General features: G+C 32.9%; 7 protein-coding genes and 3 long non-coding RNA genes across 15 annotated transcripts; 4 read left to right on the top strand and 6 right to left on the bottom strand.

The window, feature by feature from the left end:
• The first annotated feature begins 204 nt into the window (after positions 1-204).
• LOC123696566 (endoribonuclease Dicer) lies at positions 205-39,052 on the top strand. 2 transcript variants are annotated; one of them, XM_045642824.1, is made up of 35 exons: positions 205-451; positions 1,210-1,344; positions 1,769-1,896; positions 2,239-2,349; positions 3,041-3,218; positions 3,521-3,644; positions 3,932-4,124; positions 4,822-5,000; positions 5,205-5,341; positions 5,553-5,793; positions 7,417-7,535; positions 8,522-8,634; positions 9,065-9,167; positions 9,957-10,129; positions 10,274-10,389; positions 13,445-13,574; positions 13,869-14,152; positions 14,504-14,681; positions 15,287-15,372; positions 16,729-16,867; positions 17,178-17,392; positions 18,233-18,315; positions 18,666-18,762; positions 19,842-19,943; positions 20,633-20,744; positions 21,049-21,221; positions 21,655-21,891; positions 22,556-22,691; positions 32,000-32,191; positions 33,175-33,279; positions 33,930-34,085; positions 34,647-34,858; positions 35,195-35,348; positions 37,523-37,707; positions 38,371-39,052. In XM_045642824.1, the coding sequence occupies exons 2-35, from the start codon at positions 1,221-1,223 to the stop codon at positions 38,525-38,527; spliced, it is 5,172 nt and encodes a 1,723-aa protein (XP_045498780.1). In that variant the 5' UTR covers positions 205-451; positions 1,210-1,220; the 3' UTR covers positions 38,528-39,052. The 2 variants fall into 2 exon arrangements, with proteins under 2 accessions (XP_045498780.1, XP_045498782.1); XM_045642826.1 differs by lacking the exon at positions 19,842-19,943 and having other exon boundaries at positions 206-451.
• LOC123696568 (juvenile hormone epoxide hydrolase-like) lies at positions 23,077-30,384 on the bottom strand. Its single transcript, XM_045642828.1, has 7 exons — positions 30,212-30,384; positions 27,689-27,874; positions 26,413-26,802; positions 25,712-25,869; positions 25,004-25,194; positions 24,297-24,525; positions 23,077-23,989 (listed from the first exon to the last, which is right to left on the bottom strand). Exons 2-7 carry the CDS (start codon positions 27,872-27,874, stop codon positions 23,764-23,766), a joined length of 1,380 nt encoding a protein of 459 aa, XP_045498784.1. The 5' UTR covers positions 30,212-30,384; the 3' UTR covers positions 23,077-23,763.
• A 3,996-nt stretch (positions 39,053-43,048) lies between the features above and the next one.
• LOC123696583 (60S ribosomal protein L18a) lies at positions 43,049-47,566 on the bottom strand. The gene is made up of 4 exons (XM_045642859.1): positions 47,439-47,566; positions 46,842-47,018; positions 43,613-43,792; positions 43,049-43,237 (listed from the first exon to the last, which is right to left on the bottom strand). Exons 1-4 carry the CDS (start codon positions 47,454-47,456, stop codon positions 43,079-43,081), a joined length of 534 nt encoding a protein of 177 aa, XP_045498815.1. The 5' UTR covers positions 47,457-47,566; the 3' UTR covers positions 43,049-43,078.
• Positions 47,567-48,131: 565 nt separating this feature from the next.
• On the bottom strand, positions 48,132-49,568 carry LOC123696587. Its single transcript, XR_006752099.1, has 2 exons — positions 48,615-49,568; positions 48,132-48,228 (listed from the first exon to the last, which is right to left on the bottom strand). It is a non-coding gene; the product is annotated as an uncharacterized LOC123696587 (long non-coding RNA).
• Positions 49,569-54,678: 5,110 nt separating this feature from the next.
• On the top strand, positions 54,679-55,685 carry LOC123696590. Its single transcript, XR_006752103.1, has 3 exons — positions 54,679-54,691; positions 54,827-54,966; positions 55,062-55,685. It is a non-coding gene; the product is annotated as an uncharacterized LOC123696590 (long non-coding RNA).
• Positions 55,686-58,121: 2,436 nt separating this feature from the next.
• Positions 58,122-76,777, bottom strand: LOC123696588. 3 transcript variants are annotated; one of them, XR_006752101.1, is made up of 3 exons: positions 76,658-76,777; positions 58,876-59,013; positions 58,122-58,734 (listed from the first exon to the last, which is right to left on the bottom strand). It is a non-coding gene; the product is annotated as an uncharacterized LOC123696588 (long non-coding RNA). The 3 variants fall into 3 exon arrangements; XR_006752102.1 differs by lacking the exon at positions 76,658-76,777 and adding an exon at positions 59,213-59,825; XR_006752100.1 differs by lacking the exon at positions 76,658-76,777 and having other exon boundaries at positions 58,876-59,825.
• LOC123696572 (myb/SANT-like DNA-binding domain-containing protein 4) lies at positions 64,695-77,243 on the top strand. Of its 2 annotated transcripts, none has more exons than XM_045642832.1 (6): positions 64,695-64,865; positions 65,253-65,388; positions 68,714-68,896; positions 68,973-69,171; positions 69,580-69,906; positions 77,142-77,243. In XM_045642832.1, exons 1-6 carry the CDS (start codon positions 64,804-64,806, stop codon positions 77,150-77,152), a joined length of 918 nt encoding a protein of 305 aa, XP_045498788.1. In that variant the 5' UTR covers positions 64,695-64,803; the 3' UTR covers positions 77,153-77,243. The 2 variants fall into 2 exon arrangements, with proteins under 2 accessions (XP_045498788.1, XP_045498790.1); XM_045642834.1 differs by lacking the exon at positions 64,695-64,865 and adding an exon at positions 65,114-65,179.
• LOC123696567 (aarF domain-containing kinase 1) lies at positions 77,196-82,875 on the top strand. The gene is made up of 6 exons (XM_045642827.1): positions 77,196-77,636; positions 78,055-78,465; positions 78,792-78,965; positions 80,209-80,409; positions 80,808-81,014; positions 82,507-82,875. The coding sequence occupies exons 1-6, from the start codon at positions 77,196-77,198 to the stop codon at positions 82,621-82,623; spliced, it is 1,551 nt and encodes a 516-aa protein (XP_045498783.1). The 3' UTR covers positions 82,624-82,875.
• A 1,879-nt stretch (positions 82,876-84,754) lies between these two features.
• On the bottom strand, positions 84,755-87,587 carry LOC123696581. The gene is made up of 4 exons (XM_045642855.1): positions 87,188-87,587; positions 85,837-86,061; positions 85,408-85,527; positions 84,755-85,051 (listed from the first exon to the last, which is right to left on the bottom strand). The coding sequence occupies exons 1-4, from the start codon at positions 87,276-87,278 to the stop codon at positions 84,798-84,800; spliced, it is 690 nt and encodes a 229-aa protein (XP_045498811.1). The 5' UTR covers positions 87,279-87,587; the 3' UTR covers positions 84,755-84,797.
• A 614-nt stretch (positions 87,588-88,201) lies between these two features.
• On the bottom strand, positions 88,202-99,201 carry LOC123696578 (ubiquinone biosynthesis O-methyltransferase, mitochondrial-like). 2 transcript variants are annotated; one of them, XM_045642851.1, is made up of 6 exons: positions 99,077-99,201; positions 91,994-92,138; positions 90,540-90,654; positions 89,960-90,085; positions 88,623-88,893; positions 88,202-88,349 (listed from the first exon to the last, which is right to left on the bottom strand). In XM_045642851.1, the coding sequence occupies exons 2-6, from the start codon at positions 92,113-92,115 to the stop codon at positions 88,234-88,236; spliced, it is 750 nt and encodes a 249-aa protein (XP_045498807.1). In that variant the 5' UTR covers positions 92,116-92,138; positions 99,077-99,201; the 3' UTR covers positions 88,202-88,233. The 2 variants fall into 2 exon arrangements, with proteins under 2 accessions (XP_045498807.1, XP_045498808.1); XM_045642852.1 differs by lacking the exon at positions 99,077-99,201 and adding an exon at positions 92,894-92,948.
• Positions 99,202-102,285: the final 3,084 nt, after the last annotated feature.

Here is a 102,285-nt window from a genome sequence, read left to right as displayed (position 1 = left end):
TTAAGACCTGTTAAATATTATTAAGATTGCAAATATAAAGTTTAAAGTCATAATCGATTAAATTTCTAATAATATTTGTAATAGAAATAATGAAAAGCTTATGTAAAAAAAAAATATATTTTTTCTTATCCGTAAAACCAAACGTTATTGATATTGGTCAAATGTCAAGCTATCAGCTCTTTGGCTCTTTGCTATCAGTTGATATGACCATTGGATATGACTGTCACTAACTCTAGTCGGTGGGACGGGCGCGGCGGAAGAAGTTTGATAACAAAAAATTGAAAACATTTACAACAACATTAGTAGGTAGTTACATTATTACATGTAGGAACTTGTTACTTGACACTTGTCCTCTCCCAGTCCCCACTTTACACTAGACATTGTGGGAGCCCCTCTATTGAGTGAAGAAGAAATTGGTCTCATTGAGAAAGAGAAGTTGGTAGTTGCATCAGTAAGTATTACATTTAAGTTGCACATAATATTATATTTTTAACACACTGCAAAAATATGAAATAGGCGAAAAATTATATTTGTTGTTATAAATTTATATTACTTAGGTATACCTAATACTTTAAAATTTGTTTTACTCAACTTATTTATTTTGAAACATTTTTCAATATATGAGATAAGTATAAATTTTGTTCATAGCTTCTATGATAATAGGAAATTATGAAGGTAAAGAACCATTTTTCAACAGAAATACCTAATATTATTCTATTTTTGTACATAACATATGACAAAGAGAATTTAACTATACTACAATGGAATAAAATACAATTGATTGCATGCATAATCATATAGGTAAGGATTTATGATTTTTCATAGTCCTAAAAATATTTGGAACTCTAAATAGATTATTAAACAACTGTTTCATAATAATATTATGACATAACAATTAATTGATAATATAATAAATTAGAGCCAAAATTTTATTGTTGTTAATGCAGGTGGAAAAATTTTATGGGTCCTGGAGGAAAAGTAAAAATTTAAAGAAAATTTTATTATTGAAGTTAGTCAATTTTGTTGAAAGGGAACCTTCCTTTATTTAGAAATATAAATATAAATAAAACTGCATTTATTTCTGGTCAATGCAAGTTAATTTGTGATTTTTTTCTTCCAGGGCCTATGAAAATTTTCACCCTGTATATACAAACATAGATAACATTTTTTTTTAATATTTTAATATAATAATTATGAAATGTATTGAAGGTCTTTAAGATATGTCTAAAGAATATGAAATGGATTCCTACGATGATGACCCAAGTGAGATGGAACCTAGGCTGTATCAAACACAACTAGAAGAAATTGCAGTTAAAAAGAATACTATCATCCATTTGCCTACAGGTAATAATAAAAATCTATTGCAATCCATATATACTGTAAACTTATGTTTCTAGGTTCTTTTTTGTGTTATAAATAAATACAAGTTTAAATAACAAATTATGAAATTTAAAGAAAATTTCTTGGAGATTATGATGTGTATGAACAATAAAGAGTTGAAGAATTCTTCAATGAAATCATAGAATTGAGTGAGTTTTATTTGTGATGAATTAGCCATGGTCATTAAGAAATTAATCCTAATTGTGCATTCAAGTCTTCAAAAATGTAATCAACTACCTATGCATAACTTTTCCCCTGCGGCCTTAAGAGCTAAACAGATGATGGTTGTTTCTATTAATTATAGTAAATTTATCAGCAGAAACAGGTAAAAACTCATAGCAAATTCTAATATTATTAATGAAATAAAAATATCCTTATTTTATAACAGGATCTGGAAAAACTTTTATTGCCGTGAAATTAATCAAACGATTCATGAATGCCCTAAAAAAGCCATGGGGTGAGGGAGGAAAAAGGACTTTCTTTCTTGTAAACACAGTGCCCTTGGTGAACCAACAGGTACTGTTAATGTTTGAAGAACTTCTTTTGTATTTTTCTTTGTGGGGTATATATACAGGTTTCTCATTAATTGTGGATAATAGGGAGGGATGGTAACCTATCCATATCCAAAAAATCTTATGCTTTAGAAGTCAATGCGTAAAAGAGAGACGAAAAGTTATTATTGCATTCAGCTTTAAAATAATGTACAGACATGGGTTGGTTTCTTCTTCTTTTATAATATGCATTCATAATAATAATACAAATTTGGTAACTATTACAAGTTATAGTAGATGTTTTTGAGTAGAGATCAACTAGGAGAGCCTTATGAGTTTTACTTATGCAACTTGTTTTATTTTTCAGAAAGTAGTTATTCTAAGAAGTTGCCCTTTGGAAGTGGGCGGCTATAGTGGTGAAGATAGGGTGGATTTCTGGAAAAAAGCCAAATGGGACAATGAACTTTCCAAGTATCATGTGAGCTTTATTACTTACTAGCTTCCGCTCGCGACTCCGTCCGCGCGGAAAAATTAAGATTTATTTTTTTCTACGTATTTTTCCGGGATAAAAAGTATCCTATTTTATGCCCAGGATAAGAAGGTATAATTATACCAAGTTTCATCGAAATCGAACTGTTAGTTTTCACGTGATGCCTGAACATACAGACAGACAAAAAATTTTTTAATCACATATGTATTTGGGTTGTGTATCGATCCAGAAACACCCTCTGCTATTTATTTTTTCAATATTTTCAATGTACTCAAAAATGTGGAAATTTTACTAAACTGTCATGACTTGACACTATCACTAGCTAAACTGTATTGTCCATAAGGTACGAATTTATTTACTACTAGCGGTCCGCCCCGGCTTCTCCCGTGGTACATATTCACGTTTTCTCTACATAAGAACCATCCTCGAACTTCAAGGAATATTATAAAAAAAGAATTAATGAAATCGGTTAAGCCATTCTCAAGTTATGCGCTTACCAACACATTTTGGGATTCATTTTTATATATAAGAAGAATAAAAAATAATTGGTAAATGCACATTTATTATGGTAAAAAATGAATCCCTTTCTTACTACTCTTCCAAAATTTATTGTAAATTCTGACATAAAACATAAAATATTCTTTACTAAATACACTTTACTAACTTTAAAATGTTACAGGTTATTGTAATGACCAGCCAAATATTGAATGATATGCTCACACATCAATACATAAGGATCCAAGATATAAACTTGATCATATTTGATGAATGCCATCATGCTGTGGAAGATCATCCAATGCGACAGATTATGAAGCATTTTGAAGCTTGTCCTACTAATGAACAGCCGAGAATTCTAGGTAAATATCTCTACTATTGTTAAGCGAAAGTACATCTGTGTATCTGTTTCTCTTTTTGGTCTCCGTTCCTAAGCTTTAGAGTAGTAAAATACCATAAAATACGAGGGAAAGCGCGGGTGCAAAGCTTATATGATATATGGCCATATCGCTTTTTCGTGATTTGTTACCGTATCTGTTGTTTCTGCAAATACATTTTCTTATTCAATATTATTAAGAACGTGTTGGGTTATTTTCAGTTAAGATTAAAATCATTCTCTTATCCTCTATATATTTTTTATCCATTTATTAATTTATTCTTGTAGGTTTAACAGCAACTTTGTTGAATTCCAATGTCACATTGAATAAAGTTGAAAAAACTCTACAAGACCTCGAAACAACATTCCATGCCACAATCGCAACTGTAAATGAAATGGGAGAGGTTTTAAAGTAAGTTTTTATTTTCTATTTTTTGTTGTATTTAATAATAATTAAGTGACTGTATATGGCAATTTCTTTTATATTATAATTGCATGATTGTACAATTATAGGAAAGTTAAAAAAAAAAGCCTTTTCATCATTATTCGTGCTTATAAGTGAGAAGCTGACAGGTAATTGAAGTTACTAGAAGGAATAAATATAGATCACTGTAGTAGTTACTTATACCAAGTATTTACTACTTTATTTTTTCTGTTCCTATAAAATTTTCTAATTCAAATATGATATCAACTTTTCAGATATTCAACAAACCCAGAAGAGAAGATAATATACTACAAAGCTCCTTCTCCAACAAGAGCTATCTTAGATGCTAAGGCAATGTTAAATGAGCTAATAATTTTGATACGCAGCATCAAATTACCTAAAATTCTTAAAAATTCATGTATGCCATTGCGTAAGGATCAAACGGATATAACGGCCGATCCTAATAAGGTATTTTTTTATATTTTACGTAACTTATTCAGGTCTAAGTGAGCGTCGTGAGTGAGGTCTACTGAGCTTTCTACTACTGAGGTTATCTAAAACACAGGTGCAATGCTGAGTGCATGGTGCATGTAAACCTTCCTCTTCAATCACTATGTATTAAAAAACAGCATAAAATTCCGTTGCGTAGTTTCAATGATATAAGCATACACAGGGACATAGGGACAGAGAAAGTGACTTTGTTTTATACTATTAAGTGATGAATATTAAGTAATTGCAACATAAAAATTGATAGCATACAATCACATGAGTAGCGTACACCCGTTTAATATTAAGTATTCGCGACCCTATTACCTACTACCCGTTACATATGATAGAGTCTGGCCAGCCAAAGCTGAACCCAGTAAAGGGCGGCAAATTTAAAAAAATATGGACCTGGTAACATCGGCTTTAGTAGGAAAAAACCTTTTTGATACTTTTGATATTCATAAAGGTGATCATAGTTATATACTATTAGGTACACAACACAGCAGGATTTAAACATTATTAAAGTAAATGATTTGAACAGTTTTCAACAAAACTGACAACTAACTACGCAGAAACGCCATGATGACATTCCACAGTGTGGCGGCTACAAAAAACACTGGGTTCAACTTTGGCTGGCCAGACTCTAGTATATATTAAATATTTTTTTTTATGTCCACAGATAATCAAAAAAGTTTCGAACATGGTACAGTCTATGATAAATCACCTAGACGAAATGGGTGCGTATGGCGGTACAATTTCTGTGCTCGCTTATATAGTGCTTCTAGAGAGACTCAAACGGGTAGCCACGAGCAAGGAAGAGATGACGTTATATGCCTTCACTATTACACATTGTACAGAGTAAGTACATTAAAAAGTTTTTTTTTAATATGATGATTTTTTTTGTTGTTTTCACTAAACAGGATATAAATTAATTATTAACTAAAAAGTATATTTAAATTCATAAATATTTGTTTAAATTTATAGTTTTTTAAGAAAAGAAGATTGATGTAAAATATTTTTTCTAATAATTATTTATTGAAAAATAATATGAATTAATTCCAGAGTAAGAATGGTACTATTAGATTCGATGCAGCAGGACAAAGGATATGATAAAATCAGAATTCATTCATCTGATAAAATCAACTATTTATTAAATATTTTAAAGGAATACAATCCGATTCTAATGAACAAAAATGGAGGTAAAAATTGTTGTTAACTTAAATTTATTTTTTATCTGGGGTGAGTCTTGATTCCAAAATTTGTGTTTAATAATGTGACTACCATAGTATTATTTGAGAGAATGAAATAGTCTTATCAATATCTGTTTTGGATAAGAATGAATTTTTAATGTTAAATAGTTTTGTATATTTTCTGAGAACTTGTTATCTCACTTGTCTCACATTGTTTCAGTCTCACTAAAAATTAACAAGTTTAAAAAAACTCTATCGGCTATAATCTTTACTCAAGAGAGATTTACATCAAAGATTTTGTATAATTTATTGAATGATGTGATCGACGCTAACCCAGAGGATTTTGGCCATCTGAAACATGACTTTGTTGTGGGATTTAATGTGAACCCTTACAATAATACTCGTGAACAGTATTACACTAAGAAAATGAGTCACCAAGCATTGTTGAAATTCAAAAATTGGTGAGCAATTGTTCTGTGTTCTATCTATTTTTAATCTTTATAGATGTATTTCTTTTAAGAGAGAGGGATGTATTGAAAACCTTGTTTCCTTTTTTAAATTATTACAATAATTTTATTTATTTCTCTGCATAAAAAAACGCTGCAAATTTTTGTGACGATAAAATTAGATAATTTTATTTCGTTTTATCCGTAAAATTTCGCCCCTATGCGCCTACAAAGGTTTCGCTTCGAAAACAAAAACCTTTTTTATTATTATGATATACCTAATTTAAGTAGTGCCATTTAAAAAGGCAACATTTGACAGTTCAACACTTCTTGGTTCAACAAAATTCAAAAACGTAACCTAGTAACGACGACATAGAATAACATGATATTTCGTTTTGTTAGAAGTGCACATTTGCTTAACTTTTGTCAATTACGATTACATATCTTCTATACTATAAAAATGAATCGCAAAATGTGTTGGTAAGCGCATAACTCGAGAACAGCTGAACCGATTTCGTTAATACTTTTTTTATAATATTTTTTGAAGTACGAGGATGGTTCTTATGGAGAGAAAACGTAAACATGTACCACGGGCGAAGCCGGGGCGGACCGCTAGTTTATAATAATAATGACAGATACAAGTAATTTTAAGATTTGATTTTACTGATAAACCATTCTAAACATAATAAACAATTTCTGATTTAAATAACCGACGTCGCTACAATTTTGTGTCAATAAACATTTTTTTCTTTTTAAATACCAGAGACGTTACTCTAAAAATCGAAATCTGACATCTAAAATCGAATGCATTGATTACTTGTGAATAAAAATCATCATAAATTAATAAATGCGTTGTGTTTTTTTAATAATGTATTATAATTATCTTATTTTGCTCCTTAAATTTACGAAAGAAAATAAGTATATTACTGGGACTGGGATTCGCCTGATGAATTTTAAAATTTACATGTGTTTCAAGTTCGTTTGACAAATGTTTCAAGTCCGTATCGATTAATTCACTTTAATCGATGTTTTTAAGCAGATTAGGTACCTCTCTTCGAAGATAAGATTCATAGACGTCAAATGTTGCCTATTAAATTGGCTCGACTATAGATATAGACTATGGAATATTATACATAGATCTGAGCTTTTGCAAATTCATAAAATTATTTTCATTTTTAAAGTGAAATTTTTCTTTAGGCGCATTGAGAGTAAAATTTCAAGGTCGCGTCATGGCAATACCGTCACGTCATGGAGTAAGGCGACGATTTTGTTATCTCTAAATCTTGCCAAACAAGTTTCACTTCTGACACGTGTGCTCGGCACGCACGCTTTTTTAACCGACTTCAAAAAAAAGGAGGAGGTTATCAATTCGGCCGGTATATTTTTTTTTTTTTTTTTTTTTTATGTATGTACACCGATTACTCCGAGGTTTCTGAACCGATTTACGTGATTCTTTTTTTGTTCGATGCGGGATGGTGTCGAATTGGTCCCATAAAAATTTTATTCGGATAGGCCCAGTAGTTTTTATTTTATGAGCATTTTTGTCTGTAGGTATTTGTAAATTTTGCAAAGTGCAAGTTTGAAGTCGGTTGTTTTTAACGCAGTTATCACTTGTTTAAATAATTATTTATATTTCAGCGATTTGAACTGTTTAATATCAACAAGAGTTATCGAAGAAGGTGTGGATGTACCGCAATGCCATTTGATTGTGAGATACGATCCACCACTTGATTACAGATCGTATATACAAAGCAAAGGTTTGTAAATCAAACAAAATATATTTTTAGAAATTACACAAGAGCTATTCGATTTTTAAACTTACAAGAATGTACTACGATTCCACACAACTGTCCAAATGATGCAGGCAGCCGACAACAAACCACAGCAAGTCAGCGACTATTAACAAAGTGAGGGTAGTTAGGTCAAACATCGTATAAAAAACATCTTCCTTTGAATGGGCCACGATTCAAAGGAAGACTGCATTTTATAGTATTCGACAGTTAAACATGCTCGGACTCGAAATAGTGACAATTCTATTGACAGCTATTTATCCACAAAAATATCAAGTTATAACAATATATTTAATAAGGTTTTGCTCTTAATAAGGTTAGGTGCTATATTTTTTATCACATATACTGTCATTATAAAAGGTGTCCAGTGTAGATTTTTTACTTGTTACATAATATTATCTAAACAACGTTTCTGTTAAATTGTTCACATAGTTTGTGCTTAAATGAGAAAAAGTACAATATGGGTAGAGATATGCGATATTTTCTATTCGATTTGTGTTTAAAAATGAGTCTTGTGTGCAAACCTTGCATCTATAACCGTAAGATGATAATTTTACTCGCGAGGTTGCCAACAGTGTACTGTCGAAAAATTGTTTGTTTTTTAAATTCGTCATATTATTTCCTTGCTATTTAACGGATTTCGTTACTTTACTCTTAAATGCGAATATGTCGCAGTTAGTTAATTTTTTCCAAAAGTCTGTTGCTCTATAGCAAGTGCTAACAGAAATTTACGTATAAACTGTTTTGTTTTTGTTATTTTATAGTCTATAGAAGACGCATAGAAAGTATATATGAAACAAGCATTTAATTCCTGCAGGAATAAACCCGCCTTAAATCAGTATTTAGTTCTAGTTAGAAACTAGAACTAAATATTGATTTAGATTTAGATCTGGCCATCGGAAAATAAATGTAATACAGAATGATAAAAATATTTTTTTTTTTCGAATTCCCAGGCCGTGCTAGAAGCAGGGAGTCTAATTTTATCCTCTTGGTTAATAATGAAGATCAAAACTCATTCATAGAACGCTACAACGCTTTCCAAAATATAGAGAGACGTGTGCATCAGGTTTGTATTTAATTTATTGTTCCTATTTTTCTTTTTCACTAGTCATAAATATTAATTTTTTGAAGTAGACTAGTTAGTTTCTACTAATTATTTTTTTTTGTTGCTAGAAAAAGTTAGTCCTGAAGTTACCTCTACAATATCATATAAAATATAAATGCTCATTACAATTCGTATAAAATCACAAATACATAGGTATTTAGTACCTTCTTGATTTCGTGGCTGTTTTGATTTAGAAAATGTAAGTAAAGATTTTCATTCACTTTTTGATAATAATGTGAATGGTGCTTACGATTTTTAGTTTCGAGCACATTGATTCCATACTAAACCCCTCACCCCTCACCTCAGGCGCGAATAGCTACGAAATCTGAATTTTCGCAGACCGCCTAACCCCTCTTAATAAAAAAAAAATGTTAATTTTATTTGTTTACAGTTATTAATGGGTAATACGTCGGAACGCGCTGCGCCAACCGAAGAAGACATTCAGGAAAAACTATATAATGACGAAATACCACCATTTGTTACCGAAAATGGAGGTCAGTAGGTTTTGGTCTATATTGCATAAAATTTTCAAATTTTGCCTTTACTGATTCATAACATGAATAAATTTCTGCTATACTTATTATAACTTTATAATAATACATATTATATATTTTATAATTTATCCATTGGCTTGTTTAAATGACGGCAGTTCTTAAAACTCTTCATATAGAAAAATGAAAAGATTTTTTTTTTTTGAATCAGGGTTGCTAGTGTTTTATTATTAAATTTTCAGTTCAACAAACATAAAAAAGATATTTTTCTTTATATTCTATAAAATGCTTTGTATTATTCGATTAAAAAGGAAAGAATTTAGACACAGTGTGTTTAACTATGGATTCATAAACAAGCTGTACCTATCTATACTTAAAATTATAAAGCTGAAGAGTTTGTTTGTTTGTTTGAACGCGCTTATCCAAGAACTACTGGCCCGGTTTGAAAAATTCTTTCGGTGTTAGATAGCCCATTTACCGAGGAAGGCTATAGGCTATAATATATCATCACGCTAAGACCAACAGGAGCGGAGCCACGACGGTAAAACCGCGAGGCACAGCTAGTTTATTATGAAATATTTTTAACTAGCCGCTCCGCGCGGTTTCTCCCCCGTGGCTCCACCCCTGTTGGTCGTATAGCCTATAACCTTCCTCGATAAATGACACCTAACACCGAAAGAATTTTTCAAATCGGACCAGTAGTTCCCGAGATTAGCGCGTTCAAACAAACAAACAAACTCTTCAGCTTTATAATATTAGTATAGATTATGATAAAATAAATATTATTACTAGTTCGGCTATACTCGTCGTCCGCTATCAGCCTCCTCAGTCGGTACTGTTCAGTGTTGCCGCACGACATGTACACGCTAATAACGCCGATGTGGATATTAGAAAAGCTTGCCAATGAACAACGCTTTGTCACAATAATGATGCCAATTGCGTGCCCCATCAAAAAACCCATACCGGTAATTATTTTTTGTATCGTTGGTTCATTAATTGCGATATTTTGTGTTTTTTTTTTGAATTTTGCAATGAAATAAGTTACGTGTTAATTTTGGAAAATTATTCCACACTAATAATTTATAAGACTTTAAATTGTTATATTTCAGGGCGAAGCATTCAACAACATTAAATCTGCCAAAAGGTCTGCGGCACTCAATGCATGTGTTCAGTTATATAATATTGGGGAATTGGAACAAGATACGATGTTGCCGAGGAAATATGGGTTAGTAAATACTTTACTTTAAATATAAATTTTATTGTTGTAAATAATATAAGCTATAGATTTAAAAATATAGTGTTAGTTGTTTTTATATGTTTCTTATGTTAGCCGTACTTATAACGCTAAGCAAGATAACATGATTGAAATTAAATTATATTTCTCCGGGAGTGATTAAAATGTAATTCGATTACATTAATGAAAGTCTACAAAATGACCCAAATTTTGAGACTTACATTTCAGGTTCACCTTTAAAAAGAACCCTTATCCTGCCATTACAAAAAATCCTTCAATTTTATTTCCTATAATATATATCGCGGGTCTCAAACCATAGGGGCGTATATGCAAAAATGCGATTTTTCGTTTTTAATGCCATTGGATTCTACTTTAAGCAATACATATCCTCAATTTTTCTTATAATTTAATACCGATTACTTTTTGTATAAAATGCAAAATATTATTTGCCGTAAGCTAGACAGTCTACAATTATTGTTAGGCCATATAGCCGTATAATAGACGTAAGAGCAATATTATTGCTTATTGAGGCAGTTTTGACGTGCCTTATAGACGTATGCACATACGACTGTTTGTTTTATTTTAACCTGAAATCATTGTGTCGAGCTATATAGACGTATGCACATACGACCATCAATGTCAACATGATCCTGGGGATATTTAGTCATCACTGCGGACGTATGCACATACGTCTACATATTTTAGTATTGCTGTCTCCAGATTTCGTCACTAGGAGGACGTCACAGAGCAAGTTGGTGGACGTATCGTCATGTCAACAACATGGAAACACGATCATTCTGCAGTGAGATGCCAAAGCGAGTAGATGTAATTCTAATGCGTGGAATAACTTTAGTGAATTTACTATATAATATATATCTTAATATATATAAATCTCGTATCACAATGTTTGTCTTCAATGGACTCTTAAACCACTTAACCGATTATAATAAAATTCGCACACCATGTGCAGTTCGATCCAACTTGAGAGACAGGATAGTTTAAATTTCAAATCGTTTTAGAGAAATCGGGCGAAGCTGCGGGTGGTAAGCTAGTTATTTTATAAAGAACATTGCATGGAGGAGGATAATAAGGTTAAGATTTTCACAAGCCCAGGATAGACCAATGTTGGTGTCATAAGTTTGAGAAGTTACCCGAAGAAGAACAGAAAGAAAAACAGGAGGAGTATAATGAAGAACATGTTAATAGGAAAGAATATGCCAAAGAAGAAAAGAAGAAGACAAATTAAAGGCAATGGTTGACTCTACTCTTCTTTTCTGTACCTGTATTTGATTTCGAAGCAGTATTATACTGTCCATTAGTTTTGGGTAAACCTATCTTTTATAAAAGGAAATTGGGCTTTATGAATTTCACAATACATAATGCAGTGAGCAAACAGGGCTACTGTTACTTTTGGCCAGAGAAACAGAGGGGTAAATGAAGTCTCAACATGTTTGTACTTATACTTATATCACCAAGCTTACCAATGTGGAACACCTGATTCTTTATTCTGATTGCTGCCCAGAACCAAATCGAAATTGAGTGCTAGCTTCAATGCTAAGATAATTATGTAATGATGTCTCCAGCAAATCATGTAAAAATTATGTTATCAATTTGGCCGGTATATTTTTTTATGTATGTACACCGATTACTCCGAGGTTTCTGGACCGATCTATGTGATTATTTTTTTGTTTGATGCGTAATGGTGTCGAATTGGTCTCATAAAAAATTATTCGGATAGGCCTAGCAGTTTTTATTTTATGAGCATTTTTGTCTGATCTCGATGACTTAATTGAAATCTAGCAAGTAACTTTGATACACTTCCCGGTAACCGATTAAGCTGAAATTTTGTATACGTATGTAAATTGGATAACGATGAAACATTATCATGACATAAAGCTGATTTGATGATGGAATCGGAAGGTGGCCATAGGAACTCAGTAATATATTGACTCAACTTTATCGAGTTTGGGCTCGTTTGATTCGTGTTGAAAAATACACTATAAAGTATTTAATAAAAATAACTACGTTAAAAACAACCGACTTCAATAATGGAAAAGTAAAAAATAAAAAAAAGATCTGATATTATTAATTACTACTTACATATTATTTAGATGTGCTAGTTATTTATTAAATAGCTTTGAAGTCGGTGCCAAGCACTAAGCACTTAGTATCAGACCTATTTAGTTAATAGCACATCTAAATAATATTATGTTAAAATTAATAACATCAAATCTTTTTTTTATTTTTTACTTTTCCGTTACATATTGAAGTTGGTTGTTTTTAACGTAGTTAAAAATGTTTGTGACTTTAGTCATTTAAAGTAGGTACCTAAGTAACTATGTTCAGATTTATAAATAAATTTAATTTTTTTATATGCTTATTTTTATTTTCACACAGAAAATATTGTGTAATTACTCCGGTACTCCCATTTGTTTTTTTTTGTCTACATTGTAGAATAAAACTGGTTTATACCTCTACTTTGAATTCAAACGCCTCTCAATATAAATGCCAAGCCAAACAGGCGTAAGAATTTTAAAAACCGCGTAAATAACGTTAATTTCGATGGGTTCTCATTCCTAAATTACAATATTTTGAGTTACCGACTAGGTAAAAATAAATATAAGTATAAATATTAATAATTTAAGGAGAAGCGTTTTACGTCCATAAATTCCATACATTTATGGGGGAAATTTGACGGAGTTTTGCCGTCTATTCGTCATGGCAAATAGACGTATCAGCTAAAAACTAGTGTTACAGAGGGAATATCCTAAAACCAAGCATTCCATATTAACTGCAGTGTTAATATATAGCTACATGCAAAAACACAACAAGGTGGCTCAATCACAAAAAAAGTTATTAAGTTTTTTGTCTCTCCTGAAAAGTAGGGGTTTTGTGGATACGCCCCTATGGTTTGAGACCCGCGATATAATCCTAAATATTTTATTATATAAGTATATTTGGAAGGAAACTTATACTTTTATGTTTGTAGACTTTCATTGATGTCATCGAATTTTGCAATAAATAAATAATCAACAATTTTTTTTAGTACAATCAACTTCGAACAAGAAGATGTCAGACAATGTTTCCCCAACTGGCCGTGGGATGAACCAGAACCTGAATGTCCGAACTTACCCCCTCCGGGTTCTAAAGGGAGAGTGAGGAAACACAAGAAATTGGTTCGTATATGTGCTTAGAAAATAGTATCCAATATTTTTTTTAAAGAAAATATAACCCGCCTTCAAATTGTCAGAATCGGTTTTCCTAGTTGAAAGCTCTGAGGTATACAGAAAAAATACAGCCGAGTTGAGAATCTTCTACATTTACCTTTTGGTAAATGTTTATCACATATTTCAATATTCTTTATTTATTTTGACAATTCAAGGTTCTTCTGAAGGAAGTCCAGTCCAATAAATAGTTAAGAGTTTGAGTTGGAGTTTAATTAATTGGTATTATAAATTTATTTTTTACAGTATCCCAGCTGTCTAAGTGGCAAGGAATTCCACGATGGCACACAAACATTTTACTTGCATTTGATCAAATTCGACACAGCCTTTGAGAAACCGGCGGAGTCCCGCGAAAGAGCGCTATACAATCTTCTCAAAATGGACGAGGGATATGGTTTCTTGACAATGAAGCCTTTGCCAAAGTTATGCGATTTTCCTCTATTTTTGACAGTCGGAGAAGTAAAAACTTCTATAGAAATGAACTACGCTGTCGTTGAATTGAATGTACCGCTGTTTGAATTGGTTAGGCAGTAAGTATTTGATGTTACGGTTTATGCTAGAATTTAAAAAATGATATTGTAGAATATATTGAATTTATTGTATTATTAATATTATTGATAACTGTAAAATGTCATACCAAGAAAGTGCAAAAAATATAAATACCAAAAATCGTAATTGGATTAGAAATATTTTTTTAGTATTCTATAATCAAATTTAGTTTAGAATATAGTGATAGTCATTGGTATTTATGTTTCGATCTTGGCCTATGTTGCAGCTAATATTTAAAATTTATACTTTATAAGGTTTTCAACCTTTTTATATGATGACTACTTTCTAAATATCTATTAACAATTGACTAAAACACTCTTTATTATTAACAGGTTTCATTTTTTCATATTCGATCAAGTGCTAGAAATAGCTAAGAAGTTCTTGGTGTTCGATGGAACAACAAATGGGTTATATGTTGTTCCGGTGTGCAATAAAGGTGGCTTTGAAATAGATTGGGATGTGATGAAGACATACACGGAAATTAAACCAGTCGTTGTTCCCACTTTGAAGGTGATTTTTTTTTTTTTTTTATGCTATAGGATAGCAACCGAGCAGACGCGTCGCCTGGTGTTAAGCGATATACGCCGCCCATAAGCATCCACTCCACTGGGAAGTGGATGTGTTGCTATCCTCAAATGGATTTGGAAGGATTTAGGGAGAAGGGGCGAGGATGGGAGGGAATGAGGATAGGGAAGGAGAGGATAGGTAGGGGATGGGAAGGGATGTGGGCCTCCTCTTATAATGTTTTAATTAATAAATGTTACTGATATAATAATAATTATAATTACCTACATTGTAAAAACTAAAATAACTTCAGTAAGATACCTATTTGCCCGCGTCGCCTGAAAGAATACCTACAGTTTCCGTTCCCATAAGATTTTTGAGATAATAACTATCCTATGTCCTTTCTCGAGTTTCATAGTACATTTTATCATTTCATCTAATTTCATCTTAATCGGTTCAGTAGTTGAAGCGTGAATAAGAGACAGAGAGTTAGGATAATCGAATGAATATTAAAATCTCAATAAAAAATATATTTCAATCAAAAATATATTTTTTTTATGATTTTTACTTTCCTACACTTTGCGTTAAATAAAATATTTTAAACTTAACAGGAGCGAAGATCGGTCAAAGTTACTCGAGAAACATATCAAAATACAGTGGTCACTCCGTGGTATAGAGCCACTGTTATACCGGATAGGTAAGAAATATTTTTTTATTTTAAGGCAATATGTCTACTTGTTAATTAATATGTAGTAAATACATAATAATAAGTCGTAAAATGTTATATAGCAACAATGACTTTGTAACACATTTTTAACCGACTTCAAAAAAAGGAGGAGGTTATCAATTCGGCCGGTATGTTTTTTTTATGTATGTACACGTACCGATTACTCCGAGGTTTCTGAACCGATTTACGTGATTCTTTTTTTGTTCGATGCGGGATGGTGTCGAATTGGTCCCATAAAAATTTTATTCGGATAGTTTTTATTTTATGAGCATTTTTGTCTGTGCAAGTTTGAAGTCGGTTGTTTTTAACGCAGTTATTGACTTGTTTATTATGCATTTTATTTTATATCCTTTACTTAAATTTGGTGCAAAAGCAAACTCTTGTGTCAAAGTTCAAATCTGCAATATATATAATAAGCAGTAATAATATTGCCGATATCGCTTAGATTAAGGATTGGTCTCCGCGCGCGCGCTACGACTAGATACCGCTCCACCTAAAAACAATAGCTCCGTGAGTGCGGCAACTCAGTTCTGTAGTGTGTGTAAGGCAATTTGTAAGGACGCTAGGTGACGCTAGTGTGTGTGAAGAATTGTACTGCCAGCTACATAAATTTTACCCCATAAATGGGAAATGGGCTATCTTGGAAAGAAGTTTGAAAAATATTTTTATTTCATTTTGGCCTTGCCGGGAATCGAACCCATGAACATGTGACTCAAATCCACTTGCGATGCCACTATACTATCACAAAGGTTTTTAAAAAGTAAAAAAGCGGTAATAAAAAAATAACATATATTATATGAGTCAGTTAAACAAGGTTAAACAGAAATAAATTATTGTTATTATCATTTTTTTATAATATGCGTTAGTAATAGTATTGAAAAAAAAAACATTATGAATAAAATAAGTTCAAATTAAAAGTGTGTTTTTGGGATATGCAGTACGGCAACACTAAATGGCGTCGTATTTTCGTAAACAACATTTTCAAAGTACAGGTGAAATATCGAATAATACGATTATTTCTGATGGTACGTGATCCCAGTGTCTTTCTTATTATTTGTTGTATTTTTTTTAAACAGTTTTATGGCACATACAGGCATTTTACTTCAGGTTTTGTCCAAAATCTTTAGAAACTATCGGTACGCCCTCTCCACACAATGCTTGTGACACGACTGGCTCGGGTACGCCGATTTCGGCGTACTTTTAGTTGCCGCATTTTTCGAGTACGCCGGCGGTATCTAGTCGTAGCGCGCGCGGAGACCAATCCTTAATCTAAGCCGATATCGATTAATAGTATTTACATTTCATTGATTTAAAATGTTTATTTAGATACATAGTATCAGATGTTCTCGAATACATGACGCCGAGTTCTCGATTCGATTCCGATTCGTTCGAGTCGTTTGCGGATTATTATGTGAACAAATACAATCTAGATATAGAGGGACCGCCTGATCAACCTCTATTGGAGGTAAGATACTTATAATTAATTATTTTTCAGGAATTATTTTATACTTAATACAGAAATTAAATGTTTAATATGAATTAACGGATTTAAAACACGATTTAAATTATTTATTAAATAGTACGGGTTACCTTACGGGTACCTACTAGACTAAATATTAACCTATACCCGTATAGTTGTATCAGTTATAAATATTTTTTGCCCTTTTTTGAATTTGATATTTTAAATATTTTTTTTTGCCCATGGAGTCTATATTTTTTGTTAAACTTTTTTTTTTTGTTTGCGTTAGTTTAGTACTAAAATTATTAAATTTCAGGTGCGCAGTATAACAAGCAGAATGAACTGCCTAATGCCAAGGGCGGCTACAATAAAAGCGTTCACAGAGAAGCAATGCAAGCTGGTCTCTCTAGCCCAAGGAGATGATAAGCCGAAGGGTTTCAATGAAGTATTCATACCGGAGTTCTGCATACATTACGATTATCCCGGCGTGCTTTGGTATAAGGCTGTTATGTTGCCAAGCGTTGTGCATAGGTGAGTTGTTTTTGTGCTAGGAGTAATTGCAATTTTATTGTTTGACCATTTTTGGAGAAAACAAACATATCGATTTTGAGGTGTACGATTCGAATGCTGCCTCATATTACATACATTTTTTTATATACATTAAAATTATTGTATTAGTTTGTAAAGATTCGATAACACCATTTTTGCTATTGAAATATATATAACTAGCTTTCCGCCGGCGGCTCCGCCCGCGGTTTCAAGGAAAACTCGCATAGTTCCCGTTCCCGTGGAATTTCCGGGATAAAACCTATCCTATATTGTAATAAATGTAAATATAATGTAGCTTTTGAATGGTGAAATAATTTTAAAAATCGGTCCAGTAGTTTATTAGCCTATTCATTACAATCAAACAAACAAAGTTTTCCACTTTATAATATTAGTGTAGATGAATTAATCGCATAATTTATAATATGTATGTGCGTTTGCGAACATTCCAGAGGCAATGCAGTAGCAGTATTCAACTTTTAAATGCATTATTATACAGAGCTATTGTATATCTTTAAAATAATCTCATCTGACTCATAATTTTGTTCATTTTTCATTTTAACAAAAAATAAAAAATACTGAATCGATTATTTTGGTTATAAGTTCATTGAAAGTCTTGTTGCACCAGATTTACTTATATTAGTTAGCAATACTGGTTGCATTGTATTTTTTATTTAATCTGTTATTAACAGCTTCCGTTAATCTTTTGCAAATTAATCGTATTTACTCTTCAAATGCTGTTTTATTTCATGGGTGCCTAATGCCTTTTGGGTCATTTTTGTATATCATTAACACCTAATAAAATATAATATATTTTCAACACAGAGTGACCATGCTATTGGCAGCACATGAATTGCGTGCGGAAATTGCGAAAGCGACCAATTACGGTCAACCCAATTTACAAAAAGGTAAAAAATTGTTTTTAACTATGTACTAGGTAAACAAAAAAGCATTAACATAGAGGTATTTTCTTTGTAACATCACACATTTAATAAGTATTTGCTTGTGCTAAAGCTTTCAACGGATTCCATGGTAATATTTCATTGCAAAAATTTGCTTTATCCATCAATAAAATCATGTGTGCGAATGTCTATCTGTTACATTTAAACGGATAAACCACGGCATTAAAAATTGCAATATGTGAGTGTTTTTTCCGTGTGGTTATAAGGCGGATTTGTATGAAACCCGAAATCCCCACTCGCACTAGACCGATTTATTATATTTTTTTATGTATGTGTGTGTGTTTTTTTTTATTTAGGTGAAGAATGGCTCCCATTAGAAGACAACTTGAATGTAGCTATGAAAAGTTTGCTGTCACAAGTCGAAGAGCCTTCATCAAATAATTGTATTGACAGGTATATAAAATTTAACATTTGGATAAAAATTATATCGCTTATGGGCCAATTTTTCAATGCTTGGTTAAAACTTATCCGTCCAATAAAGTATTACACGATAATATTAAAATGTCACGCAAACTGTCAAATACGGGCAATTAGAATACGTTTTTAAAATGGTAGTTTTATACATTATTCGACGAATAAGTTTTATCCAAGCATTGAAAAATCAGCCCTTAAAGAAAAAAATCTTTCGCATCCTTCGCCGTATCCAACCTGAATAATTGAAATTCTCCATCTCTTTCGGCTTTATATGCTTATAGGTATTATTATTGCTTGATTTGCTTTATTTAAAAAGAAAATGCACTTAGATATCATTGACAAAAATAACATTATTTTTTATGGATAAAGTATGTCTTTCTAACCGAGGGGACTGGACATAATATATCTATGAACAAAGTACGCGTTCCTTAGCAGAGTATGATTATTTATTTAGAAAATGGTCTATTTTTCACTTGTAAGGATTTAATGTCAAGGAGGTTATAGCAAATCTGATATCATCAAACGCTATCAGAATGGAACGGAAGCTTGATCGTGCTTGAATTTCTTAGATCACAATATTAAATAGATTATTAGCATGAATGAACGATAACCATGAAGTATATTATTTTATATTGCATCGCATATTCTATGGAAAACTATGGCTAGTTCCTATTCAAAATAGATTAATGGTGTTTTTTACGAATGATATAGAAAAACCATGATATTGTGAAATGTTACGAACATTAATGATTCCATATAATCGGTTTAAAAATTAACACATAATCAACGGAAATTTTACTGCTATTCCAAACGACGAATTTAAAGTAACCTCAAAACAGAATTTTCACGAATTCTCTGTTTTGGTTCCTTAAAAATGTAAAATTGAAATCTCATATCAGAAGACGCGAGGAACAATGAAATATTAGCCAAAGATTCACTGTATATATAAAGTGCAAAAGCTTCTGGCATCGTGATGATTACACAATATTGGGATTGGGAAAAATTGCAGAGATGCTAAATGTATGAAAAAATCATCTAATGAGACATATTTCCTGCAGCAAAAATATATCAGAGACGGAAGGTTCCAGAGATAAGAAATTACGCACACAAACTAATGATATTTCGCCAGAACGAAGCAGATCGCCACATGTAAGCTACAGGTCAGACAATCAGGACATATAATAAGCAAATTTGATTAAGGAAAAATACTGAACATGGATAACAAAAGTATCTTGTAATACGTTAAATACGTAGCTAGAAAAGTATTTATATTTATTTTATTTAGTTTAGAATTGTATAGAATGGTGTTTGTAAATGGAACTACTGAATGAACTGAACTTGTGCAGAACGACGAAATATTAAGGGTTCGTTTTGAGGATATAGAAATTCTAAATCAGAACAAATACATACTTAATTCTGGGAATACATGTATTACATAATATACAAAACTATCTGGTGAGGTTGTGAAAAATAAATTGGAAACTTTTATCAATGAAAACCATTTTAATGAATATTAATAATATGGTTGTAAGATATTGACACTAAAGGATTGCACGATGACATTCAATAAGGAGGACGGACAAAATTATTGAACCGTTATTTAATAAGTCAATAATTAATACGCAAATCGGATTTTAACAAATTTCCTTTACTTTAAAACCTGTCAGTTATAACAATTTTGTGTTGGGGACTGTTTAATTTAGATGTTTCATTTTAATTGACACCCCGATTGTGTACATTTTATCATTTGCTGTTTTTATGTTTTAAAAACTATCTAATGAGTCTAAGGAGTCACTATGTCCGTGAATTTGTAATTTTCACTGAAAACCAATATAATTTGTATGAACAGGATTAATGACCCCATTGATGAAAACGCGCCTCGTCCGCTAAATATTCTAACGAAGAAAGAAAGCATTTACCAGTTACAAAAGCAAAAATTGAACAAGGAATACGCTTGGGAGGTGAGTTAAACATTTAAAATACAAAATTATTTCAAGTTAAAATAATTACTCTACTTTTTTCTAAAGTCACCTTATTTGGAAATGTTAAATTGCAATGACTTGATTAAAAAAATAATATGTAAATTTAACAGGGCTATAAAAAGTTAAAAAATCGACCCGTGATATAGCTATTAATGTTACAATGTTAATAATCATAAAATATAAAAGATATTTTGACTTATAGAAAATTCCCCATTTTTACAAAAAGTTCTTTGAAAATGAGTAAAATATTCTTCTCTTTAATGAAGTTACCCTTACCTAACAGGAAACAGCAGAGCCGATAGATATAGAAAGGAATCTTTCCAAAGTAACTTTAATGGACATAGAGTGTTACGATACATTTGTGATGGCGCCGATCGCTGATCTCAAGAATTTGGACACGGTCCGATCGCCAAACAAACAGCCAATACCTACAGCTATATTGCCACCACCGCTTAGGTAATTTTTTTATTATTTTATCGACATTTTTGTACCCTCAAACCTAATTAGGTAAACAGTAAAAATAATGACGACTAGTCTTTTAAAGCATAAATGTAAAAGTATGTGATTTTAGATGGATTATTAAGATGAATTAATAAATAAGAAAAGATAAAAAAATTAATAAGAACTAAGAAACATTCCTTATTTAGTTATATTCGATTTAAACTTCCTTATTTGTTTCGAAAATGTTGTCAATCTGCAGAGGCCTAAAAAGTCCTAAATACGATTTATTGAACAATTTTTTTCTAGTTTTCTCAATATAAAATAACACAAAAAATAGACACTTTTCTTAATCTCCTCTCAATTTAAAATAACAGAGAATAGAAGGTCCCACATGTATTCAGTTCAAGAATATTATCGATATATTTATTTAGTTTTTCCCATCTACCAGGTACAAGGATAACATAGAATTGCTATCCAAAACGGCAACAGGCCGTGGACCAGAACTACGTGATATAGTATCAGCATTAACATCAATAAAATCACACGATACATTCAATTTAGAACGCGCTGAAACTTTGGGAGATTCGTTCCTGAAGTTTGCTGCGACATTGTATCTATTTCACAAATTCCCGGCGCTAGATGAAGGACAATTAACCAATATCAAATGCAAATTGATTGGAAATAGGTGAGTTTTACTGCACCTGACATTGGCAGAATCCGTCCTCACTAGGATCGGGAGTTGCCATTTAAAAAAAAAGAAGAAGAAGAAGAGTTTTACTGCTGTTTCTAGATAATTAGCTGTGCGCACTCGGTTTTGTCTATTTATGCAAATAAAATTACAATGGGAATGATATGTTTATTTTTTATACCGATAAAGTTCCTCTCAAGCAAAAAAAAAAAAATATTTTGCTAAACAAATGTTAACCTACCAACTATGACTATGGGGCTTAATGCATCTGCCCCGTACACGGAACATAGACATATTATAAAACAAAATGTCTTTGTCGTCTCTATCTGTCTGTTTGTTCACATAAACACTAAAACTAGTACACTTATTTTCGTTGTTTTCACCAATGTAAAGTGTGGGTATCGAGGAAGGTTTAAAGATAAGATAATAAGAGAAGTCATTTAATAAAATAAAAAGACGTGTGGCACTCGGGGACTGCCGCGGTAAAGCTATTGCATGCTATGCCTTCAAGCCACACTTCCGCCCGTCGGAGTGGGGAGCGTGAGGTTTTTCGTTACGCAATTTCTGGATTCGGTCCCCGCGCTCAAGGCCCGCGATAGAAGCTATGCAATAGCTTAATAGTCTAGTCTAGTACTAGTTATTTAATAAAATAAAATTGCAGGAATCTCTATTACGCTGGTGTGAAGAAGGGCCTTGCTGGTAGAATGAAGGTGGAACATTTCAGTCCGCGCAGTGATTTCGCAGTGCCGGGATTTTTCGCGCCCAAAGAACTTATCAAATTCATTGAACAGCATAAGGTAAGATTATTTTTTTTATACGCTTTTGTTTTTGATTTCTATAAGGTTAATACTCACGTGTTTTATAAAGATTTTTAACTCTTCTAGCAACACTTCCTCTTGGGAGATTTTAGTTAGGTAATATGTATCTAATCTTGTTAGATGATATTTTTTTGATCTAGTTTACCACATTACCATTTCTTACTCGAATAGGTATATGTAATTCATTAGATTGAAACTCGTCTTATGACTAACTTAATAATTATGACAAATAAACATTTTTATGTACACTAGTCTTAAATATTGCTGCACCATTAGTTTTTACTATAGTTTATGTATCGTAAAACTTATTTTTTTATGTGTTATGATATTTTAGCCTTTCAATGATTAGAAATAAAATAACTTGTTTAAATGTTGGAATGTTTTAATTTTCCTTTCCACCTTCTAACGTATTTAACAAAAAAAAGACATGTTCAATATTTATTCAGGACACTTCGCATTTAAATATCTTTAGTTTTACATAACCTTTAAAAAGTGAAATTACTTGTGCAAATATAATGGTCACTATGACGTAATCGTTACATAACAAATCAAAAAAGTAGTAGGTACTTAGTTAAATTTATTGCATTGATTTAAAAACATTTTATATCGAAAACGTTTTAAACACAGCTTTCGTTTTACATACCCAGTTTAATCAGTAAATATAAAAATGACAAGAAATATAAAAATACAACTAAAAATAAGAGATCAGTCTGCGTCATCACACAATCCTCATAAACAATCAGTGCTAATCAAAAAATGACTTACGCATTATCTTAACGTATGAAATTTTATAACAATAGGTGGGACTACACCGATGCGCATGTGTTATGATTATGAACGCTTATAAATAATAAATTTCAATGTAATCAACGTCGATTTACACGTCCGCATGTTCTCAGCTGTTTACATAATTTTATGAACATAGGAAATCTGAAACCGTTAGACTGATCGTGCATGAGAACACGGCGGTAGTGTAAATCGACCGTTATTCATACCGAGACGAACTTAAAGCCATTAACACTTATAATCTAGTAAAAGTCTTTAAGTACGTTTATTTGGTATTATTGGTGTTTTTGCGAAATTGTAAGATATCTTTGAAGGATGCGTAAACTTCTTCGGCGAATTCTTTAGGGGTGTGCATGGCGGCGAAATGGCCACCGAACTCGAGTGTGGTCGATCGCACGAGGTTGGGGTACTTGTCGCGTAGTATCCAGTCGGGTTGGTACACTACTTCATGCTTGAAGTTCACCACTGCTGTTGGTACTGGAGTCGGAATGCTAAAAAAAGAATATTGGTTTATTAGTGTCTCAATATTGTTAGGGATGTAATGCTGTTTTATTAGATTGAACAATTAAAGTATTTTTCACTTCATATAATTTATTGAAATATGAATGAAAATAGTTATTTAAATTTATTTATCGTTTAAAGTAGTTTTAAAGAAGCATCCTTGATTGTAAAGTTTAGAACGTTTATAATTACCTAGTTAAGTGATAATAATAAAGGTTGATTAAGATTTTATATTACTTATTTGAAATATCTATCATACGATTTTTAACAAATACTAAATTTGATATAACAACTTACTTGTGAACAATAAATACATCGTCCGACGCGAAAGCTTCCATATATATTCGCATCGATGTCACTATACAATCGTTTACCCATATAATAGTTACGGTATCCAAGAGATCGTCTAAGGGTATATTCTCTAAGCCCCCGTGGGGTGTATCTAGCTGGTCACGGTTACTGCAAACGCCGATTTTCTCTAAAGTGTATGCTGCTAAACCAGCTGGCGAATCGGTTAGTGCTACACCTGGGAAAGATAAATATTATTTAGTCTTTTGAAGTTTTGACCATTCAAAATCGCTTATAAAAGCGCGATAACATATCTAGTTGAGTGAATAAAGTCTCGAGTTTGCGTTTAACATCAATAGGATCATTACCCTATTTTTGAAAATATTTTGGCACGTAATTCTGTGATAAAAAATATTTTTTATGTAACTGTTTTACTCAGCATTTCATAAAATACTATTGCATACTATACAGTGGCTGGGTTTTGGCTCTGGCTATTCTTAGTACTCTGTATTAAATTATATACCACGTATATTTGTAAGGCTGATAAGATTTAAATGATCTCTTAGAAATGTACATATTATGTACACAGCAGACGATAATATTTGTTGAAAAACAGATAATTTGACGATAATTCACGTTGATATAAGCCACGGCTACTTGTGTACTAAAAACGTTCTTACATTGTAGAATTATTTTAACGTTTGAATAAAACTTACCAACACTATCTGGCTTAGTTGCCTGCAAGTGAAAGTACCCACTTTCTCTCATGATATAATCGAAGAATTTCTTGAGAGGATAGATTCGGCTTATGTATTTCTGTTCCATCACTAGGCTCGGAAAGAAGGAACCCAGGAAAAATTTCACATCGCTTATCGGCCTTGAAGATACAGGCATGTTCGTGTGGAATCTGTAATACAATAAGAATTTATATTATTTAAGGCTATAATGTATAATACTATCCAACCCGGCAAACGTTGTTCTGCCAGTATCAATTAAGGTATAGATAATAAATTAACAACCTATTCATCGATATCGTATCAATCACCGTATCAATCGGTCAAACCGTTTCTGAGGAGTATGGCAACTTACATACGAGAATTTTACATATAAGATTATCAAGTTGTTAAAGTATGTTTGAACGTGCTAAATGCTAATATTACGAATTATTTGCTATATTATATGTGCATTGAATTGAAATATGTTTTTTAATCATACTCCTTTCATTTCGGAAAACTATAGGCAATATCATATCAAGCTAATAAAAAAAATAAGGGCTGTGAAACAATAAATATTGCTAATCTGTTTTGATGTGTTCTGTATGAAATTTGGCACAGTAAAGTAAACTAAATTTCAAACATTTTTCCAATTGAAGACGAACCTTAACATACAAAAACACAAAAAAGCTTTACATAAATGTATCTTACCCTAAGATATCGTTCGGAAACAGAGTACACATATGTGTGGCGGTCTGTGATCCCCAGTCACCAGCTTGGATATAGTACTGCTTGTATCCTAGACGCATCATCAGGTTTCTCATTATTATGGCCATCTGCAAGGGACTAAGACCGCGCTTGTTTGTTCCCTGCAATAACACCGTGGAAAAATATTATCAACACTTCGGATAGTTAAAAATAAATTCTAACTTCGCAAAATACCAATTTCAACAAACGTTGTGTTGTTTCTTAAAGCTAGATTGTTATAATGGTATACATTGATAGGTATCAAAATAAGGTTTAAATAACCTCCTCTTCGTAACACTAAACACACAGATATTCCCATAGATTTGAACATTGTTCTATGTGTATTTTTTACTAGGCTTCCGCCCACGGCTTCGCCCGCGCAGTCAAAGAAAAACCCGCATAGTTCCCGTTCCCGTGGGATTTCCGGGATTGCGTCATTTTCCCGGGATAAAAAGTAGCCTATGCCCTTTCTGGGGTATCAAAATGAAAATTGGTTCAGTAGTTTAGGCGTGATTGAGTAACAGACAGACAGACAGAGTTACTTTTCATTTAAAAGTTGAATTTATTGGAATTAATGGCATACTTTGAACTTGCTATTAGACATGAAGAAACGTGTAACCAGTAGTCATGTTATTTATTATCATGTAATTATAAATAATATAAACCTGCGAGAATCCAAAGCCTGGCAGATCAGCAGCGATGACTTCAAACACAAAATCATATCCATCAGCGGGTTTTGTTAGCGTCGGTATCACCATGTCGAACTCTTTGGAGGAACTGGGCCATCCGTGTAACATTAACAATGGCAATACCTTCTTATCTTTGACCTCAGGTTTAACGTGCATATAATGAATGTCGAGACCTTGAATCCTTGTTTTGAAATGAGGGAATCTGTTCAATCGATCTGCTCTCTCCTTAAAGTTGTATTCTTCGAGCCAATACTTAATTATTTTCTCTAAATAAAATGTATTCATGCCGTACAGAGATTGGGCGCCCTCTAACGGTTGTCGAAAAGGTCGTCTTTTCATCAAACGTTGTTTTAAATCATCGATCATCTAAAATGGAAAAGGAAAATATTATTTATGTTATCATAACAGTTGTCACTTTTTGCTCGGCTATAATTAACTAGATAAACCGGATTCATAACGATGCCTTGAGTGTGTTTATAAGGATTATCTTTCACGAAAAACTTGTCTAACCGTTTTAACCGTATCGCAAATTTACATTTGTTTGAGATGCGTCTCAATTGGGGCTTAGATGAATAATATTAGTATGTGTTATGCTTGGCGATCTATAATTTTTTTTGCATTGCAATTTGGTAAAACTATAAATAAACTGAACTCGGTCTATATTTATGAATATTGATGAGGATCTCTGCCGTATAAATTATTTAAATACATTGTAATGCAATAAAAATAACTGTTGGTTACATGGGGAATAAAGACTACAGTGTGGTGGCGAATATTAAATATCTTATCAGACAAATTGATTACAAATTTACAATAAGCCTATTATACTTTTTAATCCGTTTATTATTTACTAGTAATTACATTTGAAGTAGTTTAAATTATCAAATAATAGAATAACTCCAATAAATAAATTGGATTTTTTAACAAAAACGAAAACGCCTTCAAATGGTCTGGGGCCGTAGACAAAGTAACAATTAAAAAACGATAACGAAGTTAGAAAAGGCAAAAATGTATGGGATTGACATACGCCGCGTTAGATCACGTGGTCTATCTAATGTCAATCCCATACATTTTTGCGATTTCTAATTTCGTTATCGTTTTGTAATTGTTACATTGTCTAAGGCCCCAGAACTAGACAAAACTGGAAGGTACTAGCTTTCAAATAGAATAAGAATCATCAAAATCGGTTCAGAATGAACTCCACCAAAGAAAAAAAATAACCTCCTTTTTGTGAAGTCGGTTAAAAACTCACCGAATCATTGAAAGTGACTTTAAAGGGGCGTATGGACTCATCGTCTTTCTCCGGTTTCTGGCCATCGCCCCACCACTTCTGGTAATCCAAGTCGGGAACGTCGGGCACTGCTTCCAGATAGTACTTGAAGCCCACTCCCGCGCAGATTGCAACTAGTGCTATGTAGAACGCTAGTGTCTTGAACATCTAAAAAAATCGTTAGGTTACGTTAGTTTTACGTGATTGTATTGGAAATAAAAAAAATGAGACATTTCTTTCATCTGTTAGTTTCATAAATTATGTTTTAAAAAGACTGGCGCCTAAACGAGGTGATAAAATAATTAATTGAAATGAAATCGAACTTGCCACTCCACAATGCTGTATAACATTACAAGAAATAATTATACCCGTGTAGTCCGTGTACGGTGTATTACATAAATATTAGAGATGCAACGAATAGTTGTTTGGCCGGATACCGGATACCGGATGTTCGGCCTGACCACCAGCCGAATGTTCGGTATCCGGCCGCCGAATATTCGGCCGACGGCATTTTGAGTTTCGTAGGTGCGTGTTGCGCACCGGCACGCCGCCTGTGCAGTGCAGGTTTTGACTTGTTTCGTAGGGAACGTTCGCGCGGTCACAGTTCTTGGTAGAGACACTTTTATCGTGTCAGTGAAAAAAAATTTCGTTAAAAATAATAAAAAGCTTCAATTACAACTGTCTTTATTTCGATTCTATTTATAAAATCTACCAATTTTACTATCCGGTATCCGGCCTGATAGTACATTACCATCCGGTATCCGGCCGGATAGTAAAAAAGGGCCGGATAAGCCGGATACCGGATAGGAACCGAATATTCGGTGCATCTCTAATAAATATGATATAAGCACACGTTATCAGATTAGAAAAAAATTATCTTGCATAATAAATACGTTTATAATTATACTTTATAAGCATGATCATTGTTTTCAATGGATCATTGTTGAGCCGCAATAGCTAAACGTTTTAAAATAAAAAATAATACGAAAAAACAAATCTATATCTATATATCTGTCTTACCCTCTAAAACCCTTATAAAAACAACGCGGTAGGTAGGCTTGGGCGGAAAAACTTATTATGTGTATAATGCTGGTATTCCTTACAAAGGTGGTAGGTATGCAGGTTTACTATTATGACTTCATAAATATTATTATATAGATATACGTCTATCGGTTTGTTGCTTATCTGTGGTAATTAATTATTTATAACTCGCGTGTTATTGCGGAAGTAAACATTTTTCCCTGCAACACTTGGATATCTCGAACACTTTGTATTAAGTTTCGTGCGACATTTAATATTTTTATGAGAAATTAAATTACTACGCTGAAAAAATTTTCAGCTTCTTTGTATTTCAAAAAACATTAAAAGTGTGTTAGTTGTCAAAAATTTTAACTGTTTTTAGGGTTCCGTACCCAAAGGGTAAAACAGGATCCTATTACTGAGACTTCGTTGTCTGTCTGTCTATCTCCAGGCTGTATCTCATAAACCTTGATAGCTAGAAAGCTAAAATTTTCACAAATGATGTATTTCCGTTGCCGCTATAACAACGAATAACTATTAAAAAAAGTAAAATATTACGGAATACCCCATATACGGAACCCTCCGTGCGCGAGTCCGACTCGTTTTTTTGCATAATTAAATGATTTTTTTTTTAAGATTTAAATAAAATTATTTTGGTCGTGATCGTTAACATATCAATAGAGGAAAGAACTTACATCGAAAAATTGTAAACGTTTTTTTGTTAAAAATGTAATCTTTGAAATACACTGAAAAAATACACTGTAAAAATACACTGTAAAAACTCTTCAAAGTAAACTCCATATTTTATCTTATTTTGAGAAATAATCAACATCGTATTTCGTATGTAAGCCTACAACGTTACTTTGTAATATGCATTTTTATGCGTTTAACATCTACCTGCATTCGATAAATAATTAAAAGATTATATTTTTCAATGGTAATAGAACTATGCATTAAATGACTAGTCTGTTTGATCTTTGTATTATTATTATGCTAATTACTTGTCTGTTAGACGCTAGTCGCGAATAACAAAATTGTATGCAATATATATTTCGTCGAGTGATAAATATTTATCTCCCCCTGCTAATAAATTATATGTTGTCATTAGCAGTTATGAATAAACTGCATCTTTAAGTATAGTTACCTATTATAATAAAGGTACATACTGCAATAGAGTGTAAAGAATGGAAAATTTATGCAACGATTGAACTTTTTCTAATGGAATCAGATGCAACCGTTCGTCAATTCGATCGAACACGGGAGTACGGTTAATTTTTATTGCAATATGTGCGGTACTTTACGGGCGATGACCGCGGCATTAACTGATTGTTTAAGTTAAAAAACTGGGTCACAAGAGATAGCAGATTGTCGCAAATTCACTTTCACTCAAATTTAATATCCTTTGTTACATTTACCCTCACGCGACGAAGGGACTCCAGGAAAAAAATAATATTAAAATGGTAAAAAATATTAAAAAAAGAATACCTTGACGGATTATTTCTTCTGTGTTACTTGGTATGAAGAAACGCAAATTCACTGTTTTGTGCACACAATTGGAGGATATGTTTAGCACGTGCGCGTGCGCCGGCTTCGACGCCGAAATTGTATGAAGATAGCGCGTGTTGCCGTATCGGCACGAGGAGAAACGTCTGCTTGTAGCGTATCTATGGGCATTACAATTCGGCCTCGACCTTGTACACACCGCTCAGCTATGGTACTAGCAAATGTGTTTATGTAAACTATGTTTTAAAGTTTTGTTTATGTAATTTTTAAATTATGTCCTATGTAGCGAATAGCGATGTACTCGAGTGCTTGTCTGATCTATCATTTAGGGTTGTATTTAATTTAAAAGCTTCAAAGAAATAGTTAATTTAATAGTCTTATCCGGGGTTTCTTATTATTTTAATCTTAGTTAGATTACTAAGGAAAGAAAAATTTCTTTAAAAGGATAGTTTTATAAGCAAAGTTATAAAAAATGTTTCTCGTTTAAACTTAAACTTTTTTAACATAATTACATACCTACCTATTCAAGAAATGTAATTAATTTTGCGTTGAAATAAAAAAAAAATCACACGTGATCATAACAAATTATATTGTTGACGTACACGTTAGATTAACTAGCTATCTTCTACGAATTCGTTTGTATTAAATGATATTTTTTTTTTCAAAATAAAAATACCTTTTATAACATTAACAACGGCAATAAGTATATCAAGTGAAATTCAAACAGATAAACACAACGTTTTGATACTATAGATTCCCATTGACGATGAACATGCGGACATAAAAAGGATCTGACAATTTTGACTTCGCAAAAAGATAACTTCAACCTTTCGTTATTAATAACTTGTATACGGTCTATTTTTAGAATGGGTGTAGGTATTTGTTTTTTTGTTTAAATTTAATATAAGGTAACCTACTTTACCATTTAAATTTATTTATTCTTTCTCATCACAAATGCACAATCAACACATACCTACATTGTTAATCCATATAATATCTTAATTAAAAGTATTCCTGTATATAAAAATGTTATTTTCGTAAATCAAAATGAATTTCCAATAAGTATATTTCACATAATATTATGTACCTATAGTTTGTTTGTTTGAAACGAGCTAATCTCATCTATTAGACTGATTTCAAAATTTATTTCACCGTTGGGTATCGTATTATGTGATCCCTGAGGCTAGTCAGAATATGACAGGTTTTAATATTTTTATTCTTACCTTCTAGATTTATAATTTATATCATATGTTGCCACTACTTACGTCACTTTTAATTGCATAAACAGTAAATAAAGGTATCGTTTCTTATTAATTGTAGGTGGTTGTAGCAAGAAAAATCTAGTCATCGCCTGTCTGTACTAAACAATGAAAAATTTCATAATAAAAATCCCGATAATAATATTATCGAATGCTGTTTTCTTTCCATGTTCATAATCGAAAAACATGAACAAACTGCGAATTCAGATCAAGCACACACAGGGACTCATATACATAAACACACACACGCACACTCACTTCATTCATCGCCCTTTTCTAAGCTACTTTGATCTCGAGTAACATAATAAAATACGTAATATTCTTTACTGTGAAATGTGAAGTTTTACTTGTAAGTAGATAAATAAAGAATTGTTAAAAAATTCTCATTTCCCTAAATAAATTAATATTTAATATCATTCCCAAAATACTTAAAAACAGCCATGTAGGTACATTGTACAAACATATTGGCGTAACTTACATACTCCCCCATATAAGTATATTCTCTTTGCAGATCCGTCCGTCATACTTAATAGGTATGGAGTTTTCTCTCGCCGAGGCTTTGAGCGGGAACCTTTCCGCTGAAAGTCTGAAAATGGTTGAGCAAAGGTTTACAGACATGAATAGTACGGCGGAGGCCGAGCCAGAGGGCATGGTCCAGAATGCCATGCAGGGATATGTTGGCGCGCAAGCTGTGTCCGACAAGGTAATCTTCTTCATCTAAAGTCTTTTGTGTATAATGCTTCATTAAAAAAAAACTAGTAACAATCTTATAGAATATCGGAAGTATTACAAAAGTCATAATATATTTGTCAGTTGTAAAAATAACTGCCAGGTTCTCTAATAGGAATAACATTTCAGAATTTCATGCCGCATGTGCAATTTGATAGATAGATAGAACTACCAACATTGAAGAATAATAAAGAACAAAAATATCAATGAATTTGCGTGGAATAAATAATAAAAATAATAGGTTTATTATACCTGTATAGTGACAAATTTAAAGACTTTAAATTTTGCGCAGCCAAACGACGTTATGTAAAATGCAATAGGATGTATGAAGTATAATGTAAATTTTTATGTTATCCTCCTCGATTTTTTTTGAGCTATAATTATTACGATGTTTTTATCTATAAATATCATAAATTTTCGCTTCGTCACGTCTCTGACTGCATTCAAGTAGTTGATGTTTATTAGGTAGGTATACAAATACGGACATTACATCACATGCAAAAATATATAAAAAGTTTAGTGTAAAAAACGTATATGAAATTTAGGCAGAATTGTTCAATTTTTAATGAAAATATATATAATCGTTTTATTATTTAAATTTATGAAAATCGATCAATTTATTCTTATATTTATTGTTGTAGGTTAATACCACTTGTACATGAACGTATTTTTGTGTAACATTTTTTTACCTGTATCTACGCAATGAACGTACCATTGCGTAGATATAGGTAATCCAATATAAAAAAATGCATTTTAACGCCTAAATTGTGTTGCACAATACCTACGTACATTTCTGAATTTATTTTTTATTTTACTTTATGAACGGGTTTTCTTTGATTCCTGCACAACGTAACAATTTTATGTTCATTGTTATATTTACTTAGATTGATTCAATAATGACAGCAAGATAAAAAAAATGTTAAAAGAAAAATTATGTAAAAAAATTTTTTTTTTTAGTCGGTAGCAGACTGCGTTGAAGCATTCATTGGTACATATCTAATAAGCGGCGGCATAGAAGGAGCTGTTAAGATTTTAGAGTGGATGAAAGTAATACCACCTGAGGTAATTATATTTTTGTACATATATTTATAGTTTTTTTTTTTTACAAATAATTTATTTGTAAATCTATACTAATATTCTAAAGCAGAAGAGTTTGTACAGTACTCCAAAATTAATAATGCGCATGCAAATCTTCGCTAATTGTCGTATTTCCAAAATGTATTTCATTTGACTAAACAAATTTTACTAATTTATGCACTAAGAAAATGCATTTAACCACTCTATATATACATATCGTCTTCGGACGCTCCGGGAATATGACAGTTACCGAACTGTGATGAAGATTTCTATGCGCATTATCACTTTTGGAGTACTGTATGTTTGTTTGTTTAAACGCGCTAATCTCGAGAACAACTGGTACGATTTGAAAAATTATTTCGGTGTTGGATAGCCTATTTTTCGAGGAAGGCTACTTATCATCACGCTAAGACCAACAGAAACGGAGCCACGCGGGTGAATCCGCGGAGCGCAGCTAGTAGAAATATACATATAAATACTGTAATAACTGTTAGATTCACATATATAAAAGTATCTAACTAAATTAAAAGAAAAAAAAATGTATAATTCAGTGGATTTTTTCACAACCACTTTTTGTTAAGTCTATTAAAATGGTATTTATATATAATAATCAAAATGAAAATATGTTTTTCCAGGATAATTTCATACAATACCTTCATAAGACCGTGTCTACTCCAATCAAAGAGGAAAAGATAAGTGAAAAAGAAGTTGATGTCCTGTTGAATTATACAAGAGACAAAATTGAGAACATTCTTGATTACAAATTCAACGACCCGTGCTTCTTATTGGAGGTAAATATTTATTTAACATCATCTACTAAGTATTATATTTTTATAGTAAAAGGACTTACGCAATAATGATTTTTAATTTTATAAGTACAACAAGATTTCGTTCTTATGTATTTTACACTACCCTATAAATAATCCTGAATCATCTCTATATGGGTGACTTTAAACATGGTGTTGATTTAAACTATAACCATGCAAATTTCATAAAAAAATGCGAGTAACGGACAACGGTAGCAGAACTACAAACAATTTAAAAACTTTTCTATTCCATATTTTGTAATATTATAATTTATTGATCTTGCACAGCGGCTTTGCGAACCGCCTCGTTAATTTTCTTCGTAATTTTTGTTAACGTAAGTGTAGCAACTTGTATGTCGTAAAAAAAAAACAAAGGAGTCGGTTTTTTTTAAGTAATTTTAATGTAATTTTCATTCCATGGTCAATGGTCCATTAACCAAGAGATTCGCCAATATAAATAAAATTGATAATGGTAGTAGTCTTATTAATAAATTAATAAATTAGTTATATTACTAAAACTTTTTTTTAAATAATTGTTTTTTCCAGGCATTATCACATCCATCATACATACGCAACCGTTACACGCGTTCGTACGAACGTCTAGAGTTCCTCGGCGACGCCATCTTGGATTTCCTAATTACGTCACATATATTTGAAAATTGCGGCGATTTGAAACCCGGAGAGTTGACGGATTTGAGATCGGCGCTTGTTAATAATGTTACGTTTGCGTCGTATGTTGTTAAATTGGGACTGCATAAGTACGTTTTTTTTTACGTATCGCAAATTACATAAAATAAAACACATAATGAAGACTTTTTTACTTTATCGTTTACGTTTATCAGAGCTAAAGATAACGGAATATTGGATAACGTAATTTCTTCTTCTTGTAAAGTGTCTTACAAGATTTTTAAACTAAATTAGTGACATAAAATCTCAATCAAACATGAAACAGCTGTCATAAAGAATTAAATTAACTTTTTTATTGAAAATATAATTAAAATTGATTATTGAATTAAATTATCTAATGGAATCATCAATTTACACACATTATTTTACTAAAAAAAAAACAAATATATTTTTTCTTAATTTGCTAGGTTCCTCTTGTCAAACATAAACCCTGTGTTGGATAACGCGATATTAACATTCGTGGAGCACCAAGAACAAAGGGATTATGAGATACAAGAAGATGTCCTGTACCTTATTGATGAGGAGGAGTGCCAAATTGCTGAATATGTTGAGGTTCCTAAGGTATGGACATTTTATTTTGTCTGTGTGAAATTTTATTTACATATCTGTATAGAAAACTGAAGATTTTGATATATTTATTTTTCTGGTTGGTTGGGTTCAAAACTAATTAATGGACCTCTCGAATGATAAATTTTTGAAGATGATCTTTGAATTATGGATGGACACTCCTTCTACCATACTTATTGTGTTCATGCTACAACTTTTAGTGTATTTACAATTTTCTTGCATTATAACTCTTACTTGTTTTGTTAAAAATATATTTTTATACAGTTTTTTTAACAAAACAAGTACCTCAAACCCTCTCGATTAAAAGGAATTCGAAACATTCCAAATTTTTCTCATAACTGATTTTATGCCTAATTACCAATTAGAGGTCCGCGCCACGCCGGCGTGCCGCCGCCGAGAGACCCCGGCGCGCCGCCGCCGCCGCCGGGTCACAGAAAAATTGGCGCCGAGTTCAAATTTTGCGCGCGAACACAGCACGCGTTGTTGTCTACAACACGGCAACGATAATAGACAATGTCTTCTATATCGATGCCAGATGTTTTACTCCAAAAGCTAGCCAAAAAACACTCCAATAGATTTATTGATGGGGATGACGACGTCGCTCAAGAGTGTTGGAGATATTTGGCTACGGCTAACCCATCAGATTTAGGAGATGTAAAGGGCAACATTCTTAAGTTCTGGGAACAAAAAAAAAGTTGTTTTTCCTGGGCTTGCCGAATTAGCGCGATCGCTTCTATCTATCCCAGCTTCAAGCACGCCAAGTAAAAGGGTTTTTTCTGTAGCTGGGCTAGTCTTAACTGCGAAGAGATCGCGTCTAAATCCTGCAAAAGTTAACAAAATTATTTTTATCCATGATAATTATAAACATGATTTGTTACAAATCAGTAACATTCATTGCTATGCAGACGACAGTAGGGGGGATGCTCTTTATCCCGGCCGTGCAAACACCTCAAAGGAAAGCCTCAATGAGAGTCGAAACAAACTTGTGCCTGAAGTCGAGTCTTCTCTCCAAGAAGTCTCGGATTGGGGCGAACTTAATTGAGTTCAATCCCCTAAAGACACAGGTTTGCGCGTTCACCGCTAAAAAGACCCCATTTGTCGTAGAACCTCGGTTTAAGAGTACTCCCCTTAGTATATCGCTGAAAATAGGAATCCTCGGAGTTGAAATCTCGAGTGACGTTCAATTCCGCAGTCATTTGGAAGCGAAGGCTAAATTAGCCTCGAAAAAACTTGGTGTGCTCTACTGAGCACACCAAGTTTTTTGAAATAAATTTTGAAGTACAGTACAGATCAGTAGATCGAGATAGTACTTCAAGCCGGCCCACCGACTTCAGCTGTACAAGGCTCAGGTGCGACCGCATATGGGGTACTGTTCTCATCTCTGGGCCGGAGCCCCACAGTATCAACTCCTTCCTCTTGACCGCATCCAACGTCGAGCAGCTCGAATTGTCGATGACCGTAGGCTTTCCGATAGGCTCGACCCACTGTCAGTGCGGAGAGACGTTGCGTCTCTCTGTATACTGTACAGAATCTACTATGGGGGGGCTCTGAGGAATTGTTCCACCTTTTACCAGCCGCACAGTTCCACCACCGGACCACACGCCGTAAAAACCAGTTTCATCCGCACCATCTGGATGGTTGGCGCTCCACCACTGTCCGCTTCACCCGCAACTTCCTTCCGCGTACGGTGAAACTATGGAACGATTTGCCACCTGCGGTGTTCCCGTACAACTACGACATTGGGGCCTTCAAGAAAAGAGCTTATTTGTCCATAAAAGGCCGGCAAAGCACTTGTAACACTAGGAGTGTTACAGGTGTTTATGGACGGTGGTGACCACTTAACATCAGGTGGCCCACCTGCTCCTTTGCTTGCTCTGACATAAAAAAAAACATTGCCAATAAAATTATTGGCAATGTTTATAATTATCATGTTCATCACTAAATTATAGTTAAGCTACTTGATTTTAATAAAAATAAATTTTTTATTAAACTTAAAGAGAGATTTTTCTACTGCCCGCCCACCCCCTAATAACTTTAAAAATAACTAGCCCACGCCGGCGACGCCGCGCCGCGCCGGGTGCCGCACCCGGCGCGCCGCCGCTGGGCTTTTGGACTGCGGCGCGGACCTCTATTACCAATGTAATATTTATTTTATATCAATATTTCAGGCTGTGAGTGATATATTCGAGTCGCTAGTGGGTGCTATATACCTAGACAGCAAAGGGTGTCTAGATACAGTATGGCGCATAGTATACCGAATTATGTGGAAGGAGATAGCCAGTTTCTCACAACGCGTGCCGAAACAACCCGTGCGAGTCTTGCACGAGATGGTGTATGCTTGCCCGAATTTTGAGTAAGTAAATAAATGTTTATTGACTTCAAAAATATGTTATATAAAAATAAATCCCTATTTCCCATGGTCACGGCATCACGCGTGAATTGCTAGACCGATTTCGATAATTCTTTTTTTATAATATTCCTTGAAGTAGGAGATTGGTTCTTATGGAGAGAAAAAGTAGACATGCACCTCGGGCGAAGCCTGGGCGGGCTGCTAGTATGTTATAATTTAGCGTGAACCGCCAGTCTTCCTGTCCAGCAAAATCAATAAAATTTACTTGTTGTACATTTTTGGCATTTAATTATTTTGGGGGTGCAGGAATGAAGAAACCATGGTAGTGTCCAAAAAATTGTTAAAAAAAGCACCAAAAATTATTTTGCAATTCTTTGAAATTCTTTGCATTCTGTAAGCATTATGGAGTTCTCAATTTTACCAATTATGTAATTAAATAAAAAAATTATAATCTGCCGACAACTGCTATCTATATTCATAGCATACTTGGTCTACACCAGCGCCATTTTGGATATTTTTTGAACTAATTTGCAGTAAAAAATTTGTCAATTTTTTACTCGTTTTCCATACTCCTTACCTCTGTACTTATTTACCCAAAAATGTATTTGTTTAAACGGTAACATATCTATTATGTTCTTTTTCTCAATACCTATATTTTTTTTTCAGAAAACCTATAGAGACATCTACTGGAGTACGTAAAGTCATGGTACCGTTGTCTTTCTCGAAGCAAGGCCAAAGACACACAGTGTACGGCGTGGGCTCAAACAAATTTCAAGCAAAGAGAGCCGCATCTAAATTAGCGCTAAAAATCCTAGCCATTTAGATAAAAATATATTAAGTACTTAGTCAAGTAAAAAAAATATCTCGATATTTTTATGTATGTAAATTGTTTTATATGTATTAATTAGACTAGCATTAAATAGAATACTATTGTAACAGATTTTAATATATTTTAAAGTATCACGCTTAAAATATTGTATAATATCTGATTCAGAAAATAGTTATTTTTCATGAAATTATTGGGTTCCATTTTATATCCGAATTATTTTATTATAAAAATCTCAAACATTTTAAAGTATAATTGCTATGTATTTTTGTTTTTGTGTCCTCTGTAACATAAACGGCTTGGTAGATATCGTTACAGGTGCATTTATTGTGAGACTGAGTAATATAAAAACTTATTTCGGCGCCAAATTTATTAAAAGCGTATAAAATAGGTTTTTTATGTGAAAGTTTGAAACGGTTGATTACAATTAAAATTTTAATTTATAACTTCAGGTCTTTTACAGCAAATTATTAATTTTATTATTTACTAGCTTCCGCCCGCGACTCCGTCCGCGCGGGTGTCGGTCTTCGCGTGGATGGTTTATTTCTCCATTTTGAGTAACTCTGACCATGACATCTTATAAATATCTATTGGACCCAAATACGGCTAGGCCTATAATAATACGCAACGTGTGTTCACGGTTCCACAGAACAACGTCTATGGATAAAACTGAAAAATTAAAATTAATTTTTTTCTACGTATTTTTCCAGGATAAAAAGTATCCTATTTTACGCCCAGGATAATAAGGTATAATTATACCAAGTTTCATCGAAATCGAACCGTTAGTTTTCACGTGATGCCTTCACATACAGACAGACAGACAAAAAATTTTTTAATCACATATTTGGGTTTGGTATCGATCCAGTAACACCCCCTGGTATTTATTTTTTCAATATTTTCAATGTACAGAATTGACCCTTCTACAGATTTATTATATGTATAGATTTATTTTATTTAAAAATACGAGTCACAAAAAACGAAGAATTTCGTACTAGCGTATACGTGGTTTGTATACGTAGTATATTATTATTAGTCTGTGGTACCTACTAGTTACTACCCTGTCTTTTATTCCATTACATTCATATTGATGCATTTGTACGAGTGTGAGAGCAAAAGGAGGGAGTGAGCCAATGTACTGAATTATGTCATTGTATGATTTTTTTATAAAAAAAAATAATGTTATTGAGATTTCTGATAATTTATATAGAGGCAGACTGAATTACTATTATTATATATTGTAAGTCTATCTGTTCTTTCATAAACTTCAATATTGTCACATTTTATGTTACAACTAGTGGTCCGCCCCGGCTTCGCCCGTGGTACCTACATGTTTAAACTATCCTATCTCTCAAGTTGGATCGAACTGCACATGGTGTGCGAATTTTATTATAATCGGTTGAGTGGTTTAGGAGTCCATTGAGGACAAACATTGTGACACGAGATTTATATATATTAAGATATGTATCATATAATATTCAGTGCAATATTTTATGAAATTGTTCCATACAAAGGAATAAAAAGAAAAATATGTAGTACCTATGTAGGTACAACTTCTGTTCTCCGTTTGGCTAAGGAAAACAGGTCGATTTTACATACCTATAAGAAATTATTAAATATTAAGCTTGTATTCCTTACTTCCGTTGTTTTATATAAAATTTTACTTTCTATTTACTTTGAATAATAGGTACAGTTATGTTTGGTTTGAAGATGAACTGTAATTTTAGTTAGATAGAAGATATTATTATGTATATGTTTATTTTTTTAATAAAAATATTTACAGGACCTATGTTGTTTTATTTAAAACTAGCTGTTCGCCCCGGCTACGCCTATGTGGAAACCTTATTTTGGTTTCGATTTCGAACCTCAAAAGCAAAAAAATAGGATCACTAAGTGTCCGTCTGTCTGTCTGTAAAGACCCTTTTTCGCAGGAACGAGTGGAGATATTAACATGTTATTGAAAAAAAAAATGTTTTATGTAATTTTAAACTTGTCTCTAAAGACTGGTATTATAATAGAGCCATTTTAATAGGCAACATTTGACAGTTCATAAAAATTCAACAACGTAACCTAGTAACGACGACATAGAATAACATGATATTTCGTTTTGTTATATTGTTGCATATTTGTTTAACTTTTTTCAATTACAATTACATATTTATAATGATAATGACCAATACAAGCAATTTTAAGATTTGATTTTACTGATAAACCATTTTCAACATAATAAACAATTTCTGATTTAAATAACTGACGTCGCTACAATTTTGTGTCAATAAACCTTTTTTCTTTTTAAATACCAGAGACGTTACTCTAAAAATCGAAATCTAACATCTAGGATCGAATGCATTGATTACTTGTGAATAAAAATCATCATAAATTAATAAATTCGATTGACAAATATTTCAAGTCCGTATTGATTTATTTACTTTAATCGATGTTTTTAAGCAGGTTACCTCTCTTCAAAGATAAAATTGATAGACGTCAAATGTTGCCTAATAAATTGGCTCGACTATAGTTGATGACGTTCTAAAAGCAGTTTCTTTATTATACACTAATATAATGTAGGTACTTTTTATACAACCTGATGCTGCAGTGCAGCATCAGGTTAGCACTGCACTAAGGTCCCAAAAGTATATATTTTATGTGTGATACAGATATAGTCGATAGATTTATCTTCACTCAAAAACTAGAAAACTATCAAGTAACAGAATACTTTTTTAAATTACATAGCTATGTTAGTTTGTATTTAACTAGTTGTTATATTAGCGGGCCCTTAGTTGGTGAAAACGGCAAAATGGACTGTTTTCTACATTGAGATAATATTACAACGTATGGAGGAGACACCATGAACAAAATCTGTGCGCCATTTTTTTGCTCTAAGTTTTAAAAATTATTATCTAGTTAGGTACTTACCGATCATAGAGGAAGGATGTATAACTGTTACCGATGAAAGTTATTCCTTTGCACTTTTCCGTATTATGTATTTGTACTATTTGTGCAATATCGTAACACACACGAAGGCATATTTGATGCGTTTCACTTTAAAACAAATAAAAAATGAGCGTGCAGTTACGCCATATGGCGTATGTTGAGCGGAACATATGTGATGTAGGCGGTGTCGTCTCCGTATATCTCAATGGTTTTCTATGAGCTTTATAGTGAGTCGGGGTAAGACCGGACGGATTTTAGACGAATTGAAATAGTCTAGCAAAAGCCCGATTTTCTCAGCACTAGTTCAAGATTTACTACTTAAAACTGATGTAAATGACAATTCATTTAGCATCGCTTTGCTCTACAAAAAGTTTATTCTTATAAACTCAACAGTTTCTGATTTTAAGGCGTTTAAAAACAACACTTACTTTTTTTATGACTATGGTAAAAAATTACTCTTCGGGGTAAGTTCGGACATGCTTTTAAATGCACTTCTATTGAATATAGCATAAGGTCGATCAAAAAAATATATCCAATCTTTTACGGTCTAAAATGATTTTTTGACGATTTTTTTTGAAATCCACTTTACAGGCGCGCGGCGCGTCGCAGCGACGCCCAGAACCTGAAGGTCGATGCAAAACAAAATGAAGTCGTACAGAATTTTGCCCTCGTAAATAAATATGCTCGTATTCGCCGAATTTTTGATGTTTACGTTCTTACCCCATGTCCGGACTTACCCGGACTCACCTTAATTGAAAATATTGCAAGTTTTTTCGCACTGAAATTTCTAATATGTATTACAGAACGTATGTGTGATGGGATGACTGTTTCCAAAACACGATTGGTTGTTTACAACTGTATTTTACGATAATAATTCGTATAAAATCACAAATACATAGGTGATTCTTTTTTTGTTTGATGCGGAATGGTGTCGTATTGGTCCCATAAAATTTTTATTCAGATAGACCCCAGTAGTTTTTATTTTATGAGAATTTTTGTCTGTTCTCGATGACTTAATTGAAATGTAACAAGTAACTTTGATTCACTTCCCGGACTGCTTGAGCTGAAATTGTGTATAGGTACTACGTTACTAGTAGGGATATAGAGACAGAGAAAGCGACTTTGTTTTATACTATGTATATATAGTGATTGAGTAAAAATAACCTGTTTTAGCCATCATGCACTGCAGACTATCACTTGAATTTTCCTCCTTTTTTGCCCGCGAAATCACACATTATATTCGACGAGTTAAAACAAGTTGCTGATTAAGTTAACGACTCACACAATAGGCAGTGTTGTCAGACATACCTTTTTTTTTTTCAAGTGGGGAAATACATAGACATACATACATAGATAATGTCAGACATACCTACAATAACCTATTTTACACCACATTGTATTAATGTTGCCAAAGTATGAAAGTATTTTTGCAATTGAATTTTTTTTATGGATTGATCTTCACGCAAGATACCGTTGAGGGCAATGTTGGCATATACGGTATTATGGGAGAAATCGTATTAAGCGTTATCGACTTAAACGGGTTCTACTGTAATTATGTATACCAGGCAGAAAGCAAATCAAACAAAATTTCACTTCACGTGGGTTTTATTAATTAAATTACAAGAAGTATGTGCTGGGTCTCTTGTACGCGAAGGTGTTGAGTCGCTTGTGGTGGTGCACTCTCTTGGGCAGCGGGAACTTGATGTGGCTGTTGTGGAACTGCTTCACTTGCGGTCTGCGGCAGGCCGCTGCTTTGATCACCTCCACTTTGATGATCTAAAATTTGGAATTGATAATAATTAGTTTCTTTTCATACTTGAGATTGATCATAATTTTTCTGTTTGGAGATAGTTAGGAAGCTAGTCAGTGACAGACTATTTTTTACTGTGGTACAAAATATAATAATCTTTACGAATTTACTTTCACCACACCACCTAGCTAGCTAGTCATAACTGTTTTCATTTTAAAAATTAAAATGGGTTAAGTTTAAAAACAAGACAAGATCAATTAACAGTGATGATATGAATAAATTGAAAATAGAAGCTTTTTTTTATTATTCATTGCATAGATTGTATCATACAGATGCACAAACAGTGGAAAGCGCCTTTGTTTTATACCATTTAAACAAGACAAATAACAAAAAATATTCACATGGATAGAGTGAGCGCGGGCTCTATGCCTGGCGCCCATATCGCGGTAGCACTGTGTGACCGCACCGCCCACGGACAGGTCGCGGTACTCGCGGTACATGTTGTGCACGCCCGAACGTGACTCGTAGCGCAGCCAGATGCCGAAGTTCTTGATCTTGATGGGGCTCTTCTCGGGGATTTCCTGTGGGAATGGCATTGTCAGTTATTACCTATACAAATAGAAAGCTATCTTAAGAATAAAAAAACAAAGAAAAAAAGACCATGTTGGCAAAACAGTCTTCCCTGACAGCAAAGTTATTGGTTATCTTAATATATACAGTGGATTTCATTAATAACGACCTCGGTTGTAACGACCTTTCGGTTATAGCGACGTCGAACTTACGTCCCTAGAATTTGAAGCATACTTTCGTATAAATCCATTCGGCAATAGCGACTCTGAATATAACGCCTAATTCGGGTTTAACGACTTGTTTTTATGAACTATTTGGGACAGATTCCTAGAAATTCATTGCGGATATTGAGACGGAGTCGGCAAAGGCGCAAAGACTCATTCATCAACTTTAACTATTAAGCTTGTATTATGTAGGAATGTAAACAAAGGATAAGAATCTTTTGTTTACATTCGCAGATGGTCAAGTGATTTGTTTCTGCTGGGTTTGGTAAATTTTCTACCATTAATACAAATGATGAAGATTCTGATGATGAAATGGATAACTTGCCATTGGCAAGATTATCATCAGCGGAACCAACAGTTACGGATTGGGAAACATATGTGAATATTGATGATCAAGTTATCACTACTGATAACTTGACGGATAATGAAATTATTGAGTCTGTACTTCAAACTCAAGAACAGGAGCATGAAGAAGAGGATTGCAATGTAAACGAGATTCCAACAATTAGAGATGCATTATGTATTACAACGCTCAAAAAGTACTGTTTATTTGGAGAAGCCAGTAATAATTTAGATGTAGAGGGAATTATGAAAATGGAATATACCTTACAGCGTGCACAAAAGTCTAAACTTAAGCAGTGCACTATAACTCGTTTTTTTAATAAAAGCCTTGTATAATATAAATAAGTGATAAATAAATAACTACGTATGTATATATACATAATGTACGTGATTTTTTATTATTTCGGATATAGAGACCTCCGGATATAGCGACAACATTAAAGTGGTCCCTCCGCCGTCGTTATAACCGAAATCCACTGTATATGTATATATATTATATAAATCTTGTGTCACAATGTCCTCAATGGACTCCTAAACCACTTAACCGATTATAATGAATTTCGCACACCATGTGCAGTTCAATCCAACTTGAGAGATAGGATAGTTTAAATATCAAATTGTTTTAGAGAAAGCGGGCGAAGCCGCGGGCGGTAAGCTAGTAATATATATATAGATGTATGTATTAAATGATAGAGGCTGGTGCAACAGCTTGCCAATAGGTTCTGTTTAGCTAATGTGTCAGTTATTAATAATTATTTATATATAAATTTTCACCAATGTACCTAAATATAATGCACCATCACCATAAAATATGTAATCCATATGGATTTGTGGATTGCCTGGCAGAAATTGTTTACAGCGATAAGACCACCCTCTGTATATATTTTAACTTGTATCACTCTTATTTTATAATACTGTATTTTTGTGTGTAATAAAGAATTTTTTCATTCATTCAATGTCAAAGGGCTATAAGGGACAATCAAGAAGCTTATATCTAATACACTGGAGATTTCGGTATGAACATTAACATGTCACAAGGAAATATTGCCCAGTTCATGTTTTTTATCACTTTCACACCTAACTTAGTATTCCCACTGTTAAAATCAATTGACTTTATTTCCTCAAATGTGTTATAATAAACATTGATTATTCTTTAAATTATTATGATACCTATTACCTAGTATTATTTATTATCAAATTGACATAAAATATACATATAGGAATCAATTTGTATTATAATACATTACTGTGAAATTTATTATATACTAGCTTCCGCCCGCGACTCCGTCCGCGCGGATGTCGGTCTTCGCGTGGATGGTTTATATTTTCTCCATTTTGAGTAACTCTGAAAATGATATCTTATAAATATCTATTGGACCCAAATACGGCTAGGCCTATAATAATACGCAACGTGTGTTCGCGGTTCTACGGAACAACGTCTATGGATAAAACTGAAAAATTAAGATTTTTTTTTTCTACGTATTTTTCCAGGATAAAAAGTATCCTATTTTACGCCCAGGATAATAAGGTATAATTATACCAAGTTTCATCGAAATCGAACCGGTAGTTTTCACGTGATGTCTTCACATACAGACAGACAAAAATTTTTTTAATCACATATTTGGGTTTGGTATCGATCCAGTAACGCCCCCTGCTATTTATTTTTTTAATATTTTCAATGTACAGAATTGACCCTTCTACAGATTTATTATATGTATAGATTTAATTTAGTTTTTCTACATCTATAATGGTGCATTTACACATTAGTGTTTGCCATTCGCTATGTCAATCCACTTCAGACATTTGTGTTTCTTTGGTTAACCATACAAAAACTGGTATAAAACAAAAAAAGCGTATAAAGCTATGCGAGTGCAATGTTCACATTTGTGTGTGTTGTTATATGTCACACAAATCATTCCACTAATCAAATAAAATTTTTCATGCACCAATGAGTAAATTGGCTACAATTAGAGCCACATCAGTCTAAGGTAAACCAAAACTATGTCAATGGAATATTGGATTCACATCCATCTGTATGAAAGTAGTCCTTCAAAAATGCTGACATTCTTATGTATATGTAACTGTATTCCACGTTTAATTTGTGTATGTGTGTATTAAGTCCATAGTAAAAAATAAAAATAATGTGTTTATCATTATAAACTATAAAGTTTCAGCATTCCTATGATCCAAATATGAAATAATAGAATTGTTGAATGTAATGTTAGTTAAAATCCCAATGTTTAATTACCATTTATGTCAATCATGAATTACCTTTACTGGTATTTTAATACTGATTATTAAATGCAAATTTATCACAAATTATAAAATCATTCATAATCCTAAACATTTTTATGTCCACAACTTTGTTGTTTGATTATTTTGACAACTTATAGTCTATAAAAATACTAATAACATGCTTTTCTTTTCATTTATCCTCAACCAATATTTAAATAAGATACCTATAACGTAAAATATTGATCAAATATGAACTTACCCTTATTGAGACGATTTCACCAGTTGTCTTTTTGAACTTCTTCAACTGTCTCAAGAAGTACCAAAAGCGAGACTTAGCCACAATTTGGTCTGGTGAGAAGATTCTCATTTTATATAGTGGCGGCTTAGGCTCACTGTCTGATGGCAACTTACGGCCAATGACTTCATATTCCCTCAACTGAAATAAAATACGGCTATTTAATAAATAATTCTTATAAAAACTCAGTCGTATTTGTGTAAATAATGTTTTTATATGAAAACTAGTACCGAATAGTAACAACATGACATAACCTAAAAATGCACAAACATTATGTGGATAATGTGCAGTAAACACTTTAGATCACAAATTCTTACTTATTTATGTGCATTAACAATCCGATAATCAGTTGTGAGCCTTTTATTTTTAATAACTTACTGTAACAACATTACTAAACTATCGCGGCAACGTGTCTTATCCACACCAACTCACAAACATTTTCGAACACATTGTTTTAATTATATTTATATAACAAATACATTTTAACCAACTCAATTCAATATTTAATACCATCACAATCATTATAAATTACACTGAATTTAATTTTCATTAAAATCTTACCTCGCCTTTGGCTTTCATTTTCGGAGATTTTAGCTAAAAGAACTGTCAACGGAAGCGGAACACATACCAAAGAAAGATGGCGGTTGATGGCGGTAGAGTCTAGACTCTAGAGTTGCCAACTCTAATACATTTAAATTCAAATTGTTTTAATCTTGGTTTTAATACATACTGCATAAAAGACTGCAATAGTAGTTTTAAAATATGTATTTTAAATTGGGTTGAATAGGTAAATATAATCTTGGAAACACGCCGTAAGTTAAATAAAAACATGTACAGTGGAACATAAAATCTCCTCATTTTTTTTACAGTGCGACACAAAAGAGATGACAAAAAATGAGGGCGCCACCGTCGCTCATATAGCAACACTGATACTGCGACGCAAGCAATCTTGATACTATAGAATAAAAATCAAAAAAATAAAAAGTAATAAATACCGCGATTTAAAGTTGTTTCATTCATCATCGTGTAAATTTAAGACAAAAATACATTAGTATTTTAAATGACCTACCTAGGTCAAATTTTACTTAAATGTATTTGGAATTAGTTTATAGAAATCGGTCAAGCCATTTAGACTGCAGAGGCGCACATAGAATCAAACATACGGACAAAAAAACATACATACATACAGCTCAAACCTAAGGCTCAAACACATTACGCTCCTTCTGGGTCCGTCAGGTAAAAAAAACAAGGTGATTTGAAAACTACATATTTTTATTTATTTTTTGTAGATATTCTCCTTCATTTTTACTCCCATGCTCCACTATCCTGCGTACTGTGCTTTCAGAAACCCCTATAACAAACGAATTAAGATGAATAAAATCAAATAGTACATTTAACATATTTATTTAGTAGCTTAAAACTATTTTTTTTTATGTCGGAGGCCAAGACTCACTTTGGATCCCTGCGTCCACTCTAGTAAGTAGCAAGTAAGGATTCATAGATAGCTGTATGAAAATAGTTATCACTATACTATTTAAGGCTGGTTGGATTGGATATAACTTCTTGACTCAAACTGTGCCTGGTCGCACTATAAAAACTAGTTTTTGTTTACATACAAATAACCTCAAATTAAATTTCAAAAACGTAATAATCGCCATAGATACGTACATTAAACACTCGTCACTAATGGAATATTCTATTTTACGTAGTACTGAGCAAAAATAAATAGAATCTCACCGGTATAATCTGCTGTACGTCTGTAAACGTTTTCCAAATATTTTTCTCGTTTTTCAGCTTGAAATTATGAGAAACACCGAATGAAAACTTTATATATGGCATCACGGACACCGCTACGTTTAACCTTTTTCATGATTTCTCCTTTTTTTAGTAAATTTCTTGTTTAAAATAACAATTTTATCTCAACTTCACCAAATAAACAACAAATTTTTATTCAACTTGACAGCTGCATTGATAATTCAGGGTTGCCAGATAATGAAAAAAAATTAGTTCCAAATTAATTAATTTCATCTCTTTTATGTCGCACTGTAAGTCGACTAAAACCAAGCAACCGAGAGTTGCTTAACTTAGAGAGTTTTAACTTTTAAGCATTATAATAAATTTCTGTTGCTGTAATAAACAATAGAAAATCACTTGGCAAAGCTAATTGGCTTAGATCATTAAGTAATGGATAACACTCACAGGCGCTTCCCCTTTTGCCGAGGTATAAGATTTTTCAAATCGAAAAATCTTATGCATTCATAAAAACTACTTGCGTAATCGATTACAAACACTCTGCGTATTCGCAAAACATCGAAAGGACGTCTGCGAGTGCTCCGCTAAAAATTCCGTTTTGTGCTGTCAAGTCTTGCAGAAGCAAGTCAAACACATCAAATATTAAAAAAGATGGAATAACCTTTCATTTCTAAGTATTTTTTTATTTTTTTTACGTAAATATCAATTTAAATGCAATTTCTAATAATCGTCGATGTATCGTTTAGCGATATGATCAAGACAAATAATCGAGTCATGTGTTTACTCGATCATTAATGCGGCCTCACGAGACTATCATGGAAAGAAAATATACAAATTCAATCTTTATGAACTAAGAGATAAAGTTGAATTTAAAACGCGATATTGAACCGCATTCCCCACGAGACTATATTTTAAAGAAATACAAAATGTAGCGAGACTATCTTGAAAAGAAATTCAAATTTAATCTTTATGAACTAAGCGATAAAGTTGAATTTAGAACGCGTTATTGAACCGCACTCCCCACGAGACTATAAAGTGATGTAGCGAGACTATCTTGAAAAGAAATTCAAATTTAATCTTTATGAACTTAGTGATAGAGTTGAATTTAAAAACTCGTCGCTTAAAAGGTCGTAAATTTTTACGACTTTCTTAGTGACGGACTGCTTTTAACTTGAACGTCGATAAAAAAATATTTTTCTAAGTATAATTTGAAATGAGATGAGAATTCATAAAAAGGAGTATAATGTTTATTTTGTAAGTCTTGTATATATTTATTAAAATTTACGCTCGGTTACTTTTAACTGGCAGAACATTTTAATGGTACGGAACCCTTCGTGCGCGAGTCCGACTCGCACTTAGCCGTTTTTTTGTAATGTTAATCTTGTAACCTTTCTATTATGTAATCTATACTAATATTATAAAGCTGAAGAGTTTGTTTGTTTGTTTGAACGCGCTATTCTCGGGAACTACTGGTCCGATTTGAAAAATTCTTTCGGTGTTAGATAGCCCATTTATCGAGGAAGGTTATAGGCTATATATCATTACGCTACGACCAACAGGAGTGGAGCCACGGGGAGCAGCTAGTTTGTTTATATGTATGTAGGTATTAATATTGCGTATATTTCAAATTTACAAAAAATCCTGCTTTAAGGCTAAGGAGGATTGAATGCTGTGGGAGAAAATCAGAATGGACACCTCGGTACAGAAATAATAAAAATTTCTGTACCGATATTTATTTTGTTTAATAAAATGGCGTTTTATTGTTTTTTCGTATGCATATAATAATGATGAAAACGTTACAAATGACCTGTGTAGGTAGTATTTTTTATGAATATAATATTAATGTTATTTCTAATTTCAACAAAATTATTATTTTTGTAATATCGATATGGTTACATCCCTTTAGAGCGATTGTATCGGTCAATTAAGGAAAGCTGGCATGTTCACAGTACTCACACTTATGCAATTTCACTTACAGTATGTTCAAAAATAAATGCGACTCTAGTTTCATTTTAGACTTGAATTGTAAAATGGGTGCGTTGTAGATAAATATATGCAAATATAATTATGAAAGCTCTCATAATTTACCTGTAAAATTATAATTTAAAAGTAAATCAATTGATGAACTTAATTATTTATTCTAAAAATAATCAATTGGATAAAAGTATTAGTAATCATTCAATTATCAAATAATAATTAAATTTCAGGTCATAAAAACAATACAAATAACACGTGCGCTCACTCCCAACACACGGATGGTTGTTTTGATAATGATTTAAATGACGGACGTCTTCTGCAGTTGCGGAGCAGTCTTGTCCTGACTTTGGTCGAGTAAAAATATCTAAGAAATATTATATTTGTAGTAAGTACGTAATACCTACCAATGCGCGCTAACAAATACGTGTTACATGTTTATTGTATAATTTTCACACTATTGGTTTTAAACTCAAACTCAAACATTTATACAATTAGACTTCTTCTAGAAGCACTTTTGAATCGTCATAACAGTTTTACAGTTTTAACATTTACCACCAATTCAGAAAGCAGTATCTATAGAGAAGAAGAAGAATCTATTTAATCATAATCGTAATCTTCTACTTCACTGAAACTTTCATCGCTCGAAGAACTCGATGTTTCGCCGTCGGAATTTCTTAATGTTATTATAAATGAGTCAGTGTAATTATCTACTTTTGGTTCTAATTGAATATATTTTTCCTCATGTTTTCGCGTCTTTCTCCAAACGTCACTAAACATATCCAGACTAATAGCATTTGCTTCCTTTCTAAATAATTCTTCCACAGTTTTCAAGTTAAAGTTCACTTTTTGTGATGCTACCTACTTTCCCTTTAATTATGCCCCATAGTAACTCTATTGGGTTGAGTTCTGGATGGTATGGTGGAAGGCGCAATACACCATGTCCATGATCTTTGAGGATTGCATCAAGTAAAAATTGTGTATAGTTTGGCGTATTTTTTTTAAATAATGTCATAAAGAATAGGTATTGTGTTTTATTCTGGATATTCGCTCGTCTTTTAATTCTATTAAATATGCTTAGGATATGTCACAACTAAGCGCTCTAAAAGATTTTCCGCAAAATTTAATTACGGATCAACAACTTTACGAACACTTCCAAAGAACACATACCGCAAATCGCAATAAGACATTGGTATTCAATTTTAAGTAAGAACAACCGATATCGTTTGTAAATTAATGTAAATGGTGATAACTCTGATTATTAATTAGTAATTTGATTTTTGAAAAAAAAATGCCGATTTTAGTCAAAATTTATATTTTTCTAACAAGATCCTTATCATCCAAATTTCCACCTTGGTGAGAAAAATTGACATTTCTAATGAAAATGAACAAAAAATTAAATGATTTTATTAAATACTGTAAAATAGTCTATAATTCTTCCATTTACTGTATCACAAAATTCTTCATAGATTTTTAGATATTCGTACTACACCAATAACATCACCCTGTATTTATAAACAATTGCAAAATATGACACATACATAGGCCGGGAGATACTGACACAAAATTTCGGGTCATTTGTAACAGAATGGCGGTTCTACAGTGGTCTTATTAGGCTGCCATCAGACAGACTGCAACACAACAACCGCACGAAGTCGCATTAGTAACCGCACGCAGTTGCTATACTCAACTGCAAGCAGTTGTCTGCAGTCGGGTCCGACTTCACGCAGTCGAAACCAAGCATGTAGGCCAAGAGTTAGTGTAAGGTTTTACACTAGTTTTACTCCTTATCAAAGAAATAAATAAATCTGTATCGAAATCCATATTGTTTTGTAATTCCGAATGCAAGTAAAGTCTAAAAAATGACGACGCAACGCAACCGATACGTGCGTTCGGTTCTTTGACTGACTGCACACTAACTGTATGCAGTAGCGGTGGACAGCATGCGGCGACGCTACCCGACTTCAGCCGACCGCGCGAAGTTGAACGCGCGACTGTATGCAGTTGATATTGACTTCACTCGACTGCAGCCGACTGCGTGCAGTTGATATCATGACAGCATGAAGTCGAACACACAACTGCTTGCAGTTATATATATCGACCGCGCGCAGTTGCTGCGATGCAGTCTGTCTGATGGCACCCTTACGCAATGACAAAAAGAAAAATGATGGTCAAAACGCTGGTACCGGCGGCTAGTCGCGTGGGCGTAAGTCACACTTGTCGGATAAGTAAGACCCCTCTAGACCGCCATCCTGTTACAAATGACCCGAAATTTTGTGTCAGTATCTCCCGGCCTAAGGCTGCCATCAGACAGACTGCAACACAACAACCGCACGAAGTCGCATTAGTAACCGCACGCAGTTGCTATACTCAACTGCACGCAGTTGTCTGCAGTCGGGTCCGACTTCACGCAGTCGAAACCAAGCATGTAGGCCAAGAGTTAGTGTAAGGTTTGACGTCGAAATGGAAGCACACACGTTATTATTACGGCGCCGCCGCCGCCGGCGATATAACCGAATTAAAAAACTGCAAAATACACCACGAATGTGGATTGATCCTTTGCTATTATTTTGCCATACGGAATATTATTTTGCTATTATTTTGCGTTCGGTTCTTTGACTGACTGCACACTAACTGTATGCAGTAGCGGTGGACAGCATGCGGCGACGCTACCCGACTTCTGCCGACCGCGCGAAGTTGAACGCGCGACTGTATGCAGTTGATATTGACTTCACTCGACTGCAGCCGACTGCGTGCAGTTGATATCATGACAGCATGAAGTCGAACACACAACTGCTTGCAGTTATATATATCGACCGCGCGCAGTTGCTGCGATGCAGTCTGTCTGATGGCACCCTAACATGTGCAATGTGTAAATGTGTTGACGTTCCAGCTCTTCTTAATATACTATTATTATTACGTATATGTACAGGGATTTTTCTGTGTAATCGATGTATGTGTGCAAAAACATGCTAGTCTGTCAATTTTGTAATAGTTTGAGTTTGTAAAGACACAAATTATTTTTGTGAATGTGTGATTGTGTTTCAAAGTGTGAGTTACCCTCCCCGCACCAAAATCGGCAGAAAGTTTAGTTAGAACATTTGCCAGCGTGCTCCATCCATTAAGCTAATTGGCCAAGCCTGTCTATCTCCGCATGTAGATAATATGCCGGCACTACACATAGGCCAACGCGTTGGTAAGCGCGTTGGCACATGCACTTGTCTATGTGTAGAACGGGCGAAATGCGCACTGGCTGTAGGTATTTGAACCTTGGCCGGCGCTTGGCCGGCGCGCTTGCGAGCTTGCCGTGCGACCATAAAAATAAAAATGTTGTATGTATTAAAAGTGCCAAATAAATAAGGTTCTTGGACATGCCGTTTTCCTCACAATGTTTTACTTCACAAAGAGCATCCTACTTTAATATTATAAATGTGAAAGTGTGTTTATTTCTTTGTTTGTTACATCCATTTTGAATCCGTCCGCACATTGGCTCGAACCAAACCATACTGAACGACCTTCCAATGTGTGGATTACTCACAAGCGCGTTTGCAAGCGCACCGCCAGCGCGCTGGCGAATGCGCTGGCCTATGTGTAGAGGCGACATAAGAAACATACCTACAGACGAGGGCCATTGCGCAAGGGCCAATCTGGCCCAGGGGGCCTAGACAAAAACCAAGCGTTTTCAATGCAAGCGTTTTCCGCTCACGCTAAGGACTTGACATTAGCGTGTTGAAATTGGTAGACATGTTACACATGGAACGCTGAACGCCCATTCCGCAGCGTTACCCGAAACCGTAGCCCGAAACACTCTATAATAATTAGTCTATGGAATAGTGTGTAGCAAGTGTCAACTGTCAATTGTCAAAGAGTCAGTATCTGTTACTGTCAAAGTTCAAACGCAATTCGCAAACGCGCGCTTAGAAATCAGCAGGCCTAGCCAAGTGGCATACGCTTCATAGCGTTTCTCTTTCTACAAACTTTCGCTTTATCGAATACGTTAAACTACAGCCCCCCTAGCCAAGTGGCTTTCTGCCCCCCTAGCCAAGTGGCTTTCGTTAGCGTAGCGTTCAATAGAATAAACTACGAATGTATGAGATTGACGTAGGCTGTAGATACGTTTATCTACAGCTTACGTCAATCTCATACAATCCAATAGAATGAGCGTTCGCAAAGTTGTAATCCACATGGCTACCGTAGCCATGTACGTACGCTTATCTCTATAGCTTCAGTTTGACATTAGTAATGTTGAAAAATATTCCTTAATTATACTGCCAAAAAAGTAGAAAGTCAATAAATTTACTTAATTGAAGTGAACTAAAAAATTAAGGTTTTGCTTTAGATTATAAAAATACATATAGAGGTGGTAAGTTCATTTTGCATTTGCAATGATGCATAAAAATATAATAATATTATGTCTTCAAGGTATTTAATTTATTGAAATGTGTACTCATTTTTCAGCGCCAGCCCGGAGCAATTTTTTGCTCTAATAGAATTCATGGAAAGGTATCTACTTTAAAAAAAATACAGTTTTGATTCCAAACTTACTTCAATATTCTTATAATATACAATGAAATCATATCAATACCAAGTGCTTCGTTGGTGTGTGTTACCTATAGGTATGGTGACCTCAGCGGTCGAGTAAAAGCCGACGAAATATGGGCAAGGCTGACAGTCTTACTAAATTCAATCGGTGGTGGGGTACCTACATAAATCACAAGATAAGTGGAAGAAAGTACGTTTGAACGACGACTGCGACTGGATTTGCGACCATTTTATTTTTTTTATAGACCTTATGTAAAATATTTACTGTGTTATATGTTAAAATGTTTTTGAGCGTTTATTTTAGATTAATATCTTTATATTTTATAGGATTTATAATTATGTACTTAATTTATTTTAAGAGTTTGATCATGTTTGATTTCGTTTTAAGAATGTTAAATAAAACATGTAATATGTATGATAAGATGATAATAGTATATTTTATTCCTTAATAAGTTTATACCACCATGAATTCAGTACACACATTTTTAAATATGAACAAAAAAACAATAACAAAAATTACAAACTTAAAAATATAAAAAACAGGTTGAGGCTGCAACCACAGTTGACAGATATATACTACGTACATACAGTTAGGAAACTATCCCCTGCGATGAAATTATGACGTATAGCTATAGGGCTGTTACCTTTTTGATATTTAACCGACTTCAAAAATGGAGGAGGTTATCAATTCGGCCTGTATATTTCTGTTTGCTTTTTTTCACAGTTGACTTTGTGGTAATTTTGAGATTAAAACCCGTTAAAATTAAAAAAATGGTGTAGCCTAAATATGAATTTACAAGAAGAAACAATCTCAATAAAATATATACCTTGTAAAAGTAAATAGGTACGTTTTTTTCAGTGCTATATTTCGAAATCTTGTCTTTTTTGGACGCCGAAGGCTATTTTAATGTAGGTAAGTACCTACCTAAATTATTTATAATGCTTGATATTTGTATGATACATATAAGTATTCAATAATTATTTTAAACCAGAATTAACAATACTTGTATGTAGGTATACCTACTAAATTATTTTTAAAACGATAAATTAAATTAAATTAAAAAACACAAAATATGCAAAAATAAATTAAAATTATTATTATACGAACATAGAACCTCCTTTTATATAACCTTTTTGTTTTAGGATGAAAAAGAAAATAGTTTGACAGGCTTAGTGCTTGACAAAGTGGTAAAGTCACGTATCGATAAAAATACAATAATTATTATAATATCTATCTTTTTCTTCCCTAATATTTACGTAATTATGCACATAAATTTAAACAAGATTTTTTAAGGTTTCCATTTTTTAGATTTTCGTGCTCTTCTAGATTGCGTAAAAAATAGATGCGGTCTTTAAACAGACTGGACTCCTAATAGGTACTATTTATAGCTATCATTTTGGTAGAAAATATGTCAACATAATTTAAAACTCATACTGCCATATCTATAGAAATTAAAAAATAGTCTCTTTTTAACTTGTAGTCAGATACGATACAGATATATATTTATTGAAAGGGCTACAAACTGAAACAATCGATATTTATTTAATGTGAAATGACATCACTTTAAACTTTTTTCCATACTATATTCAAAATCTGTGGATGTGTCACCCGCTACTATCGATCCCCCTCAATACCCTCGAAAACACGCTTTATGGGGGGGGGAAGCCATTTCGAACATTTTGTATGAAGTTTCCTTACTGTATGTATCTGTATATTGTGCTGCAATGATGATCAATTTTTTCACCTATGGACCTGCACTAAAATATAAGCAGTATTCAGAAACTTTAAAAGGATTAATATATACTGTAACTAATCACAGTAACTATGTAATGCAGTTTCATTATTTAAATCTGTTTAGGTAAACAAAATAATGTTTTAGGAGCGAAAAAATATTATTCAAAACTACTCGGTCAGGCACACTGAATAGGTTTAACCCTTAGCAGGTATCGTGGGTCAAATTTGACCCAGAAGCGAACATTTTCGGTTATAATTCTTTAAATATTTATGCAACGACTGTGCGCTTCTAAGTATTCTCAGTGCGTCGCTAGCTGCGGCGGGGGGTGGATGTGCAGAACTGTGACTATCTTAGGAGCGGAGGTAAGTAGCTTTCTGGGTCACGTTCGACCCACGACACCAAATAAGTAACTTTTTTCACTGAGTGTAATTACTTACTTTTTTGGTTTTATTGTTTATTTGTACTACATTGGTGGGCTTTTTGAACGACAGACAAATCGAGGAGTTGATGAACGACTAAAGTGATGATTTGGAATTGAAAAATGAAAGAATACCAAATGTAAACCAACTTTGTGACGACGAAATCATCAGCGATCGAGACAATCCCTAATCTGTTAGTTGCTTAGAAGACAGTGTATTTGGAGTAAGTTCTGACGACGATGAAAACGAAGAGGAGATACGAGAATAATAGAAAATATACGAGGAACGAAAATACGAGAGATGAGAGTGAAGAAGATGAGGATGATAGTTGATGGTAGAAGTCATTTTGGTTTTGGCTGTCATTTTTTTTATTTTATGCTGATTTTAGAAGTAATTTGTTTTTTTGTTATAATAAAGATATGAGAAGTGCCATAAATATATTTTAGTTAAAGTTTTTCTAACATTTCTATTTTTTTTTTTATGTTTTAAGTTCACATTAACCAAAAGTGCCAAAAAATAAGGTTATTTACAAATGTGTGTAAAACATGATATTTTTTTTATATTCTAAAATTAAATACGGTTATTTTGTAAAAAAAATATTTTTTTTATTTCTTATCTAACCATATTTTATACAAATAATAAAAAATCTACGTTCTACAACAGATTGTTTGGTATGGGTAGAATTTGACCCACGATACCGGTAGTGTTGCCAAAAAAGGCGATACCAGCTAAGGGTTAAAAGTAATACACTTAAAAACTACATACAACACACTTTAAAAGTAATACACTGTAGGTTTAAAAGTAATACTGCACTTATGTACTTAATTTTAATTAGTCTTTATTTAGTAAGTAATTCACTCTTCTAGCTTTTACAATAATATACTTAATTTAACAATTAACTAAATGACTACTTCAGTCTTTATAACCAAAATTACATACTTTTGTTTTAAAACATTAAACAATGGTTAATTACCAAACTTATTTGTCAATAAAATAATGCTCCAGTGAATCGGGAGTGTGCAGTGCTGCTAGTGCCAGGTGCTGTTCCAGTTAGTCGGACCAGGGAACCACTAGTTCATGCTACATACTACACGCCATTACCATAGAGACAAACAAAAATAACCTATTAAAATAATCTATTACCTAACTAAATTATTAAGCATTATTCTGCCACTCATTAGCTCGTCTTGGTTGCTGGAAATGGGTCCAACCGCCACACTCGGTTCATCACCATCCTCTTGTTGCTCAGCCATATTACTAGGGAGAGGTAATTGAACATCCAGTGCAATATTGTGCAGAACACAATGTCAATTCACCATTTTTGTGAAGTCCACACATGTATGGTTCCCACAATGACTATATGAAGGAATCATGCATGGCTCCTCCATATTTCGCATTGACATTAATAATCTTTAAACTACCATCACATAATATCTGAAAACAATAATTTTAAGTTATAAAAAATAATATTCTATTTGAAGTTGCTTTATTATTTTGTTTTAATGTAACATGATTAAAAACAATGCTTACTAACCTAACTAATAATATGTATACAAAGAAATATGTATAGCTTACCATTTGCACATTTAAGGAATGGTATCCTTTCCTGTTAAAATAATTCTGTTCATCTATGTGGGGTTTTACAATAGATATGTCAGTGCAATCTATGCATCCTATGGCCAAGCCACTGACAATTGAAGTTTCCTTTGAAATCTGTAATTATATTCACATTTTATAATCAATGACAATTATATTAAAAAATATACCTAATACAATTGTCAAGACTTTCAAATGGTTTTGTTTCATAATACTTTGTAAATCTTTAAAACATTTAGAATTGAACAGAAACAAACATTTTGTATTTAAATGTCTTTTTAATACATAATATGGAGTATACTTAATTGTTGAATACCTAATCAATGTGGTGTAATAGAATTGTTTGTGACTACAATAGCAGCGACAGGCAGTGACCTTCTTCAATGCAAAGGATTAAGTTATTTATTAAAATTGTTCAAAACATTGAAAGTAAATAAATTTATAAAAACACCTCTTGTCGAATTCTTGCTCTTATTTGGCGTGTTTGAGGGATTGGTATTTTTTTTTTCATTACGTAGGCTGCAGCAAAGCTCGCTAAAAGTTTTGGACAGTGCTAGTCGTTCGCTAAACGGATGAATAAGAACTGCCGTACCTACGTATTACAGGTTCTTTGTGGGGGGAGGAGGGCACACGTAGGTATTTGATTATTTTTTTTGCGCGTCGACGGAGCCCCGCTTCGCGGGGCTCCTATTTCTGTGTAGTTTTTTTTTTAAGAAACCAAACCTAACCTAACGGCTAACCTAACCTAAACTTGATTTTTTTTTGAGCGTCGACGGAGCCCCGCGAAGCGAGGCTCCTTTTTCTGTGTAGTACTCCGGTAGTCATCCGGTAATCGGACGACTAATTTATTTTATTCATCCGTTTAGCGGACGACTCGACACTTCGAAAAGTTTTTTGAACATAGAACGCACTTGAAATAATAATTGTTCCGCATTGAGATAATATTAATATGGAGCAGACACCACGAACAAAATCTGTGCGCCAAGCGCGGCGGCGCGGGGCGCGCGAATGACGGCTAGACAGTCATAGATTATGCGATGTCACTGACTCACCGCTATAGAGGCGACACTTTGTTTCATTCTGTCTATTTTATTGGGTGCCACTCCTTACATGCACGTTGACTTGAAATTTTCTTTGTACTTACTTAATATTTATTTTAGGTATAAACTGACTTTACTACGCGGGGCTAACAATATCTGGCATATAATATAGGATGATGTAAATAGTGACGTCATATGGAATAATTTAATTTTTTCGTGTTTTAGGTTCAGTCAGGGCTATGGGAAGTTTTATTCCTTACAAATTGAGCCTTTTTTAGAAAAAAAAAAATAATTTTTCCCTTTCTTCACGGCCCAGACATGGAAACCTTGAATAGAAAAAATATTAATTACTTATCTCTGAACTAGCGGTCCGCCCCGGCTTCGCCCGTGGCACATATTTCGCAATAAAAAGTAGCCTATGTTCTTTCTCAGGGTCTTAAGATTGTCTGTGCCAAAGGAGAATGCCCATGAAAGTATGGACCACAGTACAGTGTTGCGTCAATGCCAGAGTGGTTTTGGAGGGTTCTTCGATATTCAAAAGATTTTTACCAATTGATTTTTGTGTGATAAAAACAGGGGTTTTCAAGATATTGAGAAAAATGGGAAATAACCTCAAAACTTAAATAACCCCGATTTAGTTAGGTTTATGTGTGATTTAGGTAACATTTTATCGTCCAAAGGTTATTTTTCGATTTACATATTTAATCTATGCGTAGAGCTTATGCTTACAGACAAAGTCTATCTGTTCATCGGCTAGTGTAGGTAGGCACCAGAAATCTTCCGGGACGGATTTCAAGAAAACCTAAATATATACTTAAAAAATGCCAATTGAGTTTTTATTCGGTTTACATGTTGTTGTTGTTGTTGTTGTTTGAATCATTTTTTCACTACATATTCGAAGAAAGAAACAAATAAGAAATAACTGGTTACCTACCAAGCTATGTCATAATAATATTTTTTTATATATATATATATACATATTTATATTATTTTACTTCACTATCTTTGTTAAAACAACCTATAGTGTATAAACAATACCCTATAGAGTGATTTTATGTTAATTGATTTTTTTTGTAATTCAATGAAAACAATAATCGATATTAATACATTTAGCTATTTACCATAGTAAATGTAATAAGTTACCGCTTGGTTACCGTGGTAACCGGTAATGGACACTAAACGGATCTAAACAATTACATGTCTTATTAGATTTTACAAAACATTCCCTGTTCAAAATATATTTTCCGATGGTAAGAAGGCCTCTAAATTGCCGAGATTTTTTTTAATAGTATTGTTGTCTTGATGCATGAGAAAAACCAGTACCAAAAATGGGCATTCTCCTTTCATCAAAATCGGTCCAGCAGTTTATGAGCCAATTACAATCAAACAAACAAACAAAGTTTTACTCTTTATAATATTAGTGCAGATAAATAAATAATAATTCAATTATACGTTCAAGTCAGTAGCTTATACAATATCAATTAAAAAAAATTGGTGATTGAGTAATTGATTTTCATATTTCATGATTTCACCTTTTTTCAATTAACAACCAGTCTATGCTTTTCTAAATATGTAAAATTATTATTTTATACTATAAAAATATACGCCAGCAAATATTACTAACAACACTTATTTCATGCCCAATGTCATATCTTAAATTTTTAATCTATGACAAAATGTCGCCCGCCAAAAATTTTGCTCTAATTAAGTTTTAAAAATTATTATCTAGTTACTTACTGATGAAAAGTTATTCCTTTGCACTTTTCCGTATTCTTTGTATTATTTGTGCAATATCGTAACACACACGTAGGCATATTTGATGCGTTTCACTTTAAAACAAATAAAAAATGAGCGTGACGTTCGCGCCAAAGAGCGAGCAAGCGACTGAGTGCAGTTACGCCACATGACGTATGTTGAGTGGAACATAAGTGATGTAGGCGGTATCGTCTCCATATTATTATTATCTCAATGTTGTTCCGGCATTTCATCAATTGTCTCCAAACTCCGTCTGGACGCATTTCTTTTTTTGGCGCCTAAGCCAAACTTCTTCACTGTGGGCAGCTTTTAAAAGTCTTAAAGCGTGCATTTTATGAAAACTTTTTAAAATTTTTTAAATCACCAACACGACACGGAACTTCAACAGTTGATTATAAAATCAGCCATTTTGTTTCGATTTCTAAAAGCTGTTAGCCACAGAGTATAGAGTCATCAGTCGGGATCTCTTACTAGCGACATCTATTACGCAATGTTCGAACTACTACTCATTAGTCATTACCTAGAGCCAAAGAGTAAAGTAATATAACTAGAGCGTACCTACCCCAGGCTTTTCTTTTCAATTTATAGTTTTATAATTTTATTCGATTTCTGGGGGTTTAACACTCAAATGAGATAAATATCATTTATTTCCTCTTCTTTTATTGCAATAATTAAAAGCTTCTACTTGAATGGAGTCTTCAGAATCGAAGTGTTTATTGATACCGCTTAAATAGTTTATTTGTGGCCTTACACCAACTGAATGTAAAAAATCTGCACGTAAAGGCGGAAACATACTTACGTGTCGTGGCGTGTCGTGGCGCGCCAGGAGCATATCGGTTTCATAAATTTAATATGGTTAGGGACATATTTGCGTGTCGTGTCGTGACGCAACGCGTTCTGTCGTGGCGCGGACTGCTCGCCACCGATTGCGCCAGAGCGGTGGTGGGGGTTATGGCGCGACACGGCACAAGTACAACAGACAAAAATGTGTTTCTATACTGGCGCGTGGCTCGTGGCGCAAACATCAAGCGGGAATTAAATTTTAATTTTAAAAATGACTGACGATCTCATAGAACTCGTACGTCAAAGAAAAGTTATATATGATTCTAAGTGTAAAGATTGCAAGGACCATTTCATGAGAAATGCTGCTTGGGAAGAAATCGCTGAAATCTTCGCGAATTGACTTCCTCATATTGTGCTTTGTTCATCCTAGAGTACTGATGAAATTTCTCATCGTCACTCTCCAGTTCTTTAACAAGACGATGAAATGCACCTTTGTCTTGTCTCCCTCTGTTTATAGTGTGAACCCAGTATCTTCTTTTATTTTTTTTTGCTCTTAAGAAGTTTCATTGCTAAGATAAATTGAAGGTCTTCATCAAAATCACTATCCGAATTAGAAGAAAACATTATTTATGTTTGAACGCTGCAAAGGTTCGTCAAGTACTGTTCAGAAATAACGCCAGAGTACGCCACGACACGACATTTTAGTGTGCACACTCATCGTGACGACAGTAAGCGTCACGACACGCCACGACACGTAAGTATGTTTCCGCCTTAATTTTCACTTCTTCACGCATTTTGGCACACAACACTTTTTTTCTTCGTGAGAAAAACCAAAATAACGCGAAAACCACCATAAAAAGAATATTATAAACTTTTTGATTTTTGAACATAACATTGAGACATTGACATAAGACATTTGACACATGTAATGTTTTTGATCAGACATGTTGACGTTCCGTTCCAACAATGCGCAAAATTTATTTTATACTAGCGGTCCGCCCCGGCTTCGCACGTTTTCTCTACATAAGATCCATCCTCGTACTTCAAGAAATATAATAAAAAAAGAATTATCGAAATCGGTTTAGCCGTTCTCGAGTTATGCGCTTACCAACACATTTTGCGATTCATTTTTATATATAAGATTATTTACACATCCCGAAGATTTATTGTGCTTATAAGACTAAATTCATATAAAATAAGAAATAAGTGATATCTTTACGTTTATAATGTTAAGTATTAAACAAAGATCATACAAGAGAGAAATTCTTACAAATTGTCAAGTAACCTCTAAATACTAAAGTAGAACGAAGCGTTATAAAATTGCAATTTTCGGTTAAATACTAATTAGATATTTCCAACTTTTGTATGCAATAGTTTGCTTTTAAAATATTAAAAATGCATTACAGGTGGTGCCATCTTATAGCGAATGTTCGAACTATTCCGTGTTCACGGTTTTGTACTGAAGTTAAAATGTACTTAGTGAAATGTGTGCGTACCTACGCTAGAAGTACGAGGATGGACCTCGTACTTCAAGAAATATAATAAAAAAAAAAAGAATTATGGAAATCGGTTTAACCGTTCTCGAGTTATGCGCTTACCAACACATTTTGCGATTCATTTTTATATATAAGATTATTTACACATCCCGAAGACTTATTGTGCTTATAAGACTAAATTCATATAAAATAAGAAATAATTGATATCTTTACGTTTATAATGTTAAGTATAAGTATTAAACAAAGATCATACAAGAGAGAAATTCTTACAAATTGTCAAGTAACCTCTAAATACTAAAGTAGAACGAAGCGTTATAAAATTGCAATTTTCGGTTAAATACTAATTAGATATTTCCAACTTTTGTATGCAATAGTTTGCTTTTAAAATATTATTTACATTATTTGTGTTCATCGTGTTCATTATTAAAAATTAAATTCTTACAATTATAATATGTATTTATCATTTTGTTCAAAATGCATTACAGGTGGTGCCATCTTATAGCGAATGTTCGAACTATTCCGTGTTCACGGTTTTGTACTGAAGTTAAAATGTACTGAGTGAAACGTGTTAGCGTACCTACGCTAGTTATCGAACGCTCACAAAGCGTTTCTCTTGTCGAAAGTGCCACTTGGCTAAGCATTTGTATGGCGCCTGTCGTATGACTTTACTTTACTTTACGCTCGGTCACGTGACGTATCTCCAGCTTATGTCAATCTCATACATTCGTTTATCTATTCTATTAAACTTTACGCTAATAGAAAGCCACTTGGCTAGAGGCAGAAAGTAACTATTACTAGGTATATTATTTGCTCTGTGATAACCAGTGATAACTATGGAATCTAGACTTCGTGCGAGTCCCGAACAATTTAGTTTACTAATAGAATTTATGGAAAGGTAGGTTTTTTCCGAAATCTGTCATTTATTTTACATTTTGTTATTCTTATGAAACTCGATTCAAACCTTGGCTGGTTGAGTGGTTGCAGAGCTTGACCGACCATCAGTGCGTACCTACGTCAGTCGCGCTTGTCATATTATGTATAGAAATTCGTAAAACCGTTCATAGCTAGACCGACCATACGCACGCGTAGGTATTGTTAGTGTCATTGTGATGCGTATCGTCAGGACCAATGTCAGGACCGACGGTACGCACAGACGGTCTGTCAAGCTCTGCAAGTTGCAACCAGCCTAATACTTGTTTGCTAAACATGGTATTAGAATGTTAATAGCAAACTTTCGGCTAATATTCTCACTGTACACTAATCTTATGAATATTATTTTTAGCCACGGTGATCTTTCAAGGCCACAAGTTGGACTTCAAGGAAGGATAAGGGGTGAAGGCCTGTGGCAAGAATTAGCCGAAATGTTAAATTCAGTGGGTGGAAATGGTGTTAACAAAACTTCCGACAAATGGAAAAAGGTAATATGATAATTAATTACTAAGCAAAGTCTGATGTTGCTTACCTCTGAACAGAGGCGGCGCAAGGCGTTACCCGCAGTGGATTCTTTTTTTTTTATAAGATGTCATTGTCAGAGTAACTCAAAATGGAGAAATAAACCATCCACGCGAAGACGGACATCCATGCGGACGGAGACGCGGGCGGAAGCTAGTCAGAAATATTACAATACAATTGGCAAAAAAATACGCACGCACAACGCACTATATGTTTTTACTTTTAGGCGCAAAAAAGTGACATCCTTTGATCCTTTTTTTATCGGAAATATCTAAGGAGCTTCTCTTTGCACGAGTAGAACACCCAGAGTAAACACGATTTTTAAAAAAATATTTAAAACTAGCTTTCCGCCCGCGGCTTCGCCCGCTTTATCTAAAACCTAATAAGTTATATACTAAACCCTTCCTCTTGAATCACTCTATCTATTAAAAAAAACCGCATCAAAATCCGTTGCGTTTGCTTCTTTGCTACGCTTTCCTTCTTGGACGCATCACAAAGTATAGAGTTGTATGAGTAAATTTCCAATGTGCAATATAGCTCCCCTGAAGAAGAGTTAACAAACTATTAATTCCGGTTACTTTATACGTTCTGGTAATTTATCTGTGTGAATAATGTGGTATCAAATCCTTTTTTTTTAACATGAAAAAGGGTTTAGCGTCATTAATTACGATATTATGTCTATATTAATAACTTGATTTTCAGTCCTTATTAAAATCTAAAATAACATACAATTTCACGGATATACTTCTCCCCAGATCAATATGTATTTAAAGATAAACTATTGAAGTCTAGTCCGGACCCTGTTAGCTTTTAGTGCTCAAGTCAGACTAAGTTTTGTTCTTTGTGTTCAAATTGTACTAAGTTCGTTTTAGTTCGTTACGTAGCTCAAAGATTCTAATTTTGTTAAAACTCTGATAGTAGATTTACTGACTTCTCTGTGGAAACTAAATAACAGTTTTGCGAGGGTGTAAAAGTTTAGAGCTCGTCCATTTTTAGGTATTTTTTGGGATTTCTTGAAAATAACGGAGTGTCGAAAATAACTGAAATCAAAGTCAAACTGAAAATATTAATGTTTTGTTTTTTTAATATATTTGAAATAAAGGTATGATAAGTTTCATGTATTAGTATATAGATAATATTGTGGTCATCTATAGATACTAAAATTATAAAGAGGAAAGGTTTGTAATTATGTATGGTTTTCACGCATAAACTACCGGACCGATTTTGATGAAATTTGGCACAGACAATCTTTAGACCCTGAGAAAGAACATAGGATACCTTTTATTGCGAAATATGTACCACGGGCGAAGCCGGGGAGGACCGGCGGGCGGCTAGTTCATTATAATTTATTAATTGAATTTTACTACAATAATTATTTTTCTTTAAGATACTGTAAAGTGTAAATAATACATATTCTATAAATTTCTCCAAGTTAAAAAATAAGACATTCAGAGGAGACACTCGACGTTACTTTCCTGCGAAATCGATTCTTCGTAACTAATTAATTCAAAATTAATGACTGCACAAATATTTAGAACTAGCTTCCGCCCGCGACTCCGTCCGCGCGGATGTCGGTCTTCGCGTGGATGGTTTATTTATCCATTTTGAGTACCTCTGACAATAACATCTTATAAATATCTATTGGACCCAATTCCCAAATACGGCTAGGCCTATAATAATACGCAACGTGTGTTCGCGGTTCTACGGAACAACGTCTATGGATAAAGCTGAAAAATTAAGATTATTTTTTTTTCTACGTATTTTTCCAGGATAAAAAGTATCCTATTTTACGCCCAGGATAATAAGGTATAATTATACCAAGTTTCATCGAAATCGAACCGCTAGTTTTCACGTGATGCCTTCACATACAGACAGACAGACAGACAGACAGACAGACAAAAATTTTTTTAATCACATATTTGGGTTTGGTATCGATCCAGTAACACCCCCTGCTATTTATTTTTTCAATATTTTCAATGTACAGAATTGACCCTTCTACAGATTTATTATACTTATGTATAGATATTGGAATTTTCGCGGCCGACTGAGCTACCTAAATAAATTCGTAGAAAAAAAAATTGATACCTACACTAAAAAATTTATTATTTTGCTGATATATTATGTAGTGATTACAGGCGCAAATTATTTTAATTAAAATAATTATTTTAAACCAGAATTAACAATACTTGTATGTAGGTATACCTACTAAATTATATTTAAAACGATAAATTAAATTAAACTAAAAAACACAAAATATGCAAAAATAAATTAAAATTATTATTATACGAGCATAGAACATGAAAAAGAAAATACATAGTTTGACAGGCTTAGTGCTTGACAAAGTGGTGAGTGGTGACGTGGTTTTCACACATCGAAAATATTACCAACACATACAAACTTTTTTCTATACTATGAAGTTTACTGTACATATATGTATCTGTATATTGTGCTTGATGCGACAGCACGACGACCGATGAAAATTTGTGATTAATTTGAACGTGTGCCGTAATACCAAAAATGATGAATGAAAAGTCAATGCTTTTCCATTTTTTTTGCATATTGTGTAACTTAACAATGTAAGCCATGTTTCGAATTACATTACATTAAGAATATTGCCGTTTTTAATACAGAATTGATGAGTAGAAAACATATCATTTATACTTTAAAAATGTGAGAAATACAAATCGTTTACAATTCGTTGTATTTAAGTATTTTGCAATAAAAATCATTTGGGAACCTAGATAAATACTGTCTTATTCCGAATAACAGCACAATTAAGTGGAAATATGCTCAAACTGAAAATGATTTTGGTATTACGTTTGTATGGAAAAATTGTCGTCCGCCGGCCTCTTTAATGCTCCATCAGAATCTGTAATTGCTCCACTTCTATAATTATTAGTTTATTTATAATTAATTTTAAAATTTTTTTTATGAAAAGTGAATATTTTTCATTCTATATGGAAATCAAGTTTTCAGTATTTGGATTTTTTTTAAAATTAATTATAAATAAACTAATAATTTTAGAAGTGGAGCAATTACAGATTCTGGTGGAGCATTTAAGGAGCAATTTTTGAGACATTAATAATTAAAAAAAATAAACTTTCCGCGCTAACTTCCTTCCGGTCATTTACGAGTATCAAAAAAAATCTTTTAATTAAATCCGTCTTTTTGCATCATCCCTTAGGGGGCCTCGCATAATATATTTTCCCCACATAAAAGTTAGGTCTTGCGCCGCCACTGCCTCTGAAGACCATTTATTTTAATGTTAATATTTTATATTTCGTGCTATAGGTATGGTCTGACTGGAAGACTAAAACAAAAAAGAAAGCCTCCCTTATAAATCGGGATGTTCGTGGCACTGGTGGTGGGCCTGGTAGGGGAAAACCATTGAGTAGACTTGAGGAGAGGGTGTTAAGGTTAATTGGGATTACCGCATTTACTGGAACAGAAGCCATAGAAGAAGCGGGATTCCAAGTGAGTGAACATTCATATTTGATAATTCTATAAAAACTTGCCTAATTATGGTCAACAATTATATTTTTGTACTTAGGAACCATCTCAACCTCAAGGTCCTCAAGTCAATAGAGGGGAAACAGAAGAAAGGATTATCACCTCCATACCAGCACCAGAAGAAATGACTATGGAAGCATTACCTCTAGAAAATACCGTACCAAATGTAACATCAGCTTCACGAGCTCATCCAGTCAGTCCTGTGCCAGGTCCTTCCCATAGTAGGACTATACAAGGAGGTAATTATTATAAAATTAGTATAGTAATAGGTAATTTGACAGAACAATTTTTTGTTTTAAAATTTTTTTAAATACCTATTCATTGATTTAACTAAAGAAAAAATCCAATAATTTTCAAAAGTTACTAAATAACGAACTCAATTTGTTGATGCTGTCAAATAGCCTAGTGGTGGTAAATGCATAAAAGTGGTATTAGGATACCTACTACTAAATTATTGATTTATTTATTGAAACTAATTGAGTTATTGAAACTTAAAACTACCTACATTAAAATATAATACTCAACATTATTAAATAAATTAACTGCCACCATATTTTGTTAGTTTTCTCTCCATGTTAGATTTTTTATTCATCCAATAAACTACACACTACAATACAGAGTAATACAGCTTTTATCTATGTTCATAGAAAGATCGCCCGTATCTGCCGGCCCTTCTACACCTCGTCGTCGCAGAAGATGCCAAACACCATTTGACCGAGCCACCAGTGAGTTTGTGGCAATAGAGGGAAAAAGATTGCGTTTTGAAAGGGAAAGGGATGCGCGTTTATATGAGCTGGAAACTGAACGGCTCAAAATTGAAGCACAACGTATCCAAGTTGATAGAGAGCGAGTGCAAGTGGAAGCTGAGCGCGTTCGGGTCGAAGAAGTCCGCACCCGCATAGAGGCAGACATACGTGACTCCACGAAACAACTTAATTCAAGAATATCACAATTGATATTACTCCTCGAAAATCGTAATTAGAGACCAAATTAATTTATTATTAACCGACTTCAAAAAAAAGGAGGAGGTTATCAATTCGGCCGGTATCTTTTTTTTTTATATGTATGTACACCGATTACTCCGAGGTTTCTGAACCGATTTACGTGATTCTTTTTTGTTTGATGCGGGATGGTGTCGAATTGGTCCCATAAAAATTTTATACGCCTTGGCCCAGTAGTTTTTATTTTATGATCATTTTTGTCTTGACTCGATGACTTAAGGTGGATGTTCCGACCGTCCCTCCATACATTTTTGATTACCTCTAAACACTTAACACAGACACTATTTCTTTAAAACTAATCATTTTATCACTTCTCTATAATGAAATGTGTGCGCGTTCGACCTTTTTAATCAATAATTTACAATATTTACTTAGAAAAACAACAGTAAAATACCGGAAAAATTTGACACTTCTACAGTAGTGTGCGTGACTTTTGCCAAGCGAAACACGACATAAAGCACGACATCTAGCGCATAGACTATATACTTATTACAGATCTAGCGCGTCAATGTCTAAACGAAAGGCGATGTTTAGACATAAGACGCGCTAGATGTCGTGCATTCGCGTTCGTTATCTTATACATAATGAGCATAATTCTAATAAATCAAAGTTCTGTGTAAAAATTGAGTAATTTCATTTCCAATCGTTCAAAGAAAATAACAATAAAATAAAATAAAACTAATGACCTTAGAAACTATGTTTTTTTTTGTAAACAATTTATTACTCATTATTGTTCGTCCGTCGTAGGTCTGTAAACTGTATTGTACACTGAAGGTAAATGGTACTGTAGGTACTTTAGTTCGGCGTCGTCGTCGGCTTGATATAAATTACATTCTTGATTTCATTGACACGCGCTATGATTTGCGCGCGGAATTTCTTGTGTTGTGAATTTATTTTTGTATGCTATGCATTTTAATTGATTCAAATTGCAATGTTTCTCTAGTATGCATTTGAGACTATATTGTAAATTGTAATAATTGATCGTGGGTATAGTAATTAATTATTCTAATAACGCAATTAGTAATATATGTATTTTCGGTGGGATTCAAAACAAAAAATTGGCGTGATTTTTATGAAATTTCACCACATTGCAAATCACATCAATCATAGTTCATACACATGTATGACGAAAGTGATTAGTATTGTGGCTAACATTGACTCATCAGTTCATCACTGAAACCAGTGATAAATCAGTACCTATATGATATTGTGTTTGAATATTTTTAAACAATGATATAAGTATACAATTATTATAAATCGGTAAACTATCAAAGTAATCACAAACTTGCAAACATTGGTAAAATGTCCAGTAGTTTATGAGCCTATTCATTACAATCAAACAAACAAACAAAGTTTTCCTCTTTATAATATTAGTGTAGACAAACACTATGAATACGATCACGAATGCAAATTCGGGGATTTTCTAATTATTGCTAAATAATAATTGAATTCGTTTTGAAATACTCTATAATTTTTAGTGTATAAATAAATAGACATTTATAATGTGGTGCTCATTTTTTTTGTACTGCTAACGCTATTGTAGGTACCTATTTTCGTTGTTTTATTTCAAGTGAACACGGCCATACAATTTTGTCACGAGCCGCCTATGATTGTAGGTACTTTTGTTAGGCTCCTTCGTCGTCCGCGTCACGTCGGCTCGAAAGTTCTTGATTTCATTGTCACGCGCTATGATTTGCGCGCGGATTTTCTTGTGTTGTGAATTTATTTTTGTATTATTATTATTTTTTATTTTTTTTTATTTTATTGATTCAAATAAAATATTTCACTAGTATGCATTTGAGACTATATTGTATTATGTATAATTTATCGTAGGTATAGTTATTCTTATAACGCAGTTATATTTTCGGTGGGACAATTTGACCCGTGATTTTTCTGAAATATCACCACGTTGCAAATCACATCAATCATACACACGTATGACGAAAGTATAGTGGCTAACATTGACTCATCAGTTCATCACTGAAACCAGTGATAAATCAGTATATCATATTTTATTGTGTTTGAATATTTTTTAAACAACGATATATACAATATTATTATAAATCGGTAAACTACCAAAGTACTTCCGAATTTTCAGACAGACAAACAAGTAGTTTTAACACGCAGTTTTCTTATACTAGTAGCAAAAATCAAAACCATAATATTATGTTTACCTACTATATTTTACTAAAAGTCGAGTGCGTCGAAATCGTAAATAATAATATAATGTTTTTCACCTTCCTGGTTATTTTCCCATAGTAAATAGTGTTTTAGGTTTGTTGTTGTAGGTAGGAATAATAATAATTATTCTTACTTGTTGGTTATGAAATGTATATTGAAATAATTTACTTTTACAAATCATTAGTGATATTAGTTTTGAGTGAAAATGCTTGGATCAGCATAATATTATATGGTACTTCAAATACATGTTTTGATAAAAAAACAATAGTGTAATAAAATAAAACTGCGTTTTATTGTAATCAATGTTGACAGTTTTAAATTCCAAAATTATTGATCAATAAAATAGTTTACACCAACAAATATAACTTTTATTTTTATAACCATCGTTCATAATATAAACCGTAGCAGGTGGCGTTTTGAAGTTCTGTCTACTCATACAGAAAAATGGAAAACTTGTTTTTTTTGTAAACAATTTATTACTCATTATTGTTGTTTGGCTGTGTGTTTGGCAACTCGAAGCGTGGTCGTCCGTCGTAGGTACTTTTGTTCGGCGTCGCGTCGTCGCTCGTCCGCGTCGGCTTGATATAAAACATTCTTGATTTCATTGACACGCGCTATGATTTGCGCGCGGAATTTCTTGTGTTGTGAATTTATTTTTGTATGCTATGCATTTTAATTGAATCAAATTGCAATATTTCTCTAGTATGCATTTGAGACTATATTGTAATAATTGATCGTGGGTAGGTATAGTAATTAATTATTCTAATAACGCAATTATATTTTCGGTGGGATTCAAAACAAAAAATTGGCCCGTGATTTTTATGAAATTTCACCACATTGCAAATTATATATTATACAATTACAATTACAATTATTATAAATCGGTAAACTATCAAAGTAATCACAAACTTGCAAAATATGCTTTTCCGAATTTTCAGACAGACACACAATTTTATTAGTTTGTTTTAGCAAAGTAGGTACCTATACCTATACGCTTACGTCGCGCGTCGCGTCGCGTCGTCGAAAACGGTGCGCCCAGAAACAAACATACCTACCTAATTCAGTTACAATCCTTTTTTTGTTCCGTAATATATTGTATTCTAATACGATTTTTTTTATTCGTCGGCCAGTTCTACTAGGTATAAAAAGATAAAATTGAAATATAATTATTGTAGCGACAGCCATATGTTACTATGTTTTTCACCTTCCTGGTTATTTTCACATAATCTTATATATATATAAATGAATCGCAAAATGTGTTGGTAAGCGCATAACTCGAGAACGGCTGAACCGATTTCGATAATTCTTTTTTTATTATATTCCTTGAAGTACGAGGATGGTTCTTATGTAGAGAAAACGTAAACATGTACCACGGGCGAAGCCGGGGCGGACCGCTAGTCTATACAAATATTATAAAGAGGAAAGGTTTGATTTTTTTGTTTGTTTGTTTGTTTGTATGAATTGAATAGGCTCCGAAACTACTTGGCAGATTTGAAAAATTCTTTCACCATTCGAAAGCTACATTATCCACGAGTAACATAGGCTAGGTTTTATCCCTGAAATCCCACGGGAACGGGAACTATGCGGGTTTTTCTTTGAAAACGCGGGCGAAGCCGCGGGCGGAAAGCTAGTCTAATATAAAAATGAATCGCAAAATGTGTTGGTAAGCGCATAACTCGAGAACGGCTGAACCGATTTCGATAATTCTTTTTTTATTATATTCCTTGAAGTACGAGGATGGTTCTTACTTCTTATGGAGAGAAAACGTAAACATGTACCACGGGCGAAGCCGGGGCGGACCGCTAGTAAATAATAAAATAATAAATAGTGTATTAGATTTGTTATTGTATCTTGTATACCTACGAATAATTATTCTTACGTCTTGTTGGGAAATGTTCAAATACCTACCTATTGAAATAATTTACTGTTACAAATCATTAGTGTTATTAGGTAGTTTTGAGTGAATAGGCATGGATCAGAAATTCAGAATATAATATGCTACTAACTACTCAAATACATACACGCCAAACTTGTTTTACATTCACGCCATCTAGAGTTCAATCTTTATCATTTTTGTATACGTCTGTGTGTGTAAACGACCCTGTATGCAATGACAGATGTTAAAACGCATGGTTTTACCGAATTGGGTGGATTTTAAGGCAATGATATGACATATTTAAATAAAATATAATATTCAGTAATCGCCATGACTATTCCTACGACCTTAATCTTTTCCAATTACGCAAAAACTCAAATAAACTAGAAATGTAGAATTCAGCGCCATCTAGCGGGACATTGGCTGGGAACAGATCGTAGCAATCACCTTAATTGGAATGTAGCAAGTAACTTTGATTCGCTTCCCGGTTTGATGATGGAATCGGAAGGAGGCCATAGGAAATCTATATAGCCATAGGATATCATATTGACTCAACTTTATCGAGTTTGGGCTGATTCATATTGAAAAATAAATAAATGCGTTAAAAACAACCGACTTCAAAAACGGAAAAGTAAAATATAAAAAAGACTTGATATTATTAATTACAAAGTACATTATTAAGTATTATTATATTATTTAGATGTGCTATTTACTAAAAAGGTTTGAAGTTTTTGAAGTCGGTTGTTTTTAACGCAGTTATTTTTATATATTTTAAATATAATTTTAATTTAGGACATTTTGTATTTGAAGCTTTTTAATTATATTTTGTTATTATTTTTTAAGACTCCTTTTATACTACATATATTAATTTTATAAGTGCATATCTATATATATAAAAGAAAGTCTGTATGTTCCAACACTTATAACTCGAGATCTGCTGAACCAATTTTCATGGTTTTGGACTTAGATTACAAAATAAAAGACAGATGGAGCGTTGCCGAACTAAACCGAATAATTTATCGTCATTTTCAATAAACCTATGTGTGCTGTCATTTCGCCGCTGCACTGTACGTACACGGTGCTTCTGTGTGCGTGTAATGTTGCTCGATATTGAAAAATTTCCCAAATTTTTCCCCGACTACGGAAAAAAGAGAGTTATGTTTTTCGAGTTTATGGATGTATGTATAATATTTCTTTGACACGCCCTGCAGTATAAACCGTTGGACCGATTTTGAGTTGTGAGGTTTCATTGCAATGATCTGAATTATTATGTTAGTGGCGGTAGTGACGTAGGCTATATACATAAATGAGAAGTCAAGTTTTAATTTTTATTTAAATTCTTTTATTACATAAAGTACCTGCCTACTAAAGTTATATATGGACAAAATAATTGTATTCAATTTTTTATTAAATAAATTACATAAAAAAAGTTTCAATCGTAACTATAATAATTATATTATTTTTTATTTTTCATAATATATGAATACGAATAGCGGTAGTTTTTAGTCGAGAATACGGGACATTTTATTTTCATCATATCCATCATGGAGTTCGCATAAATTAAATCGCTAGCGAAAACGACTATGACGTTTTTAAGCTTTATAAAAGTAACAAAATAATGTATTATGCTTATTAAAATAATCTAATAATTATCATGAACCTTTAGTGCACTATACAAATAATCACATTCACGATCGAAAAATCCAACAGCATTACCCTGAAGATCTTTTAACCATTTTACCGTTTTACCAATAAAAATGGCAAATTCCTTTTCAAAATACTGGCAACATACGTTGAAGTTTTGTATTCCTTCATATCTGTAAAATTATTATCGTATTAAAGAAATAAATCAGCCAAATAATCTACAGAAAACCTGTGAAACGATGTTTTATCTTTTTTTTTGTTTTCGGGAACAAATTTTACAGCGTTTTATTATCACAAGACGGCATATTTTTACTAAAATTGCAAACCCTTTTTGACGTATTGCATGACACTTTATGCGCTATAGCACTGGTGCAGCGACGTATTTGTTTTTGATTTCGTATTTTCTTTGACAAGGGCGACGGGCGGTTGTCATGCTCCATCTGTACTTTATTTTGTAATCTAAGGTTTTGGATTTGTTGGATTTGTCCATTTTCGTGGATACCTTTTGGAACACTCGCTGTCAACCATGCATGGTGATTGGCGGTTGATGGTGCCACACGGTCCATGAATCATATATTCGTGATTAGAACATCATGTCGTTCTGGATCGGTTACAGGATTAGCAATCCCTGCACATACAATTTTTATCCGCCCGAATTCTTTCGACTAACCAAATTAAAATGTGTGCATGCTGCAAGCCTTATTTTTGTCATTCGATTGAATACATCCATCATTGAATAATCCCAAAGATGTGTTGCTTTTGTAACTCATAATCGGATTTTTTGCTTGAAAACATGTGTGGTAATGTCGAGCCGATCAATTGATATCTGTCCGGGAAGCAGCAGTTGAATAATTTCCATCCATTTCGGATTACATGTAAATATTGTAATGAATAGATCTGACCAACCATAAAGACGAAAATATTATGTATGTCATTGCATCTTGCGCATATTCATGACTAAGTAACTTTATATTTTAAATAAGGTTAGAAGTACCTACCTAGTTCTAACTTAATAAAACTTACCTTGATTTCATAACTAATTTTCCGTGTACCTTTCAATGAGGTTAAACACCGAAGATCATCACAAAGACATCAAAAACTTTGTTTATTTAACCTAAAACGATGAATAAACTCCAATTCCTCCATCTCCACAATTTGCACCACTTTACGTCGATTTATTCTTATTTGACGTCTTTGCAATGATGCTTCAATATTAGCAGCCCATAATAATCTTAAACTATGCATTTTCACTATTTAATTTGAATTAAAAACACACAAAAATATCCTGTTTATTGTTTACTCCAGTTTACTCGTAAATAGCGATTATATCTGAGGTTATATAGGTTCTACGGGACTTCTTTCATGACACGAGTGACACTTTGACACTTGACATGTGTCAGTCAAATATGCCGTTTCAAATTTCAATGTCAGTGAATTGACTTTGGTCAATCGACTGATAGGTCGGTGACGTTGTTGCTGATAATTCGTTTATTCTTTAATTATAAAGTTATAGGATAAAACATAAAGAAGACTATGTAAAACATTTATTAAAATCTGCAACATGCTAATAAGAAACGTGTCTCGTGTTGTGAAGTATGGACTATATGGGAGTGTGGCCATAGGTAGCGGAGCTTTTGTTACATCAGTGTATACTGACGGTGATTATGATTCCCTTGCTGTTGTGAGACATACTAGGGCAGCACGTACCGCTTTAGATATTGGAAGGATATACAAATCTATGCTTTACAGTCAAGAATGGGACAAGGAATCCAAAGAGTACTTGCAAGTAAAAAGCGATGCTCATAAAGCAGGGGCAGAGAAACTGCTTGAATTATGTAAAACTAATAAAGGTGTGTACATTAAAGTTGGGCAGCACGTCGGTGCCCTCGATTATTTGCTGCCCTCTGAATATGTATCAACCATGAGGGTTCTACACAAAGATGCACCTAGAAATACTGTAGAAGAATTGTATAAAGTTATTAAAGATGAATTAAAAAAGGATGTAAGTAATTCATGTTACTCATATTAACTTCATTCTCAATCTAATTAAATATTTAGATAATGTGTCATATTATAATATATAATATACATATATAAAAGAATAAAAAATGTTAACAAATACAATTATATATTACTGTTATTTTTATGTGATTAAATCTTTATAATTGCAATTTTCCTGTAAAGAATTTAATATCTAAATGTGATATTGCATAATTATTATTGCATTGTTGCACATTAATGCAATGTTATGCAATATTTCAGTATATTTTCTGAACACAATTTATTATTCATTATTGACCTTCATTTCGTCTCTAATATTATGTTGTTTTCATTGTCATGCAGTGAATAAGCTTAGTTAAGGTTTCCTCTTAACATATAAAGAAGATTTCCTCATAATTGATTAACTATTTTTCTTCTAGCCATCAGAGTTATTTGTGGAATTTGATCCTGAGCCTTTAGGTACAGCATCCCTTGCACAAGTACACCGAGCAAGATTAAAAGACGGCAGAGAAGTGGCTGTAAAAGTCCAACACCATTATGTACGAAAAAACATTTCTATTGACTTAACGTGGATGGAATTTCTAATTAACGTCATGTCGAAAGTGTTCCCCGAATTTCAAATGGATTGGCTCGTTGAGGAAACAAAAAAGAATATAGCCAAAGAACTAAATTTCTTAGAGGAAGGCAGGAATTCGGAAAAGGTTGCCGAGTTATTTAAGAATTATACATGGCTGAAAGTGCCTAAGATTTTTTGGGATTACTGTTCAGAGAGGGTGCTGGTTATGGAGTATGTGACAGGGGGTCAGGTTAATGACACTAAATATATTGATGTGAGTATAAAAATTGTGCTGTTGTTGATGTTTATAGAGTACAAAGTTTATTTATAGTTAGATGTTATCATGAATAATTATTATAAAAGAAAAAAGCTGAATGAACATTATGTAAATTATAAAATGCATAAATGTAGAATTTAGTTAAGTAGGTACCTAAATATGTACATTTTATTTTTAGATATTTTTGTGATTTGATGAAACAAGAAATCTGCGTCTTATTTTTACACATTATTATTTTCACCATTAATTCAGTAAGATACAGAACTATAACTAATTATTTTAATTATTTTATTTGTATAAATAAAATGTCAACTTTATTCTAGGGTCATGGCATTAGCCGAACAGACTTGTGCACAAAACTAGGCGACCTGTATTCACATATGATATTTGTCACTGGTTTTGTACACAGCGACCCCCATCCAGGCAATATTATAGTTAGAAAAGATCCGGGAGACAAGGATGTTACAGTTTTCCTTTTAGATCATGGACTGTATGCGGTAAGTGTTTGTAATTTTGTCTTTTATGTTGTTCATTAACTGACACTGTCCTCTGAATACAAGTCATTTTGTTAATTATATTGATACTTGATTTTAATGTCCAATTAATTTTTTTATCAAATTATTTATTTTTATCTGATTTTTATCTAGCATTCTATACAATCAAAGGTTATTTAACTCAGTTTATCAATTTATATTTTATTTTTGCATATCAAATTAATAAAAAAAGAATATTCAAATATCAAGAAGCTTATTTTTATGTTTATTTTGATAATAATCTAAGAGCCCACGACGGCCAGACTTTCCTTTCTTTAGGAAAGTTGAAAGTTTCTCTGTATATGTCTCCGATACAGATAAGAACGACTAGCGATTATCAAGTCTGGGTTGTGGTTACTTTGGCAGGAATCAGGTAGTAAAGGTGTATAAAATTGTACCTAACTTTCATTATACTTTAAAAGCTAGATTTTATATATATGTTACTTGGAGACTTATAAAAAGATGTTACCTCAAGAGCCGGACGTTTTCATAGTTCTTACATCTTGCCAGACACATTTAAAAAATAACTAACATATCATCAAATTAACGTTACTATCTAAAAGTGTATCAAATATGCAATAACCCACTAAAAACATTAGTTTATTATAATAAATGACTAAAAAATAATAGTATATTATATTTAATAAAGTTATCACTTATCTTTTAAGGGGACTTATGTCGATGGAATTCCATGTATCTCAATGACTTTGTTATTGTGTCATCGAGATACATGAAATTCCATCAACATAAGTCCCCGTAAAAGATAAGTAATAACTTATTATACTTTTATTTTTTAATCATTAATTATAGTAAACTAATGTTTTAGTGGGTTATTTCATATTTGATACACTTTTAGGTAGTAACGTTAATTTGATGATATGTTAGTTATTTTTTAAATGTGTCTGGCAAGATGTAAGAACCATGAAAACTGTCCGGCTCTTGAGGTAACATCTTTTTATACGTCCCCAAGTAACATATATAAAATTTAGCTTTTAAAGTATAATGAAAGTTAGGTACAATTTTATACACCTTTACTACCTGTTTCCTGGCAAAGTAACCACAACCCAGACTTGATAATCGTTAGTCGTTCTTATCTGTATCGGAGACATATTATACAGAGAAACTTTCAACTTTCTTAAAGAAAGGAAAGTCTGGCCGTCTTGGGCTCTTGATCTATAAGTTCTGTTAAAAATATATTCTTTTACAGCAATTATCAGAGAAATTCCGTTACGATTATTCCAAATTGTGGCTGTCGATAATAGCAAGAGATAAAGAGGGAATCAAAAATTACGCAAAGAATCTTGGCATTGGGGATGATCTCTATGGATTATTTGCTTGCATGGTGACTGGCAGACCATGGGATGTTATTATGAAAGGAATTGATGTCACAAAACCATCTTCGGGAGAGGTATGAGATAAATTTTATAATGTTAGTATAGGTTTGTTACATAGCATTCTATTTTATGTGAGTATATAGTATGATATTCTGAATTTAATTGAATAAATCATAAGGATTATTATGATAAAAAATTTGATATTATTATTCTCAAACCTTCAGCTTCAGTTTACATGTAGTAGAATATTAAAATAACTCAATAATTTAAATTAAGATATGCTATATCATAATACAATTGCACCAATATTTGCTTCGCTGATTCGGTAAAAAATATTAATTATAAATTTGGATATAAGTGGGTCCTTGTAGAAAACTTTGTTGTAGTAATAAGTACTTGAAAGTAATACGCCATTCCTTTTAGTCCTTAGTTTAAACATACTATTCACCCGTCCATTTCTCGAACTTTCCAGAAATCAACATTCCAAAACGAGTTACCGAATTTCCTGCACCATGTCACACATTGCCTACAGCACGTGGACAGACAAGCACTATTAGTTATGAAGACGAATGATCTTATACGCAGTATAGAGTATGCGTTGAGCGTTCAGGACAAGATGTGTGGGTTCTTAGTCATGACCAAATGTTGTACGGAGAGCATATTCAAGCTCGAAGTTAAGGTGAGTTAATTAATGGGAATGTTCGTTAAGCTGTAAGTAATTTATCTAAACTTATATTATTAAGGCGAAGCATTTGTTTGTTTTGTTAAACTCAGGAACTAAATGACATAAAGGTTTTGTAACATCATGCTTTTTTAGGGTTCCGTAGCCAAAATGGCAAAAACGGAACCCTTATAGTTTCGTCATGTCCGTCTGTCCGTCTGTCCGTCTGTCCGTCTGTCACAGCCGATTTACTCGGAAACTATAAGTACTACAGTGATGAAATTTGATGGGAATATGTGTTGTATGAACCGCTACAAAAATATGACCCTAAATAGTAAAAAAAAGAATTGGGGGTGGGGCCCCCCATACATGTAACTGAGGGATGAAATTTTTTTTTTCGATGTACATACCCGTGTGGGGTATCAATGGAAAGGTCTTTTAAAATGATATAAAGTTTTCTAAAAAACATTTTTCTTAAAGTGAACGGTTTTTGAGATATCAGCTCTCAAAGTCGTAAAAAGTATGTCCCCCCCCCTCTATTTTTATAACTACGGGGTATAAAATTCTAAAAAAAATAGAGGTGATGCATGCTAATTAACTCTTTCAACGATTTTTGGTTTGATCAAAGTATCTCTTATAGTTTTTGAGATAGGTTGATTTAACTGTAATTTTGGTTAAGTTATTGTGCTTACACTGAAAACGATGGCTGAACCTTATAAGATAGATCAAAAAATATACTACAGTATTGTACACCTTTAAAAATCCGCGATGATATAAAATCTTTATAATGTAGGTACTTTTTACGAGAAATATTAGCTTATTCAAGCAATACGCCATTAATATTAATATTCATACATAAAAGTACAAGGCAAAATATCGGGAGAGTTTAGGCTCCATTCACCAGGTGTATAAATTGACATAATAAGTTTATTATATTTGCTGCTACGGAACCCTTTGTGCGCGAGCCCGACTCGCACTTGGCCGGTTTTCCTTGAATGTATCATGTGCGTTAAACTGTATTAACTGCCATAATATTATATTATTATTAATACATAAAATGGAACATAAACTCTCCTCCTTTTTTGAAGTCGATTAACTACGTAAACCAATTGTTTTTATAAATATAAATTTGTGAAGTGTATTTTTTGAAATTTGAAATCTTACCAATATCGACAGTAGGTTCTGATTTGGATTTCATTTATATTCTTTTAGTATTCAATGGACACCATTTAAGTTTATACGAGGTCGTTCATTTAAATTTTGTGCATTGAATATTAATTCGGTTTCATTGAAATTGTCTTCCGTATTGCCGTGGTACTTAATAAAATAAAATTATGTAACCATATTACAAAAAGTGTGTCAAATTTTTGCTGGTACTTATATTTAATTCCTGTAAAAGTTTGCTTTAGTCCTCCAGATGCCGTCTATAAAAAAAAAACTTTTTTTGCATTTATGTTTATGTGTCTTTTTCGAAATGCAATTATTTACCTGTTGTTTCTTTTTGTTACAGAACGAGCAATCGAAAATGAAACGACAAGTACTTAATCTTAAGTATGTATGGTCATTATTCGTTCTATATTTCTACGGGCTCTATTTAAATATACGTCATAGTGTAAATTTTATGTAGATAATTGTACCAAAAATAAGTGTAAGTTCGTGAGTGATAGAAAACGCCCAATTGCTTTTATAAATAAGTGTTTTTGAGCTTTATTTGCATTGACAGTTTTTATACTCTGGCTTTAAATGTTTTCGACGGTTATATGACGTAAACGTCAGCGTAAGATGTGTTAATGTACTCGTATTTCTTCAAATTTCATAAACGCTAATGGTGGGTACAGACTGGTGAAATGTAACATGCAATGAAAGAATTCACCGTACACATTGCTGCAATGTATCATGAAAGGTAACACACTTTGTAACAATTTCTCATAGTTTGGACGTCTTGCGCGCGCGAAATGTGCATTACACGCGCATGCTACGAGCATGACAAGCCGGGCGCGGAGCGATCCGTGATTTGTCGGTTTTTCGACGAACACAAAGGGGCAAGGAATACGAATACGGGAGGTTCGTAGTGAATGCGCGTTAAGAGCGCGCTATGCGTCTACGCTTGCAGCGAATGAAAGGCAGAATGTTACATTTCATGTTACGTTTCACCAGTCTGTACCCACCTTTACAACTCGATAACTCGACAAGATGAAAAAAGCTAGAATACAAGACTGCATTTGAAATTTAACTGAATTGTATTTATTAAATACGCCATATTCATTTATAAGGTACCAGTTTCTGTACCATTGATTGAATTATTACGTTGAAATAATTAATTGTAGAATTAAATGCCGTTGTCATGGTAACGAGCTCTACCCAATGTCAGAAAGGAGTCGTTACCATGACAACGGAAAATTAACATTGGCACAAACAGCGCGTAGTTCACAAAATTGTCACAAGAAATAAGTTGTTTGTTTAAATTTTACTGTTTCTGTTTGTAATTCAACGTCTTGCGGTTTTATATAAATACTGTATCTAAATTTAAAGATCATTTGGATAAACAAGTTTTTAATTATGGGTTTGACTTGAAATGCACGCAAAACATTTCACGGCTTTTCCAGAAAAATATTTGTGATAGTTACTTTTTAATCAGGCTTCTCACAATTTTCATTTTTTTTAATAAATGAAAGTGTTTTAGACTTTTGTAAGTAAATTAATATCAAAATCATCTAGCACCGAGTATGAGTACAGTCGTTTATTCCATTGATAGTTTACCTTATAGTTCAGGATACATCGACCATTTTTGCAAGTGACTACTATCAAGCTAATTTTCCGTTTGTAGCTTTATTTTGATGAGACGCCCAATAATTTCGTGTACGAAAGTCTCGATTGTGGTAGCTAACAGAGATAACAAGGATAAAAATTTTGATTTGATGGTTCTCAAATATTTATTACTAACTGAATTTTTTTTTGTTCAATCTCAAGATAATTACCTAAATTATTCGAAAAAATATTTGTCCTACAAAATCTATGGTTGGTTCAAAGAGTCCCCCTTTCCAAAGTGTATCGATAACGAGGTCATCATAAATGATTACTAACAAGCTGATTTTTTGTTTTCACTTAGTTAATGTTTATATAATTCAACAGACATATTGTGGACTACAAATTGCGTAATAAATATTTGAGAACCATCAAATCAAAAAATTTTATCCTTGTTATCTCTGCTAGCTACCACAATCGAGAGTTTCGTACACGAAATTACTCGGTGTCTCATCAAAATAAAGCTACAAACGGAAAATCAGCTTGATAGTAGTCACTTGCAAAAATGGGCGATTTATCCTGAACTATTATCATTTCATGCCAAAAAACTTAAATCCTTCAGAAATCACCAAAAAATTCTTAATGTAATATGTGAAAGTATCGAGGCGGTAGAATTTGTTGTTAACTTTTAAAACGTACATTTGAAAGTGCACAAATGCCTACTTATCACTTCCATGCGATTATACACTCAATATTTCATTATCACCTTTTTCTGGTAAAGCCGTGAATAATATTTATCTTAAATATCTCATGTGGCTGAGTTAGAATTGTATAATATATTTTGCTAGTCACGTTTTATATAGGTACCTCTTTTTTGAACGGGAACATATAACGTATTTATATGCTATAGTCTATATGTAGGTAAAATAAATTTTGTACATACGAATCTAAAGAACATAATATAGGGGCTATACAATTAAGAAGATTATTTATTTATACGCAATCTTGTTGACAATAAATCTTTATTTTGACACATTTTGTTTTATTTCTAAAAAATTACATGTGAATTTTATTCTCCAAATTGGATAATTTGTTGCTAAGAATGACAAGATCGTTTTGTATTTTTAACAAAATGTTGGTGAAATTGTCGCGGCTCTTTCTAGCGTGGAGTTTGTAAAAGATGGAGGATGTAGATAGCTTAACTGTCATGTCCGCTGGCTTATATTCGTGTAAGAGGTTTGGGGGATTGTCTCCGGTATCCTGGATTTTGTTAACTGGCATTGTTTTGTTGGATAATGCTTGGCCTGGAACTGAATATTATATTGATTTTGACAAACATTACAAAATCAGTACCTACACTATTTCTGTAACTTGGAAGCTCAAAAGAATTTGACATTAGTGTCAGTTCCTAGCTTTGCCACGCCACGGCAACGTTGCCGGCTTCGTATCCAAGCAGTCAATATCGTATCAAAGCAGTCAATATGAAAATGTCCAAAACACAGGCGACGTTGCCAAACCGTCGACTGTGTTGGGTACCACGCGTTTCAATATTTGCTGCGTATATACGTCGGTCAGCGACTTTGCCGTAGCGTCTTCAAAAGACAGGGCTCTAAGGAATTGTAAACTGAATAAATATAACAGTTGCATTATGGAAAAAAATATATACCTAAGGATTTCGCACTGGCGTCGTTATGTACATTTTCCTCAAAATCTCCGCTAGAGCTCGTGTTTCGATTCAGAATTGTGCTATCGCCCATTGTAATCATATTATGAAATGTAGTTGATGCTGGAAAATTGTATTTGACAAAGAATTATTTTTATATTTGAAAATATGTTTTTAATAAGTTTTGACCTAATATTTAAACCTTGGGAACTCATATATTACAGATAACAAAATCGGTTCTAGTCGGAAATAAGAATCTATAGCTAAAAGTTGTAAATGAGTTAGCAGCACTAATAAATAGGAAGGGGGATTAAAGATTAGGAGATGCAAAAAAATATAGTTTTCTGATTGTCTAAGTTGTTAGTTCTAGTTCATGGATACTCAAGGTTATATCCAATCATATCCGTATGTTTTACTCATTGATTTTCTCACAAGAATGCGAATTTCCAGGCAGCCACACTTCTAATATATAAGGATGTTGTGGATCGTTGCCTTTCCGCAGTTCAGTTAATGGTAGTTCTTTGCCATCTTGTGATTTGAGTTTGATGATTTCGTCACAATAGTCAGGAAGGTCGAGGAGATGCCACACTTTCTGTCTAAGCATGGATATTGATGCAGACGGCTTAACCGCTATGTAGCGAAGTCTTTCATGCATTACTGTAATATTATACGTTTATATATGGGTGTTATCTATACTAATATTATAAAGCTGAAGAGTTTGTTTGTTTGTTTGTTTGAACGCACTAATCTCGGGAACTACTGGTCCGATTTGAAAAATTATTTCGGTATTAGATAGCCCATTTATCGAGGAAGGTTATAGGCTATATTTCATCACGCTACGGGCAACAGTGGAGCCACGGGGGTGAAACCGCGCGGAGCAGCTAGTAAATAATATAGGTAATACTTGTATACGTAGTATATTATTATTAGTCTGTGGTAATACGTAGTGAAAATATCTGTGTATATTTTTGCTGAAATATTGTTGAATACTCGGTTTCTCAAAATGGTTAGCACAAGTTGAGCGGAAGTCTGCAGTAAACAGCATAATTATTTTATGAAAATATTATATTTTGTACTCTTTAACTTGGTCACATTCCTTACGTTGAGGTCGAAGGTTGAGGTATTAGTTCAGGATACATCGCCCATTTTTGCAAGTGACTACTTACTATCAAGCTGATTTTCCGTTTGTAGCTTTATTTTGATGAGACACCGAATAATTTCGTGTACGAAACTCTCGATTGTGGTAGCTAACAGAGATAACAAGGATAAAATTTTTTGATTTGATGGTTCTCAAATATTTATTACACAATTTGTAGGACAATATGTCTGTTGAATTATATGAACATTAACTAAGTGAAAACAAAAAAATCAGCTTGTTAGTAATCATTTATGATGACCTCGTTATCGATACACTTTGGAAAGGGGGACTCTTTGAACCAACCATAGATTTTGTAGGACAAATATTTTTTTCGAATAATTTAGGTAATTATCTTGAGATTGAAAAAAAAAAAATTCAGTTAGTAATAAATATTTGAGAACCATCAAATCAAAAATTTTTATCCTTGTTATCTCTGTTAGCTACCACAATCGAGACTTTCGTACACGAAATTATTGGGCGTCTCATCAAAATAAAGCTACAAACGGAAAATTAGCTTGATAGTACTTAGTCACTTGCAAAAATGGGCGATGTATCCTGAACTATATTTATAAGGTTTAGATGACAGATCACATCAATATTCAATACGGGGTTTTGAGAAAGATTTTTTCACTAAACATAACTTACCACCCAAATCCTGCCGACGAATAATAACGAATGTAATAACATCCTTTTTAAACAGCAAGCTTGGTGCTTTTAGAAGTTTGAGAAGCGACATTGTAGCTCCTTCTAGAGTTATATGCAAATCAATATCAGCATCATAACAGAAACATTCCGTTTAGTTATACCAAAAATTTCGTTCTATCCCTATATTGCCCTCCTCATAATCGTTACGATCTCATAATATAAATAAATATCGTCTCTATCACGAAATCTATGAAACCATCATCATGTTTCTATGACGTACCTATCTACTTTGGCATACTAGTAATTAGATATGTGCATAGTGTCAACGACTTTATTTTTTTAAATATTTGTGAAACGTATGGTGAGTAAATGGCAGAAAAAAATAACGGTAAACTGTAAAAGTTAAGTAAAGTCTGAATGTGGGTGATTAAACAATTTTCCTGAAAAAGTAATTATTGTAGTAACTAACTACCTAAGTACCTAGTAACTTCGAAATATTTGAGAACCATCAAATCAAAAAATTTTATCCTTGTTATCTCTGTTAGCTACCTACCACAATCGAGAGTTTCGTACACGAAATTATTCGGTGTCTCATCAAAATAAAGCTACAAACGGAAAATCAGCTTGATAGTAGTCACTTGCAAAAATGGGCGATGTATCCTGAACTATATTTTAATAAGGGTTGCACGTGGAATATCATTTTATTTTTGCAAAAAGTTATCTCAGAATCAAAAGGTTTTTCTGGCAATTTTAATTTTTAATAAGTATAAAAAAATGTGTAACTAACTAACTAAGTAATATAAATAGTAAATTTGTAATATAATTTTAATATTATCGGAAAGCCAGCCATATGACGCCATCATTTCAAAATGTATTTTCCATTTAGTCAAAAAACAAAAATACATCCCAACAACTGTTGTTCACTAAAGTCGATCGAAAGCGTTCGATCTTTAGCAAACTACAAAAAAGTAAAATTACAAGCAATAAATGTTTATTAGGTAATAAAACATACTATAAAATATCACATTTTTTATTATTTATTTAACTTATTCCAATTTTGTTGCCTCTAGCGCATACCACAGAGATTTGAAATACATCCATTGCCATTGGTGCAAAAAGGGCAAGTAAATTAAACCTCGGGTATTGTCCACCTTGCAGTTGTCTGAAACAAAAAGAAGTTTGTACTATGTATGTTGAAGAGTGTGTTTATTTATTAAACGCGATTAACTACTGCACCGATTTTAATTTTTCTTTTTTTGATACGTATGTTACCTGAATGCTAAATTAAAGCCGGGGCGGATATTTAGTACCTACTATATTATATATAGGTAGTATAGTAGCTACTAAATAAACTATAAGTACTATAATATATAGTCTATAGACTGAAATGTATAACAATGTTATTTTATGTTTAAAAATATCATTCAAGTCTTACTTTTCTCTAATATGCGTGAGACATCCTCAGGAGATATAAATTTCTCGTAATCGTGTAGTCCTTTAGCAACTACTTTTAGAACATTCTCAGCCAAATATATTCCTAAAAAGTACGCTATCCACGTCCGGTTTGGGGCAGTTACGAATATCTTTCCTCCAGCTTTGAGAGTTTCTACACATAACTTGAAAAATAATTCTTTATTGACCAAGTGGCTAATGACTTCTGATGCTACTATGGCATCGTAGTGATTTTGATGGGTAGGAGCATGTTCCTGAAAGAAAACAATATTATGTAATCAGTATATCGGTAACTAACTATTGCGATTTTAAGCTGAATATCTAATTACGTAGGTTGCAGTTTTTTACTTATCTCTTCGTTTGAGATAAAGGTATAGCAGATATATTTAAAAACCAATAAGACTGATAAGCTTGCATTAGGGAACAATATAATGCTACGGCCACACTACCGTCATATGCCAATAATTATTGCCACAACTTTAACAACACCTAGGTGTAACCACGACTTATGGCCATAATTCTACAATGCCAATCAATATGACAAATGGCGGTAGGCAATAGCTCCGGCGGCGGTATTCTTTCGCACATCAAAGAAGATGCGTATGCGGCCACACTACCGTTTGTCCAGTGTGCAATATGAGCTCACCGGCGACGCACGTATCGACCGACATGGAGTGGTCAAATGAAAAAGCGCTCGATGGCGCAAATTTTTGGAATTCTTCGAATTCTTCTCTTTGGGATCTTGGGGATACCCAACAGAAGAACTATAAACATCGCAGTGTACACAAGGATGCGTGGCGTCGGATCAAACAAAATTTATCATTTCCAAGTACAATAGATGATTTGAAAAAGAAAAAATCCTTTTTAAAAAGAAAGAATCCTTAAAGAAAGAATTATTACAGAAACCATATTACATATATATTAATTATTAACTAATATTTTTTTTGCTGCGGTAAATGCCAATAAACCGACATATCTAGGTAAACTGTAGTGTAACCACACCAGTTCATGCAGTAATTTAGACGGTAATTTAATGCCATAATTATTGCGGTAACAGCCCGGTAGACGGTAAGGTAGTGTGGCCGTAGCATAAAGAAATGCGTGCAGTTTCCATCTTCCGGTTTACAAATTCTGCTAAGGTCCTTATTTATGTAAATGCCCATCTTGCTCAGATGTGTTTCTACTTAATTGTACCTAATCAATAAGTACCCACGCGTATTTTTGTAAAATAGTATAATTTTTCGGGTTCAATTCCTTAAATATCTGCTTTATGTATTTGTTGATTATTAACTAATAACTTAACGATAGGCAATTATTTACCTCCAGTGTGGTGCAGTAATATGTTGGCTTGTTTGGTCCGAAATTCTTGCTGTGTTCTATGGCCAAATCTATGAGACTTTCACTTGGATCAATTCCCGTGACAATTGCTCCTAGTTTTGCTAATGGCTGTAATATTAAGTTACAATTTATATTTTCTGCTCAATAAAAAGTATCTACGCACTTGAAGTGCATAAAATCTAGGCATAGAAGATAAAGTATGAATATAAACATTTGAATAAGAACTAGTAGGTACCTAGGTAATTATAAATATTTCATTTTTTATAATGAAATAAACGTGTATGTTGCATCATAATTGTGATCTGCAATTTAAGAATTTGTTTGAGTTTTATGTACCTAGAAGTCTATTTTTACGCAGGTATGATGAAATACATCATATACCTACTATTAATATTATATAAAAAAAATTGTTTATTTCCATCGACATGGGCTCCGAAACGACTGAACCGTTTTGATAAATTCTTTGACAAGAAGAAAACTTCCTCATTCCTGCATAGGCTATAACTATTTATTTTATTTCGTTTATATGCCAGTTATTACTATAAAATATTTCTAAAAATACCTCTGACAGTATTCCACCTCCACAACCGATGTCCAATATTCTTATGTTAGCGAGCGGTAGGTCGTCGTTTATGATAGTCCTTGATGCTGTTATTCCATCAACAATGTATGGAATTCTGTGAAAAAAAATCTTTCTGTAATTTGTAATTATAAGAAGAAGTTAAATATCAAAGTTCGCTAAAGCGGGGTTTTGCTTTTTTTTGCCGAACGCTATTTTTATTAAAAAAATAGACTGCTTCTATTTTTTTTAAATTACCTAGGTACCTACCTATTTATTTTTCTTTTTATAATTGGTAGGTTCCTTAACTACCAAATAAAAAAATAAAATTGTGCCATATTGTCAATTTTGTGTTATTCTACTGACTCGCTACTCGCTACATTAATATCGCTAGGACCAATAGATTACAAACGAAAAATGTCGCAGAATTTCGGATAAATAATTTTAAGAGCGAATTAGGCATAATAGCCAATAGCCATAGGCGTGACATTTATAAAAAAATGTTTTCGAAGTAGGTATAGAGCCTATACCTTTACCAGTTTTTTCATTACGAGTTATTCAAGTTTTGCATAATTTTGGAATAGATGAGGATTTTCCTTATTTTTGTTAAACTAGAAAATATGTAAGTAACTAGGTACCTACCAACCTCGTAGTCTAAACTTATGATTTACTGGTAGTGGTATAATTGCTATAAGTAAATACCATTGAATTATTAATGGTGTTAGTTGTTACTTACATAATTGCATGGAAATAGAAATACATTCCAGCATAGGGTAAAGGTACTTTATTAATTACTATCAACCTTAGCTATCAAGCGTATAGTTATCATCACTACTTAATATAGGTATATAATACAAATAATTTAATAATTAGTGTCATAGTAAATCAATCGATAAATAGGTAATTGCTGAATGTTTTGATCGAAAAGAAAAATCAAAGATCAGGCGTTAAAAAACATTTTTATAGACACCTATGGGCTATGATCAAGGTCATTTTTTGGGGAAATCATATTTATTGAATTTTGTACTTGCAACGTACGATATAGGTAGATAGGTATTATGTTTCTAGACGTTTTTTTGAATACATATCGTAAATTTTTGCTTTTATTATCTATATTTTCAGTGGCTGAGTGTACATTTGTCTACAATAGGTTAATAAAAATTGTGATAAAAAATAATATGAGCGTCACGATTTTGTATTTTGCAGGACTGGAAAAAATACGTAGGTAGATATGTATAATAAGGATAAATAGAAAATTCGCTGCAAACATTTCCATTATGTTATCTAGAAGATACAGAATGTTTATATTCTTTGTTGCATTGGCCTGGTAACATGCAACAACATAACACTATAAACACCTATAAAGAACAACGAATTGCCTGTCTTTAACAAGATTAATGTATTTGTCTTTACCAAAAAATACAGATTATATAGTTTTTAATTGATATTGATTTTACCTTAGGTCGTTCATGCTATGAAGACAAGGCACAGAACCATTGGGCATCCACCAGTTATTCTTTAATTCGGAATGCCTCTCGATTTCTACCACATCAACAGTGGGACCAATTTTGTCACTCATTTTTTGATATTGTATTGTTTTGTCTGAAAAATAAACTTTGCTTTAATGTTAAAAATGTTTTATTTATTTATCTATATACAGGGTGTCCCACTATTGGTATACTTAGCGCGAAGGGACTTGTAGGTAGTTTTGCACAACAAAATTACGTCAAAAAATTTTTACTAAATTTTTCCTGAAAATCCATGTTTTCTATACCGCTTCTCTAATGTGAGCATTTTGTCTATAAAAACATAATCTTAACTCACGTGCGGGTGGCAAAAATGGGCGGGTTGCTTGTTAAGGGTGTACAGTGTACACATAGAGTTTTAAGAATTCGTCTTTTTGAAAAAAAAAGCGTCTGGAATTTTTTAAGTATTTTTTATGTACTCAGCGTATGCAAAACTATAACCTCCTTTGAGCTTAGTATACCAACAGTGGGACACCCTGTATATAGCAGTTACTTTTTTATTTCCCCAAAATATAATTCTGAAGATTAAACAGGAATTTGAGTTAATCTTATACCTATAATGAATTAAATTAGAATTTTATCGATTCTTTCTACTTTCTAGCATTAATGTTTCATAAAATAATATTGACTTTACAATATATTATCTGATATATTTACGTTAATTCATATATAGCTAGGTACTCTAAGAAAATACATTTTAAATGTATGTGAAAAATTATGTGGTCATTCATAATAATTTCAGATAATAGCTGAATAGATAACTAATACCAACTTTTGTGTAAGAGTTAAGTAGCGACACTATTAAATGATTGAAATTAAAATAATACGTACCCTTTCACACACTAGATTTGGTAGATATTTATTACGAAAAAGTTACTGTAAAGATGTAGTAACAAGTTATTACTGAGCCTTCACGTAAAAACAACGCGGGATATGGCAAGTGTTGAGGAAATAAATATACAATTTATACATAAGTAGCAAAACTCGCTTGGTTATAAAAAAATTAAAAAAGGTTTATAAATAAATACTTTGTTACAAATTACAATTCACTTCGATACTGTTTGAAGGTCATTGCGTTATATAAAGGGTTTAAAGAGCAACCTACAACATATAAGTAGTTAGGTAACAATATTTAACTGTATAAATTACTAGATAACATAATATTACTTACTTCTATACAAATACTTGATTGAATTTATGAAGTGAAAGTTCTATATATATGCGCGTTGAGTGTAAAATTTTTAGGTTGCGTCATGGCAATACCGTCACGTCATGGTTTAAGGTGACGATTTTGGTATCGTTGAATTTTACCAAAGAAGTTTCACTTCTGACACGTGTGCTCGGCACACACGCTCTTTTTTAACCGACTTCAAAAAAAGGAGGTTATCAAATGGGCCTGTATATTTTTTTTAAATGTAGATATGTACACCGATTAGGTACTCCGAGATTTCTGAACCGATTTACGTGATTTTTGTTTGATGCGGAATGGTGTCGAATTGGTCCCATAAAAATTTTATTCGGATAGGCCCAGTAGATTCGTAGAGTTTTTATTTTATGAGCATTTTTGTCTGATCTCGATGACTTAATTGAAAATTGAAATGTAGCAAGTAACTTTGATTCACTTCCCGGTAACCGTGAAATTTTGTATATGTATATAAATTGGATAGCGATCAAAAATTATCAGGACATAGAGCTTATTTGATGATGGAATCGGAAGGTGGCCATAGGAACTCAGTAATATATTGACTCAACTTTGTCGAGTTTGGGCTTGTTTTATTCGTGTTGAAAAATACACTAAAAAGTATTAAATAAAAATAACTACGTTAAAAACAACCGACTTCAAAAACGGAAAAGTAAAAAATAAAAAAGATTTGATATTACTTATTTAGATGTGCTATTTATAGGTTTTAAGTCGGTGCCAAGCACTAAGCACTTAGCACGGCCGACATCAAACCTTTTTAGTTTAACGTAGTTATTTTTATTATATAAATCCTGTCAGTCTCTCCGGCAGTCTCTGAATATTTTTACAGTTTTTATGTTAATAATAATAATTTTAATATAATGCCAATAATCAATTAGTAGATAGAAAGCAAGGCAGGCATACAGGCAGGCAGGCAGACAACGAATAGGTATATGGGATCTTTTTTCCTTTTCTGGTTCGAACCCTATAAACACGAAAACACGATGGTTTTTCGCAAATTGAATAAATGCTCTCAAGTTGAAAGTAAAATTATTACAGGTTCCAATTCCTAGGAGGTACATGTTAGATAATAAAGGTTTATACACAGGTTTATAATATGTAATCACTTGGGCTCCGTCTGAGTTTAATTGATATAAACGGGAAACAAATGTAGCTCACTTCTAAACAATGATGTAAATTTCTTCTAGTTAATATTAAACTTGCTTGCTCTGACATAAAAAAAAAAAACTTATTCCGTAGGATTAAAATTATTTCATTCGCCCGTTTTTAACCGTTCATAAAGACCAACACAGTATATAATTAACTAGCGGTCCGCCCCGGCTTCGCTCGTGGTACATAAGAACCATTTTCGTACTTCAATTAGTAATATAATAAAAAAAGAATTATCGAAATGGGTCCACCCGTTCACGCGTGACGCCGCGGCCGCGGCCGTGGCCAAGGAAAACGGGTTTCATTTTTATATTTAAAGATAACCATTTACTTATTCATACAAATCCTTATGGTAACAAAACAAAAATAACTATCTGCCTATGCCTGGTCTGTATCCTTTAAAAAAATACTTACTTCCTTCTTTAAAAAAATACAAATCAATATTCAATTGGTGTGTTATTTGTATAACTAGTTAGTCCATAATAATACCTAAAGCAGGATAACATCATAAAACACATAAAACAATTACTAAGAATTTAATTAGTTTGATTTATCTTGCAGTATTTTTTGTTTAGAGGTTAGAGCTTAGTTGCTTCTTAGCTTCTAAAACATACTAAAGCGTTTGGAAATAAACTCATCGCCACAAAAGGCCACAAATGTCTATGATGAAATAATAGAATAAATAGAAATGTTAGAAACTTTAAACACACTTTGTCATCCTCAAAAGCAAACAGATGAAAAGCTCCAGTTTTGAATTGAACAATTCGAGAAGCCCTTCTGGCTAACATCGAGAGACAAAAAAAAACAATTCAAAAAAACAAAAACAATTTAAAGGTCATTTTTGTTTTCATCTTTCTTCTAGAGGTAAGAATTAGCTCGGCAGCTAAATGTTTACTATAATTATAGATAAAATAAATTTTGTACAAATCACATTTTGTTTTATTTACTCTTATTTTTACAGGTGAGCGACTAGAGCAGGAATTGGTTCTCTTTCGAACATAAATATTTCGGTTCATCGTCTTTTTCAAGTAACAATAATAAATATTAAATAATAATTATTGAACACGTCCATAAATTTAGCCTTGACTGTTGTTTACATTATTATAGGCCAATCGAAAAATTATGTTTATATATTTAGGGCCGATTTTTCAATGCTTGGATAAAACTTATCCGTCCAATAAACTATCACACGATAATATTAAAATGTCGCGTAAACTGTCAAATACGGGCAATAGAATACGTTTTTAAAATGTTAGTTTTATACAATAAACGACGAATAAGTTATAAAATTTATTATTTTTTTAAGATTTATTTATTAACTAGCTTCCGCCCGCGACTCCGTCCGCGCGGATGTCGGTCTTTGCGTGGATGGTTTATTTCTCCATTTTGAGTAACTCGGACAATGACATCTTATAAATATCTATTGGACCCAAATACGGCTAGGTCTACAATAATACGCAACGTGTGTTCGCGGTACCTACTACAGAACAACGTCTATGGATAACTGAAAAATTGAGATTAATTTTTTTTCTACGTATTTTTCCAGGATAAAAAGTATCCTATTTTACGCCCAGGATAATAAGGTATAATTATACCAAGTTTCATCGAAATCGAACCGGTAGTTTTCACGTGATGTCTTCACATACAGACAGACAGACAGACAGACAGACAGACAAAAATTTTTTTAATCACGTATTTGGGTTTGGTATCGATCCAGTAACACCCCCTGCTAGTTATTTTTTCAATATTTTCAATGTACAGAATTGACCCTTCTACAGATTTATTATATGTATAGATGAGTAGTATAATATTATTAACTAGAGATTTTAAAATATGTATTATCTATACTACCCTTTTTATAGCACTAGTATATAATTAAGTACCTATGTATTACTTATTTTTATTAACGTTTAAATTTATTTTGTGCCTTCGCGTTCACGTTCAACATTCCGTGCCAACAGTGTTGCCTGGTAGAGATTGCTTTAAATCAATATAAGGCCGCCTTTTCGTACAATATGTGCCTTCGTATTGGTTTCTTTTTTTTGAATTATTGTATATTGTTTTTCTCTGTCTGGTATATATGTGCAATAAAGTATCTATAAATAAAATAAATAAATAAATAAATGATTTGTGAATGATGCGTTGTTTTTGTAAAATTCTTATTCTTGTTTTAACGTTTCAAATATTATGCACAATGCCTAAATTCCCAGGAATATAATTATAAATTGATGATGACTAGTCGATAAAATATTTTGTTGTGTCTCATAAGTATATTTACTATATATTATATAAAGCAATATACAGTGTGGAAATTTTCGATGGGCCCTGGAAGAAGGTACTTGAAATACTGAAGATAGATAATTTTGCTGAGAGGAAAGGAAACCCCCAGGGGCCATCGAAAATTTCCACAATGTACCTATATGAATATCTCGAATCTCCACTATATCCTCTATATCCAGTGAGGTTATCCATTAATTACACACCTCCCTGTAAAGTAGTTGACATTCCTATATTATCTGACAAATATTGGTATAAGTCTAACCAAGAGTCTAACTAACATTTTGCTTTTGTAGTTAAAATTCCCTATAAATTATAATGCCATTAACGGAGAATTTTACTATTTTTTTATAAATTATAAAAATTAAAGTAAAATAAAACATATCTGTCAAAAAATCAATAAAATATCTCAAGAAATGAAAAAGAGGACATAAGTTGCCCTTGAATAATAATTTTGTTACACGTGGCGCTAGCGCTACATCGTGTGACGTCACGACACCTTCTTGACGCGCAGAGTTCATAGGTTTTGTACTTTATTTGTAAAATACTATTTATTATGTTTATTTTCCGAAAGTAGGAGTTAAAAAAATACTTAATAGGTATTTTATTGTTCGTATGTGCAAGAGCACAATAGTAAAAAAGCCCGAAAATTTTATTTTTTCGTGTACCAAATAAAATAAATATATATAAAATAATTAAGAATGCATGACGAAATTATTTTCTGTCGTGAGTCAACCGACGCGGGCACCATGCCTCAGGCGTGCAAAAAGCTGTGCATCTATTAATTTAGTGGATACTAAGATAAAATCATGAAATTATTGTAGTCACCAGTCCTTGATAAGGTAATAATAATATAAAATAGTTCTATAATATAAAAATGAATCGCAAAATGTGTTGGTAAGCGCATAACTCGAGAGCGGTTGAACCAATTTCGATAATTCTTTTTTTATAATATTCCTTAAAGAACGAGGATGGTTCTTATGGAGGGAAAACGTAAATTATGTACCACGGGCGAAGCCAGGGCGGACCGCTAGTTTTGCTGATCGCTTAAATTGGGTTGAAATCGTGAGTAAAGAAGTCAGTTTACTTAAGGGGGGTTAGGCGGTCAGCGAAAATTCAGCTATTCGGGCCTGAGGTAAGCGGTGAGGGGGTCCGCGTTTAGTATGGAATCAACGTGCTCGAAACTAAAAATCGTAAGCGCCATTCACATTTTTATCAAAAAGTGAATGAAAATATTTAGTATTTTCTAAATCTAAAACAGTCACGAAATCGAGAAGGTAAATGCCTATGTACTTGTGATTTTATACGAATTATTATCGTAAAATACGGTTGTAATGAGCATTTATATGATATTTTAGAGGTAACTTCAGGATTTTTTTTTATCGAGCAAAATTTTTCCAATCGTGTTTTGGAAACAGTCATCCCATCACACATACGTTCTGTAATACATATTAGAAATTTCAGTGCGAAAAAATTTCAATATTTTCAATTATAGCTCATAGAAAACAGTCCATTTTTACGTGTTCACCTACTAAGGGCCCTTAAGGAAATGTATTAAAAACGTTGGGAAATGTACAAAACCTGGCAATCCTTATCAGGATAATAAAATAAATTTATGAAATTATTGTGTTGTCACTGGTCCTTGATATGTGTACAAAATATGGATGAAATCCGTCGGTTAAAAGTGGGTCAAAATCAAGTCGAAAAGAGTCGGTTACATACAAACATACAGGTGAAGCTAATAAAGCGTGTTAAAAAACAAAGGATTTATAATATCCTAAAAAAATTAACAGCATGCTGTGCCTGTGTGGAAGATTTAAAAAAAAAAATGTGTGCGTGTACTAGAGTACAAACGTAAGATGTGAAAATTCTGTATGACCTTATCTTTCAAAAAATAATTTACTATATTTTATGCATTTATGCAACTTTACAGAAATACGTTGAGTCACGCGTGGTAGGGATAAGAAAAAGATGGCGCGTAACGGAAAAATGTCACGCGTAACGAAAAAATGTTACACAAAATTTTTTTCCAACCCCGATAAAAAAGTTTCACTTCAAAAAAACACGTGATTATTTACTGCCGGAAGTTGATTATAATTGTAATTTTTTGATTTTTTTCCAATAAATTATTGTTACTTTTTATTGTACATATTTTTTCCATATTTTGGTTTTTTCAGTCCATTTTATATTTACATATTTCGAAATTTTTAACACATATTTATCCTATAGCCCTAGACTAATAACCCTTATAACCAGCTGTGAATCACAATAAATCATTTGAATTTGAAATTTGAAAAGTAAAAACTTAAATGTATAAAAAGTAACTATTTATTAGTTAAGTAGCCTCAAACAAAAAAAATATATATATATATCTAATATCTACTCACATAAAATCCAAACGCGTGCGCTCCTGAGTTACTGAGACACAAGAATGACACGATAATTACATAACTTCTTTGTATCTACCTATGGTATCTACTCACCAAAATTATATACAAATTTACCTTATCGCGAGTGGAAAAAAAAAAGTTGAACTTAAGCCTGAGTTGTCAATATGAATATAATTATCCCCTGCCCTGAATTCTATTGTTTATAATGCGCACAGTAATGAGTAAGGTAAATGAGTAATCAATAACATTAACAATAATAAACTTTATTTCCAAAATATAAGATGCATAGAAATTGAAAACCCTTAGGATACTTGTTCCCACACTAGGATTCCCTGTGTCGTGGGAACAAGTATCTTCCTATTCTTCTTCCTAATAAAATAAAGTATCATATTAAAAATCTTCTATACAAAACAATTTTTTTTATTACTTAATCTTTATATTATATAAAAAAGAATCCCAAAATGTGTTGGTAAGCGCATAACTTGAGAACGGCTGAACCGATTTCGATAATTATTTTTTTATTATATTCCTTGAAGTACGAGGATGGTTCTTATGTAGAGAAAACGTAAATATGTACCACGGGCGAAGCCGGGGCGGACCGCTAGTAACAATATAAATTCGTTAAAATATATAAATTCATGCTAACTACTATAATTAAACTCAATGCAAACTTAAACATGCGAGTGTGTGTTCATGTGTGGTGTGTGGTGAATTATATCGGACGATATCAGGTGTGTGTGTGTGTTTGTGTGTGTGTACATAAATATTGTAAACAATTTTCTAGTTGTCTCATGTTTCCAATTTCAAAAACTCTTCAGTCTGAAACACTCTGAAATCTGAATATAGTCAAGGCCTTGCATCCATACTTTTTTAAAATACATATTTAATTTAATGTCGATTTTAGTATATAAGTAAGGACCCAGGAAAAAGAAGAACTTATGAGCAAAATAGGTAAGAGCTTTCCATGTCTACTTTCCGGATTATATTTATGGTTCTAGCAGCTGACTTGTGAAATTTTAAAATGAGCGCCATTAAAAATAGCTTCTGTACACTAAGTTGAAAGATTTTTAGGTACAATTGTTTTGTTGGGAATCGGAAGGGCTTTTTATATGCCACTTTAATTACCACCCTTTGTGCCCTTTCCACCCTCAGCAGTATGGTTTTACAAGCTGCACCCCATGCACATATTCTATAACACAGAATAGACTGACACAGCGCTGTGTACACAATACGTACCTATCGTTTCTGTACCAGCCACATTTCATGAGTTTGCGAACTCTGGAGCTTAGGGCACGTGCTTGGCTCTCCCATGTTAGTTTCCTGTCAATTATGATACCGAGATATTTGATTTCATCTACTATTTGGAGGTTAGGGCACGAGCATAGTGGTGTTCCTACTTTCCAGTGATGGATGGTAAACCTCATATCTACCACAGGTGCCGTTTTTTGTGTTGTATGAAAACAAACAACTTTTGTTTTGTCGGTATTCAGGGTAAGTATGTTACTTTGCAGCCAACTTGCCATTATTTGAAGACCTGCTTGGGCTACATCAACTTAATTACTGCTGCTGTTTACTATAGGGTAATTAGATTTTAACACTTTAATCTTTCGGTAATGGGCAAGTAAAACAATAGCGAGAAATTCGACCCAGTAGGTTAGGTTAGGTTTGAACTGCACCCTGCAACCCAGAACCGACTCGCTATTGTTTTACTTGCCCATTACAGAAAGATTTAAGTGTTAAAATCTTTTCAGTACGTTGGTTAAAACCATAGAAATCTAAATAACAAGACACTAGAAGTCGTAAGCGCGCGTGACATTGTCGCCGCTCAGATGGTGACCATACCACAAGTGCGTTCGTCGCTGTTCAGTTGGTTTAGAGACGTGCGTGTGTAAACATGGTGTGTTTCAGCATTTCCCATTGTGGAAATACTTCCACAAGTTGTAATTATACTAATAAAGGAATAACATTTCATCGGTAAATATTTTTTTTTTAGAAATAATGCCGTTTTTCCTTAAAATTAAAATATTTACAAGTATTACGAGTTTCACCATAGTAATCGAAATAACAATGAATGACACAGCCGACCATTCTTATTATCACGTTTAACACAAATTTCAACCTTATTTCTATGAGTTTATGTTCAAAGTTACATCTATTGAAAATTGACAACCTCTATCTCTGCCGAATTTTTTCGTATTGGAGCAAAAAGAAACAAAATGTCTCATATACTTAGGGGTGTTATTCTAAAATAAACCGTAAATTCGTGCGTTAGGATACATATTCAAAAGCTTAATTTAATATTTAAGTTAGTTTTCACTAAAATCAAGCTGTCCAATAAAAGGCATAGTTTACTTGTGTGTACTGTTTAGCTATCGGTTTAAATGTGTTGATTTTGGCGACAGCAATTTTCATACGAATTATGACATTATAGCACTTCTATGTGTCTTGTTATTTAGATTTCTATGGTTAAAACCTATATTGACTGAATGTCTGCTCTTTAAATCAGTTAATAAGGTTATTGACTAAGGGTGCCGGTCAATATCCTTATTAACTGATTTTATCAGATAAAATCAGTCAATAAGGGTATTAACCGATCGGTAATAAGGACGCGGGCGTCATCAGGTCACCGCAGGCCCTATCGGATGCGACGGTTCCCATGGCCTGTTGGTCTGGCCTGGCGCGGTCTGATCTGTGAGAAATCAAGCCGTGGGAATCCGCCTTTACCCACAACATGTTTTGCATATTCATAAAAAATACACATTGTATATTGATTTATAGATTGCAAGTTGATGTAATTATTGATAATATACAAGATAGATAAAAGGTCTATTCGTAGATATTTTTTCAAAATTAGTGTAACAAGTAGTTAACTAAGGATGTTCCTTATAAGTCGAAAGACTGGAAGTCATAATTTTGTGTTGATATATCAATTTATGTATTTTTGTATCATTTACATACCTATTATATACTCACATTTTCTTAATAGCTACTAGGTATAGCAAATACCAACCTTACCATTTTATAACAATATTACAATGACCTATTATACTAGTAGACGCGGCATACGCCAACATCATTGCACTAAAAAACAGCGTAATTAATACATACCTACTTACTAACGCATTATCACCAATACAGTTGTTCTCTCTTTCACTCTCACGCATGAGACATAATACATGTCTCACTCATGTACTTCGTAATAACAA

Source organism: Colias croceus, chromosome 13, assembly GCF_905220415.1.
Source record: "Colias croceus chromosome 13, ilColCroc2.1".
In the NCBI taxonomy this organism is placed as follows: domain Eukaryota; kingdom Metazoa; phylum Arthropoda; class Insecta; order Lepidoptera; family Pieridae; genus Colias; species Colias croceus.
The sequence above is the reverse complement of the archived record's forward strand: the minus strand, read 5'-3'. Positions and strand labels throughout refer to the sequence as shown.

What these genes read in the sequence shown, in the direction of transcription:
- LOC123696566 (XM_045642824.1), top strand. Translation starts at nt 1,221, where the DNA reads ATGTCTAAAGAATATGAAATGGATTCCTACGATGATGACCCAAGTGAG. An exon ending in TGCCCTTGGTGAACCAACAG is followed by an intron (nt 1,897 to 2,238) that starts GTACTGTTAATG and finishes TTTATTTTTCAG; the next exon opens with AAAGTAGTTATTCTAAGAAG. An exon ending in TATGCTTGCCCGAATTTTGA is followed by an intron (nt 37,708 to 38,370) that starts GTAAGTAAATAA and finishes TTTTTTTTTCAG; the next exon opens with AAAACCTATAGAGACATCTA.
- LOC123696568 (XM_045642828.1), bottom strand. Translation starts at nt 27,874, where the DNA reads ATGTTCAAGACACTAGCGTTCTACATAGCACTAGTTGCAATCTGCGCG. An exon ending in CAGGCTTTGGATTCTCGCAG is followed by an intron (nt 25,870 to 26,412) that starts GTTTATATTATT and finishes GTGTTATTGCAG; the next exon opens with GGAACAAACAAGCGCGGTCT. An exon ending in TTTCCGAACGATATCTTAGG is followed by an intron (nt 25,195 to 25,711) that starts GTAAGATACATT and finishes ATTGTATTACAG; the next exon opens with ATTCCACACGAACATGCCTG.
- LOC123696583 (XM_045642859.1), bottom strand. An exon ending in GTGAAATCGTCTCAATAAGG is followed by an intron (nt 43,793 to 46,841) that starts GTAAGTTCATAT and finishes CCATTCCCACAG; the next exon opens with GAAATCCCCGAGAAGAGCCC. An exon ending in CCCGCGCTCACTCTATCCAT is followed by an intron (nt 43,238 to 43,612) that starts GTGAATATTTTT and finishes TCCAAATTTTAG; the next exon opens with ATCATCAAAGTGGAGGTGAT.
- LOC123696572 (XM_045642832.1), top strand. Translation starts at nt 64,804, where the DNA reads ATGGAATCTAGACTTCGTGCGAGTCCCGAACAATTTAGTTTACTAATA. An exon ending in CTAATAGAATTTATGGAAAG is followed by an intron (nt 64,866 to 65,252) that starts GTAGGTTTTTTC and finishes TATTATTTTTAG; the next exon opens with CCACGGTGATCTTTCAAGGC. An exon ending in TAGTAGGACTATACAAGGAG is followed by an intron (nt 69,172 to 69,579) that starts GTAATTATTATA and finishes CTATGTTCATAG; the next exon opens with AAAGATCGCCCGTATCTGCC.
- LOC123696567 (XM_045642827.1), top strand. Translation starts at nt 77,196, where the DNA reads ATGCTAATAAGAAACGTGTCTCGTGTTGTGAAGTATGGACTATATGGG. An exon ending in TAGATCATGGACTGTATGCG is followed by an intron (nt 78,966 to 80,208) that starts GTAAGTGTTTGT and finishes ATTCTTTTACAG; the next exon opens with CAATTATCAGAGAAATTCCG. An exon ending in TATTCAAGCTCGAAGTTAAG is followed by an intron (nt 81,015 to 82,506) that starts GTGAGTTAATTA and finishes TTTTTGTTACAG; the next exon opens with AACGAGCAATCGAAAATGAA.
- LOC123696581 (XM_045642855.1), bottom strand. Translation starts at nt 87,278, where the DNA reads ATGTCGCTTCTCAAACTTCTAAAAGCACCAAGCTTGCTGTTTAAAAAG. An exon ending in TCGTCGGCAGGATTTGGGTG is followed by an intron (nt 86,062 to 87,187) that starts GTAAGTTATGTT and finishes ATAATATTACAG; the next exon opens with TAATGCATGAAAGACTTCGC. An exon ending in CGCCAGTGCGAAATCCTTAG is followed by an intron (nt 85,052 to 85,407) that starts GTATATATTTTT and finishes TATAATATTCAG; the next exon opens with TTCCAGGCCAAGCATTATCC.
- LOC123696578 (XM_045642851.1), bottom strand. Translation starts at nt 92,115, where the DNA reads ATGAGTGACAAAATTGGTCCCACTGTTGATGTGGTAGAAATCGAGAGG. An exon ending in GAGGTGGAATACTGTCAGAG is followed by an intron (nt 90,086 to 90,539) that starts GTATTTTTAGAA and finishes TTAATATTACAG; the next exon opens with CCATTAGCAAAACTAGGAGC. An exon ending in CTCACGCATATTAGAGAAAA is followed by an intron (nt 88,350 to 88,622) that starts GTAAGACTTGAA and finishes TTTTTGTTTCAG; the next exon opens with ACAACTGCAAGGTGGACAAT.